The sequence below is a fragment of the Trichosurus vulpecula genome, chromosome 8 (genome assembly GCF_011100635.1).
Source record: "Trichosurus vulpecula isolate mTriVul1 chromosome 8, mTriVul1.pri, whole genome shotgun sequence".
Lineage (NCBI taxonomy): Eukaryota > Metazoa > Chordata > Mammalia > Diprotodontia > Phalangeridae > Trichosurus > Trichosurus vulpecula.
The window spans coordinates 34,760,999-34,905,177 of record NC_050580.1 but is presented as its reverse complement, the minus strand read 5'-3'; the positions used below and the strand labels follow the sequence as shown (position 1 = coordinate 34,905,177).

General features: G+C 43.3%; 2 protein-coding genes across 7 annotated transcripts in view; one reads left to right on the top strand and one right to left on the bottom strand.

Annotated features, from left to right (window-relative positions):
- The window catches only part of PEAK1 (pseudopodium enriched atypical kinase 1), a 275,075-nt gene extending 252,569 nt beyond the window's left edge, over positions 1 to 22,506 (bottom strand). For 2 of the 3 annotated variants that reach the window (XM_036734154.1, XM_036734159.1), the window contains exon 1: positions 12,975 to 13,146. The gene's annotated coding sequence lies outside the window, so the exon portion shown is untranslated. Of the gene's footprint in view, positions 1 to 12,974; positions 13,147 to 22,406 lie in introns of those variants that run through there. The other variant, XM_036734155.1, reaches the window with a different exon arrangement.
- A 958-nt stretch (positions 22,507 to 23,464) lies between these two features.
- HMG20A (high mobility group 20A) lies at positions 23,465 to 98,127 on the top strand. 4 transcript variants are annotated; one of them, XM_036735541.1, is made up of 10 exons: positions 23,465 to 23,585; positions 74,619 to 74,711; positions 76,834 to 76,981; positions 79,632 to 79,844; positions 81,271 to 81,403; positions 82,138 to 82,169; positions 89,942 to 90,017; positions 90,977 to 91,192; positions 91,743 to 91,885; positions 95,867 to 98,127. In XM_036735541.1, the coding sequence occupies exons 2-9, from the start codon at positions 74,623 to 74,625 to the stop codon at positions 91,877 to 91,879; spliced, it is 1,044 nt and encodes a 347-aa protein (XP_036591436.1). In that variant the 5' UTR covers positions 23,465 to 23,585; positions 74,619 to 74,622; the 3' UTR covers positions 91,880 to 91,885; positions 95,867 to 98,127. The 4 variants fall into 4 exon arrangements, with proteins under 4 accessions (XP_036591436.1, XP_036591435.1, XP_036591437.1 ...); XM_036735540.1 differs by lacking the exon at positions 95,867 to 98,127 and adding an exon at positions 92,800 to 93,479 and having other exon boundaries at positions 23,485 to 23,585; XM_036735542.1 differs by lacking the exon at positions 23,465 to 23,585 and adding an exon at positions 23,799 to 23,989.
- The last annotated feature ends 46,052 nt before the right edge of the window (positions 98,128 to 144,179 follow it).

The following is a 144,179-nucleotide window of genomic DNA, read 5'->3' as shown; positions in this document are numbered from 1 at the left end:
GGCACAACAAGACCAAAAGAAGCTGCTCCTGCCCAGATGCAAGTTATAGCAATGTTCAGTTTTTTATCATTGGATGATGCTCGTGATGCCCTCCAAAAACAACAAAGATATTGATAGAGAAGCCTATGAAATTCTTCGACTGATGTTTCATGCCAAAGTCAGACTTGTCTAAGTTGGCATAAAAGTTTTCCCCCAGGGGCTCACATTCTACTGAGGAGAAAACAAACCCACAAAAAAGCAAACCCCAAATATATATGAAATACAAACAAGGTTGTTTTTAGGGGGTGCAAGTTGGGGAAGGTCAGCGAAGGTCTCACGTAGACAGTGGCCTCTGAGTTCAAGACTACAGGATTCCAAGAGGCAGAACTGTGAACAAACTTGCATCATCTTTAAACCCCAGCCCAATTGTCTTTCCATGCCATCATGCTGATGAACACAGGGTTTTAAACAGGAATTTGGCACCATCTGTACCACTGAACAAATTTCACTGAATCCCAGCATGGGAAGGCATGCTCCCCAATGCTATTAGCCACTGCCACGAGCGTACAAAGCCCAAGTAAAAGATGTATTCTTGGGGCAGCTAGGTGGTGCAGTGAGTAGAGCACCGGCCCTGGAGTCAGAAGGATCTGAGTTCAAATCTGGCCTCAGACACTTGACACATTTGCTAGCTGTGTGACCCTGGGCAAGTCACTTAATCCCAATTGCCCTGCCTTCCCCCCTCAAAAAAAAAAAAGACGTATTCTTTAGAGACTGACAAGTTCTCCAGATACAACAATCACAACATCAATCTGTCCTCGTGAACATCAAGTCCCAAGACACTACAGTCCTAACACACTAGCACTCCAAGGTGGGTCAGCATAGTAATTTACACAGGAAAAATCAAGTGGAGGATGAAAACATTGATGTCATTCCCTGGGACAGTAAGCCCACTCAGTTAAAGTCTATTCTATTCAGACAGAGACTGAAGATGGAGGGTGAGCAATTGAGAGAGCTGAACAGGAAGATATTAGAGTAAATCACACTGGAGAAAGTGTAGAAGCATTTCAGTGATCTAAGCTCGCTCACATCCATCTTTTCAAACAAACATTCTAATTGTTATGATCGATGATTTGAAACTATGAACTAATACCATCGCAATCCAAATTACAGGTAACTCAAACGGCAAAGGTAAGCTATGGGGTGTAGGGAAAGCAGGCAGTATATTATCAACCATGGCTTGAACAGTAGTAGCATCAACCATCTACCTAGTATTTCTTACCACTAATACTCACTGTGTCAGGCTCTGGGGATGCAGGAATTCCTACAAAGATATCATCAAGCACAAGTATGACAAATGAAAGAGGTCGTCAAATTATATAGTAAGAGTGAGGGACGACATCTGGACAGCCCTGGTGATACGAAAGCATTGGTGGGTTGGTGGTTGTCCTTCATCCCTGAAGAGGACCAAAATGCCATCTACTACGGTGGAGTCAAGATACAGTGTGTCCAACTGTGGCTGATCAGACCAATATGGGTACAGAAGCCTCTAGCACAAGTCAGGCACAAAAAGTCCCTAAGATGTGGAGCGGAGATGTCTCTAAAGTTGTGATCTCACGTTTCTTTTGCTTCATTCATAGAGTACCACGCCTTCTCCGATGCGGCCATGCTGGGCGGTCCTTTACCAGGGTCTCCAGTGCCATGCAGTCGATTCCAAAGACAGAGCACTGGTCAGGAAGACTCCCTGACTTTGCAGCCTTCCTCAGAGACCTACCAGCTGCATGATCCTGAGCTATCATTAACCTCTAAGCTTCCAGGGCTGTGAGGATCAAACGAGATACCCGTAAAGAGCTTGGCAATCCTCAAAGTGCTATGTAAATGTCAGCTATTAGTATTACCTCGTAGGGTTACTGCGAAGCTCAAGGGAGATGATACTTATTGTTACTATTATATCACTATCATAGAGCGCGAGACAATCTGGGATTGATTCATTTAATATTTGCTGAATGCACAGCATGTAGCTGGGAGAAAACAGTTAAAGTGATGGGAGTAAGACTAGATGATCTCCAAATTCCCCTTCCAGTTCTAAAATTCTGCCATCCTAAAATAGAAAGGCGAGGAGAGGGATTCTTCCAGGGCACGCTACTTCTGGAAAATGCTTGTTGGTCAGCCCTAAACAAGATGGCACGTTCTCCCAGGTCATTTGTCCAGAATACAATCACTAGAGAATCACAGGGGTCAGAGATAAGAGCTGGCCTTGCCACCAGAAGTCAGCAAATCCTCCCTCCCAACCCCCATTTTACAGAAAAGGAAATCGGGGCCCAGAGAAAGTAACTAAGGTAATGAAGTTAAGTAACGACAGGACCTAATAAGATGGATACCTTACTTAGCAGGGAGATACCGACTGTCTACAGAAATAGTGAGACTGCAACTCCAATGTTGGAGCACTGGGGCCCTTTCCATTAAAATGTCGCTTCAATGAATTGAAACAGTTTTTTGACGGATCTCCCTATTGAGTGAATGTACCTATCTTCCACTTCCAACACAGGAAAGTAGAGTTTGGTTGTGTGTTTGACCACCATCTTGGCATTTTCCCACAGGTAACTCAGTTCATTCAGTTATAATGAGGGTACCTGCATCCATACTGGTACTATAGCCTTACTGGGCATAGTTATCTCTTAATAGATTTAAGCAATCTTGCTGTCACTAGCTCCTCTGGGGGAATGAAACAATTAAACTTGAAAAAAATCAAATTTATATCAGATAGCTTTCTATTACCAAGTGTTCAATGAAACTCTTAAGGCCCTACTGGGGAAAAGCACACACATTCCCACAGAATTAACAAAGATACAAAACATTCCACTCGCTTGTCCCGTGTTACAAATTACAATTAGCCAATGGTACCATTGTGAACAGAAAGCATCAAAGTGCTTCCTAGCATTCCTAATTCACTCATAGGAAATAATGATTTCACAAGAGGAGAGCTGCCCCATTCAGATGCATGCCACCTCCTCACATACAGTAAAAGAGTAAAGAACTCCATCAGCTTTTTCCAATTGTCCGTAAATGACTCAGTGAGTTGGCAAGCAGTTACAGAATCTCCACAAAGCTAATGTTAAAAAAATGCCAGAAAGCTACATGTTTCAAACAAATCCTTTAAAAAAACTTTCTCCGTATGGGTTTCTGCTTGGCTTTGTATTATGTCTGTGTTTTACTCTCATTTATGTAGCCTGAGCACTTCAGAAGAGTAAGAATGGACGTTTCTCATCTCTACAGAAACAAAGTGGGCGAGGCCATGCTAACTTAGAGTCATTTTCTAGTTACTGGAACTGATTCCAGAAGGCTGCATCATCATTCCCTGATCTGCAATTTCAGCCTTTGGACACCTCATGTACTTGTCCCAAATTCTGTTGATTTTTCCATTCATCTAAGATTCTCTATGACCTGTAGCCAGTAAAGTCAATGTCCACTGGCCTGGGCAAGTCACTCATTCTTGAAGTGAGTGCCCCCAGGCAATTCTCTGAGTCTAGAAGCTGCAGATCAGCATTGGTACAAAGCAATTTCTTCAATGAGAATTCCTTTTACCAATGAAATCCCAGGTTCAAATAACTAACAACAGTCCACAGGCAGATGAGGTGAGCCAAGCAGAAAGCACTGCTCCTGGAACACCCCCTGAGCCCTCCCCTCCACCCACATCTGGGTTGAAGGGCTCTACCTTCCTAAGCTTTAGACTCTGCATCTGTAAAAAGCGACAACAATGCAATAACCACCCAAGGAACATAAAAGGATTGAGTGAGGATTTCTAGAAAGGTCTCTGCAAACCTTGAAGAACCATAGTGTAACTCTTAGTGTTGTGTGCAAATGGAAAAAAAAATTTAAGTGTAGTGCTTCATGGACCCTAAGCCATGCTGAGAATGACTGAATTTTGTTTGAATCATTCATATGGTCTCTGTCCAAGACAGTGATTCCACTCATCCATCACTGAGAACACTCGCAGCACTGCAGACACAGAAGGCATGACGACAGGTTCAGCAGAGGCTCGGGCCCAAGGGAGGCATGAATGGGAGGGGTGAGTTCTCTGTTATTTAACACCTACCTGACATTGGCTTTTCCAGGTATTATTTGTTTCTCCTTACAAAACTACAGCACCGAAGAAGTTCAGAACAGGCTGAGGGATAAGAATGGATACAAGCCTGCTTCATCCGGTCAGAGGAGCAGAGCTCTACTGTGGGCTCTGCTACCTGCTGCCCAAGCAGAAGTCACCTGGAACCCTGAGCACACTTTCCTTCTCCACAAAGGAGGTGTTGAATTAGAAATCTTGAAAGTGGCTTCCAGCTCTGCCCTTCATTCTATAATTCTGGCTACTGCCTTGTTTTGAAATGCATGAAACCTTTATGTAGTCACAGGAAACCAAAATTTCTGGAATATTTTGAAAATACCAATATTATGCAGCAAAGTTCTAATGATGAAAACAGATATACCTAGATGATAAAATTAAGTTGACCGGACAGAGGGGCAAAAGAGCCGAATTGTTCTTAACAACTCCATGAAAAAGGCCAAATTAAGACGAGTACCACCAAGCCTGAGGAATTTTTCTGATCACTTACTATTTCTAAGTTACCAAGTTTTTCTTTAGCAAGGGCTAAGAATGGATGTTTTCCATACATCTCCTCACTACTACTAATTTCCACAAAAGAATAACTGTCAGGAAGGGAGAGAGAGCTGACTTCCACTATCTTCTGGGTCATCAAACACTGTACAGCAGAGATGTCAAACACTCAGCTGGCCAAGTGCAGCCTGAATCAGACTAAAATGTCATTGAAATATAGTTATCATAATATATAAAAATACAACACAACACAGCTAATGTAAATTTGTGGCTTTCTAAGTCACTATGCAGTCTATAGAGATCTATTTCTTTTTGCATTTGACATTGCTCCTCTTGTATATAGTAAGCTCCTATTCCAAATGGGAGTGGAAGATGGGCATAATCTGGTCATTCAGAGTCTCTATGGATTACCTACTATTCACAAATTAACAACTTTCTAAGAATCCTATAGGATGAAACATAGTTTTAGTAAAACTATGCTGAAAATTAGCCTGGCTTAGATGATTCTGAGTGAACTTCCGGACTCTGCAAATGTTTCAAGATAGCATTATGAACACTTAACTATTGCTTTAAGTACAACAGACTGAGAAGGTATGCAAGAGAGGGCTGGGCCTGCATTTCTCTCTCACCCAATGGAAGGTTCTTTTTAATTAAATTCCTGACTGTTCACTTATCATTTGTATCTCTCAAAAAATCAAAATGCAGAACAAATTCTAGTTATTTCATGTTTCCCAATATTTGGAATCAGATGAATGGGAGTCTGTGGGAACCCCATCTGAGAAAAGCCGTTATATTTGAATAATAATAGCACCTTCCATTTAGATGGCTCTTGGAGGTTTAGAAAACCCTTCTCTCCCAACTGCCTTGCGAGACACAAAGGCTGAGCCTCATCTGCCCAGTTTTGTAGTTAAGGAAACAGACTAAGAAAGAGGAAGGAGCTTGTCCCAAGTCAAACAACGAGTCAGTGGCAGAGCAGAGATGGGTACCGCAGTCTGTTGTCCAATGCTTCTTGTTCTACACTGAAGTAAATGGTCAACAATGAACACGACCCCAAAATCTCAAGAAGTTTCTCATTTTAATTTTGAAAATGTTACTTTGCAAAACAAGGGTCACACTAGGTTGACATATTATCAACAATGGCTTGTGCTTAGGAAATAGTCCACAGGGCCCCAAGAGAAAGTAAGCCCACCTTAAACATGAAGGACGATGGCCAGAAAATCTGAATGAAACACTGGGCTGGGAGAAACATCAGGCCAGGGAGAAGCGCCATCCAGGTCCTACCTCCTGATCCTCCTTGTCCCCAGGGCTCAGTCCTAGGTCTTCTTTTCTTTTCTCTTTATTAGCAATTGTTTCTGTTGGAGCCAGAAACCCTGAGGTTTGTCTTCCCCTCCCAGATTAATTTTTGTGTTCTTGTTTTTTTGACTAGATAAAGAAGCCATTCTCTGCCTCATTTATTACCTAGCCTTGATCAGTGAAACCTGTTAAAGAACTTAAAAAGGCCAAAGTCTCCCACTGCATCCTGAGCCATCTTTAGTCATCCTGATCTATGTCCTGCCACTGGACCCAGAAAGCTTCAGAGGGGAAAGTGAGGCTGGTGACTTTGCACAGCCTTGCCTCACTTAAATCCAATTCACTTGCATGCCATGGCATCGCCTCCCTGAATGAAGGCCAAACAACAATACTCTTTCACAGCTCCCCCGAATTCAATTACCTTCTCCATGCTGATGATTCTCGGATGGCCTTATCCAGCCCCAACCTCTCACCCTACCCTCCAGTCAGCATCTCTAGCTGCCTACTAGACACTGTGAACTAGATGTCCCAAAGACACCTTACATGCAATATATCCCAAACTGAACTCATTATCATCCCCTGCCAAGAGCACCACTATTGTCCCAATCAACCGGACTCCCAACAAACATCTGGGTGTCATCCTCAACTCCTCATTCTCTCTCACTCACCCCTATATCCAATCAGTTGCCAAATCCTGTGAATTCTACCTTCTGCTATGAGCCCTCTCATCGACCTGGACCCTGCCATGGCCCTAGTAAAGGCCCTCATCGCCTCACGCCTGGACTACTGTAGGGGCCTGCTAGTGGGCCTCGCTGCCTTAAGGCTCTCCTCACAGAGAATCCTCCATTGAGCCGCTGCAGCAATCTTCCTCAGCCACAAATCTTCCTGGACACCCACGACTCCCATTCCATACCCTCCAGCAGCTCTCTGTCATCTCTGGCTTTTAAAGCCCTCTTACCTTTCCAGTCTTCTTACCCCTTCCTCCCCTCCATGTAGCCTGGGGGCCACTGACACTGTCTACCAGGCTGTTCCACTCTAGATATCACTTGAGGACAGAAGGCGCTAGTCAGACTTCATGCATTTTCACTGGCTATGCCCCAAACCTCCAAAAGTAACTGTCATCACCCCTGCCCCAGGGCTTCCACAGCTTCCGGCAAGTCTCAGCTAAAATCCCACCTTTGTAAGAAGCCTTTCATAGTCTCTTCCCCCTGGAATAATCTCCATTGTGTCGGGTCTTTATCTTATTTGCACAGAGCTGTCTGCATGTGGGTCTCCCACATGGGGCTGTGCGCTCCTAGCAGTCAGGGACTCGGTTTTTTTGCCTTTCTTTGTATCCCAAGTGGCTAGAACAGTACTTGGAACATAAAATGCACTCCATAAAGGCTTCTTGGCTTGACTGTGTCCTTGCTACCTGAGTGAGCACACCCTTGTGACATGGATGCCTTGGCAAATGGGAACTGGGAACAACACAACTAATGCTACATCCTTTCCTATAAACTTATTGCTGTGGAATGTTTTGTCATATGTCTACTGTTGTCTCATTTTGTGCCAAATGCAGTATCAAAAGACCCCGAGAAGGCCGACAGCATAAGGGGACGTAGAGGACTTATGGATCGACAAGCACTGTATGAGATGGGTTGTGATCAGGACCCACTGTGAGATCACATACCAATGAAATCACAGATCCAGCCTTATACTGGAGCATTATGCACAACACGTATACAAGGCTAACTTGAAGCAATCTGGTTTTGGAATTCTGCAAACATGTTAAAGATGACAAAGAAATTCAGAAAAGGATTTTATAACCTCACTGTCTTCTTTCTCCAAGCTTATCCTGATGACTTTTCTAAAACAGATACATTCAGAATCACAGACTCAGAGCAAGAAGGATAAGCCTCTCATCCACTTGGTTATTCAGAGTGGGTAACCTTGTATAACACTGCTTACAGATGGTCACTCAGCTTGCATGTCCTGTGGCAGGGAGCTCAGGATTCTGTAACAAGACCATTCCATTTTGAGTAGTAGAGTGTGAGAAAGCTCTTTTTCCTTCCTATCTATCATGCTATCTAAATTGAGCCCAAATCTACTTTCTCTGTAATTTCTGGCTGTTGGGCTGAGGGCTGCCCTTTGGAATTATAATAAATCTAACTGCTCCTGCTCAAATGAACTCTTCAAAAACTAAAAGATAGCTAGCACGTGCCAGATTCTTCTCTCCAGGCTGACTAGGCCCAATTCCTCTACGTAAGTGCAGTCTTCTTTAAAAGAAGAAAGAGTCCTAGAAGGCAGCTGGCAGTCTGCCCAGGTCTAGGTCTTGGAACGCAAGATCCCTTTCCTCAAATGACACGGTTTCTGGATTCCATCATTATGGTCGTTTTGAAGCATCTTCTCAAGTTTATCAGCAATTCTATTAAAATGTGATGACCAGAGCTGGAATTAATGGTTTAGGAATAGTGGGGCAACTTGTAGCCAGAATGGACTTTGTTTTCTTTGAATGACTCAGCTTGCCTCATTGAGCTTCCCTGGACGCTGGGGCTTGCTCTTCCGGGGCAGGACCAGAGCTTCCTGTGTGATGAGTCGTGGCGCTGGCTGAGGGGAGGTGTGTTAACGTGGTCTACGCTGGGGGAGGGGCCAAGTCAAGAACCAATCGGCCCTGGTCGTTCAGGCGGCGCTTGATGATGTCAAAAACTCTATAAGAGGGGAGAGGACAGCTTGAAGATCCTCCTTTCCTTTTCCGGTTGGAGCCAGAGACGCCTACAGCTGAAGCTGAGCTGCCGGTAGCAGAGCTGACTAGAGGCTAGTGGGTAATCTTCTTACCATAGAGGGGAAGCATGTATACGATTTTGCCTTATACCATCTCGCTTCTCTGTGGCCTCCTAGTTACTCTTGTGAGGCGGACTTATTGGGCCTGGAAGCTTTTGATGAAAATATCAAAATGGGGACGCTGGTTTGTGGGATTGTTACTGTGGAGTGTAAATACATGCTTTAGTTCTCCTGCCTTCTGCCTAGAGAATTGCTTATATCCTGCGGTTCCGGACCTTTTAGGCACATATGAGATTCTCTTTGAAATCATAAATTCTGCCTTCCTAATATACAACTGCAAAGTCCAATGAGGTTATAACTTCCCTTGATATAAACCCTTTAATATTTCTGGTTAACCTATGATTTCATCAATTTGGGTATTACCTCTAACCACGAAGATGCAACCCGTCCATGGTGGACCCTTCCTGTGCAAGTCTTGTCTGTGCCGATCCAAGAAGAGAGTGGAACCACCCTTGGCCATGGTGCACAACTAGGATTTGGAGACCTACTTCTACTAAAACAACCCCCAAAATGCACTAGCTTTGCTATTAGCTCTGTTACACTGATACTGAGCTTCCAGTTAATTCAATTCTCTAGGCGTTTTTACACATAAACTGCTCTTCAGTCAAGTCGTCCTCAATTTTATCACGAGAGGAGATGATACAGCTCAGCGGGTTTTGCCCCATCATGGTGATAACAAGCAATCTGTAAACAATTCCCAGGATTTTAGAATTTAAGTTTTCTGAGTGTTTATAGATCTAACGAGCTGCAAGTTAAGTGCCGCAGAAGTACAGCAATAGAAAAAGCCTAGTATACTTTACATCCATCTTCATTTAAGTTGGAATAAAATGTATTTTAATCTTAAATGACGGAGGCTCTTCAACGTCAATGTTGCATCGGCGAGAACAAATGGTTCTTGCAGCTCTTGGTGCCACAGAATCAACCTCGGCTTCCACGTGGAGAGGAGGGAGCGGCCAGCGTCAGCAACACATCCATCTTCTGCTCAGAGAGTTCAGCTCCTGGCATCTTCTGGGCTGGTTATCTCTGGTACTTGCAGATATAAACATTTCCTGTTTATGGGAACAATAAGCACTTTCCGCATTGTTTCTTCTAGGCAGTGCCATATGACCATGACAAAGGAGTCCAAGAGCAGTTTTTCTCTTTTTCTTAGGCCTTTGCTCAGAAGGAGGGTCTCTGTGTAAGAGGTCCACAGGTCTGAAAGCTAGAGAAAGGTCTTGGAGGTGATCTAGCCCAACATCCTCACTTTACAAATGAAGAAACACAACCTGAGAGGTGAAATCAGTTGTCCAAGATCGCATAGGCAGGAGGAGACGGCAGAGCCAGGAGGCACTCCTGTGCCCAGAGGAGAGGGTTAACAACAACTAGCAACAGAAACAATTAGCATTTAGGTAGCACTTTAAGGTTTACAAAGTACTCTACAAAATTAACTCATTTAATCTTTACAATAACCTGAGAAAGTAGGTGCTATTATTGGCCTCCTTATATAGAGGGGCAGTGACTTGCCTAGGGTCACACCTCCAGCAAATGTCAGCCTGAACTTGAACCTGGCTCTGCCCACTACAGGCTCGGTGATCCCCTCACTGGGCTCCACAGCTGCCTCTGATGGTGAATTCAGCCTTGCTTGTCCAAGGGTTGCACATCAATTCTATACGCATCTTGTGGCTTATCAATACTTAAAACAGATGTGATTATAATGAGGGGGTGACTTAATGAGGACTCACCATAAGGGGATTCTAAAAGGGTTAGTAAGCCCTATTTCTGCACATGTTAAAGTTTCCAAAGTGCTTTGTTCCCAAAACCACATGAGGGAGGTCACCCAAGTATTATCACAACCATTTTACAGACTAGGAAACTGAGGCCCAGGAAAGACAAGGGGCAAGGAAGTGGCAAAACCAGTAGTTGGACCCTGGCCCACAGCTGTTCCCCAAGATGAAGGTCAGTCAGCTTTGTACACGTGCTAACCTCACAATGCTAAAGTGATAAAGGTTATGGCCTTGGCTCCACGTTTGTCCAATCTGTTTTAACTTAATGATATCCCATGAGAAGAAAAGCCCAAGAACACTAGGGATCTAAGGACACAGTGGAAAACAAACTGTACAATGAGGTAGGAAAGTAACTGTCTTTCTCAGTCCAACCCTCATTCACACCAACACCTCTTTTCATTATTGGAGTTAACAAAGGAATTTAATTTTAACCAAAGTGTGTGTTTTGTGAAAACATTAAGTACTACACATGCTCTGAAGCTGCCTACCACTTTAAAACTTATGTTTATATACAATTTCTCTGAATCATCAAATTAACTCCTTGGGCTAATTTTAAATATGTCCCAAGACAGAAAATGATTGAGTTACATAGTTTTGTGATTCCAGCTTTACAGATATTGAATTAGGGAAGATTATGGGGCTTAGAAAAGGTGGGTACCTTCTAGACTTTCCAGTCTCCCCCCCCCAATCTCACCTCCATTTTGCAGATAAAGAAATAGAGGCCAAGAGAAATGAGTTTCACAAAGGTGAGCTTAAATGGAAGAGACTAGATCTGAACGCAGGTCCCCAGATGCTTTCCATTATACTACCACTAAGAACTGCTGAAAAGCCTGGCCTGCTGACCACCATCACAATGTTAGAGGTAACCAGTCAATATGCTAGCTCTTTTTTTTTTTTGCTAGCTCATTTTTATATTCATTTCTATTCAGTGTATGCAAAGTATGGCACTCAGGGCCTTCCGCTCTTTTTCCTTTCTTCTCACTTGGGGTTAATTTTAATCTTTGTTCCTCCAGTCCATCAATGATTCTGAACTGAGTTTCACATGAATAAACTGTAACTTCCTGCCTGTGAATACACAATTCCAATTTCTGTGACACTGTTTAGGTACCTTCACAGAGGCCGGTCAAGCCCCCCACAGCCCCAAGGCAAGCAATGAATATTCAGCCTCTGCTTTGGATTTCCCCCCTCAGTCTCTCAGGGCAACCTAGCCCACTCCTGCGTAGCTCCAAGGGGAAGTCTGTCCTTATGCAGAGTCCACCTGCTGTTTCTAATCACTATCCCTGGTTCTGTTTCATGGGGTCCAAGGGCTTATGCTGAACCCTCATCGATCTGAAGGCTGGACATAGGATCATATATCTGCAATGGACCTCGATGGCTATCCAGTCCAACTCCCTCATCAGAGGAGGAAATTGAGGCCCACAGAGGTTAAGTAAGTTGCCCATCCTCATGTAGATACTCAGCAGCAGTGTCAGATTTCCAGCTCAGAGATGTACTGGGAATTCAAGGTCAGGGCTCTTTCTAACTGTCTCCCTCTAGGCCCTATCAATCCATGGCTACAGATCTCACGCAACTCCCCCTCCCCATGTTCTCCCTCCCCCCCCACACCAGTTCATTCCATTGACCCTCTTAGGGAGGTTGAGTGAATTTTCAGGGTTATTCAAAGCAGGGCCCAAACTCAGGGCTTCCCTAATCAAGTCCAGGACTTTATTCACCACACAATATTATCTCATAATATGTATATATTAGGCAGTGGAAATGGTGGTCAATATAATATCAGGAAGACCATTTAAATCTGACCAAATATCTCTATCTTCTCCCCAAGAACAGAGGAAGATACTTTATCAAGAGCTTTGCTTAAATCTAGGTAAATTTCATCCACAACATTCCCTTCATCTGTGCCTTTTTAATCTTTTTTCTTACATAAAGGTCATTTTCCTTTGCAGAGAAAGACAAAGAAGTCATTTGTGCAGCTCTGCCTTCTCACTGGTGACAGCTACCATCACTCTATCCACCTCAGTACTAATTCTTTCCCTCTTCTGATCCAATAGAGCTTTTATTAAAAGCCCAGCATGTGAAGTGGCCTTCCTTCACCAGCCTTGGCAGCTTCTAAGCTGTAGCATGTCAGACACTATTTTATGTTTTATACATATATCCATGCAATAGTCTTATCAATTCTCCTTTTAGCTCTGACTTCCTATTGCAGTCCATGGAAACATCGGACCCACTCGATCCCCAGAGATATGGAGAAGGCACTGGCTCTCCCTCAATATGGCTCACATAACTGAAGTCCAGCATCTGGCACAGGCAAACACAGTATCTCTAGGAAGCATGGTTTATGGCCTACATATTTGCAAATGTCACATCTACAAGGTATGTTTCTAAGGAAAGAAACTGCATAAGAATTAAAAATTAAAACTTGTAGCTATAGGCAGCTACAAGACAAGAGAAAAATCAACCTCAGGGCTTCCCCCCAGGGATAATGCCTTTCTCTCTCCTCTTTTCATCTGTTTCCATACCAGTTTCCTCACTGGGCCTGGGGGTCAGGTAGCTTGATTCTTTTCTCTTCCTTGCAGAACCAAGAGCAGGATTAAGCTGAGTAGTTTAATGCAGGGTTGACAGCTCTGTTAGAAAGGCGATAAGGTTGAAAATCTTGAATTTTTGGCACTGTGCTGTCAAAGACTTACACAAGTCGTGGTGAGACCTGAAATTACAAAAATAGCTTCTGTTGCTTTAAAATGTCTCCACCATAACTCCCCCAATTCCATCAGCTTCTTATCAAAATACACATCCATAAAAGCAGTGTCACGTGTGGGAACAAGTTAGTTTCCCTACATTTGAAATACACCAGTTATTATCTTTGACGTATTATTAAAATATAGAAACATGCTTTTTAAAGAACAATTATATACGCTTAATTTACTTTGGGAATCACAGAAAAACTTTGTTTTCAAAGAATATGGTGCCATTAGCTAATATAAAAAGCTGAATGGGTCAGTGGATTCTTTGAGTAGAGGGGGGTATGTATTTTTATAATTTATGGTACTAAGCAGTCTTCAAGTTCATTTTTCCAATCAACAAACACGTATTGAACATGCACGTGTCATTGTCTTAAACCATGCAGGGGACAGAAAAAGATGAGATGGATCCTCCTGCCATCACACAAACCACCAGAAGACAAAATTAGTCCACGCATGTCCAAAAGAAGCCTAGAAGAAAAGGCTTAGAGGGTAAGAAGAAGCATCTGACCAGGACATTAACAGAGATCTCTTCTTTTTGCTTCATTTACTTTGGTCAATACGATTGTATTGTCTGTGGTTTCATAGAGTTACTCATTTGATACCTGCTTTGTTATTATTATTTTTCAGTAGTAAAGATTAGTAGGGAAGCATCTTATCAGCTTTGAAAAGCCCCAAAGGATCCCACCTTGGCCTTCTGCTACTTAAAAAAAATCAGAAGAAGGGTTAGAGAGTATACTTATCAAATCTTCAGGTGACATCAAGCTGTGAGGAAGAACTAACCAAATGGTGATAAGAACAGGATTCAAAAAAACCTCAACAAGTTAAAACACTGAGCCAATTTTAATTAAATAGTCTTAAACAGAGATTAATGTCAAGTCTTCCACTTGGGCTCAGAAAAACAACCCTACAAGTATGGTGGGGCATTCTGGAAAGCTATGAGGAATCATGAGTGTTAAAAGTGTGGAAAATATCTTTTTGCAGTAGCAGAAACTGGAGACTCAGTATTGCAGAATGACTATTGCAGAATGATCCACGGATATAATCGAATTACATACTGTGATGTAAGAAAGCATGAGTACAAAGAAATGAGAAAAGCAGGAGGATACTCATGAACTGACGCAAAGTGAAGCAAGCAGCGCCAGGAAAACAACATGCGTGCTGACTACAACAATGTACACAGTAAGGACAAGGAGAATGAAACTAACACCTGTATAACCAGAAAGCCTGGTCCCAAAAGTGAGGGGAGAAAAAGGCATTTCCCCCCATTCTATGAAGAGGTAGGAGCCTAGGGGCGTGGGATAGTAACAGAGTAATAACAGCTTATATTTGCATAGCCCTTAAAGGTTTACAAGCACTTCATAAATATTATCTCCTTTGATCCACACAACAATCTGAGAACACAGTGGCTGTTCATGCCCCTATTTTACAGATGAGACAATAGAGGCAGGCGGAGGCTAAGTGATTTGCTCAGGTTCAGATGGACCTAAGCATCTAAGGCTCGGTTTCAGTTCAGGTGCTCCTGACCACCGCTCCCTCCATGGCATGTCCTTGCTGCCTCTCTGGGCATGCTGTCAGAAGCAGGTGACCCGCCAGTCGGTTCTGCTGTCTTCTATTTCTTTCTATTTTATTCTGCTGTAAGAGACAGCTCACTGGGTGGGGGCAGGGGAGAAGGATATATTCACAAATGAAGATGCTATCAAAACAAAAATATGTAAATACAAATTTTTCACATCTAGAATAGGATGGGGGAAGTTTGGCAAGACATTGTTCATACTGACAGCAAGCTTCAGGTTTATGTGGACTATAAATTCCATAGAAGATGCTAGTCATAGGATCATGCATTTAGAGGTTCAGGGAGAAGAACCCTGATATTTTGACCTACATAACCTTGGACAAGTCATTTAAACCCTCTGAGCCTCAGTTTACTCATCTGCAAGAGTCATGAAGTCCAGTCCTACCCCAGGCAGCTAAGGGACCGGAGACCCTCGCTTCAAAAGGTTCAATAACATGCCAGGGTTGGAGCAGGGCAATCAGATTTGGCCCAGTGACTCCATGGTGGAGCTGGCAGCCAAAGAGTTAACATGATCATTAAGGGAGTCAGAGTTTGAAACAAGGGTAGGACTAATCCAGCTCTGCTCTGTCCACATCTAGAGTACTGGGTCCAGTTCTGCACACTGCATTTTGGAAGGACACTGACAGATTGTGTTCACAGGAGGACAACAAGGGCGGCAGTCATTGAATAACAGCTGATAACGGTAACAGCTAACATTTACGTGGCATGCACTATGGGCCCAGCACTGTGCTAAGCAATTTACCCTATTAGTATCTCATTTGCTCTTCACAACAACTTGGGAGGTAGGCACTACTATTTTTTACAGATGAGGAAACAGAAGCAAACAGAGGTTAAGTGACTTACCCAAGGTCATACGACCAAGGCCAAATTTCACCTTGGGTCTTCCTGACTCTGAGGCAGCACTCTATTACACCACCTAGCTGCCTTTGAAGAACCAAGGCTATTCACCCTGGAGAAGGTTAAGGGATCTGAAAGGCTACGGAAGAGAAAGAAGTCTTGTTCTGAGGGTCCCCAGAGAGAAGAGCTAGGAAGAATCAGCAGAACTTGCAGACAGGTCTATTATGGCTCTATATAAGAAAAATCTTCCTACTATGAGATTTGTCCCAAAGCTAAATGGGCTGCCTTAGAAGGTAGTGAGCTTCTCACCATGAGGAGTGATAGAAAGGAATGTGATTGACACCTTGCTGGGAAGGTACAGGGGAGATTCCTGTTGAAGTATGGGTTGGATCAGATGTTCTCTGAGGTCCTGTGAACTTCCAAGTTTAGGGCTAGGGAGAATGACAGGCTGGGCCACCTCCATCACCATCTAGCTGAGTAAGAGAGACACCAACAGGGCTGAGAACAGCCCCGCCACCCTGTCAAGGAGACCTTCTTCTCCTAGTCTACAAGAGCAGGGGCCCCCTCTGGCACTGTGGATGCTAGCTGAAAGCCTGAGATGGGACAGAACCCAACTCTACTGGCCAGCAGCATCAGGAGAGGCAGGCCCATAACTGCGCACTTGTGTTCCATTACTACCTTGACAAACTAAGAGGGTAAAGAGCTGTTCTCCCCAACATGAACGAAAAGCGTCCTTTAATGTTGGAAACCTAAACCCACCTTTAAGAACTGAAAAGGCCCGATTCCACTATGTGGCTTCCTCAGTTAGAGAGATGCAGGTGCATGCTATCAGCTGGCATTAATATTAAAATGCAATTCACACAATGCCATTTATTGGCATAGCCTCCGACATCAAGCATTGTACATTATTTGTCCTTTCTTTGACCTAAATCTTTGTTTTAGACTTGAGTAACTGAGCTTCCGCTGTCAAGTCACATCAAGTCAACATACTCACTATGTGCCAAGCTGGGCAACAAGTGCTGTGTATACTTAGAAAAGCAAAAAACAGCCCCTCATGGGGTTCACATTCTAATGGGGAAGACACCATGCAAACAACTGCAGACAGACAGGGTACATCCATGGCAACCCGGAGGTCATCTCATAGGAAAGGCACCGGAGCAAGCAGAACATCTAGAAAGGCCACTTGCAGAAGGAAAAATTTGAGCTGAGGCTCTCGCATGAAGTCAGGCAAGTCAGGAGGCTAAGATGAGGGAGGGGGGAAGGAAAGCATTTCAGGAATGAGGGACTGAATGAAAAGGTCAGTTCACAGTCTTAGGTACTCAAGCCTCTTCTCCAATAGCTTACCCTTTTAATATGCTTAGGACACATCAGAACTCATGTTCTCTTCCTCCATAGGTGTAAAAGGAGGTCAGACTCCTCAGGGACCCCTGATGTCCTTTCCAGCTCCCAAATACCCTCATCTTCTCATCTGGCAAACAAGGTGCTCAACATTCTCCTTCACAAATCCCCAAACCTGGAAGGGATGTCTCCAAGTGCACCCCTTTCCATGAGATCCAAGTTTACATCTCTGAGATCACCTGAATCAGTTGTTATTCATGCCTCCTGGGGCTGAAGAAGAGACCATCCCAGTTTAAGGTGCCAATGGAGCTCTACTTGTTTAGACTGTATCGACTCATGCTTTAGTGGAATTCAGAAAGCTTTACCAAAGCAGCAATTTCCAGTTTAAAAAAAAAATCAAGTGGATGGAATGCTGGGCCTGGAATTAGGAAGACCTGCGTTCAAATTCAGTCTCAGATAAAGACTAGTTGTGTGACCCTGGACAAGCCCCTTAGCCACACTTTCCTCAACCATAAAGAGAGGATAAGAATGGCACCTATCTCCCACTGTTGTTAAGATCAACTGAGGTAATATTTGGAAAGCTCTGGCACATAGTAGGTGCTTAATAAATACTAGTTCTTTTTCTATCTTGACTACTTCTTTTCTTTCAGAAATTCCTGCAATCGGATTTTAGTATTTCAAATATAACATTGGATGACTTTACCCAAAGTCTTCTCCCTCCACTTAATCCTTCAAAATGTTGTCTTTTAAGTTATAAATACTTATGAGAGCTAGGTGGCACAATGGATACAGAACATGACCAGGAAGCAGGAAGACCAGAGTTCCAATAGAATACACAATGCCCCCAAACACTTTTCTATAGTCTCATCTGTAAAACGAGGATAATAGTAGCACCTACCACACACACCTGTGCGAAGGATCGAATGAGCAAACATACGTTGAAGCGTGATAGAAAAGCTAGCTGTTATTACTTGAGATCATGGAGTTTCAGCAATCTGTTCTGTAGTCTGGCTAATTTTCTTAACCAATAGACATGGGTGGGGGGGATGGGAGTCCGGAGAGCAGGGGAGGAGTGCCCAGGCTGGGTCACTGCAGCAGGATGACTTTGGGGCTATCTATAAAGAAGGCTCACTGAGCTAACTGTTATTCTGCCTTCTACCTCTGGCACTTTATGACCAGCAAACCAAATAGTTAACAATGGATTTCATAGCCACAGGGGATAGAAACATTTTTAACAAATTTCCACCCTGCAGAAGACAATGGAATATAAATGAAAGCTGGTAAAGTCACACTACTCTGTTTGAAATGATAAAATCCAACTGCAGGCAACTCGCAGGGAAAAGGTGGCAAAAAGTCAGAGATTAAAAACAACCACCACTCCCACAATCAGCTCAAGTTTGCTTTACGAACGAAGTGGGAAAACCAATGATCATCACTGTAACTACCATCCCCACTGACCCTCCAATGTGGGGACAACAGCAGAAGCACAAGGTGGCAGCTTGGGAGACAAGGGAGAAAAAACAGAGGCCCGTGTGCGTGAAGACCCGACAAAAGTCCCAGCGCTGGGGGCACACACAGGCGCACAACATATCCTGGCACCAAAGCAATGTCTGACCCTTCCTGCTTGACGGCTTCTCCCATCAGCCCTTTCCTCTCCACACAATGGACCTTTGTCACACCTGTTGTCTACAGACTATGCTTTGTCACTACTAATTGTCACTAATTGTCTGGATTATTTTATATATGCATCCCAATACACAGGCCAACCAGGTTCCTTGAAGGTAAGGCCCTTTCAAATTTCAGACTCACGGAGCTGGAAAGAACCTCAGAAACCATCTAATTTGGACAAACATCTATCTAACGGAGCATCTCCTCTACAGCATACCTTACAAGCCCCAGCCTTGATGAGTAACCCATCCCATTTCTGAATAATAAGCTGCAACTCATTTTTCTCTTATCGGTAACTTTCATTATTACTTCACAGTCAGCATTCCCCTGTCCCTGCAGACGGGCAGCTCTAGTTGGTAGGAAGTCATTCATAACCTGAGCCTAAATAGCTTTTCCAATCCTAGACCCCAAGGCAGTGTAGCGGCCCTCAAGTGTTTGTAGATAAAGTAATAGTACAGGTTTCTCGCATGACACTTTTTTCTCACTTCTAAGTCCTCAAAAATTCAATTTCTAGCTATGGAAAAGCTGAATTGAGTATCTTGAATTCTACGACAACAGTAACAGTATTATTATAGCTAGAACTTAAACAGCACTTCAAGGTTTTACAAAGTGTTACCTTATCTAACTCTCACAACAACCCTCGGAAGCAGATGCGATTATTATCCCCATTTTACAGGTGAAGGAACTGAGGCACAGGGAGGTAAAGTGTCTTATCTAGGGTCACACATATAGTAAATGCCTAAGGCAGAATTTGAACTCAGGCTTTCCTGACCACTACATCACCTGGCTACACTTTGTGCAAGTCACTATGTAACCATGGAGGGCACAAAATGAAACCAAGGAATCTACATTGTAATGAGAAGTAGGGGATACAATATACAATTATATAATAGAAAATTAGAAGAGCAAGAGAACTTTAACAGTGTGGGAGACCTTCAACAGTTCCCTTAGAAGTGGTACCTAAATTAGGCCTTGAAGGAATCTAAGGAGTTTTGGAGGTACAAGTGAAGAGGGAGCAAAGCACCACCCAGGGTAACCAAGAGCAGGGGAGCCTCAGGAATTGAAAACTAAAGAAAAGGCACCTAAAAGCTGCAAAAGGGCCAGAGCAAAGCAAAGAGGCCTCCTGCCAATCCTGTCCTTACCCCGAAGCTCATCCTGCTCTTCTTCCCAGCTGCATCCCTTACTGGAGCCTTCCTGTGTGTCAGATGTGCCAGCCTCCCCACTTCCCTGCCCCCCACCCTGTGGAAGCTCCTTCCTCCTCCTCTTCCTCCTCCTCCAAGGCCATCTTCTCTTCCCCCTCCTCCTCCTCCTCCTCCTCCTCCTCTTCCTCTACCAAGGGTTCCCTGATCTCCTCCACACAAGCTGGAAGAGATATGTGCCAACACTTTGTAACTTTCCGATGTGATTGTTGTATTTCTCATTAGATTTGCATACATCTTAACACCTCTGCTCCCTTCCAGCACAGATAGTGCCTTATTCATCTCTGCATCCCCCTCCGCACATATCAGGCACTTAATAAATGTGTCTGTTGATTTGAAGGCTCCGAAGCAGTCATTGATTTTATGATCCAAAATCTGCACCAGAGGCCACAGTCGAGTCCCTACTGATTTACACAATCAATGAAACCAAAAGAAAAAAAAAGTGATTTGGCAGGTTGCAACACAATCAGCTATAACACAGCACCTGTTTTATTTAAACAGCACAACATTATATAGTTAAAAACAACAAATCGCTCTCATAAAACAAATGCTAATCTCATGATGTTTCACCATTGAGCAATTGAGAAGAGCAATTATATGAAATATGCCAAAACATGAATTTATGGCCTCTGCTCATTTGGCAAATGTGGTAGGTGTTGTTAAATGTTGAAAAACACATATGCAAATAAGCAAATAAAGTTCTGAAGCTCAGAGACTTAAATATTTACATTAGCATAAATGTGCAAAAGAAATGTTTACATGAGGATAAATACAATACTTTCCAGAAACAAATTTTTTTAAAAATGTGATTGTCAGGAAACAGCTATAAAGAGATAATATTCTTGAAAATGAATTTTAAGGCCACATTAATAAGAAGGGGAGGCAAAATTATGGAAGATTCAAGACACCATCACAAGACAACTCCTGGGGGAAGATCAACATCCCATCTGTCCTTCTTCAGCCCCTTTCCCCCAAGAGAACAAAACCATCTCCACCACAATCATTCATCATACATCAAAAAGCCATTCTCAATGACCTGATAAAGTTTTTTTTTTCCCCAGAAATTATCAGTGAAGCTGTGTTCCCAAAATAAATCCTAAAGCAGCGACCCCCCCCCCCCCATCGTGGTGCATTTTTTCCCCTGGAGTTTGTGTGTTGGAAACAGCTAGAACTGGTCAGCACTAGCAGAATCTCTAGGGCTGAGGCTAGACAGCTCCAATCCCCAGAAAATTCATTCTGCCTGCCTTCCTGATTCTTAAAAAAATGAGTCACTAAAGAAAAGTGAGCAAACACTTCAGAAAGTCAGTGAATGGAGATGCCTAGAGAAGTCTGGATATTATTCTCGGAGCCATCATGAAACACATAACTAGAATCACTCATGGAAAGTTTTACCTCCGCGGATAATGGCTAAGAACATTTCTAGCCCAGAAAGCAATCAGTTTTTTGCCCCTTCTATATATACACTACTCTTCACTGATGAGGAAAAAGGCGCTGTTAGCCTGGGTCCTTGAATTTTAAAAATATATATATATTCTGATGACTATTACGCTATAGTTGGTTTCCTCTGTAAATCCTCTGTACCAAAGCATTTGGAAGAATGGGTCTCAAAGGGCTGTCGAAGGGGGTCCAGGATACACACACCCAAGATGAAGAGCCCCTGCGTGGGCCAGCTCCTGAACTCGCACCTTCGAGCCAGAGCTGAGTTCAGGTGAAGCGCTCCATAACCGAGCCAACCTTCCGCTAAAAACAACCGGCTGGAGCTTGGCCCCGGCCACCGCTTCCTTTCCTGTTCTTTGTCAAATGACGTGTAGAACGCCCTCGGGGTCCAGGAGCCCGTCCGATGGAATCGAAACACATTGAAGCTCAGTTTTTAAAAATCATAGCTCACTTAACTAACAGAGGCCAAAGAGAAGTGTGCTAGTTCTTCTATCCCAAGGCCAAGAGCGATGAAATCATAGTTTTCCTTTAACTCACCACCCACCCTCCATCCCAGGCTTCCACCAGCCCCATCCCATAAGATCCCGAGGGTGACTCTCAACGCCAGCGACTGCAACAGGGTAACGTCTAAGAGGGCAAGCGCACTCACATACCCACACACACTCACAAGTGGATACACACAAGCGCACACGCGCGCGCGCACACTCACACACACTCGCGCTCACGCTCCCAGCCCCTTCTTTCTGCAGAGGTCCGCAGCAGCCGGCCGAGAACCGAGCCCCGGCTCAAAGCTTTGAACTTGGCCCATAGGGCAGACGCCCCCCCCCCCAGCTCGCCGCCGGCCTCAGGGGGCAGAGGGGTCAGCAGGGAGCCCCCGCCTCATACTCCGGACGGACCGAAGGGGAGAGGGGGGAATGGAGCAAACTCCCCAGCCGGGCCAAGCCCCCGGCCCCGAGGGCAGAGGCGCACCGCGGGGCTGGTCGGGGGGATCTCCGCTTGCCGCGGCTCCTCGCGTTGCCGGGGGCATCCCTCCCCCCGTGGGCGCCGCAGTCGAAGCCCGCGGCCCCCCAGTGCCCCGGCCCAGCGCTTGGGGACTGGTCCCGCGCGGAGGGGACTCTGCCCTCGGGGAGGGGGCTCCGCCCGAGCGGCACACCTCACCTGGGAGCCGCGGGCGCCGCCGCCACCACCTCGCTGTCCGTCCGCCGTCCGTCAGTCCGCCCGTCCGTGCGGGGCTGGGAGGGGGCGGGAGGCGCGCGGGCGATCCCGGCCCGGTCTGTCCCGGCGCCGCCGCCTCCGCTGGAGCCGCCGCTGCCGCCGCCGCCGCTGACACTCACAACAACTAACTAACTCCCCGCCGCCGCCGCCGCCGCCTCCGCGCGCCCCCGCCCGCCTCGGGCCGGCCCCCGCGCGCGCCGCCGCTGGCCTCCGCGCGCTCCCGCCCCACCCGGCTCCGCGCGCGCCGCCGCCGCCCTGGAATGTCCGCGCGCGCGCGCTTTCCCCTCCTCCTCCTCTCCCCTCCCCTTCCCCCTCGTGGACAGGCACGCGCGTGTGTCCCAAAGCCCAGGGCCCTCCCCAGCCGCCACCACCCAAGCACCCACCTCTTGCTCCACGGATAGGGGAAAGCACCCTCGCGCGCGCACGCGCGCGCGCGCGGAAAGGGCCAGCCACCCTGAGGCCAGGTAGCCGAGGAAGAAAGGGGCGGGGAAAGAGCTGGCAAAGAGGATTTGATTGGCTTGGGGGCGGGGTTAGGCTAAGGGGAGGGGCAGACTGGCGCGGGGCCCGGGGCCCGGGGCCGGCCTGAAGATCCGGGGCTCCTGGGTTCTGAAAGGGAATCGGAGTAAAAAGAGAGTGCAAACTAGAGCCGAAGCGCTTCCCCTCCCCCCACCCCGTTCTCTCTTCGACACAGACTCGCTTCGGTTAGGCCTCCCGGAGTCTGCACGGGGCGGAGTGAATAAACTACATCTCCCAGCAAGCTCCGCGAAAGCTTCGTCTTGGTCGTCGCACGTTGGTTCATTCCGCGACCGAGAAAAATAGTCCCGGGAGTTTTTTCGAGAAACGCGGCGCGGGAAGTTCCACTTGGCCTTGAGCCACACCAGATAACCGCTAGTGTTCCCTACCGAGTCAGGACTTTAGGATAGGGTAAGCTCTCTGAGGCGCGGAGGGGGCCGGGGCGTCCGTGGCGGGAGATGAAAGAGGGATGCGGCGGAGGGATCCGTGCGTCGAGCCGTGAAGCGGCCCCAAGCGGAGAGCGAGCGCGTCTGAAAGGGACTGAGGAAATTGTGCTCAGTGCGGGGGCTCCGAGGAGGCCCGCGGCCTCTCCCTGCCCGCCGCCTGCAGGTCAGTAAGCGCGGACGACCCTCGGGGTGGCCGGCTCCGAAACGCCGGAGGAGCCTCGCAGATACCCCTTCCTCCCTCGCTCCCTTCCCCATTGTGGACCCTGAGTTTGCCTGGGTGCAAGCTAACCGGTTGGGGGGCCGACTACTTCCGGTGGGGGGGGAAGCCTGGGGCTCCTTGGGAGAGGGGCCACCTACTTCCGGCGAGGGCGGGTCCAGCCGAGGGTACCTGCTCACTTCCGGTGCAGAGGCCGGGCCGAGGTTGGGGGTCCCTGTGAAGGCTCCCACCCCCCGCCGGCCTCCGCGGGGTGATTTCTCTCGCCCGTAGTGACGTGCGGCCTAAGGTCTTGATTTCAGCTTCATTTCCGGCCCCCACCTGTATACCTGAAGACAGGCTCAGGGCGCCAGGTAATCCTTGCTGGGGCAGATGCTGTGGGCCGAGCCCTTTGCCAAGTGTCCGGCAGCTCCGGCATTCCGTAAGGATAACAGTAAAAGTCACGTGCTGTGGAGCACAAACGTTAGCCGGTGGCCTCTTTACCAAACTCCCGCTTTCTCCCGAATACTCGGCCGCATAGGCCCTCGGCCTTTGACAAGGTCACGTGCGATTACGCCACTGAGGGGGTTTCTGCAGGCTGTCCCCAAAGTCTTAGTGCTGTTTTAAGCCGCTATAGTGTTAAAATGCACCAAGATTTTCAGGACTTCCCGTATAAGAAATCGTGTGCGAAGCATTTCAGCTCATCAGACGTTTATCCCGTGCAGCCCCTGTCCTCAAGAAGCTTACCGTTTGGTGGAGACCTGCGGCGGTTTGAGTTTCAAAAACAAGCCTTTGATTTCTCTCTTAGAATGTAAGTTCTTTTAGGGAAACATTTTTCATCAGTGTCTCCAGGGCCTAGCAGACATTTGGGAGCTTGACAAATTTGAAATTAATTCAATTCTGTTACAGGCTTCCAAGATAATTCACTTCAGGGAACATTTAAGTGCTATTATGTTAAGGCGGCTAGGTGGGGCAGTAGATAGAGAACTGGACTTAGGGTTCGAATCTAGCTTCCTGACCCGCCACAAGTCACTTCCCCTGTGTCTGCCTCTGTTTTCTCATCTGTAAAATGAGATGATAACAGCACCCACCTCCCAGGGTTGTGAGGATCAAAAGAGATAATATCTGTAAAGCGCCTTAGCTTGTACTTCAAGATGTTTGTTCTTTAGGATGCAGTATGGAGTACAATGGAAAAAGTACTGGATTTTAAGTCCGAAGACTCATGTTCAAATCCTTGATGTGTGTGACCTTCTTGAGCAAATCACTCAACCTTTCTAAGGACTAACGTTTCCTTATCTGTAGAGTGAAAGGGTGGAAATAGATCTCTTTAAAAAAATTTTTTTTTATTCGTTTCCTTCTTCACACTCCTGTTCCTTTGCAATGACTTCCCCTTTCTGAACCACAAAACCTTTCCTTATGACAAATAAGTACAATCAAGCAAAACAAATGAACACGGTGACTCTGTAAATATGTGCCACATTCTCCATGCAGGGGTCCATCCCATCCCTTCCACCTGGTGGGCAGTATACTTCACCAACATTCCATCTCCCATCTCAGTCTTTACTCTGCCTTCAGTCCCTAGGATGCACTCCTCATCTTTGCCTACTTTTGAGATGACAAAGAATAGGAATGTGTGGGTATAAACTACTTTTAAAGCACAGCTTAACAAGGTACTTCCTATACAAAGCCTCTCATCTCCCCAAAAGGTAGCACCTCCTTCTGTAAATTTATTTTACACATTTTTGTGTGTGTGTGTGTGTGTTCTGTTTTTCTGATACAAAGTAAGCTCCTTTTTAGTCCCTAAAGAGACTGTTTTTGTTTCCCCATTGTATCCCAATCTCCCCTTGTGGTGTTAGGTATATACTGGATAGGCACTTAATAAATTCTTGTGTATTGTGATGGCAGAATTGGTCACTGTATTGATCAGAGCTCTGAAGTCTTTTGATTGTATCTTCCATTGTATTTTTGTGGTCAACCTTTAAATTGTTCTTTTGGTTCTACTTACTTGATTCTGCTGAATGATCTTTTAGGGCACTCTTCAACTGCAGTATTCTGTTCTTTAGCAAGCCTGAAAGATTATTTTGTGAGTGCTAATTATTTGAACCTATACCTGGAATTGCTATAAATTGTCTTGATTTGAAATAATTTAGAGGTTAAAACTATTACATTTATTTCTGTTGAACTTCTGATAACCTACTCCATTCACAATTTATTAAACAGCCTCATAATCCAAGATGAAAATTATAGCTTGTTTTCTTCATCTTAAGCTTTTTTGTGGGCTTTGTCTTATTTTTAAGGAAAAAAGTAGTTATTCTGGGTCTCTAAAACCTAGTTCTTAGTTTTTGGTTTGTTGGCTTATCATAGTTAGACTGCATTGGGGAGAAAAAAGCCCCAATATCAATAAAGGCCTGGTCTAAGTTTAGTGAAAGGGGAGAACATACCAAATAACCTCCAAATAATTAACAAGATATTTATTTCCTTATCATATGAATGTTTTATTGAAAGGAAAATAGGAGTTTTCATTATTTGTTAAGCTATAAAACACAAGAGTATTGTAGATTCATCCTGACAGATTAAACTCTAGAATTTGGAATTATGGAAATAATAAGAAATTGTGAAAAAGAGAAAAATGATGTTAAAATGTGGATTGAGATAGTTACATTTCCTTTGTGTAGTTGGAAAGCAAAGGAGTATATTAAATTGGCCTTTATGATGTTCCACAAGAGAAATGCAATATAATAGAAATAAGAAAAATTGCTGTAGCTTAAAGACTTGAGCAGGTTGAAAAAGTATCTGTTCAGAAAAAAGCAATATATAAAGCACATATCTGAGAAAGGATGTTTTCTGATAAGTGGCAGTTATTCATTGGCTCTATTAAAGGAGCATGTGCAGAGAAGAGTTCACGTGAAGACCATAGAACATTTGAGAAAGAGAGTTATGTGGAGAAGCTGGTGGATCTGCTATATGATAGAAGAAAGCTTTAAAAATAATGCTCGTCTTCTGTTTCTGTTATTTTTCTAATCAGGACACCAAACAAAAATTAGAAAATAAACTTAGACTGTATTTGGGGGATATGACTAAAATTTTGTTTCAACTGAATTATACAGGAATCTGCAGTCCTAAGTAATAATATTCAGATTACATGTTATCAAAGCATCCAGGGATCACACAGACCAAAGTAGTTAGGAATAAGTGTCAATAATACAAAACTCAGTGCCTTAGCAGAATTGATAACATTTGTCATCTTATACAAGTATTTTACTCTTGGAACATAGATCTTTGAGTAAGAATGGACTCCAAAAATGTAGTTCAGTCCAGACTTAATTTCTTTTACAAGTAGAGAGCCAGTCTCTACCTTAAGTGATGTAGAGCTCACTCAAAGAGTAGTCCACTTCATTTGGGGATAGCTCTAATTTGAAACAAAAAAAATTGTACACATTGAGCTAGAATTGGCCTTCCTGTGATTTCTACAATTTACTGTTTTTCTTTATCTCTTGTCCCATTCATAGTATACTACATTCCGGAAATATTTTTATATGCTAAAGGTTTGAGTAGTGGGTAAGATTTTCTTATTCTATAGATGTTTTTCTACTTTTCTTATCTGGTTTTTTTTTAACATTACAAAAATTGCAGTCTTTGACTTTCCAGATGGAAATCAAGGACAGGAAACTCAATTGCTACCTCCCTACTTATAAGGTGTAGGCTATGATCATGGCTTGAACAACATCCAAGATACAACCTAAAATTTGTATGATCTTGCTTCCAGTTTAAATCATTTAAAACCCTACTTCTCAGCATTTCGGCTAACTGCTATCCAAACCCTTGTGTCCTCTGTTTGAATACCCAGACTTTCAGTTCAGTAAATATTTATTCAATGCCTCCTCCTCCCCCACACCCCTACCAAGAGTTTAGCATTTAGCATTCTCAGAATTGGAATGAACCTCGGAGAGTATAAAATTGTTCAGTCCCATTCCTGAAGTAGAATCCCCTTTACACACTCTTCACCCCCACCATCCTGTTGGGGAACACCCCTCCCATTCTGTTGTTAGAACACTCCATTTGTGCAGTCAGACAAAGGCTACCTCTTTGTAGCTTCTGCTCATTGGTCCTAGTTCTGTTTCTGTCCCTGTCCCAGAACCAAGCAAAAATGAGTCAGACTCTCAGACTACTTTCCTTCAAACAGCCACAAGCCCTTCCAGAGGTGCAAAGAGAGGAAAGATGTCCCAGATGTGCTGCTTTAACCCTTCTTTTTCCTTCTTTCTTTTTTGTTTGCATACAGTCTTTAAGAAAATATTTTGTTTAAATAAGCAAAAATCTGCCTTCTTACCTTCCCCCCCAACTTCCCCACCCTGCCCTGAATTGAAAACAGAAGAAAAACAGAATTATACATACATACATACATTACAAGTATGTATAATAAATCAAAACAAATTTCCACATTTGCCATGTCCAAAAAATGTTTGTTTTCGTTCTGTGCTCTAAGCTCTTCACTTCCCCCATCAGAAGGTGGGTGGTGTTTCATCTTTAGTCCTCTGGATGATGGTTCGTTATCATGCTAGTTAGAGTTCCTAATTCTTTTAACATTCTCTTTTTACTTTTATCATATTGTTGTCATTGTGTGAACTGTTCTTCTGGTTCTGTTGGCTTCACTTAACATCAATTCGTAGAAGTTTTCCCAGGTTTCTTTGCAGCCATCTTTATCATTTCATCCAGTGCAGTAGTATTCCATCACATTTATTGTACCAAGCTTGTTCATCCATTCTCAAGTTTATACCCACACATTCCTATTCTTTGTCATCTCAAAAAGGCCTATGAATATTTGTATACATTCTTAGAGTTTGTTTTTCTCAGAATTGATCCCTCCCTTAATTTACCCTCCCCCCATGACCCTTTCCTAAGCATTTTCTTGTGTGAAATCTATTGCTGCATGCAATTCTATGTGTGTATTCTTCCTTCTTCTGACCAATTCAGTTGAAAGTGAGGTTCAAATGTCGGCTGCTCTTCTCCAATCCCCTCCTTGTTCGTTTAGATGTCTCCTTGTTTATCCTGATTATGTGAGATAATGTTTCCTAACATTTTTCCTTCCCCAGTGTTGTCTTCTCCCCCTCTCTGTCCATTCTCTTAAGATCAGTTAGGTATAACAGAACCACTGCCAGGCTTTGTCTATTTAGACTCTTTCTGTGACCCTGAAAGATGATAAGCAACTGAGTGGACACAAGTGTTATTTTCTCATACTCGAGTGTAAGCAATTTATCCTTGTTTAGTTCTTTATCATTTGTTCATTCCCGTTTGCCTGTTTATGTTTCTCTTTACTCCTGTGTTTGTACCTCAGTTTTTTTATGCAGCTCTGGTGTTTTCAGTCAGGAATGCTTGGAAGTCCTCTATTGCATTAAAGTTACATTAGTAGCATTCTACTCCATTTTGCTGGGTAAGTTATTCTTGGCTGTAAGTCTGTATCCTTTGCCTTTCAAAATCTTGTATTCCAGGTTCTTTGCTTCTTCATAGTGGTGGCTGGTAAGTGGTGCGTGTTCCTGACTGACTCCTAGGTACTTCAGTTCTTTTTGTCTGCTCGCTGCATTTTTTCTTTGACCTAAAAGCTCTGGGCTTTGCTTATGACATTCCTTGGACTTTTCATTTTGGGGTTTCTTTTGTGAGATGACTAGTAGATTCTTTTCTGTTTCTACTTTGTCCTCTGGTTTTAAGAGAACCGAGCAATTTTCTTGAAATTTAATAGCTAGCCTCTCATTTTGGTCATGGTATTCACATAGTTGGATGAGTCTTATTTTACTCCTTGATGTTTTTTCCAGGTCATTTGTTTTTGCTATGAGATACTATTCATTTTCTTCTATTTTTTTTTCAGTGTTTTGATTTTCTTTTCATATTTCTTGTTGTTTCATGGAGTCATTTGCTTTCTATTTGGTCCATTCTTATTTCCAGGAACATTGTTGCTTGGGCAAGGTGTGTACTTCTTGTGCTGAGCCATTAATACCCTTTCCAATTTTCTTCCATAGTTCTCATATCTTTTCCATTTATTTCTTCAAACACTTTAATTTTTAAAAAAATTTTAAACTTTTAAAAAAAATTCTTGCTACATCTATTCCTATTGAATTTGTGCCCAAGCTGTGTTTTTCTCTGAAGCTTTATTTGTAGATATTTTAGAACCATTCTCTTCTGAGTTTCTGTCTTGTGCTTCCCTTATCATCACAATAGCTTTTTATGGTGGGATTCTTTTTCTTTCTTTCTTTTTTTTTTTTTGCTTACTCATTTTTCTAGTCTACTTCCTCAATTCAGATTGGATTTTAGGACTGTGATGTTGGAGCTGGGTTCTGCTGTGCTTCTGGAGAGAAGATCTAGGCTGATCTGTTGCTGCTTTCTTGGGAGGTACTGAGTGTTATGTTAATTCCAGGTTCTTAGGGACAGCCTGGGAACCTGTAAACTTTGATTGCTTTTAGAGTAGTCTGATTCAGGACAAAGTCTAGTTGCTCTTCCCCTGGTCTGAACTCTGCAAGATCTTGACCTGGGTTTGGATCTGAACAACAGTAGACTGATTTTGGACTCAGGCCCTATCAGCCAGCTGGAAAGCTCTGTTGGCTCAGAGTGGTTGAATTATAGGCTTCCCTTTGTTCTGGGATTCCTGCTCTGGTTATTCCTCTACAGGCTGAGCTAGATGCTGAAACTTGGACCTCGCTCTGCTCCTGGAGTCTGAGTCCCCCTACTGTTGCTTGCTTCAGAACTTCGTTTCTAGTATACTACCCAGGGCCTCCCTATTAGGGAATACCACCTCTCTGTGCATGTCCCATTCTCCATCCATCCTGGATCTAGGTAGTGGGGTGCAAAGCAGCTAGTTCATACCTGTCCACTTTGTAACACCCCAGGATGGGTTTGGAATGTTCTCTTACCTTGGTGAACAGCCTCTCCCTGGGTGTTGCTTGCTTTTGACTTGACCCCGTCACCATTGTCTAGACTTCTATGTGGAGTTGGGCTGGGCATTTGACCATCGTGACTTTTTGGATTTATCCCATCAGAATTTGGTCTGGTGCATTTTCTAGGTCTATGTTTAGGAGTTTTGTGGAAGAGAGAACTTGGACCTGCTTCCTGCTATTCCACTGTATTACTTTCCATTTTTAAGTTGAGTTAATTCAATGAGGATACAATGCTAGGAGTTTGGAAATTATCTACCCATCAAAGTTTTATTTACTTTTTTTGGGCAAATGGAAGACTACTGGTCTCCAGGACTGCTTTAGTAACTCAGTGATAACGAATTACAATAGTTTTTGAAATATGTAGAATTAAAAGGAAGCATTAATAAGTTTTCCATATGTCCTAATAGTTAATGTATCCTATGCTATCTGTGAATTATGTTGTAAGCCAATGGTCTCAATTATATTTGTGAGATTTTTCAGTGTAGATGTTAGCAAGACTTTAAGGAGTTCTCTCTTTTAAATACTGAGCTATATACTGTGATCCTTGCTCTGAAGTCTGTGGAGGGAAAGAATAATTTATGAAACAGCAGTGTCTGTCATAGTATCATTGCAAAGATCTATTCAGCAACAAATTATGATTTTTGCCAGTGTGAGAACCCCAGGTTTTTAGTCTTTCAAAGATCTAGTCTTTCATGAGTTTCTGAGGATGAAAAAATTCACCCTGCAGTCAATCTCGTGATCTTCTATCAGCTTAGCTAGGCTAGGGGTCCTCATATGACAGATTTGGTCTCATTGGGTCCATATTCAGTGCCTTTCCAGTATGATAGAACATAAAATAACAGATTAGAGCAAGAAGGAGTTTTAAATGCCATCTCGTTCAATGTCTTTGTTTTACAGATGAGGAAACAGGGACCAGAGAGGGGAAGGGAATCTGCATTTTTAGAGAGGTTAAGCACATACCCAGAATTTCACAGTAAGTGAAAGAGGCCACATTTGAACCCAGGTCCTCTGATTCTAAAACCAGTTCTCCTCCTCTGTACTACACTGCCTCTCCTGTGGGCTTTGAAGTCAACTGCTATAGCCTTTGAAAAACCTAGGCATCTTTATTCTGTGATGAGCTAGTAGTAGGATTTTAGTGGAGGAATAATAATGGCTGGCATTCATGTAGTAGTATAGGGTTTACAAAAGAACTTTCCCTACAACGTTATTGTTATTGAGCTGAGACATAGCTGGAAGTAGACACGGGCTGCCTGGGTAGCATTTGATGTTTGCAGTGGGATTGCAGATTGCAGATCTATCTGGTGTGTCTTGATTAGCTTGACCTCTGTTCACACATTCTGCCTGCTCTTCCCTATTGAATATTAAGCATTTTGGTATGTGTGATAATATTAACCTTGGCCAAAAATAAACAGGCCTATTCTTTTCTTCGCACAACTTACATGATAAATACAAAGCTCTCAGATGTGAGCACTTTGCAACTTTAAAGCACTATATAAATGCTAACTCTTATTATTATATTATTACATCTACATAGGCATTTTTCCTAGATATATTTGGAAGAGGAATTGAGCAGCATGATCATGTAGAGTAGAGAGAGTTCTGGTCACTGCCACCCTCTAGCTGCATGACCTTGGGCATCTGAATGTCTTAGCTGCAGGTTCTTCATCTGTGGACTTGGGAGGGTGACACCTCCTGTTGATGTCCAGTTTGGACCAGGCGATCTCTCAAGGCCCCAGATCTGTGAATCTGTATGTGAGGAAACGAAGGCATACATACTAAAGCAGTATTTGCTGAGCTAAGTTGATTTTATCTGGCGTTACCATAACTCATGCTCAGTTTCTGTGGATACTTAAAAGAGTTTGGAAAACTTTTTCTGCATCTGCCTTGAAGTTGATAATTCCAAGATTATTGGGAAACTTCTCTGCCTCCCGCAACAGTCAGTGGATCTCTGCTCTTAATTATGTGATCCACTTCTTGGGCCCAAAAGCAGTTTCGTTTTTACTTCTTTGCCATCTAGATGATTGACTAAGTTCCCTGTCTTCCTAGAGAAAAAGAGAAGCTACAAAAATAAAGGCTGAACCCCACAGAATTCCCTCTCTGCTACCAGGTAATGAAGCCTCAGTGTTTAATAGCCCCCGAAAAGTGTATTTCTCTGTTATGTTCCTGCTTCATTCTGCAGATGTGATGCTACTATTTGACTTTCTTAAATCCAAATAGTTGTACTCTCTCCCTCCTCTCAACCCCCAACTCTCCCTAACTCTCTTATTGCACTTTTACCATCTACCTTATAATGTATAGTAATGTATTTCTGTATTTTGGCTGTTGTATTAAGTATATTAAGATTGTTGAGGGTAGGGACCAGGTTTATTCTTACTTGCCTTCTCCACAATACAGTATATATTCATTGAATATTCACTAAATTCATGATTGTCCATTGGTATCAGTAAGTATTAATCTGCGGGTGCTTTTTGAATATGAATAGTCATATCATTTCAATGTAGAGAGTTTCTGGGTGTGGACAGAAAAGTTCTTCTGAGCTAAGCCTTTTTTTAGTCATCCTTGTTGCAAGGTGAGGTGGCTGAAATGAGGATTAGGATTCCCCCTTAGACCTTCTTAACAGTTACTAATCTGGAAAATAATAACCAATTCAGTTCAGCACATACTTGTGGAATGCCTACCACCTGTCACTTTCTCTTATGCCCACTAGGAATCTCTCTCTTTTTACTGTGGGCAAATTGTTCCTCTTTTCTTTTTCCGTCCTACTGTGCACGGTCAGTTTTCCCCAGAAGCACTTACAGCAGTTGATGTTCAGTCATATCTGACTCTTCATGACCCCATTTGGGGTTTTCTTGGCAGAGATACTGAAGGGGTTTGCCATTTCCTTCTCCACTTCATTTTACAGAAGAGGAAACTGAGGCAAACAGGGTGACATGACTTACCCAGGATTATTCAGCTAGTAAGTGTCTGAGGCCAGATTTGACCTCAGGTCTTCCTGACTCTAGGCTCGGTGCTGTACCTGCAACAGAGGGCCCTCCACTGCCTCTCAGACACTAGACCTTAATCAGCACCTGTTATGTGGCAGGCCCTGTGCTAGTTACTGAGGGAAACAAGAGTGAAACACGGCCTCTACTCACAAGAACCTTTTATAGTGTGAGTATACCTCACTAAGGATGTGATCCAGGCAGTGTACTTCAGGTGAGTGCTCTGAGAAGAGTGAAGGAGGTAGGAACGCTTCAGCCAGGGGTTGTCAAGGAAAGTTTCGTGGAAGAGTAGTGCCTGAAGTGGACCTTAAAGGAAAAGAAGGATTTCAGTAGGCAAGAATGAGCCCAGGTCTTAGGGTACAGTCTACGTCAGTGCACAGGAGCAAGAAATGCACAACCACCAAACCAGGGAGCGGCTGGTGGTCCAGTTTAGCCACAGCGTAGAGCATGTGAAGGGAACATAAGGGAAATAAGTGAATTGGACTGAGGTCGTGAAGGGCCTTGAACGTTAGCTATGGAGTTTGTATTTTATCCTAACTCTCAAACAGTAGATGATAAGTAGAAGGAGGTACAGAGAAATTTTACACGTACATAGCTATTTGTGTCTAATGGTAGCCATCTCTAGCTGTGGGCTATGGAAGAGGGGGAAAAAAGAAATTTACTTGATAGTTTTGTTGTATATTTGAAAGGAACAGCAGGTTTTTGCATGGTAGATTTGTAGTTCCATGTGCAGTCATCTTTTTCATTGTGCTATGTTATGGAAATGCTTTTTTTTATTCCATAGATTTAAAATAAAATTTAATAATGATTCAGAAAAAAAGTAAAAAGCAGTGACATGAACTTGAAACAGTAGAAAACCAAAAGGTGTGTTCCGTTTTTAATGTCTTTGATGTTTGTATTACACAAATACTATCTATGTTATATTCCATTTTACCTGAGGTAGTAAGTAGGTATAATTTCCTATGGCAGGTGTATCTGACCTGCAGCAGGACTAGCATATTGTTGATGCTTGGTAATCATAACCAGGACTAGTTGACTGTTGTTCCAAAATTGTTATCTGATATGGGATTACAGTGGCCATTGTTCTATGCTGGTCTTTCTGAGAATTCTCCAGGGATCTCAGTTACTGATGAGCATCTCTTCACCTTGGTGGAGTTGGCAGTAGTGGCCAGATTTTACCCAACCTCCACAGCTCAGCTGCACCTGCTGACATTTCCTAAATTTGAACCTAGAGGCAGAGTGCTCTCAGTGGTGGCATCTTGGCTGGGCCACTTGCCTCCTTTGCCAGAACCAGCATTTTTGGAGCATCAGGGCAGGGTGGTGAAGTGGCCCAATTAAGCATTTTCCTGCCTCTGGATTAGGAGAAGCACAGTGTGCTGTGTATTGTTAACATTGTGTCCATCATGACTATGTGTCTTGGCAAGATGGCAAAAAGGAGGTGTCAAATCTTTACATAACTACTTGGCAGAAAAAGGTTGGCTGCTCCATGTTGTCGATGCCTTTCTCTTCTAAAATATTCTCATTCATTATCATAGATCGAGGGCTGAAAAACTTTGAAGATCATCTAGTCCAACTCCCTCATTTTTCATAAGAGGAAACTGAGACCCAGAGAGATGCAATGACTGTGCCCCCCAACACATGGCCAGTAAGCCCCAGAGGGGCTTCTAGTCCAGTCCATTCTTCTTTCCATTGTTAAATGACTAATGCCCAATGTGGCAGAATCTCAATTTTCTTAGAGATAATGGTATTTCTTCTACTCAATAACTTTTATTACATGATTTATAAAAATCAGATGAAAGAAAAGATGAAGTGCCTAATTTCGTATTTTGAGGGGAAAAAAATCTTGAGATGTACAAAAATCTGCACCACGTCATTAGCAACAATTAGTTATTTACATGCAAAGTAGTACCTAGTTATTTCCAGTTTAGAACAAGATAAATTTCAGGGGGTAAGTGTTTTGGGTTTCTGTTTACCTGATTCCTTACCATAGATCAAATGAATCCTTTCAGTTTATTTCTAGAGCTCAGATACCAGTAGTCCTATAAATAGCTTTAAGTAGAAACCACATTCTAAGTATTTCCATGCAAATTTGTAAAGGGGGGTAGGAGTGATTAAAGGTTTATAACAGAGTTAAAAGAATGAGAATATTGAATGCTTAGAAAATGGCAAGTTTCTGATTTGAAAATATTTGTTTTTCATCTTAGCAAAATTGTTTATTATTCAGTCTCTTGATGAAATAATTTTTTAAAGCTTCATCTATTTATTGATATAGTACAGATTTATGGGACAGAAATTCTCAAGCCTGTGCATTTGGGGCAGATAAGATTGTATCAGTGTTTGCTTCTGGATATTACTGAAGATGTTTCTGAATTTCATAAATCTGGAGTTGCCACTGCAAGCTCTTTCTTTGGTTTTCTAAATTATGACTTATTGACCCCCATAGCTCATGGGAGAATATGGGTAAAACTGGGGTATGACTATTATAATGTGCTAAGTCATGGTTGTAGTGTTGTGAGACCATACCATATGTAAGAACAGTCTTTTCAGGCTAATTGCTCATTTAAAGACTATATTATGTAAATGTTGTGGAGTGGTTTTTATCTTGATTCCTGAAAGAGGGCATGAGCAGCTTTATTTTGCCAAAAAGACAGTGTCAGCTGCTAGCCACTTATTTCCTAGCAAAACAAACTACTTGCAAAATCCTAATTGGCAGGTTTTCTTTTCCCTGGAGTTTAATTAAAATCTCTGCACCGTTCCATGATACTGAGAATGTTGTAGATTCTTGTAGTGTACCAGGAAAAAGGACTTGGGTGAGCTTCGTTCCCGCTACCTTTAGCCTGTGCTAATTATGTGTCCTCCTTAGTTTGGGTAATAGCTGCATCTAGCAGCACCATGACTGGCAACAAATGAATATATTGTTAGTATTATCCTTTTCTCTATTTTGAAAGGGGATGAAAGTTTGGCTTTTCCTGGCATTGACCCAAATACATTTAGCTCTTGAAGATTGAGATTTATTTAGCTAGCTATGCAAGGCATGTTCTGGGAGTGGAAGCTGTTTGAAGCATTATAGATTCACAATGTAGAGCCAGGAAAGGGGGACTGTCAGACAAGAAAGGGCCATAGAGATCACCCCTCTTGCTTTGTAGACCAAGAAGCCAAGTTCTAGAAGAGCTAAGCAGCCTGCCTGATGCCTCACAGGGAGGGAGTAAGAGAGCCAGGATTCCAGCCCAGGGCCTCCCAGGTCAGATCACGTTTCCACTAGACTATGCTACATGCTAAAAGACAGAGCCTACACTTGTACCCAGATCATTTACATTTTCCACTGTGCCACTAATCTTTCTAGATCTTAGCACAGTCCTTTTTGAAGAGCCAAAAGAATAAATCTCATCGGGGTTGAACATAGATCCAGTTTGAATTCTGAAAGTCATTGTGTCCTAGTGGAGAGAGAGCTGGCCTTGGAGCCAAGAAGACCTGAGTTAAAGTCCTACCTATTACATTTACCCACCATATGATCCTGGGCAGATCAGCTAACCTCTCAGTGACCTAGACAACTCTCTGAGACTAAAATTTACAGAGAAGGTGATGACCTGAATGGGTAGGAGCACCTCACCCAAGAGTTTCCTAAGCCAGTGAAATCACAGGTCAGTCCTCACACTCTATTTGCATCCTGACTCTGGCCATCCTTTTTTCAAATACTTGGAACAAACCACTAGTAGGGTGATAAGGTCCTGCACCAGGGTGTGGCAATGTTAGAGGAGAGAAAGGAGCAAGAGATGTTAAGGAGGTAAAGTTGACAGGCTATGGGGGAACAGGGGAGTGAGAAGGAGTAAGGAATTGAGGATGACTGGGAGAATGGTGGTGCCCCTGACAGTAATTAGGAAGGGGTGGGCTGGGGGTAGATATAATGAATCTGGTTTTGGACACGTTGAATTGAAGGTGTCACCAGGACATCCAGCTGGAGATACCCAAGAGGCAGTTGGTGTTACAAGACAGATTAGGAGGGGCTAGAGATGAAGAAATAGATCTGAGAAATCATCAGCATAGAGACTGGGTGAAGACAGACTGAATGAAGGAGTGCAGTTTAATGGGCACATCTCCACCGTAGGCAGCACCAGTCAGAAGTGCTCTTCATGTATGGAGGACCAAATGATGGATTAAAGGCCTTACATGTTTCACCTGGTGATGAGAAGGCTGCTCCTAAGGCTACAAGAACTTCAATTCAGAGTTTTCTCATTTTAGATCTACACATGACATTGTGGGCTGTTTATAAACCATTAAGGAGAGTGGAATGAATTTCTTTTCAGCTGTATATAGCATTGAAGCTTAGTAAAAATTAAGAGGGCTTTAAAAGCCAAGCCCTGAGCAGGGAGACTATGTGTTTACCTTGGGTTTTATAGAAGTTGGTCACTTAAAGCTGTACTTCTCTCCTTTCTTGTGCCACTGCTTTTATGCCTTTTTTACATTTCAAAATAACCTGCAGGATATGCCTATACCTCTGTTTTTATCTGGTGAATTCCATAGAAGGTTGCATTGACTCTACCTGTAACCTACTTTACTGAAGTAATGCTGACACGTTCTGGGAGTCTGCAGTGGCATGAGACCAAAACTTAACTGGCATCATGGGATCCCAGTTGGTTTAACTGCTCTGCCTGTCCTACTTGGTAATGCATGTGTAATTATACTGAATGGTAATCATTCTCAAGAGGTTCTGAAGTAGATTGCATTAAAAAGGGATTGAAGGAAAGGAGATGGGAACTAGAGAGATAGAAACACAAACTATAGGGAGTGTGTGAGAAAGAAAGACCAGAACTTAAGCCTTCTGGTGACCTGGTGGTTTAAAGGCCTTAACCATGTGTTTAAAGTAAGTAATAGGTAGGCAAATGATCCTGCCAATCAGGAAACTCATTTTAAACTATCACAAGTTATATGTTTATATACATTGAACGTTGAATTTGATGTTAGCTGTATTTTATCTAATATCTTTATTGTTCAAGTGTAATTTATTTGATAAATTTTGATTATTCTACTTCATTCTTTTAGAAAGAGAAGGCCAAATTATGTATTTTTTTATTTGCTGTATCCAGTTCTTACAAATTTCATTTAATAATCTTAAGTAGCTAATTCAGAGAGGTTAAATTATTTGTGACTCTCTTGAGTTTATGAACAAATTGTAAGAAACAAAGAAGATATTCTTAGAAGATCAGAATTATTCTCTTAATAACCAGACCATTAGAGAGACTGGAAATGGGTGTTACTTGGTTGCTTGGTACACATGTAACTCTGGGAGGCGAGACCAGCAGCAGCACCAGGGATTGGACTCTCATCCTTATGTATTTAAAGGGTATCTGAAGAAATTATGAAAGAGCAGGGGTACAAGGAGGTGTGGACATTTGCTGGGGATGAAACCATGCCCTGAACCTAGGTGGCACACCAAACCCAGAGCATCTTTAGAGAAGCAGCTGCCAAGGGGATGGAACACATCCTTAACTTGTCACCAGCGATGTCAGTGAATGGATTGGAAACTGGAAGGAAAATGGCTGGAAAACAAGGGGGAATCAGGAGGTGGTGCACAGGAAGCACTTCCCAAAGCTGGATAAAGTGACTTGGGACATGGTTTGGAGGGGAAGTATGTTCCTGCTCATTCAAAAATTGAAGGCAATACGGAAGGTCAGAGTTAAGCCAGAAAAGTGACTAGAAAGTGAGGAAACTCGAATCAGTATTTGCAGATGTTGAATTTGGCTTAAGGCAGTGTTCTATTTATCCCTTCAATGTAATCTCTACAACATATTCCCTTACCTTTTTTTCCCTTGGCTTTGAACCATTTCTGGGACTTTGGGTCATTTTCCTCTCAGTATTTTCATGTAGTTTCTAGGGTTTTTTTATGTGTTGATGCTTTAAATTCCTCTGGGAATTATTTTCACATTCAGTTATAATCTGAGAAGGGCAGAAAGAAAGACCTCATCTCTGTCAGGTCTAACTAAACTCTGACTGCCTCAGCCACTTAGAACCCATCCTGATTGCTTGCCTGGCTTGGATGAATGGGAGTCTCCAGCTTTTCCTTCCAGTCAGATGCATTGGCACTGCACTGACTCCTTCTGACTCCCTGACCTTAGCACCTGCCCAGCTTCTATGACCTGCAGTTTCCCAGCACTGTCTGTCATCCCACCTACTGACTGATCCCGAAGGTGCCTGGACTTCACCACCTGCCCCTCTGCTGCATTCTCAGGACTTCTGTGCCTGTCCCTCCTCTCTGCAGCTGAGCTTGGTTAGAGTATAAACGTGAGCAGGGGCTGTCTTGCTCTTTCTTTATGAATCCCAGTGCTTATTATGGTACTTGGCATCTAGTAAGTGCTTAATAATGGTTTTTTCGTTAAAAAAATGAAAGAAAATGATTTGTTGGGGGAAGGAATTAGGAGGATTGTGTCTCAATGTTTTTAATATATGGTGTCAGTTTGACCTTGACGGGCTCTCAGAATAGGAGGTTGCTTAATCCAGTCTGTATAAAAACAGTACTCTTCCCTGCAGCACCCCTGCAGGAAGGCATCCAACCTCCTCTGGAAGACTTCAGTGGTGTTGGATGCTCATTACCTCATCAGGGACCCATTCCACCTTTGGCAGGACATTTCTATTTATGTCAGGCTGAAATTTGCCTCCCTGAAACTTCAGCCCTTTGTGCCTGGTTCTGTCCTTTGGAGCCAAGCAGAGAATACATCTAGCATTTTATTTTTTTAAAAAATTTATTTATTTTAAGTTTACCACATTAAGTTCCACAAGATTTTGAGTTCCAGATTTTCTACCCCACTGACTCTCCTTCACTTCCCTCCCCCCAAGATGGCATACAATCTGATATAGGTTCTACATATACCTCCACACTAAACATATTTTCACAATAGTCAAGTTGTAAAGAAGAATTATAACCAATGGAATGAACCACGAGAAAGGAGAAACAAGACAGAAAAAGAAGAGAGAGCGAGCAAATAGTTTGCTTCACTCTGCATTCAGACTCCTAATTCTTTCTCTGGATGTGGATCACTTTTTCCATCGTGAGTCTTTCAGAGTTGTCTTAGAACCTTGCATTGCTGAGAAGAACCAAGACTATCAGTTAGTCATCACAGATACAATGTGTCTGTAATTGTGTATAATGTTCTCCTGGTTCTGCTCCCCTCCCTCAGCATCAGTTCTTATAAATCTTTCTAGGTTATTATGACGTCCGTCTGCTCCTCATTTCCTATAGCACAGTAGTATTCCATTACATTCATATACAACTTGTTTAGCCATTCCCCAATTGATTGGCATCCCCTTGATTTCCAATTCTTTGCCACCACAAAGAGAACTGCTATAAATATTTTTGTGCATATGGGTCTTTTTCCCACTTGTATGATCTCTTTGGGAAACAGCCCTAGAAGTGGTGTTGCTGGGTCAAAGGGAATGCACATTTTTGTAGCCCTTTGGGCATAGTTCCAAATTGATCTAGCATTTTATTTTTCTTTATTTTTCAGATATAGACCTAGGTTTCTTCTTGACCCTCTAGAAAGAATTTTAAAATGTGTGTTCACCATTATAGGACCAAAAATTCGAAGCAGGAAAGAATCTTTCCTTCAACACATGTTTACTAAACACCTGCCATGGTGCCAGATACTTAAAAAGTCAGAACTAACTTTACACTTAAGATCAAAATGATGAAAAACAATACAGTCCCTGCCCTCAAGGAACATACAATCCAGTAGGAAGAGATAAAAAAAAATACGAAACAAGGAAGATTAGGCTAAAGGAGAAATCACTTTGAGTGGGAGGCATCTCAGATTAGTGGGCCAAATGCTGGATTTGGACTCCAAATAAAACCTGGGTTCAAATCCTAGTCAGATGCTTAATATCTTTGTGACACTCGATAAATCATCTAAGATCATAGATTTAAAGATAGAAAGAACCTTAGCATCATCTAGTCCAGCCCACTTATTTTACAGTTACTCTCTGATCTAACAAACCCTTGGAGAGACTGGAGATGAGTTGAGGGTTCTGTAAACAAGATTTAGGAGGCTACTCAGTTGACTGGCAGACATGTGACCCTGGGCAGGGACAGCAGCAGCACCAGGCATCCAGCTTGTTAACATTGTGTATCTAAAGGGTGCCTGGAGAAATAATAGAAGGGAGCCCTTCTCCTACCGCCCACAGAGGTCATGTGACTTGGCCAAAGTCAAACAGGTAATAAGAGGCAGAAGTCAGATTTGTATCCAGGTCCTCTCACTGTACCATGTTCTCTCAGCCTCTGTTTCCTTATCTATAATGGGAGATAATAATACCAATAAGTTATCCCATGGAGAAATTAAATGACATAGTATATGGAAAGCATCTTTTAAACCTTAAAGTCAGTTTTTATTTTTTTCATCATCCTTTTCAGTTGAGGGGATGGTTTCAAGGGGATGTGTAGAGGTGGTAGCCTTGGCAAGGAGAAGGGTCATATCATTATCAGACGCTAGAGAAAAGGAAGGGATCCTGTCAGAGGGCTTTGAGTTGGAGAGACAAGGGAGTTCCAGGTGAATGACCTTTTATTTCTCAGTAAAAGAAGAGATGAGGTCCTCACCTATGAGGATGAGGCTTAGTGGTGTGAGTAAAACCAAAATTGTTTGGGAATGCATTTTAAAATCACTTAAAGAAGGATGTTTCTGACTTAGGAATTCACATCAAATAAAATGATGAAGCTGTACTGCAGCTCAGAAACTGTCCACACTCTGCACTCCATTCATACATTAAATATATAATGACTAGTTGATACTCTTGAGCTTCTTGCCATTCTCTGTGTAAGAGCTACGTTGGGCCTGCCTTGGAATGGCAAATTGGGAGAGGTGCAGTCTCTAGAGTGAGTGAGGATGTAGGCTTTGTTTAGTTCCATTTCCTGCTGTGTTCTTCCACAGTACTTTGGTTCCTTTTGTTCCCTTTCTCTTCCAAGGCGTACTGAGGGGGGAGGTGATGATTTTGCCTGATGCCTTGTGAAAAGCAGGAATACTGTTTAATATCTGTTTTGAACTAATAATATTTCTTTCATTGTGATTATCTGTGTATACATTGTCTTAACACAGTGGCTGGCACATAGGTGTTTAATAAATGGTTTTTTTTTTTAAATTGAATTGACAAGCTTCTTTTATCACATTGTACCAGCCAATGTGCTGGCACATAGGTGTTTAATAAATGTTTTTTTTTTTTTTAAATTGAATTGACAAGCTTCTTTTATCACTTTGTACTAGCCAATGTGCCAGCCTGGGTTTGGTCTACACCTGTCGTCACTGTTTAGACTAGGCCTCCTCCTCTCCCTGAAGGTGGTCTAGGTGCCTAGCTCAGAGTCCCCTGGTCCTTCATGTCATTATGCTCTTCCTGCCCCCAACTTCACAATCAGGATGCAGAATTTGAAGCAGTTCGATAGTACGGCAGTGTCAGGTGGTTTGGTGGCTTCCATTTTTGCCTTGCCTACTTACAGTTAACCTAACTCCAGCTTATATAGCAGCTGCTTGAGTGTCTCTATTGTTGTCATGGGATTATAGGGTTTAGAGCAGAAAAAGACCTTTTAATTTTACATATAAGGAAACTGAGGGCCCAGAGAAATGATGTGGGTTGCCCAAGTGTTCAGTGGTGGAGCCAGGATTTTCATCAAGGTCCTCTAATTTTCTATCTGGTGCTTTTTCCATTGTGCCACCCTGATAACAACTCTCCACTTTTTGTGTATCCCTGTGAGCATTGCTTCTGTGCTGGTAAACTGGCTCTGCTCAAATTGATTGTTGGTGCTTTGCTCTTCATAGGATCCTAGGATTTAGGATTGGAAGGGACCTTAGAGATCATGCAGCCCAGCCTCCTCATTTACAGATGAGGAAACTCATGGAGCCGGGCTTCTCAGCCTTGTCTTCTGACTGTCCTCTGCAGCACACTACGTCTCTCACCAGCTCTTGTGGCTTGGCAGTAGGAGAAGGTGTAGGTGGTGGCAGTCCTCAGCATGCTAGATCCCACTCTTGCTTAGGTCCTGGTCTGAGTGAGAGAACAGCACCCCTGCTTTGTGGTCATCGTTTGGTTGGACAGTTCATGGCACATAGGTATGAGTTCTCTCTTGGGTGCCAAGAGACATTCTGATCTCCATTCAATTTATTACCTCTTTTTAGAGCAGTGCTTCATTGACAGTATGCTGTGTAAGCAGCAACATTCAGCTTTCAGCTCTGTGAGTGGTGAATGTCTTTGGCTGTAGATTGGATTTTCCTTATGTTGTCTGATATATGACCTTCATTGTCTAAAGGATTGTCAGTAGTCCATAGTGCTGTGCCAGCTCTATAAAAATAAGGGCGATCAGTTTCATGTCTCCTTTCTCTTGGAACATAATGAGCATATGGCCCAAGCCAGCTGAACTTCCAGGCTAATGTAAAGCACTAGCGTCACACTTGGGACTCTCTTGCCTTACTGTCTGACTCACAGCTTCCCCCGGGACATGGGAGCCAGTGAAGTGTTCTGTATTTGAAAAGAAGGTTTGGCTTTAATAATCTGCACGTAATCATGAGGTTTTGGGTAGCGAACTTTTTACATTCAGTCTTTGCCTTAGAGGACAGGATAATAAGGATACTAACCTGTATCCTAGGAAAATAGTAATAGAAATTATTTGGAAACTAGTATAAGTAACTTTAAGCACAAGGCCTGAAGTCTATTAAAATAGAAATTTTCTTTAGTATGAGAAAATTTCATTCTTGTTACACATTTTGTTTCTTTTAACCTTTGGCCCTCATTTTGAGTGCTTTAAAACACTTGATTCTATGCTGCCTTCAGTTTGCTCTCTGAGGTTAAGGAAATACTTTTGTGTTGGCTCATAAAGTCTGTAGTGATTCATTACTTTAGACATGACCAGTGCTTTCCACATATCTATCCGTCTTCCTGGTCTATAAGCCAAAATGTTTATCCCTTTGTGTTTGGTAAAATGGTTACCTGTGACTTAAATCTGAGAAATCTCCTTCTTAGCTCTTTTAGCTTGTTAGTAATAGTTTCCATTATAGAGTCCAAGTGATTTGGTCATGTAAGGTAACTTTTACCAAAAGCTATGATAGTATCTTTTATTAAAAAGAAACCCTTCTAATCATTCTCTCTTCACTTTTCCTTTGTCTTCTCATACTCTTAATTTTTTATGAATGTTTTGAGCAAAATTTTTAAAGAGGTCCTGTTTTTATTGGTCAGAATAATGTGAATATTGATGAAGAAGGAACATTTTAAATTTAAGATGCAGAAAGAATGTCCTTGATAGGTTTTTGTGCCATTGCCCTGGATATATTATGCATATTTGTCACATACTTTAAGTTCAAGTCTGTGGGCTGATTCTATATTTGGATTGAAAGATGACTTGGAATAAACTAAGCTTAGAACAAGACCCTTGAATAACTGTATGAGAGCATTAGACCAAGATTTCAACTGTCAAGTTTCTATGTTGAGAGATGTGGCATTAGAGATAATAGGGTCAAGTGAAAATTCTTCATTTTAAATTTGGATGAATAATAGTGATGAAATCATAGAATCGAAATCCTTGAGATCATCCAATCCACTCATCACTTTACAGATGAGAACATTGAGGTCTACTTTGTTAGTGATTTAGCCATGCTGAAGCAGGACTCTCTTGACCTCTTGATTCTGTGCTTTTTCTGCTCTATCATACTGCCTTTTTTGTAGATGTATAGCAGTATAATCTCATGGAAAAATGGAACTAATTGTTTAATGATTTATCTCTTATGACTGAATTTCAGGTTTGTTACAGTTGATTACCACTATTCAACCCATTTGGTTATATTTTCATTTTAAGCTTAGACAGACTTATCTTTTCAGTCAGTGCAGTACTGAAATATATTAATTTCACTCCTACTAGAGGCTTTCAAGAAATAGCTGAATCAGGTAATTGGAGATTTAGAGCCAGAAGGAACCTGAACTGAAGTTGAATGAGGTCATGTGATTTGCCCCAATCACAAAGGTAGTGCGTCCAAGACAGAATTGGAACTTGGATCTCCCTAGCTTCAAACCCAGTGCCTGAGCTATTACGCTACCTCTCTGCCATAGTTCGATTTGAAACTTAGAGATGCTTTGTGTCTTTGACATATTCTGATAGGCATCATGGAACAGTGGGGAAAAGCCCAGCTCTGAGATTCTTCCTTCTCTAGCTCTGTGATAGTATGATCCCAAACCAAGCTTATTATTTCTCTTCTCAAGTGTGCCTCTTCTCTTGATTTCACAATTTCTACCTGTAGCACCACCCTGTCTCTCATGTGCAGCATCTTGCAGTTTACTCTGTACCCCCTCTGTCTCTCATCTAATCAGTTGCTGAGGCTTCTGCAATGTCATACATCTGTCTCTTTTCTCTCTCTTCCTATTGCCATCACCCTAATAGAGATCTCCTCTATTGCCCACCATGTGAATTGTTGCCCTAGCCTCCAAACATCTTTCTGCTTCTACTCTAGCTGGCCTTGTTCCAAACTATCTGCCAAAGTAATGTTCCTAAAGCATAGGTCTGGCCATCTCATTCCCCCTTCCTTCCCCCCAAAAAACTCCAGTTACCCCTGCTACCTCTTGGAGACTGCTGACTCTCTAACATATAAAGCTCTTTACAGTCTTACTCCAGCCTACCTTTTCAGCCTTAGCACACATTACTACCCTTTGTCTACCTCGTATCTATCTCTGTACCTTGGCATACACTGGCCCAGTGCCTAGTGCACTCCTGTCCCATCTCCACCTTTTTGTATAGTGGTCTCTAAACTTTCCTGACCCCACACCCCATCAGTGAAAAAGAAAAAGTTGAACAAGCATTGTCAGTATATGTATATTTATAAATTGCATAATGCATTACTCTATAAACATGCAAACATTTACGTACACTTTAAAGTTTGCAAAGTACCTTGTTTTATTATCTCATTTGATCACTCACAACAACCCTGTGAGATAGGTGCTTCTATTCCCGTTGTACAAATGAGGAAACTGAGGCTGAAACAGGAAAAGTCACCTGCCCTAGGTCACAAAACTGGTGTCTGAGGCAGGACTGAATTCAATTTCTTCCTAATTCTAAGTTCAGTACTCTATCCACTATGCATTATAAAACATACATGAAAATTTAAAAAGAATTAAAGATGAAATAAACAAACATTTTAAAAGATTCACTTTTAGCAACAGGATAGCAATTTGCTAATAGCAAAAAACTCACTAAAATTTTAACAAATATTAATATTTTGTGATGTGATTGACTTTTTTTATTTTTTCAAATTTTGGTTTAACACTCTAATACGCTTATTTAAGGATCTGGGTCTGAGTTTAGTTTATTTCAGTCATTAGTTTTTAGGGCTATCTTCTGAGAAAGCTACCTTGCAGAGATACAAATGGAAAAAGTTCATCATTGGCCATGGTTACTAAATCACAGTGCCCGTTTTTCAGCTTCATTTACCAGTCATGCAAAAGTTTCTGTTGAAATTCAGCTAGTAAATAATCATGGTCCTGATGTCAGTTAGTTCTTGCATACTAATAGAAAGGTGTTGCTTTTTTATATCTTTAATAAATGGCTTCAAAACCCACAGAAACTCCTTGGAAGATTTTAAAGAAGTTAGAAAGTTGTGTTTCTGAGTTTACTTATGTAGACAGAAAGTTTTATAGTGTTATGAGGGTTAAATGAGATAATAATCATAAAGTGCCCAGTGGAGTTCCTAGCACATAGTAGGTATTACATAAATTCTCTTCCCTTCCCCATGTATTTATTTAACCAGCCACATGTAAACTTTATTATTTCATAATATGGTGACAGCATTGTGAATAAGGCCATCACTATCAATACCTCTGTGTTGTGAAACTCACTTTCTCTCAGGACACCTTGCATGCTGTATGAAACATGAGACCATATCATGTAGACAGAATAAAGGTGCCAGAGTCCCTCCGTTAATATCAGGTGTTTTTGTTTTTGTTTTTGTTTTTGTTTTTAGCTAAAACTAAATGTAAATTGATTTCCTAACATTTTCTTCCCATGTCCCAATGGATTATCTTATGCCATTCCTGGGATATATATACCTGAAACCACTATCTCAGAATCTCTAGCTTCCTTCAAAGCTTGGCTTAAGTGCCGCCTCCTCTATGGGACCCTCCCCAGCTTCGAAGATCTCTCCACTGAAATTATGTTGTTCCTGGGGCCGGTGGCCTCAGCATGGTGTTGGGAAGACTCAGACGCAAGTCCAGCCAGACACATCCTGGCTGTGGTGACTCTGGGCAAGTTGTTGTACCCCTCCAGAGCCCCAGACAGCTCCGAAATTATAAGATACTATAAGATGCAAAGAGAGCACTTGGAACTGATATGGGGAATGTCCTCACCAATTATTCCCTGGAGAATGAAATCTCAAATCTAGCTTTAAAAAAATGTGTTTACTCACATGTATACATGTTTTCCCAATATAATATAAACTTGAAAAGGCCAAAACTGTTTCATTTTTGTGTGGAACGTGTAGCTGCTTATTAAATGCTTACTGATTGATACCAGTTCCCTAACGATCTTTGTCACACAAAGATCATCTGCCTAGAAATCTTGAGCAGCTTTCTCTCACCTCTTGTAAAGTCCAGTCCCCTCTCCCAGAAAATCAAGGGCCCCTCCACTCGACCTTTTAGCCTCATAATTCCTCTCCATACAGTCTGTGTTCCAGCCAAACTGGAACTATCCTCTCTTCAAGCTACCTCTAGCTTTTGCTTAAATGTCCCTGCATCTGCAATATCCTTCATTCCTCTATTTGACTGGTGAATTCCTCCTCATCCATTAAAGCCTAATTTAACACTGCCTATTAGAATGTGAGCTCTTTGAAATGGAACTCAGGTTCCATCTCACCCATCTGATGTACAAAGTTGACCAGTGTTAGGAGAGCAACAGCCAAATTCATGCCTTCTTGGTAAACCTGAGGATTAGTCTAGTCCAGGGGCGGGAAACTTGTGCCTCAAGGTCCTCAAGTTCGGCCCTTTGCCTGAATCCAAGGTTCACAGAACAAATCCTCTTAATAAAAGGATTTGTACTTTAAAACCTAGCCTCAGTCAAAAGGCCACATCCAGGGACCTAGAGGGCTATATGTGGCCTTGAGGCTGCAGGTTCCCTACGCCTGATCTAGTCCTACAGAAAGGAATCAGAAACTGGACCTCCAGAATTATTAAACTATGCATACCCTTTGACCCAGAAATACTGTTACCACTGGACCTGTAACCCAAAGAGGTCAAGGAAAGAGGGGGACCTGTATGTACCAAAATATGGCAGCTCATTTTTCAATGACAAGAAACTGGTAATTAAGGGGATTTTGATCAATCACAGAATAACTGAACAAGTGATGGTGTATTAATGTAATGAAATACTATTGTGCCATGAGAAATAGTTTCAGAGACCTCTGGGAAAACTTATGTGAACTAATGTTAGTGAAATGAGCATGGTCAGAACAGTTTACATAGTAATAACAACATTGTAAAGACAGACAACTTGGAAAGATTTAATAACTCTGCCCAGTGGCAGAATGACCAGCCACAATTCCAGAGGACTCGCCTGCTGACAATGAAGTGATAGACTCAAGTGCAGAATGCGACATATATTTTTGGATATGACCTATGAAGAATCTGTTTTCTTGACTGTATATTTGGTTTTTTTTTTAATTTAAATTTATTTATTTAACATATTTGGTTTTCAGCATTGATTTTCACAACAGTTTGAATTACAAATTTTCTCCCCATTTCTACCCTCCCCCCCACTCCAAGATAGCTTATATTCTGGTTGCCCTGTTCCCCAGTCAGCCCTCCCCTCTATCACCCCTCTCCCCTCTCATCCCCTTTTCCCTTCCTTTCTTGTAGGGCAAGATAAATTTCTACGCCCCATTGCCTGTGTATCTTATTTTTTAGTTGCATGCAATAACTTTTTTTTTTTGAATATCTGATTTTAAAACTTTGAGTTCCAAATTCTCTCCCCTCTTCCCTTCCCACCCACCCTCCCTAAGAAGTTGAGCAATTCAACCTAGGCCACACATGTATCATTATGTATAACCCTTCCACAGTACTCATGTTGTGAAAGGCTAAATAGATTTTGCTTCTTTTCAACCCATCCCGCTTTATTGAATTTTCTCCCTTGACCCTGTCCCCTTTCCAAAGTATTTGTTTTGATTACCTCCACCCCCATCTGCCCTCCCCTCCATCATCCCCCCCCCTTTTATTTTATTTTTTTTTTATCTTCCTCCCTCTTCTTTCCTGTGGGGTAAGATACCCAACTGAGTATGTATGGTATTCCCCCTCAGGCCAAATCTGATGAGAGCAAGGTTCACTCATTCCCCCCTCACCTGCCCTTTCCCCTCCTCCCACAGAACTGCTTCCTCTTGCCACCTTTATGCAAGATAATCCACCCCATTCTATCTCTCCCTATCTCCCTCTCTCAGTATGTTGCTCTCTCATCCCTTAATTTCATTTTATTTCTTTTAGATATCTTCCCTTCATCTTTAACTCACCCTGTGTCTGCACTCTCTCTTTTACATATATATGTATATGTGTATATATATATATATAAACACACACATATATATACACATACATATACACATAGATATATACATACATACACATTCACTTATATATATACATAAACATATACATAAACATATATATATATGCATATTCCCTTCAACTACCCTAATACTGAGGTCTCATGAATCATACACATCATCTTTCCATGTAGGAATGTAAACAAAACAGTTCAACTTTAGTAAGTCCCTTGCAATTTCCGTTTCTTGATTACCTTTTCATGCTTCTCTTGATTCTTGTGTTTGAAAGTCAAATTTTCTATTCAGTTCTGGTCTTTTCACTGAGAAAGCTTGAAAGTCCATATTTTGCCTTGGAACATGATACTCAGTTTTGCTGGGTAGGTGATTCTAGGTTTTAATCCTAGCTCCATTGACCTTCGGAATATCGCATTCCAAGCCCTTCGATCTCTTAATGTAGAAGCTGCCAGATCTTGGGTTATTCTGATTGGGTTTCCACAATACTCAAATTGTTTCTTTCTGGCTGCTTGCAGTATTTTCTCCTTGATCTGGGAGCTCTGGAATTTGGCAGCAATATTCCTAGGAGATTTCTTTTTGGGATCTATTTGAGGAGGCAATCGATGGATTCTTTCAATTTCTATTTTGCCCTGTGGCTCTAGAATATCAGGGCAGTTCTCCTTGATAATTTCTTGAAAGATGGTATCTAGGCTCTTTTTTTGATCATGGCTTTCAGGTAATCCAATAATTTTTAAATTATCTCTCTGGGATCTATTTTCCAGGTCAGTGGTTTTTCCAAGGAGATATTTCACATTGTCTTCCATTTTTTCATTCCTTTGGTTCTGTTTTATAATATCCTGATTTCTCATAAAGTCACTAGCTTCCACTTGTTCCAATCTAATTTTTAAAGTAGTATTTTCTTCAGTGGTCTTTTGGCCCTCCTTTTCCATTTGGCTAATTCTGCCTTTCAAGGCATTCTTCTCCTCATTGGCTTTTTGGAGCTCTTTTGCCATTTGAGTTAGTCTGTTTTTTAAGGTGTTGTTTTCTTCAGTGTATTTTTCAGTATTTTTTTGGGTCTCCTTTAGCAAGTCTTTGACTTGTTTTTCATGGTTTTCTCACATCCTTCTCATTTCTCTTCCCAATTTTTCCTCTACTTCTCTAACTTGCTTTTCCAAATCCTTTTTGAGTTCTTCTATGGCCTGGGGCCAGTTCATGTTTTTCTTGGAGGCTTTTGGTGTAGGCTCTATGACTTTGTTGTCTTCTTTAGGCTGTATGTTTTGGTCTTCTTTGTCACCAAAGAAAGAATCCAAAGTCTGAGACTGAATCTGGTCGCGTTTTTGCTGCCTGGCCATATTCCCAACCAACTAACTTGACCCTTGAGTTTTTCAGTGGGGTATGACTGCTTGTAGACTAACGAGTTCTATGTTCCACGTTTGGGGGGGAGGTGCCAGCTCTGCCACACCAGCACTGCTCCTTCCCCAAGAACCCCCAACCTGAACTGGACTTAGATCTTCAGCAGGCTCTTCACTCCTGCTCTGATCTGCCACTTAATTCCTCCCACCAGGTGGGCCTGGAGCCGGAAGTAACAACAGCTGTAGCTGCCTCACCTCCACTGCCCCCGGGGCTGGAAGCCGAACTGTGAACTCCTTCCACTCCCGCAGCTTTTCCCACTAACCTTCTCTGCAGTCTTTGGTGTTTGTGGGTCGAGGGGTCTGGTAACTGCCGCAGCTCACATATTCAGGGCGCTAGGGGCCCCCTCCGCCTGGCTTCTGGTCTGGATGGTCCACACTGCTCAGGCTGGGCTCTGCTCCACTCCATTCCCAGCTCCCAGCTCCCAGCTCTGTGTGGAATCGACCTCACCCAGAGACCATCCAGGCTGTCCTGGGCTGGAGCCCTGCTTCCCTCTGTCGTTCTAGAATTGGTTCAGAGCCATGTTTTATAGGTTTTTGGAGGGACTCGGTAACGGAGCTCACTCTAGTCCCTGCTTACCAGCCGCCATCTTGGCTCCGCCCCCCCCGACTGTATATTTGTTACAAGAGGTAGTTTCCCCCTTCCTTTTTTTCTCCCAAGGGAGGAAAGGGCAAGAGGAAGAGAATTTAATTTAAAAAAATATATAAATTCCTTGGGGCAGACATTTCTCTGTTTACCCAGTCAGTCACTAAACAGAAGTGCCTACTGTGTGCTAAGCACTGCATACAAAAAGAAGCAAAAGCCAGTCCCTGCATTCTGGGAACTCACATATATGGGGGGGAGGGGGTGGAGACAAAAGCAAATAAGTGTGTGCAGACAAGCCACACAGAGGATAAATGGGAAATAATTAAGACAGCGTAGGGTTTTAGCAGGGACTTGAAGGAATTCAGGGAAGCCAGGAGGTAGAGATGAGGAGGGGAGAGTTTTACAGGAATGAGGGACAGTCAGTGCAAATACCTGTAGCTGAGAGGTAGTGTGTCCTGTTAGTGAACAAGTGCTTAGCAAAAGTCCTGGAATGTGGCCAACCAGCTGACCTCCTCCAGGAGGTTCTCCCTGACTTCTCCATTTCAGTAATGACCTTTACGCTGCAGTCTCCTGTGGCTCTTTATTGTGTCACTCTCTGATGCACACATTATGTGACATTGTTTCCTAGAAGTTATCTGTGGATCTTGTCTCCCTCACTCCCACTAGACTGGCCATCATCACACTAATGGCTTGGGTTTTTTGTGTTGAATTAATATTCTCAGGGAAGTTGGCCCTGATAACCTGAATATAGAAATTATATAAATGAGATCACATTGGAACAATAAAGATAAAATGTTAGCAGAGAAACCAGGGATGAGACAGGTCTGAGCTTTTTCTACCAATTAATGTCCAAAATTGAAATGTATTGGGAAGAGGATGAAGGAAAACTTTGTTATTAGAAACTGATCACTTTTTTTTAGTAATGATATATTTAAGAGAGCAGTGTGTTAGAAAGAGCACTGAATTTAGGGTAAGAGCATGTACTGAGATCTGCTGTTTACTACCCTCGTAGCTTAGAAAAAGACAGTTCATCTCTCTGAGTCTCATTTTCTCCATCTATAAAACAAGGGGATTAGATTAGGCAATCTCAGTGATCCTTTCTAATACAAATCATATGTTCTCTGTCCCAGTACATCCCAGAAATTTGGAAACCTAGGGGATTTTTTTGTATGTCTGTTTTTAACTAGTCAGACATGCCAATGACATGTATACATTTTAAGTACAGAATCATAGAAATTCAGAGTCAGAAGGAACCTCAGCAGCCAGCTGGGTCAGTTTACACCCAAAAAGAGTTCACAGTATGCAAGTGGTCGTCCAGCCACTGTGTAAAGACCTCTAAGGAGAGGAAACCTACCACCTCTCTAGGTGACCTATTCCAATTTTGAATGGCTCTGTCTCTAAAGATTTTTCCCCTGGTATCAGGTCGAAGTTTTCCTCTTAACAACTTCTTTCATTGTTCCTGGGTCTGCCCTCCTTTTGTATACAAGTATAAGAATATGTTTATCCCTGTCGAATTTCATTTTAGTCCAATGCTCTAGTCTTTTTGGATCCCAATTCTGTCATCTACTAGAAGCTTGATCCCTCCTGCCAGTTTAGGCTAGGTTCAATCCACCAACAAAGCTTTTTCTTGGAGGTGGGTTATTAGAGAGGAAATAGGAATAAGAAGCTCAGCTTTTGGGATTTAAAGACATGTGCAGTTGGATTTCTACATATGTTTGGTGACTTTCTGAAGATCTGAGTATTAATAGCATTGTTAGTCATTGCTATTATAATCCAAATAAGGTAATTCAGAACCTCACATTTTTTCCCCTTCATTTTTGACTGTTCATTCAACATCTTGCACACAGTCCTGCTCTGATGCCCCATTGTGGCTTGGAAAAATTTGCATTCTTAAAACTTGGTGCCAACAGAGTGCAGGCTATAGAAGGTCCTATCATGCTACGTAACTTTTGGCATAATCCTACCAATGAGTAGTTTGGCTTTCTGAGGGTCTGTCTGTTGAATTATAGAGAGATTCATCACCAGTGTGTTGGCCACTTGGTGAAGAATTCTTTGACCATGGCAACTCGGAAAGCAAAGAAAAAATTTTAAATGGAGACTCAGTTAGTGGAGCTGTGAAGTGGTTTAACCATCCTAGAAAGCAATTATGCTAAGAAGGTGACTAAATTATCTCTACCTTTCAACTCGGATATCTCACAGCTAGGAGGTCAAAGACAGAGGAAAGCTCACATATATGCCAAAATATTTATATGAATACCTTTCATAGTAAACAAAGTACTGGAAATAAAGTTCACGCCCATCAACAGGAGAGTGACCAGGTAAATCGTGGCATATCAGTCCATCAGTGTCTCCCATGTGGCTTGCATTGTAAATACAAGAACAGCAAATGAAATAATCCCAACTCAAGAGGATTTTGCATTCTCATGGGGGGAGACAAACATATCTGTGTGTGCGTGCGTGTGTGTGTGTGTGTGTGTGTGTGTGAGAGAGAGAGAGTGTTTTCACATGGTGGTCAGAAGAAGCAACACAAGGACACTCTCCAGTTGTCTCTTAAAACTTTGGAATTGATTGTGAGACATGGGAAACATTGGCACAGGACCCCTCAGGATGGCATGTCCGCATCACAGAAAGTACTGTGCTTTATGAGCAAAGCTGGATTGAAACATCTCAAAGGAAATTTAGAGAATCCATCCTAAAGGTTCATAGGGACTATTTGTGCCCAACCTGTGGTAGAGCATTCCGAGCTCATATTGGTCTGATCAGCCACAGTCAGATGCACTGAATCTTGACTCTAGCATAGTGATGTCATTTTGGTCCTCTGAATTCAAGAACAAAGGACAACCACCAACCTTCATACACACACACACACACACACGTGCACACACATGTGCACACATATTTATATATGTATATTTATATATGTGTGTGTACACAGAGAGAGAATAAACAAAGAGAATAAACACAAAATAGTTAAATATAAAGTAACTTGGAAGCAAACGTGCTATTAACATTAGTACTTTGGCTCCTAGGTAGCACAGTGAGGACTGGGCCTGGAGTCAAGAAAACCTTAGTTCAAATCTGGTCTTAGATATTAACCAGCTGTGTGATTCTGGGCAAGTCACTTAACCTTTATTTGCCTCGGTTTCCTCAACTGTAAAATGGGGGTGATAGCATCACCTGCCTTACAGAGTTGTGAGGATCAAATGAGATAATATTTGTAAAGCCCTTAGTGCAGTGCTTGGCACATAGTAGGTGTTATAGTCATGCTTATTCCCTTCTTTTCCCCTATGAGTTCGGCGAATCAGGAAAGACTTCATGTAGAATGGTGGTTCTTGTGCTTCATCTTGAAGGAACAGAAGGATTCTGTGACATTGAGTTAAGAAGAGAGACCATTCCAGGCATGGATAACTAGCAGTACAAAGGCATACAGATAGCATATGTGTTGGGAGAACAGAGAAAAGACCAGTTTAGCTGCATCACAAGGTATGGAAGATGAAAATATAGTTTATTTAGATTGGACAGTGAAGTTGGTCCAGGTTGAGAAAGACTTTAAAAGCTAAACCCTTGAGTTTCTGTTTGATTCCAGAGGAGTTCTGAGGTGGATTGAATAGGGGAGTGACGTGATCACATCTTGATTTAAGAGAAATCACTTTGGCGGCACCATGTAGAGTGGACTACAGTGGTAAGAAACTGAGTCGAAAAGTGCTGGCCAAGAACAACAAGATAAGGTCAAAATAGGTACATGATTTACCCATAAAGGGTGATACCATAAGCAATTTAAGAGAGTGTCTCATAGTTTATCTGTCAGATTTTCGTATAAGGGAAGAATTTAGGACCAAAGAAGATATAGAGAGCATTATAAAATGTAAAGTAACTTTGGTTATGTAAAATGAAAAAGTTTTTGCACAAATAAATGTGGTGCAACCAAAATGATAAGGAAAGCAGAAAACTGGGAGGGGGGAGTTTTGCAACAAGTATCTCTGATAAAGGCCTCATTTCTCAAGTATATAGAGAACTGAGTCAAAATTCTAAAAATACAACTCATTCCCCAAATGATAACTGCTTACAGGCTATAAACAGGCAATTTTCACACAAAGAAATCAAAGCTATGTGTAGTCATGTGAAAAAAAATGCTCTTAATCACAGTTGATTAGAAAAATGCAAATTAAAACAAATCTGAGGTATCACTTCACATCTATCAGATTGGCTAATATGACAAAAAAAAAGAAAATGTTTGATATTGGAGGGGTTGTGGGAAAACTAGGACATTAATGCACAGTTGGTGGAATTGTAAACTGATACAACTATTCTGGAGAGCAATTTGGAACTATTCCCAAAGGGCTATAAAACCAACAATTTGATCCGGCAATACCACCGCTAGGTCTATATCCCAAAGACATCCCAAAAAGGGGGGGAAAGGACCAGTTTCTACAAAAGTACTTATAGCAGCTCTTTTTTGTGGTGGCTAAGAATTGGAAATTGAGAGGATACCCATCAGTTGGGGAATGGCTAAACAAGCTGTGGTATATGATTGTGATGGAATATTATTTTGCTGTAAGAAATGAGAAGCAGAATGATTTCAGAAAAACCTAGAAAGACTTACATTAATTGATGCATAGTGATATGAACAGAACCAAGAGAATGTTGTACACAGTAACAGCAATATTGTTTGATGAGGAATTGTGAATGGCTTAGCTCTTCTTAGCAATACAATGATCCAAGACAATCCCAAAGGACTTATGGTGAAGCAAACTGCCTGCCTCCAGAGAAAGAACTGATACTGTTTGAATACAGACTGAAGCATGCTATTTTTCACCTTTCTCTTTCATTTTTTTCTTTTATTTGAATCTTGTACAAAATGACTAATATGGGAATGTTTTACATAATTACACATGTATATAACCTGTATCTCATTGCTTACTATCTCAGGGAGCAGGGAGGGAACAGAGGGATAGAATGTGGAACTCAAGTTTAACTAAAAATGTTTTTAAAAAAAATTTTTTTAAAGTACTAAGGACCTATTTTCAGATGGTAGCTTTGTGAGTAAAGAGATCCATAAGAGTATGACAACTGATTGGATCTGTGGGCTGAGGAATCAAGGTTGATGCCAAGATTATGACCCCAGGAGCCTGGAAGAATGATGGCCTCCTCTATAGAAATAGTAAAGTTTGGACCAGGGTTGGCTGAGGGGAGGAGGATGAGTGGGATAATGAGTCCATTGGTACTTGTTGAGTTTAAGGTATCTCTGAAACAGTCAGTTTGAAATGTCTAGTAGGCAGTGGGTCATGCAGTACTGAAGCTCAGGGGAGAGAGGAAGGCTGGAGCTAGAGCTGTGGAAGTCATCGTCATTGAGATGAGTTAAAGACATGGGCTTACTAAGCAAAGAGTGTAGTAGAAAAAGAGGAGAACACCTTAGGCAATCACCCACATTTAGGAGGTGGAGTAAGGAAGATAAGCCAGCAAAGAAGATGGAGGAGTGGTTGAGCTAGTAGAAGGAGGCCTAGAGTCAGGAGAGTATCTAGGAGGAGAAAGTATTCAGCAGTGCTAAATGCAGCCCAAAGAGCAAGAAGGAGAAGGGCAGAGAAGAAAAGACTATCTCGTATTTGGCAGTTAGGAAATCACTGGTAACCAGAGCAGTTCCCGTTGAGTGGGAAGCTTTTTTCAAGGTTTGGCTGTGAAGAAGAGGAGTTCCATAGGATGAGAGTTCCAGGATATTGTTAGGGCTTAATGAAGTTGTTTTTTTAAAGATTAGGAGTCTTCAGTATGTTTGAAGGCAGGGAACAAACCAGTGGGTTGAGAGAAATTCAAGATTGAGATGGAAATAGTTGAGGTAGGTCTTAGAAAAGAAAAGTGCTACCTCTCTCAGAGACTAGGGAAGGGAAGAAAGTGTAGGGAATGATGTCTAGGGCTTTTGAGATGAAGAGATGGGGAAAAGAGCCAACTTACATAACGTGCCTTCACTGAAGTAAGATGCAGCATCTACAACTGAGAGGGAGGATTGTGAGAAGCTTGAGGAAGAAAGAGAAGCTTTGGACAAGCTTCTGTGGATAGTGACATAAATTTGGGAAGAACTGCCTGCTACAGTGAGGGCCCAGATGAAGTTACTGATCCAGGTCTTTAAATGGTACCATTACTACTTGCTCTGCTTGGCTCTCTCCTCTCTTCAACAAATATTTTATTTATGTCTTCATATTTGGACTAAGGGAAATCTTGGAATTCCCTCTTCTTGCTGTCAATTTTCCTGGTAAGAATTTTCCATTAAGGGGAAATCTTTCTTTTTTCCTTTTTGCATGTGAACTGTAACAGAGGCTGTGCTGAATTTTGTTGCTTGCAGGAAAATTGGTCTGTAGTGCATTTCTCTCCAAAGTAAGGTGATGAGCTATATTTGTCTTTATTTACTAAGAGCCTGCTTTTCACATGTTGACTTTTCTCTTGGAAGTGGAGGCAGGTAGCACCCCCTTAGTAGCAGTATAAAGGCAGCTAGGTGATGAGTGGGTACAGCGCCAGGCCTGAGTTCAGATCCAGCCTCAGACACTTCCTAGCTGTTTGACCCTGGGCAAGTCATTTAGCCCTTTTTGCCTCAGTTTCCTCATCTGTAAAATGAGCTGAAGAAGGAAATGGCAAACCACTCTAGCATCTTTGCCAAGAAAACCCCAAATGGGGTCATAAAGAGTCAGACAAAATGGAAAATGACTAAACAACCAATTGCAGTCTCTTGCTATTTCGTAGTAGGGAAGATTTAAGAATTTAGGGTCATCCCTAAACATACATAGATCCAGTAAAAAGGAATTCCCCTTTTCTTGGCAGTGTACTTTTGCAGGAATTAAGTTTCCTAGAATCTGTAAGGAGCCCTGTGTGAAAGCAGGAAAAATGCTATGTGCTATAAGTAAGCATGCATCTTATTTCATTTGTGTCCATATCATCCTATAAATCCTTCATGGTGGTAATAGCCATTGTACTAGTGGCTTTTTATATCTTCTAAAATTTCATAAGCTTCAGTGCAGCCCTCCATCTGTTATTCTTTGTTCTCACTATGTGATAATTGCCCCACATTCATTTCCTAGGTCCATTCAGTGAGCATTTATTAAGTACCTAGTATGTGTATGTCACTGTGCCAGACACTGGAGACACAAAGACAAAACAGAAACCAGTCCATCCCTGCAAGAATCTAATATTCCATTAGCTGGGGGCATATCATGGAAACAGACAAGTATACACGATTATTTGAGGAGGGAAAGGACATTAACTGCTAGGCAGATCAAGAAAGCTTGCAATGAGAGACCACGTGTGAACTGAGCATTAAAGAAAGAAAGAGATTCTAAGAGGTGGAAGGATAGATGGATCTAATCATCAGCGTAGACTTCATGCTCCTTAAGGGCATGCATGTTGTTTATTTATTTATTTATTTATTTTCCCTTTGCCCAGCACAGAACTTTGAACACAGTAAGTGCTTAATCAATACACCCATACATATGCAAATAGTGAGTTTTATACAGGCATGTTCTCCTTTCTCTTTCCCAGTTTTCACCATCTTTCTGGTTTAAAAAAAAAAAGCAAATGAAAATGAAGAAACCCAGAATATTTCATCATACTACAGACATCTTTTTAACATCCCAGAGTGTCCCAGGGGTATTTATTGGAAAAAAGTATTCTAAGCCAAGGAAGCAGTGATAAGTTTGTCTCTTTAGCTTTTAATTCTGGCAGTGATGCAGAGCTTCTTTCTTTCACTTGGAAATTGCCTTCTTATTTATTAATAACAAAGGAGATACATATATTATATATACACCATGCTCTTGTTGAGGTAGTGATGGATGATTCCAGAACTGATTTTAACTCTTTTTTCCATGGGTAGAAGCATTAAAAGATTCCTGCAGCATATGATAATGAAAATCTAATTATGAAAACAAAGTCTCTCGACATTTATTTGTATATTCAGCAATCATTCTTTGACCACTCTATGCCAGGTACTGTGGTAGGCATTGATGGGGATACAGAGATAAGGAAGACAAGGTTCTGCTCTCATAGGGCTTACAGCCTAATAGGAGAACTCTGACACCTGTGTGCATGTATCACTATACAGTAATAACAATGCAGACTACAACATAAAAAGCTGACAAGAGATACAAAGTGTTATGTGAAATCTCAGAAAAGAAAAAGAGGTGAAGTAGGTGGTCAGGAAAGTTTTCTTGGAGAACATGCCATTTGAATTAGGTCTTGAGAGTCAGATTGGATTTCAGAAGAGGTCTTTGGACAAATAGTGTGAGCAAAAGTACAAGAAAGTGCTCGAAATGTAAATGGTAGTGGGTAGTCCAGTTTGACTGAAGCGTGCATGATACCTGTGGAGGAGAGCAGTATGAGGTAAGGCAAGGGAAATCCAAGCTTAAAGAAGAACCTAAAACACCAGGGTGTTCTTTACGAAGGTAAAAGATTTGGACTTGGTAGTGAAAAGAAGGCCATCTGAGTTTTTTGAGCATAGAAGAGTGACACAGTCACATCTCTCTATGTGAATAAAGGTGACTGTGTCAGCAATGGAAAGAATTAATCTAGGGTGGGGAGAAAGTGGAGGCAAGGAAACTAGGTAGGCTGCAGAAGAGTCCGTATGTGTGGAAATGAGAGTCTCAGTTAGGGTTGTAGCAGTGGAAACAGAAAGGAGGGACCAAATGTGATTGATACCAGTGATCGAGTCAAGAGAACTTGATAACTGACTGGGCATGAGATGTGTGAAAGAGAGAGAGAGTCAGAATGGAGCTTGGGTGACTAACTGGATAGAGGGGGAAGGAGGAGGTTATAGGGGGAAAGATAAGTTCTGTTGTGAATCTAATTTACTTCCTGATGGAAAAGTCCAGGAGACAGTTGGAAATTTAAATCTAGAACTTTCTAGAAAAGTTAGGCCTCCAGATTTTAGAATTATAGGTTAGTAGTAATAGGCATTTTTATAGTGGCTTTATAGTGTATGTTCCCGTTGCTGTGGATTCAAAGACAAAAAAATTAATAGTGATCTTACATCATGAATTGGTTGTTTTTGGAGAGGAGACAGTTGAAGTCATTGGGTACGAATGAGATTGTCAAAGGAAAGGATAGAGAGAAGAGAGAAGGGCCTCAGAAAGAATGAAGCCAGTGAAATATACCAAGAAGGAATAGTCAGAGATATGTAGGAGATAGTCACAGTGGCCTGTCAGAGGGACCTCAGAGGCCATACATCCAAGCTGTACCTATACAAGAAGCTTCTCCTAAAAGTTATCTCCAACAAGTGGTCAGCCCACCCCCCTTTACGTTCCTTTTTCATAAGTGTTCGCCATTCCAGTCAAAACAGATGTATTTCCTATCTCTGCCTTAGAGAATCCCTAGCTTTTCCTTCAAAGCACATCATGGAACCATTCTTGATTCCCACTTTACCCTCACCCCTAGAAATTATAATTATATTGCTTCAATATACTTTGTATTTACATAGTAGGCGCTTAATGTATATTTATTGAATTGAATCCATTCTTCTTAGTAATCCAGTTATGTTCTGAGCCTCTTCAGGGTACCCTAATTGTTAGAATATTTTTATTTAAGCAGAGCACAAATTTATTCATGAGAGTGAGGACAGTGAGGTTGGTAGTGGACTAGAGGATTTATTGTGGGACCTGCCCTAAGCAACCCACCTAGGCCTTCCTTATTCCCTCCCAAAGTATTCTGTGCTCTTAAATTATCACCTCCCCCAAAGACCATTTTAAGTAAGCTCCCATTCCCTCTGTTCAGCAGATCACAGTTATATGTTAAAAGAAAAGGCACATGATCAGACCAATCCACCTGTTATTGGTATAGCTTCTTAATCCTCATAAAAGTATTCACATTTTTGAAAAAGTAGCTGCTTGTTAATCCAAATGAGTCTCTGATGAGCGACGTTTTTAGGCAATTTTTTGCCCTTTTCATGGACAAATTGAAATAAAAACGTTCCACCTGGAAAGATAAGGAGAAAGGGAATGGAAAGCCAAAGGGGCCAATCCCGAGGCCACATGGGCTGGCTGGGCATCTTACATTGTCTCTAGGGTCAGCTTCCCTAAACTATTGTTTCTTTTCACAACTTTTTTCTTTCTTTTATTTCTGAACACAGAAAATCTCTAAAAATTCCAGATGTTTTTACAGTAGTTTTCAGAGAGCAACAGGGAAGATTCTGGTGGGTTGTAGACTGGGAAGGAAGGGCAGCATTTTGTATATAGAGATCATTTGTAAATCAAGGACCACTGTACTTACTTCTTAACTCAGAATTTGGGAGAATTAATATTGGCCAAAGAAGAAAATTTGCCCAATTTTAAGTACTTGTTAGTGTCAATGTAGATTGCCTTTTTATGGTTTTTTTTTTTTTCAGTACATCTGCTGACTTTGGGGATAGTCCATTTTAGTGAAAAGACAAATATCTTTTATTACTAAGTAATTGTAGTTTTTTGGCCTGTATTAATAACAATTCCAGTTCGATTTCATTGGCTCATAATTCAACAAAATTCACTAAATACATGTGTGATGCACAGGTGGATATTTAATAAAATAATATCATTAAATTCAGACAACGTTAAGTGCCTCCTTTGTGTAAAACATCATGTGAATGAAGTGCTAGGATTAGGAATACAAAAAAATAGAATGGTCTCTGCCCTGGAGAGCTTACTTCCTACCAGGTATTATAGCAGGTAGACAGGTAAGTACAAGATAATTTCAGGAGGAAGAAATCTTAACAACTGGTATGCATTGAGGGTAGGGGAAGTATAGGTGGTCAGGAGAGGTGTGGCATAGAAAGGGCAGCCTGAAGAAAGCTGGGGAATTCTGAGAGGAAGTGATCAGGAAGGCTCATGTTCCAGACATAGAGGGACAGCTGTATACAAAGGTGAAGGGCAGGAGATGGAATGTCGATTAAGTCTAGAAGGGAGCCAGATTGTCAGTGACTTTAAATTCCAGGCTGAAAAGTTTTTATTTTATTGTAGAGGCTATAGGAACCCACTGAAAATTTTTGAGCAAGGGAGTGGTAAATAGTTGAACCATTGCTGACTTTAGTAAGATTACTTTGCCAGCATGTTGTACTCGAATTGCTGATAGGACATCCACGTTGATATGTCTCACAGGCTGGACTGGAATTCAGGAGGAGAAAGATTAGAGCTGAATGTATAGATTTCTCAGTAATCTTCCTAGATGGCATTTTTTTGTTATAAAATCCATTTGGGTGGATTGTGGGGAGAGATTCTGTGTGAGAGAGATTTTGGAGGAAAAATGACAAGATTTGGCAACTGAATTGATAGGTTGAGTGAATATGAAGAGTGCAGGATGTGGATAAGGTTGTGAAATCAGTGACTGGGAGGAAAGGCTTGCTCTTCAACATAACAGAGAGGCTGGAAGGAGGAGTACATTTGTGATTAGATAATGGGTTCTGTTTTGAGCATGGTGAATTGAGAACATTCCCTTTGAAACATCCCCTAGACAGTTGGTGATAGAGAACCAGAGCTCTGGAGAGCAATAGGGAGGAATATGTATGTCTGGGAAATTATCTGTATAGAGATGTTCATTGAATCTGTGGGAGCTAATAAAGTCAAACGTTTAATAATCAGCTGCTGTGTGCCAGGTACTATACAAGTACAAAAAAAAAATGAAGGGCCCCCCCCCATAATGAGCTTATATTGTAATGATGAGAGATAGGGCCTTGAACCAGTAACCACCTAATGAATGGACATGACATAAATGCTGATTCATCCCAGGGCAGTGAGCAGTGCTTAGACTGGTAGGGGGAGAACCAAGAGAAAAGTGTCATAGAAACCCAGAGAAAAGAGGATATCCAGGAGCAAAAGGGTGGGCAGCAGGATCAGATACTTCAGAGAGGCCAAGGAGAAAAGGTCTTTGGAGAGAGCACTTTTAGTTGAGGGATGAGTTAAGAAGCCAGGTTGCAGAAGGTGTAAAGAGGCATGTAGACAGCTTTTATAAGGAGTCTGGCTCAGAAGGAAGGGAAAGCTGTAAGAGAAGCGTTAGCGATAGGAGGAGGGAAGGAGGGTTTATTTTTAATAATGGGCAAATTTGGGAGGTAGTGGGGAATCTCATAGAAGTAGAGATAGAAGATTGTGGAAAAGAAGAACGATTGTTGGGGCAATATGCTGGAGAAGTCAGGAGAAAGAGTAAAGTCTACATGGGAAGGGTTGAAGAGAAAAATCACCTCTTCATCAGCAACTGGAGTAAAGAAGAATGATGCGAGGAGGGGATGAGATGAAAATAAGGGGAGAAGAAAAAGCTCACATTGAGTGGCCTCAGTTTTCTAAAGTATGAGACAAGGTCCTTAGGTGTAGGGATGGTGTAGGAGGCTTGAGAGGAGAGGTTTGGAAAAGTCTCTGTGGAATAGAAAATCAGTAAAGGACTGAGAGGATTGCCTGGCTTCAGCGATGGCCCAGTTGAGATTAGATCAGAAATGTGTCGTGGATACAGTCGGTGTGGTTGCATGGCTTCCTCCAGCTTCATCCTCTAGCACATGAGTGGGTGCAGAGGAGACAGGTGGTAGGCCAGGGGAGCGAGAGACTCAAGAGAAGAGCCTGGTTCACTAATAATAAGAATTGCTAACATTTGTATGACACCATGTGCTAGGCCAGGGGTGGGGAACCTGTGACTTAGAGGCCACATGTGGCCTAGGCACTCTCAGCACTTTATAATCATTGGCTCATTTGATCTTCACAACAACACTGAGAGGTAGATGCTACTATTTCCCCCATTTTACAGATGAAGTCACTGAGGGAAACAGAAGTAAAGTGACTTGCTAGGAAGTGTCTACGTTCAGATTTGAACTTGGGTCTTCTTGACTCCAGGTCCAGAGCCTGTGTATTAGGAGGGCAGAGTTTATAATTTCAAAGAGGATCATATATATGTCTGAAAGGTTCAGAACCGCCGGATATAAGAAACTCTCAAAGTAGGAGGCAGAAGAATCAAAGCATATATTTAGGCTCCACAGTAACCAACCCATGCATCAGCATCCCCATTTTGACATATTGATCAAAAGCTTCCAGGCCCAATAAGTCCGCCTCACAAGAGTAATAACCAGGAGGCCACAGAGAAGCATGATGGTGTAAAGCAAATTCATATGCATGCTTCCCCTCTAGGGTAAAAAGATTACCCACTGGCCTCAAGTCCTTGTTCAGCTTCCTCACGTAGGTCAGCTCTGCTACCGGCAGCTCCTGCTTCAGCTTCGCCTGTGGCTGTGGCTGTGGCAGCCTCTGGCTCCAATGGAAGCTGTTTTTAACCATCCGGCTTCTACGGGGGTGTAAGGTATGCCAGGGAAAGCACAGGTTCTTTCCATCAGCTTAAGCAAGGGAAGCAAGGTGAAGGGGCCGACAAGCTTACTCCAGTCCAACATACAAACAGCATTCAGTTCAGGGGAAAAAGCCAAACTAGTCAAGGGCACTTGTTGACTAAGTGCTAAGGAGCCCATTTTTGGTTACCAACACAGCCTGGTAGCCTGAGCAAGGATGATGACCAGAGAAAATGCTGAGCTGGAGTAATAAGAGATCAGGATAAAGATGAAGAATTGATTTAGGATCAGGTGAGACAGTGACCATCTGCTTTGAAAGCTGTAACACATTGTGTGCATTGATAGATTATGATCAGATAAAGGAGTTTCAGAGTTGATGTTCATAAAAATGAAATACTTGCCATGTCAAGATCAAGGGTGTAAGTGCCCCCCCCCCCCCCCGTGCACCTGAGATGAAGTTCAAGAGCATGGGAGTTGAATAGTTTGAGAAACTGCAGAGTTGGTGGTATTTGGGAATATTTACATTTATTTATGTTGAAGCCCCCTTGTATAAAGGGGCAAGAGTACATGGGGGAGAATATGAGCCAAGCAGTGAATGCATTAAGAAAGGAGAAGTGTCCTAAGGGTTACTGTCAGCCTTCAGAACCTCTATTGGATGAAAAAACTGGACTGCCAAGTTCATGGCCTATTCTTTCTGTTGGCCTGTGCTCAGTGCAGCAGCCTGGGATTTCTCACAAGGTTCATCTAGCACAGTGCATGGCCTTGTAGGCTAGTGGTGCATGTGGTACCTTCTGCCTTTTGTTTCTGCATTCTGGTACTTCAAAAAAAAAAAAAAGATCACAGATCCAGCCATTCTGGAGTGCAATTTGGAACTATGTCCAAAGGGCTATAAAAATGTTCATACCCTTTGACCCAGCAATACCACTTCTAGGGTTGTATCCCAAAGAGATCACACAAGTGGGACCCATATGTATACAAAAATATTTATAGCAGCTCTTTGTAGTAGCAAAGAATTGGAAATCAAGGGGATGCCCATCAACTGGGAAATGGCTGAACAAGTTGTGGTATATGAATGTAATGGAATACTATTGTGCTATAAGAAATGGGGAAGATAGGAACTTCATAATAACCTGGAAAAAACCTACATGATAAAATGCTGAGTGAGTTGAGCAGTACCAGGAGAACATTATACACAACCACAGATACATGGATTCTGTGATGACTAACCCTGATAGACTTCGCTCTTCTCAGCAATACAAGGTACAAAGATAATTCCAAAGGACTCATGATGGAGAGAGCTATCTACATCCAGAGAAAGAACTATGGAGTCTGAATGCAGATTGAGGCATACTGTATGCTCTCCTTTTTTTTTCCTTTGTTTTTTTTTTCTCCTTTGGGTTTTTTTTTAGGGGGGGGGGTTGTTCTTTCTCATGATTCGTTCCATTGGTCATAATTCTTCTTTACAACTTGACTATTGTGTAAATAAGTTCAATGTGAAGTTATGTGTAGAAGATATATCGGATTCCATGCCATCTTGGGGAGGAGGGAGGGGGGGAAGAAAATCTGGAACTCAAAATTATGTGGAACTGAGTGTTATGAACTAAAAACAAAAAAAAATCTTAAATATAAAAAAAAGATCAGACCACAAGGCTACCAAATTTATTTCTGGAAAAGGTATTTTAAAATGAACTCTCAGTAGAAGTTCGTCTGCTTTGGGACCAATGCAGAAAACAATGGGAGTTTCACTCTCAGATGTGCTGTGGAACTTTAGACCACTTTGCGCTTGGCTCAGAGTCCTCATTTGTAAATTGAGTTGGACTAGATGATCTCTTAGAACCCCTTTCAGATTCATGTCAAATAAAGTGAAGGGTCTTCTTTATGCAGAAGATGTGTCTTAATCTGCTACTTCAAGCAAAAACTTTGAAGAACTTCTACAAGTATCTGTTGCCGCCTAAATAGCAACTTAGTGAAATAATTGCCGGTGAAGTGTGACCACAGAAGCCCAAAGGAAAACGAATGTTTAAAAGCCAATTTCGGCCAATCGTTGTAGTGGGAAGAGCTACCATTCTGTCTCCCTCACTTGGAGAGCTCATAGAATCTTGGAATTTAGAGCTGGAAGGAAACTTTCTCCAGAATGTGAGTGTTGGATGGCACCTCAGCACCCTTCTGATCCAGCCCATGCAAGAAAGGAAACCCTATTATGCCATGTGTGAAAAGATGTCAGCCAGCCTCCTCCTGAAGAAGAAACTGTGTCCTTTTCTCCCAAGCAGAGAGAATCTTCCATGCTTCCTCCAGCAGCTGCTGTGCCACTTTTGGACAGCTCTGATTGTTAGGACATCAGACCTAAATTGGCCTCTCTTCAACTTCTGCCCCATTGCTCAAGGGGGTTGCCTTCTGTTTCAACAATCTGGCTAGCAGTTGTTGTGGGGGTGAAAGACCAACACAAGCCCAACAACAAGCATGCTACCAGCACGCTGCAAAAGCCCGGGTTCTTTTGATCTGCTTTAGTTTAGTAAGGAAAACAACATTAAGGGGTTAACGAGCTTACTTTAATTCAGCATACAAATACCATTCACTTAGTTCAGGGGAAAAAGCTAGCACCCTGAACTTCAGAGCAAAATACAAACAAATTACAAACATCAACAGACAGACCAAATATAATTCATAGTTACCAACATCTGATTTCAGCCCGGGAGCTCATAACAAGGGCCGGCCCAGAGTCTTGCACGCCACTACAGCTGTGGGTAAGAGCTCCGGAAAAGAGAAAGCCGACCCCTGGTTTTATATCTTTTTCAGGGTCAAGGGTGAGTCACACATGCGACTCACCCACATGACCTAGAATCGTCACAGTGACTCACCCATGTGACCTAGAATCGTCACAAAGAGGCGACTTAAACCCACGTGGTCTAAAAGCCTCTGATGTCCCAAACATGTCACTCAAACTCATGTGTAAACTAGGCCCTCCCCTCGTTAGCCTCACCTGGGGCCCCACCTTGGTTACCAAATCACACCCACATAGGTTTAGCACCTAATTGGGGTTTGGGCCTGGGGTTTAGCACCTAGTAAGACTCAAAAACAATTAATCATTTTAAAACAGTAAGAAAGTCACAACTCAATTGATATTACACCTTCTGGAATGAAACAAAACAAGTCTTACCCCCATATCACATGCTTGGATGATCAACATGTTCTCCTTAGCTTTTCTGTTCTCCAAGCTAAACATACTCCCTTCTTTCATCAGAGTCTCATATGACATGGACTATTTGAGGTCCTTCACCATCCTCATCCTCTGGACACTGTCCTGCCTATGTGGATTCTAGAACTGAACACAGTACTCCACCTGAGGTCTAAGGAGGGCAGCACATAGTGGGATCATCTGCTCTCAATTCTTGGAAGCTCAGCTTCTCTTGGGCAGCCCATGATTGCATTCACCTTCTTGGTTTGCCCTTGCATGCTGCTGACTCTCATTGACCTTGCAATGTAGTAAAAGCCCTCAAATCTTTTTCAGAACACCAGCTGCTCACCCATGCTTTTCCTATCTTGTACTTGTGAAGTTTATCTTGTACCCAAGAGTATGATTTGACATTTATCTATGTTGAATTACATTTAGGGAACCAAGATGGCAAGCAGGGACTTGCTAAAGCTCTCCCCCAAATCCCTCCAAACACCTGTAAAAAATGGCTCTGAACAAATTCTAGAGCTGTGGAACCCATGAAATAGCAGAGGGAAACAGGTCTCCAGTCCAGGACAGCCTGGATAATTGCCGGGAAGGGTCTATTGCACGGTGCTGGAAGCAGAGCGCAGCTCAGCAGGGGCCGAACCAGGGCAGACCAGATCCGGAGTCAGCCCGCTGGAACAGGCCTTGGGGCCATGAATCAGTGAGCTGTGGCAGTTACCATACATTTCAACCCACAGACGCCAAAGAGCAAGTTAGAGGGAAAGTGCGGGATTGAGTTCAGAGTGGTCCAGCCACCAGCCCTGGGGGTGGCAGAGGTGGTGCAGATGTGGCGGTGGCAGCAACAGGAAGCTCCTGAGGCTGCCTCCAGAGCTACAGTGTCAGCTGCTTCCTGAGTCCGTGGCTCACACAGTGGGAGGAATCTATCAGCAGATCGGAATGGGAGTGCAAGGAGCACTTTGTGGACACAAAGGCAGATTCTCTTGCTGTGTCCTGCCTGGATCTGAATTTCGGTCCTGGTTGGCAGTTCTTGGGGGAGGGGGGGAGCGCTGCGGGGACAGAGCCTGTGGTGACTGTGGAGTAGAAGTAGCTCTGAAAACAGCAGTGCTTGGACCCTAAAGCTTGGGACAAAGTACTCAGTACTCTACAAGCAGTCATATCCTGACAAAAAGCTCAAGGGTCAAGTAGTTGGCTAGGAAAATGAACAGGCAGCAAAAACAAACTCAGCCCCAGTTGCAGACTCAAACTCAAACTCTAGATTCCTTTTTTGGTGACAAAGAAGATCTAAACATACAGCCAGAAGAAGTCAACAAAGTTAAAGAGCCTACATCAAAAGCCTCCAAGAAAAATATGAATTGGTCTCAGGCCATGGAAGAGCTCAAAAAGGACTTGGAAAAGCAAATAAGAGAAGTAGAGGAAAAATTGGGAAGAGAAATGAGAGTGATGCAAGAAAACCATGAAAAACAAGTCAACGACTTGGTAAAGGAGGCCCAAAAAAATACTGAAGAAAATAACACCTTAAAGACTAGACTAACCCAAATGTCAAAAGAGCTCCAAAAAGCCAATGAGGAAAAGAATGCCTTGAAAGGCAGAATTAACCAAATGGAAAAGGAGGTCCAAAAGACCACTGAAGAAAATACCACCTTAAAAATTAGATTGGAGCAAGTGGAAGCTAGTGACTTTATGAGAAATCAAGATATTATAAAACAGAACCAAAGGAATGAAAACATGGAAGACAATGTGAAATAACTCATTGGAAAAAACACTGACCTGGAGAACAGATCCCGGAGAGAGAATTGTAAAAGTATTGGACTACCTGAAAGCCATGATCAAAAAAAGAGCCTAGACATCATCTTTCAAGAAATTATCAAGGAAAACTGCTCTGATATTCTAGAGCTAGAGGGTAAAATAGAAATGGGAAGAATCCACCAATCCCCTCTTGAAAAAGATCCCAAAAAGAAAACTCCCGGGAGTATTGTTGCCAAATTCCAGAGTTTCCAGGTCAAGGAGAAAATACTGCAAGCAGCCAGAAAGAAACAATTTAATATTGTGGAAACACAATCAGGATAATACAAGATCTAGCAGCTTCTACATTAAGGGATAGAAGGGCTTGGAATATGATATTCTGGAGGTCAAAGGAACTAGGATTAAAACCAAGAATCACCTACCCAGCAAAACTGAGTATAATGCTCCAAGGCAAAATACGGATTTTCAATAAAATAGAGGACTTTCAAGCTTTCTCAATGAAAAGAGCAGAACTGAATAGAAAATTTGACTTCCAAATACAAGAATCAAGAGAAGCATGAAAAGGTAAACAAGAAAGAGAAATCATAAGGGACTTATTAAAGTTGAACTGTTATGTTTACATTCCTACATGGAAAGATTATGTATGTAATTCATGAGACCTTTCTCAGTATTAGGGGAGTTGAAGGGAATATAGACAGAGGGCACAGGGTGAGTTGAATATGAAGGGATGATATCTTAAAAAATGAAATAAATTTAAGGGGTGAGAGAGGAATATATTGAGAGAAGAAAAAAGGGAGAGATAGGATAGGGTAAATTACTTCACATAAAAGTGGCAAGAAAAAGCAGTTCTGTTGGAAGGGAGGAGGGGCCAGGTGAGGTGGAATGAGTGAATCTTACTCTCATCGGATTCAACTTGAGAAGGGAATAACATGCACACTCAATTGGGTATTTTACTCCACAGGAAAGGAAGGAGAAGGGGATTTAAAAAAGAGGGGGATGATAGAAGGGAAGGCAGAAAGGGGGAGGATGTAATCAAAAGCAAACACTTTTGAAAAGGGACAGGGTTAAAGGACAAAATTGAATAAAGTGGGAAGGATAGGATGTAAGGAAATATAGTTAGCCTTTCACAACATGAGCATGGTGGAAGTGTTTTGCCTAACGATACATGTGTGGCATATGTTGAATTGCCTGCTTTCCTAGGGAGGGTGGGTGGGAAGGGAAGAGGGGAGAGAATTTGGAACTCAAAGTTTTAAAAGTTTTAAAAGCAGGTGCTTTAAAAAAAAAAAAAGGCTTTTTGCACACAGCTGGGAAACAAGATATATAGGGAATGGGGCATAGAAATCTATCCTGCCCTACAAGAAAGTAAGGGGAAAGGGGTTGGGGTGGGGGAGTGGGGTGAAAGAAGGGAGGGCTGACTGGGGAATGAGGCAATCAGGATATATGCCATCTTGGAATGGGGGGGAGGGTAGAAATGGGGAGAAAATTTGTAACTCAAAATCTTGTGGAAATCCATGTTGAAAACTAAAATATTAAATAAAAATGATAAATTCAAAAAAAAAGCCACGAATTACATTTAGCCCTTTGCTCTGGAGTTCATATCTCTCCTTTTACTAACTGAGGCCCAAATAGGGGGAAGGACTTGCCAGAGGTCACATAGTATCATTCCAAGTTAGGATTCACTCCCGGGTCCTTTGAGCCCTAGTGTTCTTTTTCACCCGTAAGGAAGAAACAACATAGTTTTCATTCATTGTACCTGCCTTTCAACATTTGTGTACATTCTTAGTGTCTCCCTTTCCAGAACATCATTCTTTACATTTCTGAAATGCCATACACTGGTATTTCAAACTCAATATGACCTTGAGGTCTGGGATATTGTCAGGCATAGATACCACACGAGACTGATTGCAGGAAGTGGTTTGGTAGTCTTGATGCTAGTTGCTCACCCCTAATGCTGAGCCTTGCATATTCTCGTTCAATCTGTTGAAAATCATAATTTTTCAAATGATTTGACTTGTTTAGAGACCTTTAGACTTTATCCTTTCCTCCTTCTGCCCCCTCTGTCCACCCCCCAATATTGGTCTAACTCACTTGCCCCCATCAGCCCAGTTTTTTTTTTTTAGTGCTCAGTTCAGAGGGACCCAGCTGTTCACTGATGAGAGAAAATACTCTAAACCATATGAGTTAAGTAAAACAAACTTAAAAGTAAGAAAGAAATGTGTGTTCTCTGAACTTCCTTTGTTTATATGATTTGTTTATATGTTGTTAAGGTTCTTGTCCAGCTGTCTCCCGACATTTCAGAAATGAATGAAGGCACAAAGGCCTATGACTGGGAACAGATGTGGAGAGAGTTCATTTGGGAACCAAGTGCAGAGAGAGGGTCATGCTGTGCAGCATAGAAGGAAAAACACTTCATTTGCCCACCAACAGATAGTAAATTTTCCCTTTGGGCTGAGTGTGGGAGTGCCAAGAGTAGCCAAATTGACAAGCCTGAAGTTCTAGAAGGGTTGTTGACCTTCCTGGAAGACTTTCAGAAAGAAGCCTGACAAGTGAATCCTAGCTTCTTACAGAGAGACAAGCATCTGTTCCCTTTGGGGAGAACCAGAATATATGGTGATACTGGATGGAGGTACACAGTGTTAGACTGTTACATCTCATTCACCCAAATTTCCTTTTATGTGAAATGAGGAAACACAACTGATGAAGGTAACAAAATGTAGGGTTTATTTGGTAAGAACAGAAAGTGTACTGGCCCCCTCCATGCACAGACCATTCCAGAATATCTGTGACAGTGCAGGCACACTTATTACTGCAACTTTCACGTTGAGGGTTCGGTTCAGGATTTGATGTGAAGACATATCGCATCTCCAGGACCTCTGGCTTTGGGACTTGGACATGCCATTTTCGGATTGAACCTCTCCCCTCCAACCTTAAATGAATTTCTTATCGTGGGGAGAAGGTAGTTCAATAGTGTCTTGGAGGGCAATGGAAATTCTTCCCTCCTGTCTCCTATACTTCACTTGCTGTAATTGAGTTGTTCAAATACACACTGAAATGTGGTGTCAGGTTAAACATTTCACCATTTGGACTGGAAGCCCCCAAACTAAAAGGGAAAATGTAGACTATAGACGATCAGCATTACTATTTTGAAATCACATCTTGAGAAAGTCCAGTCACAGCATCACCACCTGTGAATTATTTCTAAAATTGTCACCAGTTGAGTGAGTCCTTGTTCTGCCATGGCTGATATGAGTATTCACTTTTAATTACCACCCTAAGAGATCGTCTCCTTAGCAACATGCTCTAACTGGGGAAAGCCCGCAAAGCGAAGATTCAGGATTTATTTATGATTCTCTATTTTTTTTAATATTTCTCCTGGTTGATTGAAGTCCTTTTTCCCTAAGTGCTTTGCATTCTGCTCAAGTGTCTGAAGCTTAGGGTCATCTCTAGCAATTGGTTTGAAGATCACATTTTGTGCTAGGTGGGAGGCTTCCACTTTTAGCTACTTAGGGTGAAGCCCTTAGTGGTGAGCCTTAAAAAGGAAAAGGAAATATCTCTGAGAGGTACACTTGACAAAATGACTCAGTTTGTGGTGTTGATCTTTTATTCTTTTGGTTTCTATTGCCTAAAGGATCTTGCGATTTTTTTTTATAATTATTTTTTCAATTAAGCTTATTTATTTCCTGTACCTCAGTGGATGATGTCTCTACTGGCATACAGGGGAGTGGGGAGGCAGGCATTTCTGACCTGGAAATGTGGTTTCTTTGACTCATAACCACATCAATCTGCCCTTCCTCCCCCACTTCCCTTTCAGCATTTCCTTAGGAGGGCTCAGTTTATCACCTTTTAAGCTAAAGATGAATCATCTGGGCCTTTGGGTTAGACTAAGAGCTGGATAATGCTACAATAACAATGCCTTTCATTTATATAATACTCCAAGTGCTTGTCATCTGAAGAGCTCAGTGTTTATAAAGCACTTTCTCTTTAATCCTCACTGGACCCCTGTGAATTAGGTCAATATTATTGTCTAGATTCCAGAAGTGGAAAAGTAAGACCCAATGAGGGTTTAGTGACCTGCTCAGGGTCATGGTGCTTACCAGTCACTTTGTACCACAGTTTCTGCAGCAGGAATACCTCTAAAGCTCTTTTGGGTGGATAAGTATGTTTTCTCATATTATGCCCCAAATGTTAAAGTCTCTTAGCTGTTTTGGCCTGGTCAACTGATAGGAACAGGCTTCAAGAAAGTCCTTTAGTGCTAAGGTTTGATATGATAAATCCAAGTCACAAAACCAAATATTTAAGAGTGGTGCTGCTCTGCTAGTGTGGTAACATTAAGGAAAGTTCTTACATGGGAATGATTTGCTGAAATTCATTAAACCATTAATTTTTTGCCTTCCCTTCCTTTCAGAGAGATGGAAAACCTGATGAGCAGCTCAGCCCTCCCCCCACTGTTTGCAGATGATGATGGCTCTAAGGAGAGTAGCGATATGGCTGCAGCTGGGTAAGTAGCTGCTTTGGGCCCCTCTGCCTCAGCTTCTGATAGATCTTGGAAATGCCTGCCAAGCAGGCCAAGCTCCCTGGCACCAGGATGGACGTTTCGTGTGCTCGTGTTCTGCAATACTGTTGAGATCCGTTATAAACTTCTCTTTAATCTGTATCTTGCTATGGTTTACAAAACACAACCTCCCAGAAAGAGATATATAAAAGTTGGTATTGGGGCAGCTAGGTGGCACAGTGAGTAGAGCACCGGCTCTGGAGTCAGGAGGACCTGAGTTCAAATTCGGCCTCAGCTGTGTGACCTTGGGCAAGTCACTTAACCTCAGTTGCCCTGCCTTCCCCCCTCCAAAAAAAGAATAAATAAATAAAAGCTGGTATTCTAGTTGCTGCTTTTTTCTTTTTGTTTTTAGCATGCACGTGCAGTACCCACTTAAGAAATATCTGTCAAAGGAATAATGCCCATTAAAGAAATAACTACCTTAGCATTAGTCCTGAAAAAGAAATGGACTATAATGCCCATATTCTCACAGATTATAAAACAAACTTTGCCCCCCTAGGTATGTAGTTATAAAAGACTATCTGCCCAAGTTACAAATCTGTAACCTTCTTACAAAAAAACTCAATAGCTTTAGCAGACTTCTGTAGTCTCAGTTTCCCTGCTTTAGGAATTTCTGACAAAATATGTATGATTTAGAGGAATTTATATAGTAAAGAATTAACATTAGGTGAGCTGTTGCTTTCATTGAAAATTTGTATTTTGCTTGTCGAGGGAGTGTTGTTAGGGTGTAGTGGATAGGTGGATTTGGAGCCAGGAGAATTCAGGTCCTGGCTCTGACATGTTCTGGGTATGTGGCCCTTAAAAAGTCAGTTAAAATCTCTCAGGGCCCTAGGGAACTTTCTAAGACTCTGTATTGTATAAAAAGTGCTGACCTGCATTGGTAAAGGTAGTTTTCTCATCTGGGAGTTCTCTCTACCAGTGAAATCACAGGTCTGATCCTATTCTTAGGTAATCGCTATCCCCCAGAATAATGTATTTGCCAAAGAGTAAATGTATTTATTAACAGATTTGAGATGGTCCAGAATCCCCAAATAAAATTATTGTGACTTCCTTAGCATTGGGACGATGACCACATTCCAACTGCTGTAGTAGAGATGAAGCTTAGAAGTCATTGTCTCCCTCCCCTTGTGACCCCCCCCCCACTCCACCCCACCAGAAACATACAGCAGAACTCCCATCCTTTGTCCTGGACACTCAGTTTTTCTTAATGTTGCCTGAGATCATGTTAGCTTTTGGTCAGCTATGATGTGCTTTAGACTCTTAGTGAGCCATTGGTTCAGTTTTAAAACACCACCATTATCAGCACTAAAAAATAAGCCTTTTCCCAGGAACTGTGTAACCATCACCCTCCCTTCATCCCTCCCTCCCTGTTGGTATTGGAAATGTCAGAGGAGGGTGCTGGCTGCCACCTGTAAGGCAGCGGGAAAGGCATACCGCACCCCCACCCCCACTGCTTTGGCAGCAGAATAGAGTAGACAAATGAGGATAATTCTGGTCATAAATGATTAGGGTCTTGCCATTGAAATAAAACTAGAAATCAGGTTAGCTTGAGAAGTTTCCTAAGAGAGTGTTTTCCTGAATCTCCTTAGCCCTTTCCCTCCCTCTGCAGCTACTACTTTCACTGTGTCTCTGTTCTGGAGCAGTGTCTTTCCTATGAGTGACACATGCAAAGCTTGGATTTTAAGTTAAGCCAAGTAGTTTAGAGGCCTCTGTCACATGAGAAAAGCCATAGCATTAAGAGAAGAATTCACCCTGGGGACTCCTTTGAAGTAGAAGGGTTTTGGGGCAAAGTCTGTTTTTCTCAGTTGACAGGCTTCTTGAAAATCCTTCTTCAAATTTTGACCTGTCTTCATTGAGAGGGAAACAGTATTTTTGACTGCCTTCCTCACCCTGTATGAAAGGCATCAATTGGCCAAATCATTTGTCCACTTAGTTATCAGGTAACCATAAAGGCTTGGCGATGTGTTTTGACTGGTGGTGCATGATTTTATTGTATGCACATGCCTCCAGGAAATCAGTCCTTGTTTCTTCTGATGGCTAAAGTTTTGTGCATGTTCCTCCCCCTTAGGTTAGCCCATCCAGAGGTGACATACGCCAGTGGAGCCACTCCATCCACAAACACAGCAGATTTTGTGGAAGATCTCTCCCAGGTCCAGCTGCTCCAGAATGAATCGTCAAATACAGTAGAAAATAGTGAGCAACGGCATGAGGATGAGGTGAGCCAACATAACGGGGCCAGAGTTTCCCCCTCCCATGGCTCTCTCAAGAGTTAATAAACAAGGGACACATACCAGGGCCATTGGAGCTCTCTGGGCAGATTCTCCAGCTCAGCTCTAGTCCGTCTCAAGGACAGCTTTCCCACCTCACACTCCCTCTTCCACTGCCCTTATACAGGCTTTAGTTTCTTCCTGCCTGGACTGTTACTTTGGTCTTCTTGCCATTTTCCTCTTCCTGCCAGAAGAGTCCCCTGCATCATTCTAGCCATGGCATCCCTTTAGCTCACAGTTCTGCACTGGCCCCTGGCTGGCCTTTCCACTTCTTGTCCTCGAATTCAGAGCTTCTGCAGCTTCATCTCAGTTTTACTGTAGCACATGTGCTCTGTATTCCAGCCAGACTTAGATATTCTGTTCCCCCCAGAATACCCAGCTTCTAACAGACAGAGGTTTATTGAATTCTTGCCTATCTTATTGAAGCCTGTCTAAATCACTACCCCCTTATGCAGAGCTTTTCTTGATGCCTCTTGATGCTAATGACTTTTTATTCAGGCCTTGCATAACACTTTGTTTTAACCCTCTGCAGGTGTCATATGTTATGGTTATCTCTATATGTATCTTCTCTCCTACTATATGGTAAGGCCCATGAAGGAAGAGTCAGTCCGTGACTTATTCTCTTCTGGTGTCTTAATCAGTGAATCAGTCAGCTTCTAAGTGTTTAATTTTCCATATGGTCATTTACCCTCTAAAATAGAAATGGGGTGTATGGGGTGTTCAGGAGGACTAGCAGCTCGGGTGTTAATTTGCCAAATCCTTTTCAGGACTGCTTATCCACCTTTGGCATTTGCCTCTTACCCAACTCTCCCTGTGGCTCCAAGAAGCCGTAGCATGTGCAGCTGCCACACCCATCTAAAGCCATGTCAGCACGCAGCCTAAACTAGGTTGAGGGAAACTGACAGGCCTCAAACCTGTTGTTGAGTTGGGGGGATGTCTACCTCAAGCAAGTGAAGACGTCCTGGGGTCAAATGGGCGGGTGAAGGCGGCTGAAGCAGGTGCTATGGAACACTCCGAGCTGGGTCAGACCTAAATGATGCCAAGGTCATCCACTGCATCCCAGGCCATTGCCAGGCATCTTGACTTCTATCTTACAATTTCTAGAAGAGAGAATGAGGCTGATGACTTTGTGCAACTCTCACTTAAATCCAGTTCATGCACAAGTCAAGTAATGTCATTGGTCCTTTTCAAAAATGAAGGATAAAACATATGTGTTATTTGATTGGCATGAAGGCAAGCCACTTATTCCCAAAGAAGTATATAATACTGTTGCCATTGTTTGGCCGCTCTTCCTTTATTTTCTGATCAGCTCTATAGTTTTATACCTTTAAAAGCCTCAAAAGAATAACTGACGATATTGGCTTTTGCTCATCATTTTGGCACCTCATGAGGTTATAGTAAATGTTTCTCCTTGTTAAGGCAGGCCAGGGCATGCCCTTGCTGGCACTACAGTGATGCAGTTCATTCTGCCCACTCATAGGCAAGGTGTGCCTTGGCTGCAGTAACTTCACATCTCTGCTCTTTGCATTTGTGCCTGTGATTAAGGATCTGTGAGTCTGTAGCATGTTGTTAACTCCAGAATCTTTTTCCCTACACGGGGAGTGTGTAAGATGAGCAGAATCACAATCACAGGCCTTGGTGTGCCTTCTGTTCTATAGCAAAGGCCAGACAGGAGGGATCAAGAAAGAAGCTGGGAGTCTCACGGCCAAGGGCTGAACCCTGGTTTGTCACTTACTCCTGGCTTGTTTGGCCTGGAGCAAGTTACTTACTCTCTCTGGCCCCAGTTTATTCATCATTAAGAGAAGCCATTTCCAGTGGGTGACCTTCAAGGTCACCTCATCTGCTTCTGGGATCCAGGGATCATTACTGGATTCTCTGTGTTTGTCAGACCTCTTAGGACAAATCAATAATCTCCTGAAATATATCTAAAACTCAACGTAAGTATACTTAAGAAAATGTTAAAAGAACAAACCATTGACCTCTAGAACTCTTTGCTTTGGCTGTCCTTGTACTTAGTGAAATTCAGCTAAAGATTAGATGTTCAGGTATATAATTAAAATCTATGATACTAGGGGCCTAGAAGAATGCTGCTGTTACGGCCGATTATATGGAGAGTAAACTTATCTCTAAAGAGGTTTAGGAAAAAATCACCTCTCTAGTTTAGATAGTTGCCGTATCTGTCTACTTCTAATTTCCCTTCCTCCTCTGAATTCAGTAGCCTCTCCTACCTTGTGCATTCTAATGGCTCATGGGGCTATTCTGGGCAGCGGCTTGGGTTCCTGTGGCAAATCACCCTATGTATATTCTGAATTACAGAAATTTAGGTCAGAGGCCTAAACTTGAAGGATCATGGCATTCAGCACCACAATACTGGTTTCAGTGAATAGGGATTGACACTCAAATAACCCTCAAAAGTGAGACTGGTTTGCAGGGTGATACCTACAAAGCCCTGTGATGGAAAAGATTCTGAAAAGCCTGCATCCTCTGTACCTGTGACAGATGTGGAGAGTTGTAAATATCTAGGGTTTTGTTTTGACAGAAAAAATAGCCTGTGTTCTTTGAATCAAAGTTCATATCCTCTCCCTTTTTTATTTTTTAGCAAAGAAATAAAAGAGGAGGTTGGTCCAAAGGAAGAAAGAGGAAGAAGCCACTTCGTGACAGCAATGCTCCCAAATCCCCCCTCACAGGCTATGTGCGGTTCATGAATGAACGTCGAGAACAACTCCGAGCAAAGCGGCCCGAGGTCCCCTTTCCAGAAATCACGAGGATGCTGGGTAATGAATGGAGTAAACTGCCTCCTGAGGAGAAGCAGGTTAGCAATTCAAATTCCTGATGCTTCCCTTGGTTTTGATTATTACTTAAAGAGAAGTAACTCTTTGTCTTTTAAGAGGGAGGCTACAGGCTGGTTTCTGCTGCTGTGACGGGTCTCGGGGACCCATCCGATCCCTGCTGTGCATGTTCACTATGCCTTTGGGGCAAGCACTAACCCCGCTCCCAGAATGCTGAGTACCTCACACTGGTGTCTCTGCCTTGCCGAGGCCAATCCAAGTCAGTTGTCTGTCTGGAGTGAGGTTAAGGGAGGAGTAAAGAAACATAGCAGTGGCACAGGATTGGAAGGATGCTTTTGGGGAGACAGGATTATTGGAGGAAAGTTCCCAAAAATAGGTCTGTAAGGCCTTTTCTTTAAACCAGCTTGGGAAACAGTTTTGAAGCTGCAAACACACTTTGAGTTTTTCTTCTTAGTTGCATTACTGAGTTCAGATGGAACAGATGCCATGGAAGCTAAAATGCCATTTTTCACCAATAGCAGCAGTTTTTGGAATTGTGAAATGGATTCAAAGGTGTTACATGTTGCCTGCTTTATTTGCTGTAGCAGATAGAAGTGGGGAATTGTCTCATAACTGGTCTTTCGGGTTTGCACAGGATTGATCGAGAATGGCTGTTATTTCACGGGGTTTTAGACATGGAAGGGATTTTAGTTCATCTCCCATTTTACAGATGAGGAGCCTGAGGCCTAGGGAGGTAAAGGTGATGTTCCCAAGGTTACGAGTAGAAAGCAGAGCTGAGATGGGCACCAGGGGCCTCCAGCTCAACATCATTCTTTCCACAATACCTCAGAAATTGCCTCAGAAATAACTGCAGTTTGTTGGATGAAAGGAAGAAGGCAGTTGACCCAAATGATGCAGTAAATCAGTAGTCTTTGTGTAAATAATTAATAGGACAAAGGCAAAAAATGTGTAAATGGAGACAGAATCAAGTGGTTTATTTAGGCGTCCTAAGAGTGAGATCATCTTTTGTTTCACTGCTTCTTCTATATTCATTGCTCCACTTCTGTGGTCCTTAGAAAACCAAATGGCATGAGGTCATCCTCTCAGAATGAATTGATGATACATAAACAAAACAATTTTCTATTTGTCCCCCAGTGAGCAGCCAGGTGTCACCTTTACGTCATTCATGCCCCATGTGGACCTCAGCCTGCCAGACCTAAAGAAACTATACACGCATTAGGTTCTTAATTTTGTATGAAACTTTTCCTGAATCCATGCAGTTAAGACTGAAAGTAGCCTGAAAGCCAGAGCCCCTGTCTGTTTATACGAACATCTAGAGGCTAGTTTACTGCAGCTCTGCTCTCAATATTCCAAGTTCTCTTTTTCCTTTACTGCCTAGCCATGCCTCTTGTGCATGGGTATTTTTCATGACCAAGCCGCCTCAGAAATAAATGAATTTTCCCTTTGTAGCGTTACCTGGACGAAGCAGACCGAGACAAGGAGCGTTACATGAAGGAGCTGGAGCAGTATCAGAAGACGGAGGCCTACAAAGTCTTTAGTAGGAAAGCTCAGGACCGGCAGAAGGGCAAATCTCACAGGCAGGGTGCGGAGGCCTTGTCCGTTCTTGTCGTTTGTGTGTGTCCTGGCTGGGCCCAGAGACTTCAGGCTGCGCCACCACCACTACCCCACCCACCGCACCCCACCCCAGACAATTTAACTGTTTGGAGGCCATCTCCCTGCTCTGCCTCCCACGTGTTTATCTTAAATGTAGTGGAAGGAAGCTGCTGACTATTTTTTTGGCCCTAGGGAAACCCCTGTCCTTCCTCCATCCTCTCCAGTTCTCAAATACTCAAGCCCCTCTGACCCCCCACTGCCAGGCCAGCAGACCTACATTATGGGTAGGGCCAGGGGAGAATATGCAGGCATGTAGCCTCAACCTCCAAGTTCTTGGGTTTGGTCACTAGCTCTTAACATCACAGAGACCCAGCCTCCCCATCCGTAAGTCAAGATCACCTGTCCCCAGACTTGTCTGTAAAGGGTGTTGACTATATCAGTATCACTTACTACTGTAATTGGTGTGATACTTATCTCCATGTTTTTCCATTCCCTTCCCTCAGAAGGGTCTTCTCAGGGGTATTTGCTCTTCCTCTTGTCATTTCCCTGCCGTGCCTAGTGGCTGCCCGACCTGTAGGCCATGCTTCCCTGGTGGTGGTGGGCTGACTAATCCAGACCAAAGGAGTGACCTGTGGGATTTGTGAGGGCGCACATGGGACTTGTCCCCTGGCATAGTTTTGCATTTGGATTTTCTACTTCAACTGAATGTTCTCTTATTTTCAGAAGGAGCTCGGCAGGCTGCTCATGATCATGAGGTAAATAGGTCTCTGTCTGTCAAACATTTTGCCACAATTGTGTCTTTGGAGCATGGTAAGGGTTTTTCCCCTAAGATAAATTCATTCAAAAAACATGCACTAAGGGCCTGTTGTGTCCAAAGTACTGTGCAGATGCCTAGGGGCTTGTAGGGAAATAAGATACAAATGCAGATGACTCCAAGACATGGCATTCTGTGGGGCTCAGCAGAGACTTGTGAGGACAAGTGTTCCCAGGGCCCAACTTATTCCTGTGGGGGGAAAACAGTGATTTGGGGCTTAAAGGTAGGTAAAAATAGAGTAGGTGAGAGGGGGAGGGAGGGGAGACAAATGAAAGGCTCATTCATACCCTACATCTTGACTTGGATGGGTTGAGCTAATTACGGCTCCTGTCTGGTCCTTCACGAGACAGAAAACTACAGCCACGTTCCTTCATCTTGCCTACAAGGGGATCAGTCCCTCATTCAAAAGTGACAGAGAGAGTGGGAAACTATTAGAGGCTGCTGGCATGTCCCCTCCATGCTAGAAGCTCCTTGCCTTCATTTTTCATCATTTGCTACTTGAAGCTAATGCTTATAAAGGTCTTTTAGATGGTAAAACAGAAGAAAACATCCAGTCTCTAATTAAAAAAAAATGTTGGGGACTCCTAGATTAGAGTATATGAATAAGAAACATAAAAGATTGAGTATGGGGAAAAATCCTTGAGGAATTAGAATTAGAAGGAATTAGAAGGAAATTTTGAGAAATCACAAAATAAATGAATGGAAACAGCTGGAAGGAACTTAGAGCTCATCTAGCCTGATGGTTCCCAACATTTTTGAGTCTGAGGATTCATTTTTTAAAGTAAAAACATTGGGAGGACCCCTGGCAGTCACATTATGACCCTTTACTCATGGCTTTATTACCTACATGTGGGGAACCTGTGATAGTCTTGGTGGGACTCCAGCCTGTGTGCATCAGCCCTCTCACGTTTGTCTGCCATCCTGCAATATTTGGAATCATTTTGCCCCTTCTGAGATCGAGTTCTAGAGCTTCTGAAGTGAGCGATTACTGTCCTTAGCCGTTATATTGGCACAGTGTTTGCATATGTGCTAGCTTCTGCAGATGTTTTACCATGTCATTAAGCTTGCTGGTGTTAGCTGTGTTTTGTGTAAGGCCTTTCTGGGGCAGACAACCCAAGAGAAATGGGGCATGTCTCCTCAGTTGAATAAATAATATCCGACTACTTAATTCATTGGCTTAATTCCATTCAGTAAACGTTTATTAAATGTCTCCTTTATGCAACATGTCAGGGTGCTATGATGGATAGAGGTGTTGGGGTAGAGTGAGAAGAACTCGAGTTCAAATCCTGCCTCTGACCCTTACTAGTTGTGTGACCCCAGGCACCTTAGTTAACCTCTGTCTTCACCTCAGTCAACTTCCCAGGATTTATCTACCAAGTTACAGCTAAATTTTGATCTGTGTTAGTGATGGGAATTTCCTCATATTGGTGAACTCACAATTAAGCAGTCACACATGGAAGGAAGGCATTGTGCTAAGTAAGCCTGTGGGGTGGCACAGACAAATGAGCTAATACTATTCCTACTCTCAGAATTTATTCATTAACAAGTAGAGGAGAGGTGAGGGTGCCTCAAATAATTCTAACACAAGTTAAATTACAAATGGATAGGAGTAGCACAAAGCTCTAAGAGATACTTATTTCCTTCCTTCCTGTAAAGAGATGTAAGTTGGGATACATTACCTCATGTGTAGAAGGGAAGCTTTGTGGAGTGGGGCCTGAGGTAGAGTGGGGAACAGGTACAGGAAAGAGAGTGTGGGGGCCAGTAGGAACAAAGACAGAGGATAAGGAACAGGATTAAAGGTTGGCTGCAGCCCAACGAAAAGGGGATGGTCAGTTAGTGACAGCATTTTTAAGGTGGAGAAATTGGGGCAAAAAGTTAAACATTTAACTTTTTTAACCCCACCAGAACAATGTGGCTTAGCGGATAAAGAGCTGGCCTGATAAGTCTGCCTCTTTCACATCTCCCCTCTGTGCCCCCTTCTTTTCTGACACTGCCTTCACCTTGGTGAACAAATGCCTTCATCACTTCACACTTGCGTGGCTTCCTTGCCTCATCTCAGTCCACTGCACTCAGCTATCAGAGGTCTGTTCAGGACACTCCAGTGGCTCCCTGTCCCCTCCAGAATCAAGAGAAAAAAAATCTTCTCTGGCTTTTAAAGCTTTGTATCACCTGGCCCATTCCTAACCTTTTAGCTTTCTTATGCTTTATTGCCTTCCATGTACTCTACAATCCAGTGACGCTGACCTGCTGACTGTTCCTTCATGAAAAGCTCTCTCCCAGTCCAATGTCTTTTCATTACCTGTCTCTCATGCCTCCAATGCTCTCCCTCCTCATAACTACCTCCTGGGAGGTCTCCCCCTGCCTTCCGGTCTCTGCTAACACCCTGCATTCTGAAAGCAGCCTTCCCCAGTCCTCCTTCATGTTAGTGCCTCCCCTCGGAGACCGTCTCCAGTTTAGCCTGTCTGTGTTGTTTGCACACATTTGTGTGTTGTCTGCCCCACGAGGTGGAGCTCCTTGAGAGCAGGGACTGTGTTTTGCCTTTCTTCACGTGCCTGGTGCTTAGCACAGTAGTAGGTACTTAATAATACTATTGGTGTGACTCAAAATCAAGAAGACGTGAGCAAGTGTCTTCATCTCAGTGTTCTGGACAACTCCCTGAGACATCTATAGAGAAGGTGCCAGCCTGCGTCAGTAGAGGAGCTTTCTCCACCAGGGAGTTCCCTATACCAATAAAATCACAGGTTCCATCTCTTCTCTTTGAATCCAGAGACAATCTTGAGTCTTTCACACATCTAGTCCTTTGGAATATTTGCGAGTTAGCCTGAATGAGTTGTGAGGGCTCTTCCAACTGCAAGATTCCCTGACTCCCAGCCTTGTACTTTTTTTGGCTATTTGAAGTCTCTGCAGAAGCGGAGCACAGGTTTTTTATATGGGAAAATATGTGTGTGCACAAGTTTGACTTGAAATAGTAGTGTGTGTTTGGCCAGTATGAATTTGCTGATGTAATTACTGTTTCAGGTTGTTTTTTTTTAAGTGAAGGTAAACTGTTCTTAAGAGCAGTGGTTTACTTATCATAAAGTTGTATTTCTCAAACCCAGTTCTGTATCATTGACCTTTAAAAGAAAATACGGAAAAATTATTCAAATTCCCAAGTCTGTTCTTAATAAAAAAGAAAATTCCTCTATGTGTATTATGAGGATTTTAACGTCTAGTAGCTATTACCACTTTATTCATCCTATGAATTCCACATAAATACAATTATATATGGCACTCTAGCATTCTAATACTACATGATGAACTGCTATGAATTTTATTTTTACTTGGACACTTTCTGTGTCCCATATTTTAAACCTAAATTTAATAATGCTGGCAACCTTTAGTGTTAACAGAGAATAATTTTGTAATTGCTTATTTCTCTCTACTTTTTTGGTCTTTTTACATACTTAACTATCAATTTTTTCTCTGTTAAACTTCCCTGCTTGTTCTTTGCTTTCCTGGAAATTTCAGCATCAAAAATACTTAAGTCTCTGTATAGGTTTTGTCCTAATCACGGCCTCTCCAGAGAAGCTGTGCAGGAACCAGAAATTCTTGGTGAACCTCCATCGCCAGCCACATGGTCTGTTTTGATGGTCACTCTTAGCACCAGGCCTAAAACAGTTGGAATGCTGAGAGTTTGATTGTGTCATAGACGCTCAGAGTTGGAAGGGCAGAGATCTAGTCTAATCCATACATGAACTCCTGTCCCTCTACAGAATTTCCAATCAGTAATTAGTCAATCTGGCTTCTCTTGAAGTCCACTTGTAATCTTCTAAGACAGCCCTAATATTTAGGAATTTTTTTTCTTATATTGAGCTAGTATCTTACCCTTCTGTGTGACTTGTGGTTGCTGCTAGTTTTGACCCCCTGAGCCAGGCAGAAGGTGTCTGATCTTTCTATCTGATAATCCTTCAAATTCTGGAAGTCAGCTATCATATCTCCCAACATCCCTAGCCTCTTAATGAATCTCCATATGGCAGGTTCTTCAGGCCCTGTACCATTCTGGTATTCTTCTGCATACTTATCAACTTGTCATTGGCCTTCCTAAAATGTGGCTCCTCAAACTGAATCCATAACCTCCATGGCAGAGTACAGCAGGACTAACACTTCTCTCATTTGGGCACGTTGCTTCTCTTTAATAGTTGACATGATTCAAACAATCTAGTGAGCTAAAGTATATCTAGATCCCTGAGAGGTACACTAGTGAGTTTACCTAATAACAAGTCCCTTCTGTGGTGGGACAGGGCAGTTCAGAAGAGGAAGCTAGACTCTCACTCTTGAGTTCTTGAAAAGCCATCACTGAGATGCAAACCAGAGAGCCGAAGAGCTGTGTAGCAAAGCCAAAGAAACCTTTACCCGAGGGCCATGCTGCCGAGTGGTGAGCTGCATGCTCCAGTCTGACCAAAGCTGTCTTTAAAGCATGCCTTGTGGAAGTCTGGCCCTGGTACTCAGGCACAGCGAGCCATGCAGCTCCCAAAGACCTTTGTTCTGCCCTCCTCCCACGTGATCCAGGTTGAAAACCTAAAGCCTGAGATGTTCTGGCTGCTCTCAGATTAAATGCCAGCTTGGAAGACCCAGGAGTGCTATAGGGTTACTCCCTGAAAGTGTCATCTCATGTGAAGACCAAGATAGAAACAATAATTTTATTTCTCCTTTAATTTATGAGAAATGACAAAATGACACTCAGCCTGAACAAATTAGGCCTTTTCAATGAAGAGGTAATCAGATCCGTATGATTTTAATCCCTGGAGCAATCCTTGGAGCAGCTTAAGTACATCCAGGCCCCCAAGAGGATCCTCTCCATGCTGGATAATGTACTCACTAATGGAAGAGTGCTGATGGCTTTCATTACCGCTCTTCCGTTAAGTAGAATTTCTCCGTTGCCTTTTAGAGACTGAACAGTTTCACTTAATTGCTTTAATGTTTCTTATTTTGTACTTCAAGAATCCGGACCAAGGGACGGTGTGAATTGCATCTGCATCATATACTGTCCCCTGCTCTTAGATAGTTGTCAGCCCAAACCAGGCTCTGTCAGTGAGGAGAGCCAAGTGCCTCACTACCTTAATGTGAGGAGCAACATCTAGGCAAAGGGAAGCAGGCCTGCCTTCCCTCTAAGGATTGGGCGGTTGCCACTGAGGCCCCTAGGTGCCTTCATGAAACACTCACCTACCACTATATGAAGGAGTAAAGAGAGGACCTGACTAAGGCCTAAGTCTATGAGGATCAAGGTGGGACATTAACATGGGAGGTGCATGCACAGAATGGAGAAATGAATGTGACTGAGACCAGACTATAAAGTGATGAGGTTCTTTTTCCTATCTGACATATGGCCTCCTTCTTGGTTCTTTAGAGTGCCGTCTGATTCATATTTTAGGAGCTGTGTACTTTGAGAGTTTTTCTGTAGTGACTCAGAGTTTGGGCAGCAAAGGAAGGCAAGGGATGGTGGGGAGCCACTGGCACGTGGCCTCAGAGCTCCTCAGTGTCACTCTCTCCACCTTCACTAATGCTTCAGTTGAAGGTTTTTAGTAACTGGCCTGAGTTTCAGCATGCTTTGTGTGTTACGATGGCTTCTTGGTGGTACGACTTTGCTTTATTTTTAACCAATTTTAGGAACAGTGACTTTCTCTTCCCACCCCCATGTAAAAGGGAGGGGGGGGTGGTCTCAGGATCAAAGTTAAATATAATAAATGCTCATTGATAGTTGGCCTAGGGAAACAGGACTGATTGTTCAGTCCCATGTAGCCAGTTATGTCTGTGGGCATGCTACCAAAGGGCAGACCGTCTACCCTGACCAGCCCCTGAGAAGCGGGCCTTGGTTGCCTGACACTCTCAAGCTATGATGCCCTCCCTTGCAGGCTCCTCTCTACGCAGTATTTCTACCAGACATCAAATCACACTTGGTGCTGCAGTATACAACCCTGTCGAGGTAGCAAGAGTGCTTCAAACGTTTTTATAAGGATGACCACATGGTGCTGGATGCTGCGGAAGCTTCAGAGATAGTCTCTTTCAGCACCATTCTCTTCTGCAAGCAGTCTGTTGACTCCTTTTGGGGGTGGGCATCAAAAAACAAGGTTTTCGAAGGAGATTGGTTTTTCTCTTCATAAATGTGTATTCTTAATGATTCCCACGTAAAATTCATTGCCTAAATCTCCACTGGAAGCCTCCCTAAACTACTTGCTTTAAACTTGCTCTCTAAGAAGCATTATAAAAAACATTGCAGGGACCCTTGATGAGTCCATGTTTTGTCTTCAGTAGTTCATTAGGTCTCCGTCTTTGTTACTTCCTCATCTTTGGCTTTCTTGCGTTTAAAGATAATTTTAAAATGTCTCTTTACCTTTCACCTCTTCAGGTTCTCATCAGTCTCAGTCAGTCCCCCAGCTTTAACCTCTTCTCCGTTTCAGATGGCTCCCAAACCTCCCTTTCAAGCTGCATCTACATCTTCTCTCCCCTTGATCTCCCCTGTAGCCCCTTAGACTCACCTGGCATAGAGCCTAGCTGATTCTGTTTCTTCTAATCCTTCTCTTTTGACTTAACTGTTTCTGTCCATTCATTGTCTTCTCCACATAATCAGGTCAGCCCAAACTGAACCACCTTCTGCCTCTCGACCATGCCTTGTGCTTTCCTACCTTCAGGCCTTTCTTTAATCCTGCCATTCTTAGTGCCTGTAATGTCCTCCCTTCCTCTCCCCCACCCTGGTAAATCCGTGCTCATTCTCCAAAGTCCTACTCAGAATGCCTCATCCAGGAACTGATCTCCACATCTTCAGTGGTCTTCCTTCACTAACTGCCCTTTTGGGAGGAACCTCTCTAATGTCCAAAATCATGAAAAATCTTAAAGTATAGCTCTCTCTCTTAGTGTTTTGGTTCCCCTACTGGATTCCAAGCTCCTTAAGAATATGGACGATGTGTCATATCCTTCTATCTCTTCCCTCATGAGCACAGTGCCCTGCACACAGTAAGCCCACAAGGAATTGAATTAACTAAAATTGAAATGTATTTAGTTCTTCCAAGGAGGTTGGAAGGAAAGCTAAAAGTGCCCAAATTTGGGGGGCGGGGGTGAACGTCTTCAGGGGATCACATCCTTAGAAGTCAGTGGTTCTCTGTGAAGTACCATGGTTTGTAGCACAATAGGCAGATGTTACTTAATGTGCCTGTCTGCTTTGTAGAACTCAAGTAGACATTCACGGAGAGAATGTTTTTACACAACCATCAAAAGCAGCTGAAAAGTCATGTTTAATTTCCCTTTCTCCATCCCTTCCCTTCCCAATATCCCCTCTTTCAGAACTATTTCATTATTGAAGCTTAGAAAGGCTTCTAAATTCTCACCTCTTTCCTTTATTAGGGAAATACATATTCAGATTTTAAGGCTTATTATTATCTGGTTGAACACCTGAGAGGACTGAATATTTAAACTATCCAAGCCATCATGTAAGTCCAATTCAGGTTTAAAAAAAAATCTGAATATCCTTCTGTTATTGAGATCACAATTTGTTAGACTCACTTTCCTCTTGACATGTCTCCAAGGCCCCGGCTCTCCAGATGATCCCTCTTCCTGCTCTGGTTTCTTTAGGGAAGATGTTGTACACCCAGGATCATTTTGTTGGCAAGCCTTTTTGTTTTACTTAGCTGTTGCTAAGAATTACCTGAATTTAATTCCTTCTCCATCTCTGATCCACAGAAGGAAGTAGATGTGAAAGAAAGGTCTGTCTTTGATATACCTATATTCACAGAAGAATTCCTCAACCACAGTAAAGGTAATTGCTTCAGCTTCCCGGGTTTGATTCCTCAGTCTGTGGATAGCAGTCCCGAGTAAAGCGGAGGACTTTGTATGCTCTCATGGGGCCTAGAAAGCAGGGCTAGTAAGGTCTCACTTCTCACCCTGGGAAACCACACAGCTTCTTCTCTGTCCCCCAACCTTTCACATTCAAGGCGGCATAAGAAAGCGGGGTTTGAATCTGAGTCAAAGTGAATAACAAAACGAGTGCCCTAAGTTTTTGAGGGGAAGTATAGCAGTAGTTTTGTTCTGCTGCACACTAATTCCCATTTCAGGAATCCACATAAGTAGGATGGCCCAGACTTATTTTGTAGCCAGAATCATTATCTAAACTTGAGCTTAAAAACAATCAGGATACTGTTTATTCCAGAACTGTGGCTTGGGAGGCCTCTGAGCAGTTACTCCTGGCAATGGAGCAGTGGGGCTTGCTTGGTGGGGGAGGAAGCTTTGTGTGATACAATGTTGGGAGAGTGGGGAAGCCACCCTAGTTCCTGAAGTGAATAACTACTCATTCCCTCCTGCCCAGACACCTGCTTTGCTATATTTGATGGCCCTGAGGGTAGAGGAGTATTGAACCCTGGTGGTCACCATATTGAGAACACCACATTTCTAAGTTAAATTTTATTTTTATGTAATCATTTCTTTAGTTGAAGTCAAGTTACTTCTTCCAGTTTTGTTGTACAGTTTCTTTACCTTTCAAATATAAGCTTATATATAAAAATGTAAATATAAGGGAGACATTAAAGATAGCTGATAACAATTCCTATGTAAATAAAGTTGTAAGCAGAGTAAAAAAGGAACGGGGATAATGAAATAACGTCAAGTTAAACGTATCTTAATTCAAATCAGTTTTGCAGAAGCTTGTGAAAGTCATACCTGATTTCTCAAGATAACACATCCTGTCCTCTTTTTCTGGGATTGCGGATTGGGTGTCTTCAGCCCGAGAAGCGGAGCTGCGACAGCTGCGTAAATCCAACATGGAGTTTGAAGAGAGGAATGCAGCCCTCCAGAAGCATGTGGAGAGCATGCGCACGGCTGTGGAGAAGCTGGAGGTGGACGTGCTCCAGGAGCGGAGCAGAAACACGGTCCTGCAGCAGCACTTGGAGACCTTGCGGCAGGCCCTGACCAGCAGCTTCGCGGGGGTGCCGCTACCTGGTGAGAACTTATCACCAACTAAGCCACTGCTGGAACTCACTGGGAATCGTGGTGGTGGTCATTGTGGGGTTCTTTGTAGAGATCTGCTGAGAAGAAAGTGAGCAAATGAAAGAAGAGAGGACTGAAAAAATTATCTAAAAAGAAATCTGAAACTCAGGCCTTAGTGTAATTATGGCTAGTGTACCTCCATTATGACTTCAGTAATTCTATCCCTATTTCTGAACTTGGGGATCTACAAAGCATTCTAGATTGGAGCATATAAATCCCAAATGGGTAATTTCTCTGCATTATTTTGGTTTAGAGGTGATTGTTTATTCCTCAGACACTTTCCTGTTTTCTTCGCTGTGTAAGTGATCCCAGTAAAAGGCTGGGGGTGCTGCTGACCTGTGCTGCTCCTCAGCTGCCTTCTCTGACTTGGCCTTGGGGCTAATCATCTTTGTGATGCAGGCCATGTCAGGGCTCCTTACTGTTGTTGCCTTTACCTGAAATTTATGGTTAATTGGGGAGCCGCATTTTTTCCCATCTTTTTCTTGTCTTCTCCCAACTTCAGGAAGTGGAGAGACCCCCACAGTGGATACCATTGACTCGTACATGAACAGGCTGCACAGTATTATCCTAGCTAATCCCCAGGACAATGAAAACTTCATAGCCACAGTTCGAGAGGTTGTGAACAGGCTTGATCGCTAGTGACTGGTAAGTGTTCTTTTGTGGTGTCAGCCTCATATTCCCAAATGGAACTGTGTTTGTAGGAGAAATTGAAGCCCCCTAAGCAGATTAGCTCCAAGTAGAGTAAGCAGCTCATTAGAGGAAGGGAAAAAGCTTCTTTGCCTTTTTTGAACAATGTCTAGTGACTAGTGTTGGGGGGAAATAAGTTTATTACCAGATAGAATGCAGCCATCCCTCTGAACGTTTTTGGTGTTGTTAGCGTATGAGCCTTATTCTTAAAATGGAACTTCAGCCCAGCTTAAGAGAGAGAACTCTGGACTTGGGGGTCAGGAAGACCTGAGTCTGAGACCTGCTTCAGACATTTAGTAGCTGTGTGACCCTGGGCAAGTCACTGAACCTTCTCTGTAAAATGGGGATAGTTCTTGGAGGACTTGCCTCACAGACCTGTTCTGAGGACCAAGCATGATTGTATTGGAAAGTGCTTAGCAAAGTCCAGAAAATCTTAGTTATTATTAAAGTAGGGCAGTGGATAGAGCGCCGAGCCTGGAGTCAGGAAGACTTGAGTTCAAATGCAGCCTCAGACACTTTACTGGCTGTATTACCTGGGCAAGTCACTTCACTGTTTGCCTCAGTTTCCTCATCCGTAAAATGAGCTGGAGAAGGAAATGGCAAACCCCTCCAGTATCTTTGTAAGAAAACCCCATGTGACATCATGGAGGATCAGACACAACTGAAATGACTGAATAGCAATACCAGTGATTAAAACAGGGCTAAGAAAGGTCTTACTGCAAAGTTCCTGACTCTTAGGAGCAGGATGGCAGCTTCTTGAGCTTGATGACCCCTCAGGTCAGAATTGTGGGAGGAAGAGCCCTGGGCTAGCTATCTGTGGCCCTGAGCTTGGATCCTGCCCTGCCACTTTCCTCTTCTCTCACCTTTGGTAGGTCAGCTTCTGAACTGCTCTTCATTCATCCATCAGAGCACAGGGGAGTATAGTAGGACAAAGACTGCAGTCCTTCTGGATCCAGATCCCAACATGCCACCAGTGTGCCAAGAGGCAGATTCCTCAACTGTGTGCCTTCCCCCACCCCCAGTCAGACACAGGTTTTTTTCCTCCTCTAAAATGAAATGGCCTCAGGGATTTGTAAGGTTCCTCTGAGCTTTCCATCTTCAGATTCTTAGAATCCCCACATTTTACAAACAGTCACAGAAGGGGGAAGTACTTCGCCCACGGTCAAACAGATTTGGACCCAGGGCTTCTGATTCCCCATGTAGCATGTCTGCCACTGTACCTCTTGTGGAAGCCATGGAGTCAAGGGACCCTTTCCCCAGCCTTCCAACAGCCTGGCCAGGCTTTTGGTTTATTCCCTTAGTAATACATTCCAGATCCCCCACATAGGAATAATGGGAGAGACTTTGGGTCCAACCATACACTGCATGGGCTGGAATTAATGACCACACTCTGTACACATTGACACTGCGAGTTAAGCTGAGGTTTCCAGTTTGCCACTTTGAAATGGAGGTTTGAGTCTTACTGTCTTGCCAGATATGTGAGTGTGTTCCATTTGCAGGACTGGGCCTTGAGCAGCATGTGTACTCAAGAAAATAAAAATCCCTGGTTGTATGTTTGATGGGGCAGTGACTGTTGGCAAAGGCAAAGGCAGGCATGTCCATCCTCTCTGGCCCTGCCCTGTATTGGTAACCACACAGTTCGTTGCACTTTATCCTCACCTGGGCTTTGATGGGGAAAGGCTTATTGTCCTTGCGATGAGTAGCCAGATGGAACTGACTGTTCTTCAAAGAAATGGCCTGGGCTCCCTGTAGAATCAAGAAGTTCCATTATCACCACTGCTTCGGAAGGGAACAGCTTGTAAATCCAACCCTGGGATTTTCAGGAGCTCATCATCCTTCTCATTTTCACACGGTGTTTTCAATTAGCATACTTGTAAGCTTAAAAAGAGAGAGGTGGGAGATTCTGAAAAAAGACAATAATTGATAATACCATCTCTCCTCAAGTCCTCGTAGGGCAATTACTGTGGGCCGGAGGGAGGGGGGCAGGGACCAACCACTTTTTGTTTGATTGGTGTTGCCAGCGTGGCGACTACCCTGGAGGATGCCATAGAAAACCCAAAGAAGCTTAATTTTGCAAGGTATTACCCACGAATGTTTTGAGATGAAATTATGAACTGTTAGGCCACTATGGATTTTTAGCCTCTGGCCACTCAAATATGACTAAGAATAGCTGTCTCCACTCCCACCCCCAACTCCCCACCCCCAAATCTGTCAGATGAGACAATTACAAAGACTGTGATTAATTCTAGCTTGGCCTCATTATACAAATATGTACAGACAGCTAGGCCTGATGTCCCCAGCATTCATGGTGCAATTAATTACTCTGACACTAGCTTGGCAGAGGTTTCATCCACTGTTAGGAGCTCGTGAGTGAAGGGAAGTAAATGGTGTGTAAGACCAGACACATCATAGAATCGGGACACCAGAGCTGCGAAGACATCTTAGACCCTGGGTAGGCCCATCCCCTTGTTTTACAAAGGTGGAAACTGAGGCCCAGAGAAGAAAAATAGCATGCATGTAAAGTCACAGCCTCCATCAGGCAGGACGTGAACCCCAGTCTCCTGACATTTAATCTTGTACCTTTTCACCACATGAAATGGGAGAAAAGCTATGGACCACAGAAAAGTGTAGGTTCTCAATAGAGGACAAAGTCAGAAGGACTAAGTACTAGAGATAGTGGACCCCAGGCAAGATGGAAGGTTTCCGTAGGACAGGGCCTGGCCTTCAGGGAGCCCCCAGACAACCACACGGGGCAGGCTGCATGGTCAAGCGTATCCGAGGTGTTGAATCACAAAGTGGCATCAAAGGCCTTAGAGAGAAGGTTATTGACAAGGGCTTCTGGGAGAACCTAGCATTTCTGATGGCAGCTTCATTTGGTGTGTTTTTATAAGCACACAGACGTTAGCTGTCACTGGAGTAGCTCACGTTTCTCTAACACTTGAAGGTGATAGGGCAGCATGGGAGAAAGCAGGGATCTGGGGGTCGGGAAGACCCGAGGGGAAGTCCTCCTTGAGACATTCACCGCCTGGGCCATGAGCAGGCCCCTTCCCCTCTGTACTTCAGTTTCCTCATCTGTAAAACAGAGATGATGCTGATAGTGCCTACCTTGCTGTGTGGTTGTCAGACTTAAAATGAGACGTAAAGCACTTTGAAAACCTTAAAACGTCATAGAGATGTCAGCTGCCCCATATTAGTCGTGTGAGGTTAGCAGGACACAAGTAGTGCTCAGTTAGAGGCTGAAGCACTTTGCCCGGGGGCACAAAGGGAGGACGTGGTGGGGCCGGGCACCCTCTTCCTGCTTCCCTGGGACCCAGAGGGCAGTGGGCTTGGAGCAGGAGAGTGCGGAGGCTGACCCTAGCAGTGACCCAGTTTTGGGAACATGGCCAAATGGATCAATGGCCTGATTTCAGATGATTGGAATGGTTAAATATTTATTTGTTGCCCCTTTGGTACAGATTGTCAAAGTATCTGTGATTTTGTTTTTATTGCAGTGCATGTTCATATGAAGTTTTATACAGTACTTATTTTAGATCATGTGCACCCAAGAAACGTCTATTTTCAGACATAAGGTACATTTATAGCTGGAGGAAGCTGGAGTTGGTGTAGACCACACATTCTTTGGACTGAGACGCCATCCTAATTTTAGATCCCTGGACCCAGTCCCTGTGGGCAGCTTTTCTCCCATTGTAGGTGACCTCAGGCTAACCTTTTGAGTATCCCCACTGCCCTTATACAAAGGCACGGTCATACCACGCATAGAAACACTGCCACAAATACCTTGACACAAGTACCTCTGGCTTATCCAGCCTTGGAGTCTTATTCACCTTGCCCTTTCCTATTTACTTTCCCAGAAAAACAAGAAACCAGCATTTTAGGCACAGAGCCTGCTTCCCAAGAGATGCTCACCCTTTGCCATGTTTTCCTTGGCTTTGTCCACAGGTGCTGTGGCTCCAAGATGTTCTGCAAGTGATTCCGCTTGTGAGGAATGAGAAGCCATGATAGAAAGAGACTGCCTGGGGGTGGAAGGGACCCGTGCATGCATTCCAGCCTCCCCCACCCCTGGAAAGCCATCGGAGCATCCCGAGGGGCATTTGGACGCCCCTTCCACTGCTCATCCTTGCTGAGGCCCTCAGAGTGCCCAGGGCTCTCAGGGCCTCAGCTTCCTCTCATTTCAGTTTCTGTTGCAGAGAAAAGGCAAGATTCATCCTGGAGCCACACAGAATGGGTTTCTCTGCCCTGCCCCCAGGGCCATTCCAGTCACTTTCTGTTTTTAAGCTTCCATCACCATTGCCAGTCTGCCATGGTTCACAGGAGAGCTTCTCCTCCTTGGCAGACACAGTTTCCCTCACATGTCAGCCTGCTGCAATGTGGAGACCATGTGTTGCTGTCATCTTTGTCCTCTCTGGCTTCTGGCTGGAGTTGGTTTCCTAGCCATCTTTCCCAAGTGTATGCGGTGTTCCGGGTCCCGTAGGGCTTCCGTCACCCTCCTTTTTTAGGGAACACTATGACCAAGGAGAAGGTTAGTGGTGTCAAGAAAGCATGGAAGATGAGGATGTTGCTGCTTCTCTTATTTGTGCTGATTTATGGACTCAGATGGGAGACCCCTCATTTACAAAGAGAATCTCTCCTCATTCAACACAGACTCTTATGCTGACAAATGTATGGAGGAATTTCCCTTGCCTTCACCTTCCATCTGTAGCCTTAGAAAACAAACTGATACAGAAGGGCCAGCCTCCTGTTCTCTCCCCGAAGTGATTTGTTTCTTATCTGCAGGGCCAACCAGATAAGGGTTTCCACCTGCTTACCTCAGTCACTCACCGAAGCACAAGGGGCCAGCTGATTGTGGCCACTCTTCCACACGGCATTCCAGTGAAAGGAACCGGGGAACTTTGCAAGGGTGCCAATGTGGGGTTCTCAGATCTTGGCATTCCACTAGCTAGTCTTTCCAGTGCATCATTTACCTGTTGGTTTTTAATCTCTTGAGAAACAGATGCCCCCCAGAGAGAGAGAGAGAGAGACACACACACACACACCCCCACCCCCCCCACCCCACCCCCTTACGTAATGTGGCATTGAGAGCCCTATTCATTGTGGCTTGAAAAAGACCACCACCAAGCAGCTTAGACTTTGTGTTCATAACCTGTAAAAGACTGTCTCTGTTATCTAAGGACCAAGCTAGATTTGTATGGCATGGCCCATAAACTGGCAGTAAGTGGTGAGTACTTAGGCCGTGGTGACCCAGTTAAAGAATCAAATGGGAGCATACTTAACATGCCCCATTCACACAATCCAGCCATTCAGTGATAGAAAGTGGAAGTCCAGCATGGCCTAGCCTAGTCATGTAAACATTAGCCAGCCTTGAATTTTGTGACTTACAAGTAACTGAACTGCTCCTTCCCTTCTGTCATCTCACCCCTCCTCCCCACACCCCTTGTAAGAGACTCACTCCAGGAGGATGACAGAGGCTTCCTTAGAGCTTTGGGCCTTCCTTCAGGTATGTGGTCTCTGCACACCTCTGGCCTCCGGGCAGTATCCCTTTCTAGTGCCCCAGCTTTGATTGTTGTGAAACCTCCTTAGCAGTGCTTTTGTGACCCAGAGCAGCTGTACCTTAGGGCAGAATTCATCATTGCCCCAGCTAGGGGTAGGGTGTGGGCAGAACAGTGACATGAAGCGTTTACAGAATCAGTGATGCAAAGAAACTGCCACCCCTAGAAACCTTATGCACACATGCAGTTACAAACCCAGCCAGCTCTCTTAGGTAGGCTGTCAGGTGCTTTGGAGCAAATTCAATGTCCTTCCTTCTCATCCCTTTCCTCCCCCAACACTGAAAACTACCAGAGATGTCAGCAGAGCTTGAGCCCTGGTTCCTGTTTCCTGGTGACACAGATGTGACCATTCTTTATTAGGAAAACTTTTGTTTTTGTTGTGTTTTTTTCTTGTCAAGATATGAATTGTTAACCTCCATGTTTAAAAAAAAAAAAACCTGCCACAAGAGGCAGCTTTGGGGGCAGGGAGTCAAAAGGTGTTTTCTGAAGTAAAGAGAAAAATCCATGTCTTGTCCCTGTGTCTGGAGTGCTTGAAATGCCAAGCTTTCTGTACAAGTGTCTTTGTAATTACGCTTCTAGATATTCTTTGTTTTGTTCATTAGAAGTTGATGTGCTTGCTTGACATTTGTTTCATTAAAACTTTTCAACATTGAATCCATTTTGATTCCAACTTCCCTGCATTTTAATGAGTGAAATCCTACCAGTGCTGCCTTTTGTCTGAGACTTTGTCAACTTTACATTAATCACGCAGCCCTGTTGTGCCTTCAGAAGCAGTAATGCATTCATTTTACCAATTGCTTATTCAAAGTGTGTCTTAACCTGTTGGTGAATTCTGTTTATTTTAATGGATAAAAGTAACGTAATGAGCCAGAATTCATTTTAATGTAGTAGTAAAAATCCAAAGTTTAGGTTGAGAAAGTGAAGTCTGCTGTTTGCGAAGTTGATGACTAGATTCAGTCTCGCTGTCAGAGTCCTTCTGATGGATCAGAGTGTTTAAGACACGTGCTTCCTAAGCACCAGGCTGAATGAGCTTTCTGTGAGTAATTCATGGGCAGCTTTCACATGTGTGTTGTTGAAAGTCCTGGGAGTAGAGACCTGGATTCTAATCCTAGGTTCCCGTGAGTTTGGGGGATCCCACATGTGCTATGCTGCTCTCACCCTACCTGCCTCAGAGGCATGTGCAGAGGCTGTTCAGTAAGGATAGCGTTCAGGTCTATAATTAGTTAGTAGTGGTCAGCTCTCTTTTTTTCCAGTGTCCAGTATTCGGCCTCTTGCTCTCTGCTGACCCACCCCCACGATGGAAGGCAGCAGGGGATAGTGGGAAGAGAATGTGGTTTGGTACAGGAAAACCTGGGTTCAGCTCTGGACTCTGCTAGTCATTTGGTCTCTGGGCCTCAGTTTTCCCCATCTGAAATACGAGAAGAGTTGGTCCTTAAAGTGTCTGCCAGTTGTAAATCCTGTGGTCCCAGTGGAGGGGATGCTGGGTGTGTCTTAAGATTGGTCACCAGCTCCATTCCAAGCCTGTTTGCTTGTTGACTGCTGGCAAGGTCAGAATACACCCCCCACCCCCACCTGCACAAATAGCTAACAAATAGTCTTTGTGTGACATTGCTCCAGAAACCACGAAGAGTTCATCATTCAAGGCAGGAGGCCAGCTTCCCTCTGAGTTGGTGTTTCCAGCCACCCATCAACAGCTGGTGGCCAGTAATGTTTGGTTTAAAATCAACACAAACAAGCAGTAACATTTCCGCCAGTTGTTCCCCCTCTTTCCTTAACTGCTCTGCAGCTGTTGAATTAGAACGCTGTGGTAATGCTTCTCCTGGGATGGGGAAGACTGGGATAGGCTTTGCTACTTCCTATTCCTCATGCCGGATTTCCTGTCAAAAAGGGAAGGGATTTTAATCTGGGTGGTGGGTTTGTTTGTTTTTTTGAGTCTGCCCTGATAAACTCTTTAGACTAGCCATTAAAATAAACTGTGCTGGGGCAGCTAGGTGGCTAGTGAGTAGTGCACCGGCCCTGCAGTCAGGAGGACCTGAGTTCAAATCTGGTCTCAGGCACTTTACACACTTACTAGCTGTGGGACCTTGGGCAATTCAACCCCAATTGCCCTGCCAAAAAAAAAACCAACAACAAAAATAAATAAATAAACTGTGCTGCGCCATACCTTAGAACCATGTACTAGCTGTGGGACCTTGGGCAATTCAACCCCAATTGCCCTGCCAAAAAAAAAAAACCAACAACAAAAATAAATAAAATAAACTGCGCAGCGCCATACCTTAGAAAGCAGGATGAGATAGCTGAGAACCAGGAGATAACAATTCTTAGCATACTTTCCCTCTCTTTTGTCTTCAGTTTTATGTTTGGTTTATTGGGAAGTTGTGTCTATTTTCCTTGAGTACATTTGCTGACAAGTAGACATTTCAGCTCTGGTACAGTGATGGGGGATTGTCAAAGATGGCGAAAGGGAGGTTGGAAAGCACGCTCAGCACTGGGCCAGTGCCTCAGTGGTATACAGAACCGGGCTTTTCCCTCCGTGTGTGTGGCATTTGTCAAGCATCCACAGTGCCAGGCCCTCTGAGCGCTGGAGGGACAAATACACAAAAACAAGGCCAGCTCCCGCCCCCAAAGGAAAAGAAACTCCAATCCCTGCTGTCCAGGAGCTTGCAGTGGAATGTGTGTAAGTGTGTTTAGTGAAAGGTGGAGCTGTGACTTCCTCTTCCTTGAGGATAGCCAGGCTTCTTCATACACACTTCATGGATTCTCTCCACTTTGAACAAGTACGTGGATAGTCGCTACTAAGGCTTTGAAGGTGTCGCTCACGTGGTTGGAGTGGCATCTTGGGCTGATAGCCATCTTGGTGGGGCGGGGTGCACGTTTGGAGGGATCCCTCACTCCTAGAAGGTGACCTAGGCATAGAGAGGCAGTGTGGGGTTGTGGAAGGAGCAGTGGACTTGGAGTCAGGACCCCTGCGTCCTAGTCCTGACTCTGCCGCTGATGTACCCCAGTGTATCAGGAGGGCAGAGTTTATAATCTCAAAGAGGATCATAAACATGTCTGAAAGGTTCGGAACCGCCGGATATAAGAAACTCTCAAAGTAGAAGGCAGAAGAATCAAAACATTTATTTAGGCTCCACAGTAACCAACCCATGAACCAGAAGCCCCATTTTGATATGTTGATCAAAATCTTCCAGGCCCAATAAGTACGCCTTGCAAGAGTAACCAGGAGGCTACAGAGAAGCATGATTGCGTAAAGCAAAATCATGCTTCCCCCTCGATGGTAATAAGATTACCCACTGGCCTGAAGTCTTTGTTCAGCTTCCTCCCGTAGATCAGCTCTGCTACTGGCAGCTCCTGCCTCAGCTGTGTCTGTGTCTGTAACTGAAACTGACGTAACTGTCGTAACTGCCTCTGTAACTGTCGTTGTAACTGTCGCTGGCTCAAACCGGAAAAGGAAAGAGAATCTTCAAGCTGTCCTCTCCCCTCTTATAGGGTTTTTGACATCATCAAGCTCCGCCCAAATGACCAGGGCCGATTGGTTCCTACTTCACTTCTGCTGGGCCTCAATCTCTTCACCTGGCTTCTCATCCTCTGACTGCACTGGAAAGGCCCTTTCCATTTCTCCGGTGCTGTGAATCGATGAGGATTAAAGACCAGCACTACTGATGGAAGTGAGCATAGTTGTTGATGTGAACGAGACAGCATAGGTTCATCCAGCCCTGGTATATTCCAAAGTCCTGCCTGGGCCCAAGCCTTGCCTCAGGCACGTGGTGGTCGAGCACCTGTGGGCAAGGCACCAAACCTCTCGGTGCCCCTGGCAGATCTCTTACACCTGTAAGCTGGGGAGGCGTTGTGTACATCAGTACAGGAAGTTACTAAGCCAGTAAAAACTGAGGGCAGCAGGAGCTCATGCTTGTACCACGCAGATATGGTCCAGTGAGGGGGCAGCACAGGATCGTTGCCCCCCTCTTACAGAAGCCAAGGCTTGCCCTGTGGTTACAAAATTGGGATCATGGGTGGCATAGGTATTGATCTCCACATGGAGAGGTCTCTGAAATCTCAGGCTATTCACTGAACTATCAGATCAAGTCAGACCCTGAAAACTCAAGATCAGCTGCCACAGAGCAACAGGCTGCATTTGTGTGCATGTGTACAGTCTCTCCGTGTCTTTGTACTTGGAAAATCTTGGGATAACTAATAGGAAGCTGATGCTAAAGAAATTTGACTGAAAATGTGTTTGGTATCACAAGTAAAGAGGTAAAGCAAGCCATGTGGCCAGCCCAGCTGAAAGTGTTTGCAGAGTCAGCACATGGTTTCCTGCCAATGGTGCCTCTCAGTGCTGTCTTCAAGGAGGAAGAAGAGAGATGAAAGGCGGCTTGGTCCCGGCAGTCAAACTCTTTACACTTCTCCTGGATTTGTTGGATGGAAGGGGAAAAGGAGAGAGTACATAGGCTCCCCCCCCCCAAAAAAAAATTTTAATCACACTTTAAGAACATTAACATTTTTGTAAGGACCAAAGTGTTCCCTGGGTACTTGGCTTATCCCAAATCTGAGACAACTTAGCATGAGTGGAAGGACTGCTAACTGAATTCAATCAGAGAAATTACTCTCTCTGGACCACATTACCTCGATTTTCTCATCTGGAAAATGGGCACCCAGGGAGGGTATAGGAGAATTGAATGGTACGTGATCACTAAGGTTCCTTCTAAACCTAACTTTTATGATCCTTTTCCAAAGGCGAATGATCACACCTTCCTTCTTAGTTGTCAAGGTCCTTGTAACACCACCTCTCCCCTCCCCCCTGCCCTGCCCCCATCCTCAGAGGAGGACATAAATGAAAAGAGGAAGAGTCCCAGGCCCATGTAATAGGGAGGAATAGGAACCTCATCAGAGATACGCAGTAATTCAATACTTTGATGCATCTATGATGTCTGGGCATCTAGGTGACACCACAGTGCTAGGCTTGGAGTCAGAAAGACCTGAGTTCAAATTCAGCCTCAGATACTAGCTGGGCAACCCTGAGTAAGTCACTTAATCTTGTTTGCCTCAGTTTCCTCATCTGTAAAATGACCTGGAGAAGGAAATGGAAACCATTCCAATATCTTTGCCAAGAAAACCCTAAATCAGACACGACTGAAAGGACCAAACAACAAAAATCTATGCAGGTCCTCCCTCTACATCTTAGCCCAGAGTCATTAGGCCCAGAGAGGGGACTTACCCTGGCTTGAACAGTTAGTAAGATGGCAGGCCCACCGCTCTCTTAGACATACAACATTTATGTCATTTCTCGAAGCTCATGAAATAGCAAGAACTCTGAAGCAAGAGAGGCAGGTCAGGTGGCTTGAGTGCTGAGGTCTGAGCTATGTTAAAGACAGAAGAAGTGATCAAATAGTCCCCTTCCTGACTACTACTGATTGTCTACTTGCACCAGAGACCTTTGCTCTGGTAACTGGTCAGTGCCATGGACCCTCAGCCCAAGGACGATGCCTCTTTGTGCTTGTCTTGTTGCCTGGTGTTCCAGCAGCCAACCACCTTGCTGAACCATGTTTCTTAATTCTATGCCTGATGTTGTAACCTTTGACTAGCACCTGCTGATTGGCCCAGCTGCAATTTCTGTATCGGCTCAAACCATAGGGCATCTTTAATAAGCCTGGCAATCCCGGCTATTGGGGTAAGAATGAAATATTTGACAGAAACTGTTGGGAAAACTGGAAAGTAGAATGGCAGAAAGTAGGCATAGACCAACATCACACACCATATACCAAGATAAGATCCAAGTACATGTCATAAAGGATGATATCAAAAAGCAAGCTAGTAGAGCATCAAAGAAGTTGCCTGTCAGATCTATAGCTAGGGAAGAGTTCATGACCAAATAAGAGAGAAGGCCATAGGAGGTAAAATGGGTAATTTTGATGACATACATTTTTGCACAAAGCCAATGGAGCAAAATTGGGAGAAAAGCAGGATACTAGGGAGAAAAGACTGCAGCAATTTTCTCCAAAAAGGGAATCGTTTCTAAAACATAGGGAACTGAGTCAAATTTACAAGAATAAGAGCCATTTCCAATTGGTAAATGATCAAAGGATATCAATAGGTGGTTTTCAGCCATTTTTAAAAAATATTCTAAATCACTAATAGAGGAATGCAAATCAAAACATCATATCCATTAGGATTGACTAAGATAGCAAAGAAGGAAAATGACAGATGCTGGAGGAGATGTAAGAAAATAGGTACATTAATGCACTGTTGGTAGAAGGAAATGGCAAGCCACTCCAGTATCTTTGCCAAGAAAACCCCAAATGGGATCACAAAGGGTCGGATACAACTGAGACGACTGAACAATGACAATAAGGCACTATTGGTGCAGCTGTGAATTAGTCCAGCCATTCTGGAAAGCAGTTTGGAACTATGCCCCCCAAACTATTAAACTGTGACCCTTTGACCCAGCAGTACCACTACCAGGTCTATACCCCAAAGAGATCAAAGAAAGAGGAAAAGGATCCATGTGTACAAAAACATCCGTAGTGCCTCTTTTTGTGGTGGCCGAGGATTAGAAACAGAGGAGATGCCCCTCATCTGGGGAATGACTGAACAAGTTATGGGATATGAATGAGATCAAATGCTATCAGGCTACAAGAAATGACGAAAGGTGTGGTTTCAGAAAAACCTGGAAAGACATATATGAACTGATACAAAAATGAAGTACGCAGAACGAGGAGAATAATATGTATAGTAACAGCAATATTGTAAAGATAATCAATTTTGAAGGACTTAAGCTACTCTGATCAACACAATGACCAACCATCATTCCAAAGGACTCATGATGAAACATGCTGCCCATCTCTAGATAGAGAATTGATGGACTCAGAAGACAGAGTAAATGATGTTTTCTTCTCCTTTTCCTTTTTTTGAGAGGGTGGGGATAGCTACATTGATATGGTAAATATAGCATTTTTTGCATGACTATACATAATATGTAATGAGTTTTGTTTTTCTTGCCTTCCAAATGGGTGGGTGGAGAGGGAGAAAATTTGGAACTGAAAATAAAATCGATTTAAAAAAAACAACTGAAAAACAAAAACCCACTTAAAAAGTGCTAAGGGCTCTACAATCCAGGTAAGAAGGAGGACCACAGGGCCTTACCATCTTCTCTGCTGCTATGCCCTCCAGACCCCTGGACTCTACCATCTGACACTTCACATTTAATATCATCAGGTTTTTCTGCTGTCCTGCAGCTAAACCCTCCTATGTGTGTATTGACTGCCCCAATGCCTGAGAGCAAGTATTCAAAATATTCTATCTGTATCTCCTCTGCTTAGCATAATTCTTGGCACATAGTGAATACTTACTAAGTACTTCTTCATTCATCGTTCAACATACAAGGTCTCTCATCTAGAATTTTGGAAAAGGAACCATCCATTTCCAAACAAGGTGCCAAACTCTCACTAGCAACTTAACCTGGAATTTTACCCCCTGTTTATCACTAGTTTTATAGCACAGTAATAGGAATATTCACCAGGCATTTCTGAGAAACGGATGCATGTTGTAGTTTCTGCAGTACAACTGTAAGAAGCAAGTACCTTAGCCACTTAAGGTGAATGAAGTATAAATTAAAGAAGGTGAACTATACCCATGCAAATAGGGAATTTTACTGTAGAAAGAAGGCTAACCCAGGGCTAAGTGGACCTAGAATTAATCAAGCCTTGATCTTATGTGTAAGACAAAGGATCATGCTCATTTCTATTAAAGAGTAAAGATTTTTCTGCAGGACATGTAATGGGCTAGAGACATTTAACTGATGGATACAAGGACCACCATTTAAAGTGGTAACCATTATGTACTCTTAAAAACCAGAGCTACCAGTCACTTTGCAAATGGCGCCCCCAACCTAACTCAGCACACTGATTCAAGATAGGCTTCCAATAGCCGTTCTGTATTTTTTTTTATTTAATTTAATTTTTTGTTACATTTTAAGTTCTGAACTGTCTCCCTCCCTCCCTTCCCACCCTGGACTAGAGAAGGCCAGCATTTGACATAGAGACAGAACCCCATACTATGCATACCTCTATTTATCAGTTCTCCGGAGATGGATATCATTCTCCTTCCTAGGTCCTGTGTAGTTGATTTAAATAGTTATAGTACTCAGAATAACTTAGTCATTCCCAGTTATTCTTTGAACAATATTGCTGTTACTGTATACAATGTTCTCTTGGTTCTGCTCATAATCACCCTTCATTATTTCATTCAAGTCTTTCCATGTTTTTCTAAAATCAACCTGCTCATCATTTCTTGCAGCACAGTAGTATATTCCATCACAATCAAATCATACCACAATTTGTTTAGCCATTTCTGATGGGCATCCCCTCAATTTCCAGTTCTTTGCCATCGCAAAGAGAGCTGCAATAAGTATTTCAGAACTTATAGGTTCTTTTCATTTTTCCCTGATCACCTTGAGAAACGGGCCTAATAATGGTATTGCTGGGTCAAAGGGTATACACAGTTCAGTAACTTTGGGCATAATTTCTGCTTGCTCTCCAGCATGGTTGGATCAGTTAATAGTTGCACCAACAGTGTATTAGTGCCCCAATTTTTCCACATCCCCTCCAACATTTGTCACTTGCTCCTTCTATCATTTTAGCCATTTTGTTAGGTGTGACACGATATCTCAAAATTGTTTTAATTTGCATTTCTCTAATCAATAATGATTTAGAGTATTTTTTCATTTGACTATATATAACTTTGATTTCTTCATCGAAAAATTGCCTGTTCATATCCTTTGACCATTTATCAATTGAGGAATAATTCTCATTATTGTAAATTTGACAAAGTTCTTTAGATATTTTAGACAAGGGGCCTTTGTCTGAGAAACTGTCTATGAACAGTTCTTTTAAAAAAAAAAGTCACCTCTAACACACTGTACAAAGCTCTTTTGGAGATACATCCATTAGTAATGGTCATCGATCTCTACACTCAAGTTTGGTAGGGGAGCTAATACTATGTTGGACTTTTTATTGCAATTTAGTCAAGAAGTGTTTATTCCGTTTTTATCTACTATGTGCTAAGCACTGTGCTAAGTGGTACCACTACAATGAAAAGCAAAAGAAAGTCCCTGCCTTCAGGGTGCTCACAAGCTGATGGAGGAGACAACATTACAAGCAACAAGTAAAATGAATAGGAAATAATTAACAGAGGGAAGGCATTAGAATTGAGAGGGATTGGGCAAGGCTCTCTGTAGAGGTGGAATTTTAGCAAGGACTTGAAGGAAGCCAGAGAAGTCAGGAGGCAGAGATGAGGGAGAACATTCCTGAAGAGATCACTGATGACCTTGGGGAGAACATTTAATATGATAAAAGTCAAGAGAGATTAAAAGTTCCACAGCAGTTCAGAGAAGGCTGAGATTAATTCCTGTTGGGGGGGGTGGTGGTGGTAATGAAGACTTGTAAGAAGAGTAGAGAAAAAGCAGTGGATTCAGAGCGGTAGGACTTGGGTTTTGAGTTTCTGACCTGTGTGCCAATGATCAAATCACTTTGTTTGCTTCCCTGGGACTCAGTTTTCTCCGTTTAATGAGAATGGACAGATTAGAATATCTCTAAAGTCCCTTCCAGTCCTATGTTCTAGCTGTAAACTCTTATGAAGATTAAGGTGAATCTTTAGGTTCTGTATTGCAAGAAAACTTTAATTTACTGGAGAATAGAGGAAATTTTTATCTAGAAAGTGTTACACAGAAGTGATGAATAGTGGACCTCGAGTTATGGGCTGAGCACCCCGCCAAAGGCAGTAAAATAACTTAAGACCAATGAAAACCAGTAGCAAAAGAGGAAATGGGCTTAAGGAGCCCACATAGAGATTTGTAGCCTTGGGAAATGATGCAGCCTCAGCCTCAGATTCACTTTGTTTATCCCCAAAGCCATGAATGGGATCTTGTCTCCTCCCTTCTTTCTTCCTCTGCTCCCCCCTGCCAACTTGGGCTGTGGTGGAAATGACAACTTCCTGCCCTCAGGGCACTGGCTAGAGCTGGTACCTGGTGCTAAGGAGAGAAAAAAGAACCAGGAAGGGTTGCTATGAGGGCTGGAGGTTGGATTCTTGTTGTGCAGAGGTGAGCCTGGAAAAACTACCAAACCCCAGAGGCTTAGCCTTGACTCGCATGACTAGGATGACAGAACTGGGGAGAACCATGAGGAACTGCATGAAGTCAGGAGAGAGAAGAGTTATCCTCCATGCCTTTGACCAGAATAGAGTAGCCGGCAAAGACAGAGACTTGTGGGCATGGGAGATGGAGATACCATGGTCAGAGAAGTCCTCATATGTGGGCTTAGAGGTGACTGGGGATTAACATATAACTTTTTAAGTAGAACAACATGGCATAGTGGTTAGAACCCCAGATTTGGTGTTAGAAGGATTAAGGTTGTCCTAACTCTGCAATTTTCCACTTGGGTGACCTTGAACAAATCACTGAATTTCTCCTGCCTTCAGTTTCCTCATCTGGCCAGTGGAGGATTGGACCACATGTTCTCCAGGGTCTCTTCCTACCCTAAATCCCTTTATGGACTTTTTGTTGTTTATTCAAGAGTCATAGATGTTTTGGAAGAGACCTGTGGGATCATCTGGTCCCATGCCAACATTTTATAGATGGCAAACTTTTTATAGATCATCTCTGTCTTGTCACCATCCTTTTAATTTATTCTTCTCCAATCCCATGACCTGTGTGCTTGCGAAGGGGAAATTGATTCCCCTCTGCTGGAGTGTTGCATGAGTATATTCTCCCAGGTTTCCCATGTCAGCACTATGTGCCATGAAAATCCCTCAGACTTACTCTTGGCCCTCATGTCAGAGGAGTTCTTGACACAAAGATCCCATCCCAAATGACCCCACTATCAGCACAAAACAAAATTGCACATGAATGAAAGGGAAAGTGAGCATCCCTTCCCTTCCCTCGTTCCCCACCCTCATGATCCCAGGAGCCAAGAATTCATTTGAAATCAGGTCAGCTGCACCATTCACCTTGTTGCATGAAGAAAGAAACAGTGAAATAAAATACTGGACCACCCTCAACTCTCCAATCCTTTATCGAAGTGACTCTCCATCCATTTCAGTTCTTCTGTATAGGATTCAGTCTTGGGTCTTGTACCACCCTACAAAATTCCTGCCCCGTTTGATGCTTCTGGCTTCCTCTTGAAATCTCAAGAGAAATAGGACAGCCAGGGAGGAAGCAGCATGCTGATGTCTGAGAGACAGAGATGCTTTGGGATGCCTGAGCTGAGGCTCGTAGGGCCCCACATCTGCCTTTGGGGGGCAAACATAAAGGAAGCTCCAATCTCTGAGCAAATAATTCTCTGTCTTACACTACCACAGCAGCAGCAGCAAACAAGTGAATTCATTGTGTTCTTGGGTATAAATATTGATTCCGGGTGGTGTTAACACTCTGTTCATAAAAGACTATAACATATTTCTCTCAGAACATATTAGACGGATGTGTTTAGCCAGGAGAACTACAGATTGCTGGCTTAGATGGGAAAATGTGGACATTTAAATGCATACCGCTTTCTTAAGCCTATGTAAGCAGCTCAGAATAGCAACCAGGGGGATACAGGGTCCCCTTTCCAGCTCCAACCCCCTCTCACTATCATCTCTTCCAATTGAAGGATTTTAGATGCAGAGGGAACCCTAGAGATTAATTGTAACCTCATTTTTTTTGGAGGCAATCAGGGTTAAGTGACTTGCCCAGAGTTACAGGGCTAGTAAATATCTGAGGCTAGATTTGAACTCAGGACCTCCTAACTCCAGGGATGGTGCCAGATCCACTGCACCACCTATCTGCCTCAGTCCTCTCATTTTACTGAATGGAAAACTGAGGCCCACGGAGGAAAAAGGAGTTAGTCAGACAGACAACAGCTAGAAGACAAGTCTGAGCTGTTTGCAGTATCTGTGCTTTTCCAGAAAGGACACTGGATTGGGGGTGAGAAGACCTAGATTCCTGTCCCAGCTCTGCCAATTATCTGTGACCTTAGGCAAGTGACCTCTATTGGTTTCAGTGTCCTCTTCTGGAAAATGGCCTCTAAGGTGCCTTTCAGCTCTAAATCGGGGACCCTAAGTACCGTCTTCTAGCATAATAGAAAGATGCTGGACTTGGAAAGAGGAAAACCTTCCGTCAAATTCTGGTTCCCAAATATCCTACCCTCCTTTATGGAATGGGGGTGGTATTACACATTGGGGGGCTATCTTGAGGGTCAAAAGAATCAGTGCATATAAAGTACTTTATAAAGTACGGATGTAAACATCAATGTATTATGATTATGATTGCTATTATATTTACAAGTACTGCATTGGAAAGAGGGTAGAATCTGAAGTCGGAGAACCTGGGTTCAAATCCCACCTCTAGCACTACCTATGTGACCTTAGGCAAGCCACTTAAACTTTCTGAGCCTCAGTTTCCATATCTGCAAAATGAGAAAAGTTGGATTAGATGACCTTGGTCATCAGCTCTAGGTGCCCGGTGATGCTCTCTGTGGTCCTGTGACTCTGAGCTGGAACTTAATTACCCTTTATTACCCTTCCCCTCTCCCACGTGGCCCAGAGAAAGGGCTTCAGTTTGGGCAAGTGCCTTCCAAGGTCACACCAGCCATAAGTAGCAGGACTGTGGTTAGCATCTACATCTTCTAATTAAATGCCTGGTTCTGGTGCTACTGCCCCAGGATGCCCCTGTAAGGAGATGCTCACAGATGCTATGTGCCCTGCCCCCCAGATCCCTAGAAAATGAGAGGAGAAAATTCATTGGCTTCAGGAAGAGGTCCTTGAAGGTCAGTAGTAAATTCTCTTTTTTTGCAGATCACAGGGTCCCTGCTTCCTTGTGTGGCTCCCCGCTCCCGCACCCTCCCTGCCCTTTTCGTCCCCTCTCCCATTGTGGGAGGGAAGGGCAAAGAATTAAAACCGAAGGTGGTCCCTTCAAAGCACTTCCTTCTGTCCCCAAAGAAGCAGCTTTGACACAGCCCTCCTAGGCTCTGGGCTCTGACAAGCAAATTCCTGACATTCCTATAGTGCTCTTGAGGGGGAAATGTAGCTGATGGGAAAGTGGAATTCTTGGTGTGTACCAGCAGGCGTGAGCACACACACACACACACACACACACACACACACACACACACACACCAGAATATTTCACGTTAATGTGGTAAAAAACCCATTTCCAGATGTGTGGAAAGCTGCTGGCTCAGGCAGGAGAGCACGCGCCCTCTACTGTCTATTTCTGGTAGCACGAACATGGTGGGAAAAAGCAAAGCAAGGCTCTCCTACTGTTGGGAAGCATTTCCTAGAAATTGGAAGCCCAAGGTCTTTGTCTCTTCAAAGTGTGAACCATCACATCACAGCTCAAGAATTGGATGGAACCTTAGAGACTTGCCTATTACACACACACACACACACACACACACACACACACACACGCACGCACACACATATGCATCCATCCATATTTGATAGAACTGAAGCCCAGAGGAAAGGAAGGGACCAACCCAAAGTCAATAAATGGCAAGACTAGTACCCTCCTTTGTGATTCTCAGTAAAATGCACTCTCTTGCCCCTCGGGTACTAGGTCTGTGAGTAGCTGACTCTTTCTGCTTTCCTCATTTCCCCCTCCATTTCTAGGCTGAGGAAAACCCAAAGGTGGGTTCAAATCCTGATTCTGCCTCTTGGTTCTTGTGTCACCACCTCAGGCAAGTCATTCCTCTCTTATCTTTTAAAATTAGGGAGTGAGGAGAGTTTATTTTTGCACCTTTAAATCCTCTGACAGAGTTTTATAATAAAAATCCTGGCCTCCTATACTGTCTACTGTCCAAGTTCCCTGAGAGGAAAGGGAAAAAAGAGGAAAGCAGAATTTCTTTCATGCTTGAGAAGCTGGCCAATGTGCCTCTGGGAGAGCTGAAACAATAGGGGCAACTTGCCCAAATTGAGATTGCATTGGATCCTCCCCTCCCCCCAACCTTGCCTGGGAACGCAACTCAGAAGAGCCCTGGCTCCTCCATTTACAGTGGGATGGAAGCTATACAATAATTCACCCTTCAGCCGTTCAGCATCTCCAACACCCTGCTTCCCAGGGAAAAAAAAATCGTTGGCACCAACACAGGTTCCCGGCTCAGTTTACAAGCTCACACCACAATGCCCCACCTTTGGCTCTCTAGTACAGACAATGAAAAGGCAATGACTTTTTTCCTGGGGCCTGCCCATGAAACTGCTTTCAGAAGCAGAGAATAGGCTACAGTGGCTTTCTCATTCCTACCTTTTCCCCTCCCATGCCTGGCCTAGTATTACCGAAGCCATCATGGTATACCCGGGGCCCTCTTATACTTCAGCACTCAGAAAATACTCTAGGTTGAATACATTGTTTGCAGGAGCACCTACTCAAAACCATTGCTTACAAGCCCCTACCAATGTGTTTGCTTTTACCAGCCAACTGGAAAGGATATACTAGTTCAAAGCAAAAGCTATTTAATTAAACAACATAATAAGGTAAGTGATGAGAACATTTCCCCACACACTCATGGGGTATATAGGGCTCCTCATGGGTTGCCACACAATCAAGAGAGGAGTCCATGAGTGTAACGAACATGTAAATGCTGATGGAGGTCACACAGGTAGGAAATGTGTAACTCAGGCACAATGGAGGGGGGGACACAGGGACATAGTGGCCATTTCATGGCCAAGGTAACCCACACCTCCAACGTCAAAGCTACCGCTGGTCCTCTAGTAATATCTTTGTAGTGTCTCTCCTTTTCACTAGGTATCTGCCAGTTTTGTGATTGAAGAATTGTTTCCTGCTACCATCCGCTGGTCTGCAGCCACTTTGAGACCATTTCCTGCTGTCTGCTACCATCTGATTCATTGTAGTGACCAGTAAGCCTCTCCCTGATAAGGAAGGCTGAATTTTTTAGTGGATAGCTGAGGACTATGAGCCACCATGCCCTGCTAAGCAGCCAAAAAAAAACCAACCAAAACCCCCAAACCTCCCCAAACTTAAAACACTCTGATGTCATGTGGCTGACTGTATATTCTTTTGATAATTTTTTTTTACTAGTGCCAACCCAAGGTCCCTGGTTCAAGCCAACTATACATCTCCAGCTTTGAAAAATTCCTTTTAACTTCCAACAAATTCTGGATTGTCAATCTGAGTCTCCAAAACCAATAACAGGGACTCCATCCAACAAAATCCCACTGGAACGTCAGGGCTGGGGGAAGAGGGTTCATCTCAGCTCCCATAATGCTCTCTGATTAGTATGCATATGACCATAAGAGAAAGAACAAAAGGGCTAAGTGATGCCAGCTGGATATTCCTGTGTTTATTATGATTATCAGCCAGTCACATAACCACTGACTTTTGTGTTGCATCCTGGCCAGCATAAACCTCACTATTCTCCCTATAGTGGGATCTGATGGAAATCAAATGTAATGGAAAGAGCTCTGGAAAGTTATGACACTTGATCCCAACTCTTGGCTCCAACTTATTTTAGCTTTGTGATGATGGGGAACCACTTCAGTCTTCTCAGCTGTAGGATGGGAGATATAATCACCATATCTACATCACCTCCAGAAGAGTTTTCCTTCAGCGCCCCATCATGAAATTGATCCATGGTTCTCTTATTCTAGGGCAGCAAAGCACAACTCTCATGGGTTCTACCAAGCTATAAAAGCTCTTAGGACAAGCTGGACATGACCTCACCAGCTGTTATTGGGGCACCAGCCAAGCCAAGTTTACAAAAGTCCATCACCTACTTGGCCACAGGGCAATGGGTTTTTCAACCATAGTAACCCACCATCCACTGAGGTGGATGACAAGGTGGCAATTTATGTTGGTGGAAGAAGACACCGAAGCAATGAAGTCATAGCTCCTTGGATAAACCAAGCACTTGTTAGATGCCTGCAGTAACAATGGAAAAGTACATTGGTACAATGGAGTGAGTACTGACTGACTCGGGGGTCAGCCAAGCTACTGCTTTATTATCTGCATGAGCCCATTTATCAATGCAGCCTCTGAATATTTAGCTCGCGAATTGCTTGTGACCCAAGGCACTCTGAAAACCTTCAAGTATTATAGGAACAGGAGCTATTATTTTATAGATGAAGAAACTAGAGACCCCAAGAAACTGAGGCTGGCAAATGGCAGATCTTCTGGTTTTGGGTGTAGTAAGGCACTGTATTAGGCCCTAAAGACACAAAGACAAAAGTGAGAAGAGTCCCCACCCTCATGGAGTTCACATTCGGTCAGGGAAACAACAGGAACACTTGTGATTATGCATAAGGTATATGCAAATGTATAAGCATTAAAGCAAGTGCCTGCCTCTTGCACCTTGTGAGGAGAGCATATTGTAAAACTTAAAATGTCTTCTGGGCATGGCAGAGTGGAGAGAACTTTGGACTGAAGCAAGGAAGACTTGGGTTCAAATCTTACCTCGGGTACATTGTAGGATCATCAGCAGGTCCATAGGACCGTAGATCCTAGTGCTGGAAGGGGCTGCTTTCATTTTTGTCTTCGTGTTTCCAGAGCCTAGGCCAGTACCTTCTTCTATCCCTATCTGGAAGCTCTGCCCTTTGGACATAAGACAGGGGTTCTTATAATTTTTTGTGGCATGGCTCCTTTTGGCAATCTGGTGAAGCCTGTGGACCCCTTCTCAGAGTGGTTTATTAAATGCATAAAATAAAATACAAAGGAAAGCAGCTACGCTGAGATACAATTATCAATGTATTTAAAAACGAATTCCAGATTAAGAAACCCTGATCTAAACCAACCCCCTCATTTTACAAATGAAACTGAGGAACAGGTTGTTTAAGGAACTGGTTTGCCTAGTGACTATCTGGAGGTGGGATTTGAAATAGGTTCTTTTGACTCCAAAGCTAACACTTTTGCCACTGCACTAGGCTACCTCAGAAGCCACTTAGACTCTCAGCCTCAGTTTCTTCATCTGAAAAATGGGGATAACTAATAGAGTCTCATAAGGGGGGGGGGAGGGGGAGAGGTGTCTAAAGTGTTTTGCAAACCGTGAAGCTCTATTTTTAAAATGAGTTATTGTTATGATGTTCGTGGACAGGGGGTTCAGCTTGGGGAAGAAAATCCAGGCATCTGGGCCATTAGAAATGTGGAAGGGGGAGGGGAGAGAGCTGTAAAAACAACCCCTTCCTGGCGAGGGGGAGGCGAGGAACCACCAAACAAAACTCTACCCACAATGGCCCTCTCTCTGGAACCAATTTCCAGCAAGCGCAGCAGTCCTGACAAGGTCATCAAGCTAGAGTTGGAAGCCTGGGCCCGGAAGATCTTTATCTGTGTGGGAAATAGGAAAATCATTTGACTGATAAAAGGAAATACAACAAATAGCCTCACAGCTCCCGGCCGGATCCCCTCGGGCACCTCTTCCACCGGAGAAAGGCGCGCGGGGCGGCCGGCTGAAGTGTACCCGCCCCAAAGTGCCTGTGCTGCCCCAGCGGATTTAAAAATAGTCCGACCCAGGCTCTTCGCAGAGCCAGGGACTTCATTAGCGCAGCCCCTGCGAGGCCAGCCCGGGAGCCGGCCGCCCGCTCTCGCCTCCCCCTCCCCTCTCCCCACCCCCCAGCTTTTTCGTCCTTTCTGTATTTTGGAGGCGCTCAGTCAGCGCGTGTGATGTATTTCACCCACGGGCCAGCTCCCACACGGCTAGTTTCAATCTGGGCACGTCTGTGGCTCACATCGAAAGTCCATTGTATTTAATGGGGTGTTAACACTGTTTATTCTCGGGGACTTCGCACCGTGATTTTACACTCTGCGGAAAAAGAGCAGCTTGGAGAAACTGGAGTGGTGAAGGGATCCCGTCTCCACCCACCCCTCATCAATGTGTTACGTTCGTCCAGCAGCCGGGCCCTCTCGGGACTCGCAGTCTAAACCTGCATTTCTTCAGGGGTATTCCCGAAATCCCTGGTCCTTAAACACCAGCGTGGCCAAGTTGCCCTCATTCTCCTCACAAGAGGAGTTAGCTGACTTGTCCAAGGTCACACAGCGGAGGCTGAGGTAGTGGGAACAACACTGGCCTTGGAGTCGGAAGACCTGGGTTTGAGTCCCAGCTTCGCCATTTGCTAGCCTCAGTTTCTCAGGGTTTCGGATTCTTCAACTATAAAATAGCTGCCGTTTCCACAACATTGTAAGGTTTCTAGACACATACACTTTGTGAGGTCAGTACTGTGAGCACATCTTACAGATAAGGAAACTAACTGAGGGCTGGAGAGATAAAGTGTTGGCTAAGTTCTTGCAACTAATAAATGTCTGGGGGCTGAAGTAAGAAGAATCCCAGTTCTGTGACTTGGGTACATAGCAATTTATCCCTCACCTGTACAATGATTGAGAATCACGCTAGATAGTCTCTGAGGTCCATTCCAGCTTTGATATTTTATGTTCTAAGGCAGGGGTGGGGAACCGTTGGACTCAGGCCACATATGGCCCTCTAGGTCCTCAAGTTCGGCCCTGGACCATCAAAAGCCACACTTGAGGACCTCGAGAGCCACATGTAGCCTTCAGGCCGCAGGTTCCCCATCCCTGTCTAGGGTCTCTCCCAGCTTTGGCATTCTACGCTGTCTGTTCTAAGTTCTGCCTGTCTCCATACTCCCCCTCCCTCCCTCTCCAGCTCTGACAATCTAGGCTGTGTGTTCTAAGGTCACTGAGGGCTCCGATGTTCTTTGGTTTCAAGGGAACTCTTTATTTAGGGAATTCCTGAACCCAGTTTGTAACTGCCTGCCTGAAATAACTCAGACCTCAAGAAGAGACCTCAAGTCCTGGCTTGGTATATGACCTTAGGTCAGTCTCTTCTCTTTGGACCTCATTTCCTTGTTCATGTAAAATGAGGGGGGTGCACTATTAGACCTCCGAGATTTCTTCCAGCTCTCAATCCACAAGCCTCTCCTATCTGTAAGTTTCTGGACCTCAGTTTTCTCATCTGTGAAATGAGGGGGTTGGATTATCTCCTCCCTGTTCCGTGGCACTCTGGTGAGCTGTAATTCCATGCTTCTGGTTCGGGACCTTTCTAATAGATGGCCTGGCTCCATGTTCACGTGGGTTCAGTCATCATTCCTCCATGGCAGCCAGGAGACACAGCTTAGCCTGATTCTCCTTTCTCCTCATCCAGTGGCTGCCACTGCGGGTCTTGTGATCTCTCCTCTGAGCTCTTGGCTTGAGAAGGTTTGGGGGGACTCTCTGTGAAGGACAGGAGTCTTTATTAGAGGGAGGGAGATGGAAGGCAGCAGGCTGCCCCAGGCTAAGTGGCTGGTAATTCTGTTTTACTCATTCTGGGAGTCCCGGGGGTGGGTGGCAGAGGGGCTCAGGGGCAGCGGGAGGCAACTCTGGTTGTGGTCACATTGCGGGGGAAGAAAAAGACCCCACAGTTGGGGCTGCAGCTGTTTCTGCCCAGGCCCAGATTCATTACAGAAAGCCTGGGGCACAAGGTCCTAGCATGAGACAGGTCCTCCTCCAGGGATTTTTGGGGCATTTTCCCAAAAGGAAGGGAAGCACTGGAATATTGGCGGGGGGAGGGGGGGGGGGGAGGGGGAGGGGGGGAGGGGATGGACAGAGAAGAAGTCTGGGAAAGCCAAATGATTATAAAATAGAATATAAACTCCTGAGGGCAGGGCTTCAGTTGCTTTTTTCTTTTTTCTTCCCAAAGTTTAGCACAATGCTTTGCTGTAGTAAATTCTTAATAAATGCTTCATTCATTGATTCATTCATTCATTCCCTACCCTTTGACCCAGAGATTCCACTGCTAGGCATATAATATACCCGAGGAAGTCACTGATTTAAAAAAAAAAAAGAAAAGAAAAAAGAAAGTCTCTGTATACGCCAAAATATTTATAACAGCATTATAAATAGGTTGCAAAAAACTGAAAACAGAATAGGTGTCCATTAATTTGGAAAATGGTTAAACAAATTTTGGTACAGAAATGTATGGAATATTACTGTATTCTAAGAAACAACAAACATGAATACAGAGAAACATGGGAAGACTTCTATGAACTGATGCAAAGTAAAATAGGTAAATCCCAGAAAGCAACACACACAATCGAAATTGCTAAACAATCAAAAATGAATGTCTCAAAATGACAAAAAAAATCTTGATCCCAAAGGAAGATGTGAATAGATGCTCCACTCCTCCGTAGAGGTAAGGGTCCACATTATGGAACATTGTCTATATTGTTGGGGCTTGGTGTTTTCTTTTTCTATGTATTGATCAATTTTGCTTATTTTTTTCCTCTTTCTTTTTCTTTAAAAAAAAATTCTTTGTTATATGGGATATCCCTCTCCCAGAGAGGGAAGGGGGAAAGGAGAAATACAAAGATCCAAAGTTAGGGACCATAAAGATCATCTAGCCTAGCCTTCTCCTTTCACAGAGCTGGAGACTGAAGTCCAAGGAGATAAGGTCAAACCACAGGTAAATGGGAGAGGTGGGATTCAAACCCAAATCTCATAAGGCTTAACTTAAGCAGACAAAAAAAATGCAAAGACACAGTACACGTATCCCTTCCACATCATGATTTTCTTAATCATGGTTTCAATATATCGCAGGTTCGGCATAAGAAATTAAATAGAAACTTGGGGGGAGTTTTGCAGAAGCCACGAAGACCAGCAGATGACACAAAAAAGTTTAGAAACTCAGAAATGCATAAAATACATGTATAGTATTGTATAATATTGACATATTTTATCTTTAAATTCCATAATAATTCAGACTTCTTCTCTGGTATGAAGGGAGGGCCAAAAAATTTTATGTGGATTTTCCAGATCATGGGGTGCTGTGCCTCTAACCCCCTGACATGGAAAGGATAAATGTGTAACTCATATACAATTAAAGCAAGTCTTTTTTTCCTCTCTGGTGAATCCCACCTACCACAGGGGCCTATATAATTCTCCAGATTTATAGTTCTAGCTTGGCATTGAGCTCCACCTCCATCAACTAGGTAAAAGAATTCAAGGCTGCTACAGAATCAAGTAACCCTTTTTCCTGGCACACACAGTCTGTATAACTCACAGTAGTAGGGAGAGACAAGACCTGGGTTTATTCTTTGGTTCTTGGACTTGCTTGGTCCAGAAACTTTATAACTAGGTAGAGCTGCTCATCGGCTGTTCCATCATTGACTCTTTCCACTGCCATATCTGAGGCTTTGTGCCAGTGGCCTGAAGGGACTGTATGGCTGTGCCGGCTGCCTTCTAGGGCAGGAGTTCTCTACCTTTTTGTGTCATGGATTCCCTTTGGCCACCCAATGAAGCCCGTGATGCCTCCTCAGGGTAATGCTTATTACCTACATTCAGAGTGAAGAAAATGCTAAATTTCAGTTATGTTAGTGAAAATAAAGATATATTTTTTTGTTATGCAAGTTCGTGTATCACCTGAAATCTATCCACAGCTTGTAGATCTCAGGTTAAGAAGGCCTTTTCTAGAGAAGTGAACATGTATCCAATTGATTAGCTTCTCTTTGTCTGCCTCTCTCTATCTATGTCCACATCTCTATTTTCCCTTTTAAAGCTCAAATCTATGGGTACAGCTCAAGTATATAAACTGCCTGTGAATCGATCAATCATTCTCAATGTGGTACCCCAACATGGGAATTCATATCTTAGCAAGGAGACCTCATCGATGCCAAAAAAAAGTCTTCATTGTGTTACAGCTTGGATAGGAAAGCCTCCCAAAAGTCAGTGGGATCTTAGGTGGCATTAAGATAGCAGAGAGGGATAGCATCAGTACAGGGGAGGTGAGAATCCCACCGTCCCCATCCCTGATCAAACCACAGCTGGAGTATTGTGTTTGGTTCTGGGTAGGACAGCTTAAGAAGGACATTGAGAAGCCAGAGGGTGTCTGGAGAAGGGCAGCCAGAATAGGGAAGAGCCAAGAGCCTAGAGAGTGTAACATAGGAAATAGTTGAAGGAGATGTCTAGCCCAGGGAAGAGAAGGCTTTGAGGAGAAGGGATGAAGAGGGAGCTTTCTTCAAGTGTGTGAAGGACCAACGTGTGAAAAGAGGGTTGAGCTGTTTCCATTTGGCCCAAAGGTCAGAACCTTTGGGAGGAGCAGTGATTGATAGAAGATGTAAAGAGACTGATTTGGGCTGGATGCAAGGCAAAGCTTCCTAATAACTAGAATATCCTCAAAGTGTACTGGTCTACGTTGGGCTCCCTCTGCGAGGTGCTGCTAAATGTTTAATAACCAGCTTTCCATTAAAAATGTATGAACTACATGCTTTTTTCCTTATCGCTTTCTTAAGTCTAGGTTCAGCCCAACAATAAATCAAGCCCTGGTTTGTTGTTCGCTGATTTCTGAGGTGTAAATGCTCACAGTGAAAATTTTACAATCAGCTCTCAAAATTCACCTGGCTCCTCTGGCAGGTGAAAGAGGAAATGACTGAGGAAACAAAGGTTTGGGTTATTGATTTGTTGAACAATGCATGCCAATCGCCCAACAAATCAGGACCAGTATTCTTTCTCCTCTTTGACACTGGATCCTAAATACAGGGAGAGACAGATTTTTATACATTAAAAACAACCAAATCAGACAAATTAATTAAAAGGAAACAATTAACCAGGATACAACATTAGGTAAACTGATTGCTAATTGGAGGAACGATTAGTGACTTTCCAAGTTGGGAGGGGAAGAGTGAACAGGTGGAATTCCCTGAGATCAAAAGAGATGTCCCACTCCCCCTGGGTGTTTGTATACAATCAAAGGAACATGGAAATGATAACTGATGGACCAGTATAGGGCCAGTTATGGGTTGCTTGAGATGTATAATTGTGAGAAAACTTGCATCAGTCTTCAGATCTAGCTGAGTTTCTGGTCAGCATAACCGAGGTCCTTAGTTAAGGGTCTCTAAGGAGCAGATAGATTTTAGAGGTGGTCCAGCTTTCCAGACACACAGAGCTAGGTTCCAACAATGTAATAAGCTTTTCTCACAATTGAATAAAGTTTTCTCACAAGGCAGACATTGGACTAGACTTTGAATAGAAAGGAAGCTGAGCTCGCTCCAGAATTGAGTCAGTCACAAGATGGAGTCAGTATGGTTCGCTCAATTCCTACAATTAAACACTTGTTCTCCTAATTCCCCCAGTTCCCTCACTTCAACACACCTCTGCCAGCAACACTCTACCTCCTATCACAGAGCCTTTTACATTGGCTGTTTCCCATGCCTGGAACGCTCTTCTTCCCAACCTACAATTCTCAGAATCTCGGGTTTGACTCAGTGGTCAAGGGAGATGAATAAAGTTCTCAAAGGAAGAATTTCAAGTGATTCACAACCACATGAAAGGATAATCCAAATCACTAATAGTAAGAGAAATACAGGTCAAAACAACTCTGAAGTTTCACCTCACACCCTCCAAATTGGCCAAGAAGGCAATAAATGGCAATAGTCAATGTTGAAGAGGTTGTGGCAAAATAGGCACACTAATACATTACTGGTGGACTTGTAAATTAGTACAACTATTCTGGAAAGCAATTCGTAATGATGTAAATAAAATGACTAAAACGTCTATACCCTTCGGAGAGATTCTGCTACTAGACTTATACCCCAAGGGTGTCATTGATAAGATGAAAGTACCTATATTCACTAAAATATTTATAGCAGCACTTTTTGTTATAGCAAAGAATTGGAGAAAAAGTAGATGCCCATCAATTGGGGAATGGCTCAATGAATTGTGGTGTGTGAATGCAGTGGAATATTACTGCACTGCAAGAAATGATGTATGTGACAAAGACAGGGAAACATGGAAAGATCTATATGAACTAATGCAAAGGAAAGTAAGCAGAGCCAAGAAAACAATAGACACAGTGACCACAATACTGTAAGTGGGAAAAAAACTGCAGAACAATTAAAGCAAACATTGCAAAATTTACAAGAACAAGTTTGTTTCTAAAGAAGAGATAGGAGAGGACAATCCCAGCCCACTCCTTTACAGAGCAGGGAGGTTCTCAGGTGTCATACATCCCATGTTTTCTGACCTTTTCAGTGGATTGATTAGTTGTGCTGAATTTTCTTTTTGTCTTCAAGAAAATATTATTTATTATATGAGATGGCTCTCTGGGAATGGAAGAGGAGGGATGCTGGGGAAAACTATAATGTTGTAAAAAAGTTATCAATAAAAGCTTATTAAAAATAAAAAAGATTGCCCTTGAGCATCACCTTTTCCAGGAAGTCTTTCCTGGTCCCTCTCACTGCTAGTACCATCTCCTCTAAGGCTGACTTCCATTCATTCTGTGGTTATTTTGTACCTTACATTCATATATATACATGTATTTGTATATGTACATATTTAATATTTAACTGGTATATCAAATAATGTATATTCTGAGTGTATATATGTATATATGTGTACACACACACACACACACACACAAACACACATATATAACTAGGTCAGAACCAGGAGCAGTGTTTGATAGAAGATGTAAAGAGATTGATTGAGGTTGGATGCAAGGAAAAGCTTCCTAAAAATTAGAGCTTCCTCAAAATTAACTGGGCTACCTTGGGCTCCCCCCAGGGTGTTGCCAGTGAATGTGTCATAATCAGCTCTCCAAAGAAAAAAGTATGAACTACATACTTTTAAGATTAATTCGCATTATTAAAACTTTCTCCATCACTTTCTTATATTTAGACAACCAACAAAATGAAAAATCAAGCTGATGTGTTGTTTGCTGATTTCTGAGGTATAAATGTTCACACTGAAAATTTAACAATTAGCTCTCAAAATTCACTTGGCTCCAAGACACTCTGGTGAGTTAGACAGGTGTGAAATAGATGGATAGGTGGATGAATAGAGTTGGAGAGAGAGAGCAATAGAGAGATAGATAAATAGATCTATATATAAAATATCTCTTCCACTAGAATATAAGCCTTTTGAGGGCAGCTTCCCCCCCCCAAAAGGTATAAACTATATACTTTTAAGTTTAATCGTCATTAATACTTTTCCCATCACTTTCTTGTTGTTGGCTGATTTCTTGCTCTTTGTACCCCCAGCATATAGCACCGTGCCTGGCACATAGTGCATGCTGACAGATTGATTGATAGGTCCTTATAGTTTCATATTAGAAATCTAGAATCTCAGACCTAGTAGGGACCTCAGAGGACCTCCAGTCCAGCTCATGACTGAAAAGGAATTCCCTCTACAAAATCCCTGGGAAGCGCTGAGCCAGCCTCTGACTGGGAGTCAGCAGCTGCTACCCCACTAGATGCTAAGCCCCCTAGTGGCAGGGATTGACTTTGTATGCAACTTTTTATTTTTTGGTCTCTCCCATAGTGCCTTGCAAATAGCAACTGGACAGTAATTATTTGTTAATGTATATAATCTCTCCCCGCCCCTCTCCCCCCCTCTCTTCCCCGCTCTCGTCTTGTCTTTCTTGCGATGAGCCTGAAAGCAATGGTCTCATATTGAGCTATTTCTGTAACTGTTTCTTTGCAACCCTGAGGGTCTTCCCCTCCCAGCTTGATTTTTTTTTTTCTAATTAAAGGGGCCATCCCTTGACTCACTTCTTAAAGAGGCCTGCCTATTCACTGAATGGTCATTACCTCACTCAAAATGAGAACCTGAAAAGGCCTTAGCTTAAAAGGGCCAGGGTCTCCCATGGCATCCTGGGTCATCTCCAGTCATCCTGATGAATATCTGGCCACTGGACCCAGATGGCTCTAGAGGAGAAAGTGAGGCTGGTGACCCTGCACAGTCCTCCCTCACTCAAATCAAAGTCAACTGCAAGTCATGTCATCATTTCCCTGATGCCATGGTCCTTTTTGAAAATGAAGGATGGCAGCTAGGTGGCGCAGTGAGTTAGAGCATTGGCCCTGGAGTCAGGAGGACCTGAGTTCAAATCCGGCCTCAGACACTTGACACATGTACTAGCTGTGTGACCTTGGGCAAGTCACTTAACCCCAATTGCCAAAAAGCAAAAAAAAAAAAAAAAAAAAAAAAGAAAATGAAGGACAAACACAACAATTCTGAGAAGCTGTATAGAGGAGCAGAAAAGGCACTGGATTCAGAGATTTGGGTTTGAATCTCGACTCTAGTATTTCCTAGCTGGGTGGCCATGGGCAGGTCACTTCTTTTTAAGCTAGTTTCCTCATAGGGAAAGGGCTTATCAGTGAGTGGTCTATGCATCAGTCCAGCATCTCAGCAACTCCCTTCCCTGGCCACCACTGTCCTTCATATGTTGCCTTACTCTATTAGAATTTTTAAATTACAAAAAATATCTGCAGGTTCTGTTTATCATCCCTAACCCTTCTTCCCTCAGCTTTTGCTTGGCATTCAAGGCCCTCTGCAATCTGATATGACCCTACCTTTCCAGTCTTATCTCATACTACTGTACTCTATGCTTCAGCCAGACTAGACCGCTTAATGTTCCCCAAACACAGCCTGAATTTTCCTCCTTTCATACCTTTGCCTACGCTGTGCCCTTTGCCTAGAATATCCTTTTTTCTCTTTTCCACCTGCTGAATTCTAGTGCACCCTTTAAAGCCCAACTCAAACATCACCTCCTCCTACAAACCTTCCCTGATCCACTCCAAGTATTAATAATGTCCTTGCCCCCCACCTCACAAAATATTTTGTATTTATCATATGATATTGCATATTATAGTTGTCTGTGTTTGTGTCTTTTCCTTCTACTTGAGAGGGCAGGGACTGTGTCTCATCCAAAGCATGCAACTCCTCTAGCACCCAGGACAGTGCTTTGCTCAGAGTGGGTGCTTAATAAAACAGATCTTTTAAAGAAACAGAGCCAGGGCATTCCGGCTGATAGGTTTCTCTTCCCTTTAGCTGGGGGAAGTCTAGGGCAGGTGCAGGTGCTTTCACAGGTGCAAGGACACCTGATTGTGGGAGGGGGAAGAATCCCCACCCCTCTCCTGGGAGTGGGAAGGGCATCTCCTTGGATGCCAAGGAAAGTTAGCAAAGACTCCCAGGATGGCTAATGAGAGCAGGAGAGAGGTTCTTGCAGGTGTGTTAGGCCTGGGAAGATTCATGACTAGAAGATGTGTCACAGCCAGCATTGCCAGAGTCTGGGAGGCAGGACATTTGATCTATGCAGAAAGACAGCGGCTGCTGCCAACAGTCCTAATGAGGGCCTCAGCCTTTCCTCTCCTCTTTCCCACTCTGAGGTTGCCGGTAGGGAGAAGATAAAAGCACAGAGAGTCCAGGCCTCTGGACTAGTGTCAGGTTGGTCCATTATCCTGTGGGGGTAGAGTTGTATATTTTGGAAGGAAAGAGAACAAAAGAGTCAGGGGGTAGGTTTGTGTTGCTCTCTCTCTCCTTTGTCTTGTGGGACCCTGGGCTGAGGTGGGGCTGGAGGGCCAGGCAGTGATGATAATGTAATACCAGGTGGGTGATGGCAGGATGACACCTTCCTCTTCTCTTGGGAAGCACCTAGGTCTGAGGTCTCAGGACCTGGGCAGGCAGTATTGATGGGTCCTTGCATGCCACACCCACAGAGGCCCTCATTTCCAAGAGCCATGATATCATAGTTAATATAGGTCTGGAACACTCCTATGTTGTTTAAGGAAGCAGCAGAATTACAAGGGTTACCTCCAGACTCCTTCACAGAGGATTGCCCCAGAGATCCAGGGGTTCTCTGCCCAGGGCTTAAGACCTTTGGAAAGCAGGAGAGAGTGTCTCTGAAACTTTTCTCCCATCTGTCTCCTCTTGGCCTATCCTGCTGCCACCGCCCAAACTTAGGCTTCTATCACTTCTCCCTTGGACACTGTAACACCCCAAACTGGTCTCCCTGCTCAAGACCCTTCTCTCTCAAGTTCTGCCAAAACACAGTGTCCAGGGGATCTCGGGTCACAAGTTTGCTCCTAGGACTCTCTCCCAAAAGTCTTCAATGTCTACCTATTGTCCCTAGAATATAATGTAAAGCTGTCTCCCCACCCCAATCTGCTTCCAACCTAGCTTTCCAGACTATTTTCCTCTTCTGCATACTATGCTCTAATCAGACTAGATTACCGTCAATTACTGGACCTTTTTCTTTGTCCTCTCATCTTCTCCTATCGGGAACACGCTTGCTCCTCACTGACCTCTGCCTGCTGAAATCCTCTTCTTCCTTCAAGGTCTCTCCACCCGTCCATGGAACCTCTTGTGGTCTCTCCCCACAGAGAATCTTCTTTCCCTCCAGACATTTTCCTAGGGCTTTGTCCAGATATCTCCTCCCTGACCCACACACTCTACTTGGCTCGGAGGTGGAAAGAAGGAGCAAGTGAACCTCTGGCCCATTTGGAGAACCAGGGAATTTGTCCAGGTCTTGGGAACAACGTATGGTGTAATTAGAAGGCGAAGCTGCCATCCACAGGGTGGGCACTCAATACATATTTGACAAATTTGAATGAATTCTATCTGACATTTATATAGCCCTCTAAGGTTTGCAGAGGCTTATATACATAATGAAAGTAATCAAAGGAAGCCCCTCCCCCTCCCCCGCTACTTTCTGGGAACATTTCCCCGGTGGCCCCCGTATAGGGCTGAGAATGGGTGAAGGCACATGGGCTCTGACCTCCTGGTAAAGGGTGTGGGGTGGGAGGGGCTGGGCTAAAGTTAGAGAGACACTAGAGGATTCTTACCATTCCCATTTTACAGGTGAGAGAACTGAGTGACTAGAACACTGGGCTTGGAGTCAATAAAACTTGAGTGCAGATCCCACCTAGACATTAGCTGTGTGACCCTGGGCAAGTCATTCAGCCTCCACCTCAGTTTCTTCATCTGTAAATAATAGTAACGGCAGCCACCTACCTCCCGGGTTTGCTGTGAGAGATTGTTAAATATTTTGTAAGCCTTAAAGTTGATTTATTATTATTTTATTACATATTATTATGTATCATATCATATTATATCATATTTATTATACTATAGTTATTACTGGCACACAAGTAATTATGATAATAAAAGCCAGTATTTATAGAATGCTTTAAGTTTTGTGAAGTGTTCTATATACATTATCTCACTGGAGACTGACAACAACCATCTGAAGTAGGTGCTATCCTTATTCCCTTTTTACAGTTGAGGAAACTGAGTCTGGGAGTGATTAAGTGATTTGCTCAGGGTGAAGCACAGACTTTTCTTCACTACCTTTTAATGAATCCGTGCAATGGACTAGAAGTCAAGTCATCTGAGTCCCCAGATCTGCCACTAAGTCCCTGTGTGATCTCGGACAAATCAAGTCAATAAACATTTATTAAGCCTCTACTAGGTGGGGCAGTTAGATGAGGCAATGGATAGAATCAGGAAGACTCAGCTTCCTGAGTTCAAATCTGGCCTTAAACACTTCCTAGCTGTGTGATCCTGGGCAAGTTGCTTCACTCTGCTTCAGTTTCCACATCTGAAAAATGAGCTAGAGAAGGAAATGGCCAGTCCCTCCTTTATCTTTGCAAAGAAAACCCTAAATGGGGTCACGAAGTCAGGCACGACTGAAATGACTCAATGACAGCAGCAACGTACTAGCCGCCGTGGTAAATGCTGAAGATACGCAAGGAAGCAAAAGAAAGCCCCTGCCCTCAAGGAGGGTGCAATCTAATGGGGGAGACAACATGCGAACAACTACATGCAAACAAGGTATAGACAAGATACATGTGAGATATTCAATAGCGGAAGGTGCTAGCATTAAAAGAGAAGGTTTCTTGCAGAATTTTAGCTGGGATGTGGAGGGAACCAGAGAAGTCAGGAAGTGGTGGGGGGAAGGGGGCATAAGGGGAGGGAATTCCAGGCATGGGGCACAGCCAGAGAAAGTTCAGGGAGTCAGGAGAAGGATGGCATATCCGGTGTACAGAGAACATCCAGGAGGCCAATGTCATTGAACTGAAGAGTAGGTGGTGGGGAGTATGGTGTAAGAAGACTGGAGAGGTAGGAGGGGGCTAGGTTATGAGGGACTTTCACAGCCAAAGACAGGATTTTACGTTTGATCCTGGAGGGGATAGGAAGCTACTGATTTTATTGATTAGGGGACTCGTATGGACATGCCTGCATTGTAGGAAGATTACTCTGATAGCTGAATGGAAGATGGACCGGAGTGGGGAGAAACATGTCCAGAGCCCAGCCAGAAAGCCATTGTAATTACCAGGTGTGAGCTGGCAAGGTCCTACACCAGAATAGTGTCAGAGGACAGGAGGGGGTTTATATGGGAGATAGAATCTACAGGACTTGGTGTCACTTTGGATTACAAGTCACTTTCTTCTCTGGGCTTTGGTTTCCTTATTTAAAGATAAAAGGAAGTTGACCATCATCTCTAAGATCACATTCATCTCTAATGTCAGGTGAGTCTTATGCCTTGCTAAGACATGTGAATTTCAGGATGTTCTGTTAGCACTGATTGGTGTGGGTTTTCTGGCAGTAGATGTCAAAGAGCTCTGGACAGAGATGGTGCTGAGAGGGCCCCCCAGCATCTTCCAGTCTTCCCTTAGATCTGCTGACTGTCCCATGAGGCCAGCTGGTTCTTTGCAACTTACTCCTTGTGGGTCCAGATGCCCCCTCAAGCTCTTGGTGGGGCCCTCACCCTTCATACAATGGCCCACTCAGCTCCTTCATCCTTCATGGCCAGAATTTCACACTTGGCCTGGGTCAGGGTTCCTTCCTCCACTTGAGCCTTCATCTGGACCCTACTGGGCCCTGGTTCTGAAAGGAATCTTTTCAAGCCCAGGCATTTTCTCAGGACCTCTGACTTCAAGAGCTCAGTGAAAAACGGCAGTTGACCCCAGAAGAGCCACAGAGGAGAAATGAAAGCTCGGCTTTGGCCCTGGGGAAGATAAAAGGCCCTTGCCTACACTGGGGTGGTGTAGCTGGCTCAGCTCTCTTCATTGCAGAGTACCTGACTCATCCGAACATGGCTGTAGGCCCCATGGGGCATAAAGGCTTGGCTTACCTGGCTCAGGTTATATTGGGTACTCATCAGATATTATTAAGCAACATTAATAATAATCACAACAGTGGTCTGAATATCGCAAAATGTCAGTCAGAAGCAACCTTGGGGTCACCTAGTCTCAATGTTTTTTTTTTAAGGTAGAAAAAAAGAGTCAAGAAAGGTGGTGTGAACTTTTCCATGAAGCCTTCCTTCCCTTCCCTCCACCAGTTATTAGGTCTTGTCTTCTATAAATCCCTTGTGTTTAATTTACCCTCCATATATCGTGTATTCTCCCTGGAGACCAGAAACTTCTTGAAGGCAGGGTTTGTTTTGATTTTATCACTGTATTCACAATAAGTCATTCAAGCATTTATTAAGTGCCTTCTATGTGCCAGACACTATGCTAAATGCTAAGAAAGCAAAAAAAGGGGGGCAAAAGACAATCTGTGCTCTCAAGGAGCTCACAGTCCAAGGGGTGAGATAAGTAAAGTGATATGTAAGTTTTTTAAAGAGTGTAACCCCAGTCCCAAAGCCCACTGGTATGGGATGCTCTCCTTATTGGTGGAGATCAATGCCCTGTGTTTGTGTGAGGGGCTGGGTAGAGTTGGTGAGAGCTGGAAAGAGCACCAGTCTTCTCGAGTCTTTAAGAGTTCCTTTGGGCTCCGCCATTGTTTTGGTCCATGGTACCTTTTGGCAAAATGAAGTTTCCCTGCTAATTTCCTTTAATTAGGTATATTTTTCCTTTTGCTTAGTGTGAAATTATGATTACTACCCCTACCTGTAACCATTTCCCCCGCCTTAGCTGAAGCGTGATAGATTCTGCTCAGACTCCTTATTGTAACTCTGTCTCTCTTTTAAGTGTGTATCTTTTAAATAGCATATTGTTGAATTCTGGTTTCTAATCCATTCTGCTATTTGCTTTTGTTTTATGAGTGAGTTCATGCCATTCACACTCATAGTTATGATTACTAACTATGTATTTCCCCTCATCCTATTTTTCCTATTTATCCTTTTCTCTGTCTCTGCCTCTCTGTCTCCCTGTCTCTCTCTCTGTCTCTGTTTCTTTACCATGTCCCTCCCCAAAAGTCTGTTTTCCTTCTGCCTCCCTCGATCCAAGCTTCTTTCTATAAGCCTCCTCCCTTACACTCCTCCCTTTTCCCTCCTACTTCCCTGTTGGGTAAGACAGATTTCTGTGCCTGAGTGTGTAAGTTATTACTTCTTTGAAACTATTCTGATGAGAGTGAGATTCAAGCATTGCCTGTTGCCCTCCCCCTCATTTTCCTCTCTATTGTAAAATCTCTTTCTTTCATTCCTCTTTTATGTGAAATAATTTTCCCATTCTTCCTCCTCCTTCTCCCTTCTCTCACTTTTCCACTTCTTAATTTTTTTTAAGATCATCCAAGCATAGTCAACTCACACCTGTGCCCTCTGTCTATATATACTCCTAACTGCCCTGATGATTAAACTCTTAGGAGTTACAAGTATCACCTTCCCATGTAGGAATGAAAACAGTTTAACTTTATTGAGTCCCTAATGATTTCTCTTTTATGTTTACCTTTCTCTGCTTCTCTTGAGACTTGTATTTGAAAGTAAAAGTTTCTATTCATCTCTGGTCTTTTCATAAGGAATACTTAAAAGTCTTCTATTTCATTACATTTCTATTTTTTCCCTAAAGGATTGTACTCTGTGTTGCTGGGTAGATTATTCTGGATTGTAATCCTGGCTCCTTTGCCTTCAAGATTACCTTCATATTCCAAGACTTCTGCTTCTTTAATATAGAAGCTGCTAACTCTTGTGGGATCCTGACTGTGGCTCCATGTGATATGAATTGTTTCTTTCTGGCAGCTGGCAATATTTTCTCCTTCACCTGGGAGCTCTAGAATTTGGCTACAATGTTTTGGGGAGTTTTCATTTTAGGATCTCCTTCAGGAGGTGACCAATGGGTCAGTTTCTATTTTACTCTTTGGTTCTAGGATATCAAGGCAATTTTTCATGATAATTACTTGAAATATGATGTCTAAGCTCTTTTTTTGATCATGATTTTCAGGTAGTTCAATAATTCTTAAATTATTTTTTCTTGATCTATTTTCCAGGTCATTTTTTTTGGATGCGATGTTTCATATTTTCTATTTTTTTATTCTTTGGACTTTGTTTTATTGTTTCTTAATGTCTCATAGAGTAGCTTCCAGTTAATTTTTATGGAAGTATTTTCTTGAGTGACCTTGGCCAATTCTGCTTTTTAGGAGTTCTTTTCTTCAGTGAATTTTCTCTCTCTCTCTCTCTCTCTCTCTCTCTCTCTCTCTCTCTCTCTCTCTCTCTCTCTCTCTCTTTTTACCATTTGGCCAATTCTGTTTTTTAAGATGTTATTTTCTTCAATTTTTTTCTGTCTTTTTTTTAAACCAAGGTGTTGACTCTCTTTTCATAATTTTCTTGCATCACTCTCATTTCATTTCCCAATTTGTCTTCAACCTCTCTTATTTGATTTTTAAAATCCTTTTTAAACTCCTCCAGGAGTTCTTGTTGGCTTTGTGTCCAGTTCACATTTTTTTGTGTTTGAGGCTTTCCTTGTAGCTATTTTGACATCCATGTCTTCTGAGTTTGTATCTTGATCTTCCCTGTCACCATAGAGGCTTTTTATGGTCAGGTTCTTTTTTGGGGTGTTATTGTTTGCCCATTTTTCCTAGACTATTTCTTGACTTTTAACTTTATATTAAAGTTGGGCTCTGCAGTGTCCTAAGCTTCAGGTTTTTCATGCTGCAGTTTTCAGAGCTAGTTTTTGGGAGGTCTGTAAGTTTCCATTGCTTCAAAGGTGGTTTGATACAAGGAGAGGTGTGGACACTCCTCTCCTGGCCTGTGTTCTGGTCTTTACTCAGGAAGGGACCTTGCTCCTCTGCAGCCACAAGTGCTAGTGTTCCTCAAGGCCCTGGAAATGTAACCAGGTCCCCCACTTCCTTATGATAGACCACAACCCTCTTTTTCACTTTAGATCTGCGACCAGAGTCCCTGCTCTTCTTCAGATACAGCCATCAACACTCTTCATTGCCTTAGAACTGTGACCAGGTCCCTGCTCCTTTGTTAGCAACCACAAGGCCTCTTCTCCATCCAGGAACCGTGACTAGGAACCCCGCTCCCCTGCAGTGGAAAGCTCTGGTGCTCCTCCTTGTCCTGGAACTGTGACCCAGAACTGTGTCTAGGCAATGCAACAGGGTCCTGTGCCCAGTGCCCGTAAAGGGTCCACTGTAATCTCTTTCTGACCAGTTGTCCAACCTCCTCACCATCTCTGGGCTGAGAGCTCCCCAAGCTGTGTGTAGCTGCTTCCAAGATCCACCACTGGTGCCTGAACTCTGGGCCAACTGCTCTCCTCCATGTCTCAGACCTCTTCTGCTGACCTCCCAAGTTGTCTTGGGCTAGAAAAATGTCTCCCTCTGACCTTTGGTTGGCTCTGCCACTCCAGAATTTGATTTGAGATGTTATTTTAAAGTCGTTTAGAAGGAAATGTTGGGAGAGCTCAGCTGAGTTGGTGTCTGTACTCCGCCATCTTGGTTTTGCCTGTGTAGCCTATTTTTGAAGTGGTAGGATAATAGCTATCATACAATTGTTCTTTCTATATACTCACTCCCCAACCAATTCCCCTATCCCAGCTCTCCCTCCCACACTTTGAATGGAGGAAGGGAAAATACCTAATTAGTTAAATGACTACATGGTAATATCCCAGGCACCCAGAGGCTGCCATCCAATCAATGAACTTCAGATTGGTTGTGGATGAGCCCAAATTATAGAACAAACTAATCTCCTAGGGAAGACAATTCTCCAATCAGTGGTGAGGGGAGGGGGCCCTGGCCCAGAATATGCCATCATCTTGTGGGTGTCACCAGGAAGAAGCAACTTCAGCCTAGAAGGATTTGGGGAGGAGCCAGGTTGGGTCCAAGGACCTGGAGCTCCAGACAAGAGCTTAGAGGTCAGTTCTGTTTCTCCTAGACTGGAACTGCGGAGTTCATTTTCCAGACACTTCTGTGATAAGAGACCTGCTGGTCTAGGGAAGCTGCAGATTCCCCATTTCAGGAGAGGGCCCGTCGGCCTTTGGCTCACAGACGTCCCAGGCTCAGTCTCGGGTGAGGGTGCCCTCTAAAGAGAGTAGCCAAGCTCTCTGACCTTTTATGCGCCTACCCTAGAACTCCAGGGAAAATCAGTAAAGCTCATGTCTAGGATCTCCACAAAAGAGAATGACAGATACAATGATAGTGATGACAGCAACAATAATAAAATTTATGTTGCATTTTAAGGTTTGAAAAGTACTTTATATATTATCTTACTGGATCCTCAAATCCTTATTTGATTAACCTTAGTATCTTTAATAAACCCTGTGAAGTAGGTACTTTTATTATCACCACCCCTATTTCACAAATGAGGAAACTCAAGTTCGGAGTGATAGCTGATGGCAGTGGAAATGACCACAGATGGATGCAGAAGGATAGTCACCTGAGGATGGGGGTGGACTGGGGAAGGTAACAAGTATTTATTAAGTCCCTACTGTGTGCCAGGCACTTTACAAATAACTCATTTGATCCTCACAACAGCCTTAGGAGGTAGGTGCTATTGTGGTCCCCATTTTTCCAAATAAGGAAACTGAGGCAGGCAAAGGTTAAGTCACTTTCCCAAGGTCACAGAACTAGCAAGTGTCTGAGGCTGGATCTGAACTCAGGTCTCCCTGACACAAGGCCACCCACTGGAGTCAGAAGACCTGGGTTTGAATCCTGAGGCTGCTATTCACTAGCTACATGACTGGATGGGAGTTCAGTTTCCTCACTAGTCAAAAAAGAGGGGGCTGAGTTAGGTGGCTTGTCAGGTCCCTAGAGTCCAACTTGAGACCATTGTGGTAGGAAGGAGAAGAGGCTGAGAATTCAGGAAACCGGTCCTGGCTGGAGGAGGAGGTGGGGCTGCTAGAGAGGGGCGGGAATGTGTGTGTCAGGGCAGATTAGCCAGAGTCTCCATGTTGCCAAAGACACATCCACAGTGAGAGGCCACCTTTGGCCAGCTTAGGAGGCTCAGTTTTCAGCAAATACAGTCTCCTAGAAAAAGTGAGGCGTGGGTTCCACCCCTCCACACCACTCCACCCAGTCTGCCCCCTGTGGAATTTCAATTCAAAAGCTATTTTTGTCTGAGGCAGATAACAATAAGTTCATTATACACACTTCCTCACTAAGAGCTGGGTGGTCCAGTGGAAAGAGACTCTACTTGGAATGAGTCCGCCCACCTGGGTCTGATTCCCAACTCTCACCCTGGCCAGTCTTGGGACAGTTACAGAGGAAATGGGGCTGGAATTGGTATCCTATGGCCTGGATTTTAGTCCCCAGCTCTCCCAACTTCTCCCTGTGACCTGAAAGAAGTCTCTTGACTTCTCTGGGGTTTCCTAGATTATCTGGTCTCTGAGGCCCCTTCTAGCTCTCAGTCTATACTTTGGGCAAATCTCTTATCCCCCCAAGGTCTCAAGGGGTCCATGAACTTGCATGGGGAAAAATAATTCCACCTTTGCTTTCACTAATCTCTAAATGAAATTTTACCTTTCCCTCAATTACTTAAAAATATTACTCTGAGAAGGCTTCACCAGACTGGTCAAGGGGCCCATGACACCGAAAATGTTAAGAATCCCTGTTTTATATGTTTATTGCATTCCCACCCTATTTGAAAGTGCTATTAAAGCATGAGAGGCCGTGTGGCCTAATGAGTAGATAATCAGCCTCAGAGCTAGGAAGACCTGCCCCTGTTACACTCCGGCTGCGTGATGATGGGCATGTCATTTAATGTCTTGATGCCTTAAGTGGGCTCTTTCATATCCCAAGTCAATGAGAAGGTGGCAGCTTGCACTGGAAGAAGGAGTTTTCCTCAACCACACATCCCCCATTCCAATGAAATCATGGGTCCAATCCCTACCCCTATTAAAGGGGTATGTCCATTTATGATGATTTTAGTCCAAGTTGATGAGTGCATGGCTCTAGATTGAGATGGGGAAAGCAATTCAGAGGGGGCTGGTTGCCCTCAGCATAAATTGAGGTTTGTGCAAAGAAATTCTAGAGAAAATTTTGACAGTATTAGTAATCTCTGGAACTCTGAAATATCCAGACCTCCAAATGCTTTTGAACCTGGAGAAAGATTTAATAAGGAAATGAGCCAGTAGAAATAGATGATGGAAGTTGGTGTGTTTGTTCAGGTATACATCTAGTACATATCACCAAGCGTTGCCCCATCTGGCTATAGTTACATGACTTTAAGTTCTTTCTGGATGATCACAGTTACCTCTCATCTCCCTTACTGGGAAGGGTTTAATCTCAACTATGTGACTAAGAAGGCTGGAGCAGTACTAGGGTTTTCTCTCCTATGGTCCCTGGTCCATGTGGGAACTCCTCCCCCCACCCCATTGAAATCCATGGGATTGAGATAAGAGGAAGAAAGTAACCCACTGATGGAGCAGGAATTCAGGCTTGAGGTCAGTACTAACTCAGGAGGCAAGAGAAGAGATCCGTTAGAAGAAATGACTGTCTCCTTCAACCTGGCTCCCCCAAGATTCTTTGATGATGACTGCTTTTGTTTCCTAGCCCTTTCCTTGTGTTGATATGCTGGTACCACCTTGGGTGAGGTCTATCAGATCCAGCCACTCCAATAATGCCAGGGGCTCCGATTTGATCATGCACTATTGTTTATTATGGTCTATGTGTTTGCATTTTGGGATTGGCTTCCCTTTGTCTCAAAGTTTGTCTACATTTTGTAATGATGGTGTTGGCTTCCTACCAAAAGGCTCCCAGGGTTCTTCCAGACTGAAAGCTTTGTTTCCAAATCAACCTCTGGGACTAGAGCTCTTTGGGGACATGCTATCAGAAAAAAATGTAAAGACTTGGAGCAAGGCAAAGGGAAGAGTAGGAGAAGGCAGGAAACCATTTCAGCTTCTTTTAAAAATGGATTAATGTCCCACTTTTGGTGTTTGGCTCTCACTCAATGCTTACCTATGGCTCCAAGAAACTGTAGTCTGTATGACGGCCACACCCAGTAAAACCGTCTCAGCAGACAAGGTAGGCCAGGTTGAGGGTAACCAATGGGCCTCAGACTTCTTTGTGAATTAAGGGGCTGTCTGCCCCAAGCATGTGGTAGAACGGGTGGATGAGAACAATTTGTTCCCATGGCCATGAAGGTGGCTGGAATGCTTAGAGCTTGGTCGGATGTCGAAGAGACCACGATCGTCTACGGCATCCTGGGCCATCACTGGTCACCCTGACTTTTGTCCAGCAACTGGACTTTGTGCGACTCTGCCTCACTTAAATCCAATTCACGTGTAGGTCAAGATGTCATCCATGATGTCATCAATCATCTTGGAAAAGGAAGGACAAAAGATAGACAATATCAATAGCTAACATACATACATCTATACACATGCACACACACGTATCTACATGTATGTGTATATATGATCTTTAAGGTTTGCAAAGTACTTTCTACAGCATCACATTTAATCCTCAGAGCCCTATGGAATGGGTGCTATCATTAGATCCATCTACTGTAACAAAGAATGACAGTAACAGCTAACACTTGCAGAGCATTTCACGTTGTCCGCAGCATTTTCTCATATTATCGCCTCTGATCCTTACAACAACCTTGTGAGTTAGAGACTATTACTACGCCCATTTTACAGATGAGGAAACTGAGGCTAAGTGACTTGCCCAGAGCCACACTGCTAGTAAATGTGTAAGGCAGGATTTGAACTCCTCTTCCTGCTTCCAAGTCCGGAGCTCTATTCATTATGCCGGAGCAGTTCAGCAAAGTTATCAGACTCTTCAACCAAGTCTGAGAATAGATGCCTCTTCAAAGAACAGAGAAGCTCATTTTTAGGTCTCTTCTTTGAGATCAAGGTTGTTTATTATAATTATGCCATATTCAGTTTTGCTGTTCATTGGATTTCCCCCTCCCCCAACCCCGTTCTTTCTATCTACATTGTGGTAGTCGTTATGGATTTTATTTCCCTGATGTACTTCATGCGACTTCTTTTAAGGGGAGAGTGTTAGCACAGTCAGGGAGGCAGGGCCCAGCAAATGAGACACTGGGAGCAAGGGCCATGATCATCCCTCCCTTTAACATTTTAATTGCGCTGCTCGGTATCTTCTAATCATGGCAAGGAAGAAGGAAATTATATATTTAATGGAGGGCTCAGAACCCCAGTCAATTCTGTTTCATTCAATTGAAAAAACCTTTCTTGATTACCTACAACGTGCAGAGAGAACACCATGTTCAATTCCGAGGGAGATTTAAAGTCCAGTTAAGATTCAGTCCTGCCCTCATGAAGCTTACAGTGTAGAGAGTCAGTAGATCTGAGTTCAAATCCCACTTCTGACATGATCTGTGTGACCCTGGGCATGTCACATCCCCTTGATTCCTCAATTTTCTCATTTGTAAAATAAGAGTGGAGGGGAGTTGATTAGCTGGCTTCTGAAGTCCCTTCCAGCTTTAGACCTATGATCCTTTAATAGAGACGGCAGCCCATGACAGAAAGATGTGAGTTCTAGTCCTTGGACATTTGCTAGAAGTATGATCTCGGGTAAGCCATTTCACGGCTCTCAGCCTCAGTTTCCCCCTCTGTAAAATGGGAGTAATGATCCCACCTACCTCGCAAGGTTGCTTTAAGGATTGAATAAGATCACATGTAAAGGACCTTGCCAGCCATCACACCCTCCATAAACATTAGTGGGAATTACGAGTAATTACAAGGGTATTAGAGGAATTCATGGTTGGAGCAGAGTCCCATGTGAGATGGAGGACAGAAGTTTGTTCAAGGGTGTGCTGGTAAATGTTTGATAACTGGCCCTCTGGGAGGAAAACGCACGTAGGACACACTTCGAAGGTTAATCTGCAACCTTAACGTTTTCTCCACCACTTTCTTAAGTCTAGACAATAAAAAATAGATACAGCAAACCCTGATTTGGTGCGCTTGCCAATTTCTGAGGTACAAGCGCTCCTGCTAAAAATTTAGTCTCAGCTCTCGTGAGTGGGTGTGAGCTGACTCCAGGATGCCCCTGGTTGTTCCCAAGGTGGGGGTGGGGGTGGGGGCCGGGAATCATAGATTTAGAGTTGGAAGGCACCTGAAAGGTCATTTAGTTCAACCCTCCCATGATACATATGAGGAAATTGAGTCCCAGGAAGGCTTGCCCAAGAACATACAGGGATTAAGTGGAAAAGTCAGGATTTAAACCAAGATGCTTTTTACTAACCCAAGATTCCAGCTCCAGAAGGCTTCCTGGAAGAGATGGACTTGGAATTGGCCTTTAAAGGGTGGGTAAGAACACAACAGACCAAGAAGGGGAAGGAGAACATTCCAGGGAGAGCTTCCAATTTCCAGCCTGAAGTGCTGGTTGTCCCTGATGGGGTCCAGCTGGCTGGGAGAGGCCCAGTTCCCTTCTCTGGCCACATTCCTGACTCCCTGCCAGGTTCAGGGTTCCCAGAGGAAGGGCAAGAAAGCAGCCCCTGCAGGCAGCAGGTCAGGAGTTGGGCGAGGCAGGGTGGGCCTGGGAGGGGCCGATGTCAGAGATTCCAGCTACTGGCAGCTTCCAGAGAACCCCCTGATAACCATCTAGTGGGCAGCCATCCAAACTTTTCACATTCAAACCCCATGAAGGCAAGTTCACTAAGATCTAGGGAACTTCCCAAGTGGAAGCTTGGGGTGGGTCAGGAATCTCCCTCAGCGTGAGTTAGTGGTAAGAACTCTGGCTCTGGAGACAGAGGGGTCTGGGTTGGAATCCTGGTTCTGCTTTTGACCCCGTATGTGACTCTGGGCTTCATACATCTCCTTAAAACAATAGTGTTGAAGTAGGAAATCATGTAGGTAAGTTCTGTTATGTAGTTCTTCTGAAAACAGGATTTAAAAAACAATTCACAAGCACTTATTGTTCCTTTCAAGCAAGTCTTACAATTGACCCCCATCTTTCAGAGGCTCACTATCTTGGTGGCAGACTCAGGATACCAGATTGACTTTAGTTCTGCAGCTTAGAATGCCCCCTAGCTGAAGCCATCCACTAGCCTCAGCCTCCTGAGTAGCAAGGATTACAGGTGAGGCCACTAGGCCTGGCTTCTGATTTTAAACATGAAGAAGCAAAGGCCTTGAGATGTAAAGTGACTTTTCCAAGGTCACACAGCTAGTAGTAACAAAACCGTGATTCGAACCTAGGTCTTCAGGCTCTAATTTCTACTATACAATATTGTAGTGTGACGGATAGACTTATTTCTGTCCGTTTTTCTTTGTAGTATATTCAGTTTTGAGGCATCATAACCAGAAGGGATCTCAAAGGCCAGCTAGCCCAATACCCTAATTTTACAGCTGAGAAAAGTGAGGGACTTAGCTACAGTCACACAGGTAACTAGCAGCCTAATGATAGGCACTGATCCTAGGTCTCCTGACCTTGGAAGAAGGCTTTTTTTCCACTGTGGAGGTATTTAAGAAAGTGAATTCCGTGCAATTGCTTTGGAGTGGAAGGAGAAGAAATATCTAGTTAGTTAAATGACTGCATAGAGATGTAGGCACTGAAAGTCTGCCACGCAAGCAGAAGGTTCCTGATTGGCTGAGAGTAAGCCTGGGATTATAGAACAGACAAATGAGTTCAATCCAACCGCCCAGCTGCACCAATTCTAAATCAGACCGGATGTTCTGATGGGGAAAATTCCATTCTCTTTGGGAGTTAACAGGGAGCTAGAAATTCTAGGTCTAGAGAGGATCCTGGACAAAATGAGGCCCAGGTAATGCCAGCTGGAATGAATTATTTGGACAATTCAAGTCCTACTCCGCTGGGCTATTTCTGGTTTCTTGTGCACTCTTTTTTTTTTTTTTTAAAGTTGATGAATGGGGATGGGAGACAAGATGGAAGGCACTCCCAGGGAGAATATCCCTTCCCAAAGCAGGTCAGCATCTTTTCTGCAATTAAGTGCTAGAGAGTTGTCTAAACCACTGAGAAGTTAAGTAATTTGCCTGTATGTATTCTCGGCAGGACTTAAAGCCAGGTCTTCCTCAGCTTCCAGGCCAGCTCTTTACCCACCATCCCACGTGGCTTCTCTTGATTGTGAAAAATCCCCAGAATTTTTATTTGTAAAGCTTGGAGTATGTAGGAATAGAGAGAATGGATACCAGTTTGGAAGGAAGGAAATAAACATTTCTGTGTGCCTGGCACTGTGCCAAGTGCTTTATAAATGCTATCTCATTTGGTCCCCATGACAACCTTGTGAGACAGGAACTATTACTCTCCCCATTTTACAGTTTAGGAAACTGAGTCAGACAGAGGTTAAGTGACTTACCCACATAAATGTCTGAGGTCAAATTTGAACTCAGATCTTCCTGACTCCAGGCTCAGTACTCTATGTACCTAGCTGCCCCATAAATTACCCTATTTTGTCAATATACTGACCTGACCCCAAAAGTCTAGACATTGCCTGACTGGGGAGTCTTTTTCTGCTTTTGGACATTTAGCTTGCATCATTAATCCCAAACTAATATTTCTAAAACAAGTCTGACCATGTCACCCATCTGTTCCAAAATATTCTCTGAATGGCTATTGATGCCAGGACAAAGTGCAAACTCCTCAGCCCAGTTAGTATTTAAAGGCTTCTGTAGTCTTGCTGCAGCCTGCTTTTGGAGACTCATTTCCTACTATTCCCTTAATGCCCTGTACATTCCAGCCCTACTGAACTAGCTCTTCCTCCACCTCAGCAGCATCCCCTCTCCAGCCTCCGTGCCTTCTAAGGGACTGTCATCTCTTCTCCCACCTCTGCAATTCACTTCCTTCTCACCACCAGGTTGGACCATCCCCAGCTTCTGTCAAGGTGCTACCTCCCACAATTTCCTCCTGCTGATTTATCCTGAAATGGACAAATCCCTCCACTTTCTCCCGTGAAGCCCTTCTTTATTCCCACCCTCCCCAGTGGCTGGTCTTCTCCCTCTCCTCAAATGACCTTGAAATCACTTAGCTGTGTCCATTCATGTGTAACCCCTAAGTAGAATAAAAGATCCTTGAGGGCAGGCATTACTGTTTAATTTTTGTCCTTGTATTGCTAGCACCTCACACAGTGCCTGGCACATAAATGATACTTAATAAATGTTTGTTTAATTGAATTCATAAGCAATCTTGAAGGAACAAATGAACCAATGAGCATTTATTGACAACTTATGTGCCAACCACTGTGGATACAGATAATAGCAATACAGAAAGCAAGACAGTCCCTGCCCTCAAGGAAGACAACGGAGGAAGATGACACCTACGATGACTGGTGGCCAGGAAAGAGTATTTTTTGGTGGTGGTATTCAGGAAAGTCACAGGGATGAGAGTGGAATCATATTGCCTTTCCAGAATTTCTGGTGTTGGTTATTGTTTCCAGGGCTTAGGAGTAGTTGGGGAGAGAGGGATGGGGCAGTCTTTGTGGTCACATGGCATCCAAATGACTCAGGAGTAGCCTTGTGGGTCTGGGTTGGGTTAGATTTGGTGAAATCTCACGCATCAGAAGCCCGGGGCCCCAGAGTAGAAGCTGGAATGTTGAAGATACAGTCTGGAGCATGGGAGCCCCCAAATGCCCCAAACCTCAGTGTCCTCAACTCCACATTGAACGATCGGATTAGATCTTTGATCCTTCTGGACCTACATCCTATAAAACGGATACAGTGGCAGAGATAACTACAGAATTAATCCATCCCGAATTGTGTAATCACAGCAGCTGGTGTTTTGTTTGTTTGTTTGTTTTTTTAACTCAGAGTTTATGCAATAAGACCAGATATCTCCAGCAAGAGAATATCAGAGGTGATAACAAAATAACAGCTTGCTGGAGCCCTGTTTTCCTCCTGTTGATTTTCCCTGGTATACTTTGAAACGGACAGATCCTACCTCCTACCATGTAGTGCCTAATCAGCAGAGCTGTCTCTGAAACTCTGTGGAGAAGGACATTTAGAGATGCTGGGAACAGAACTCGATGTAATGATGAAAATAGATAATTTTAAATAAGAACACTTCTCCTATCGCCTGGGTGCTCTGGGGCATGTCACAGAGAACCAGATATAAATAAACTGCTAAAGGTTTAACGCAGCCGTGGAAAGAAGGAGCAAACGTTGGCCAGCCCACGGAAATTTTGTATCAGACCAGCCTAGGGAGTGAAATTGATGACAGTGCCAGAATTCTTGGCTACAGCTCAGACATTTGGTTAAAGCGTTCCCGCTTTCTCTCACTTTTCCTTTCTTACTTTGCACTGATTTCTTTTAAATTTAACTGGTGAATTTTGTTTTAACATAGCAGATATAAAGAAGCCATAATGTATACTCCCTGAATAGTTAAGCAAAGCAATACCAAAGACTGATCATGTCTATGTCACCATATATGTTTGTCATTTACCATTCCTTACAAGATAGGATAGTTGGTGATACTGAAGGATAATGCTTCTTTGAAGAACAGTGACCAGCTCTCAATGGTGCCATCCCCAGGGGAGTGGCTACTACTACCTTAAGGGGGTTCTAGGGAGGTAATCCTTTGGGTACCTATCCTCCTAAATAGGAGCGTGTAAGCCCCCACTAGTGTGCTTTTAACAATCAGTCAGTAGACTCAGCTTTTCAGCAGACATTTACTTAAATGGTGTAGTAAGAAAAGTACTAGCAAGGCATTTGCTCCAACACTTACTTTCCGACAAATTCACCCAGATTCCAGGAAGGCAAGAGTGCGTACATGCTTAAAATACAATGGTAACGAGTCACATGTATAGGCGACATGTGTGGCTGAGGCAGCTTACAATTCCAGAACTTCATGGCTTCAATATCTCCTGAGGGTCCTCACAACATTTACTGTGGGATGAGGAAGGAAGCCCGGATGGGCTGGGTTGAATCTGCCACCGAGCTGTGACTGCTGGGTGGGGGCTAGGGAAGCTGCATTGTCTTACCATTGGACAGTGGCTAGATTGGCTTCTGGATGGTGCTGGGCAGGACTTACTACCATTGGACGGTGACTGCCCTGAAGGTCACTAGTCAACTCATACCAGCCTGGGCTGGGTAAATTGCTTCGAAGTCACTGGGCTCTTCTCAGATGTGGCATCTCTGTTAGACAGGTTGATTGGCTGGACTCTCTGGCCATACTCTGGGCAGCTGCGATCTTTCCTACCTTTATCCACTTGGTTAGCTTGGTGGCATTGTGCTTTTTTCAGCTGCAGTTTTGTTATGTTCTTTTCATCTGGAGGGCTACAGGGCTCTTTCAGAGTGAGCAATAGTGCCGAAGACTCTTCCCTTTGTGTCCATCAGAGCCTTAGCTTTAAGGTTGTCACCTAGAAGCAGGAGATGGGAGGGGTCTTACCATTCCTATTCCAAAATACTTCCTGGCCCCAAAGCCCCTTTACTTAGTTCTCCATGTTACCTTAGGGTGATCAGTTTCAATTCAGTCCCAGCTCCCACACTCCTTTGGGAATCTTATGTAGATGAATGTCTAGAGAAACAGGCAAGAATTCAATCTGTGAACTGCAGACAAATTCACTGTTTCCCTCCCCTTTAATATACAATTGAGCTATTTAAGCCTCAGATCCTTCCTAGGATGGGAATATCTATTTTTTTTCAACTGAAGGCCTTCCTCTTTAAAATGCAATATCTCTTTTAGCCTTCCAGACCTTCGGCCTCTACTGGGCATCCATCCCCTTTTATGTGAGTTTAACAAGGTAGTATCTATGACCCCCAGTGTATTTAAACAGAGTTTTATTGCAGCATAACATGGTCTTTATTTACATTCTTCTAGTCCCAGTATATATTATTATGCTAGATCTGCTTTCTTCCTTCTGTACCATGTGACGCTCCCCTGCTCAAAAGACTCCAGTGGATCCCTATTTCTTCTAGAATAAAATACAAAATCCTCTGGCATTTGAAGCCCTTCAAAATCCTCCTGGGCTTTAGACATCCTCCTGGGCTTCTTTGATTTCTATTTGAGCACTCCCTGTTCCAGCTAACCCAGTCTTCTCACCCCTCCCATGACATTCTATCTTCCCTCTCCATTTCTGTGGGGGGGCTGCATCCTGAATCCTCACGTCTAGAATCTACTCCCTTGTAACCTCAACCTCTTAAAGTATTTTCCCCCAAAACTCATCTTAGAGACTGTTTCCTTCCTGCGGCCTTGACTGATCATCCCAGCTGCTAGTGCCAACCCATCCCCATTTCCTGTGTACTTATTTGTGCGGACACATGTTATTTCCCCTAATAGATTATAAGATCCTTGAGGGCAGGAGGTTTTGATTTTTGTTTTCTGTCTTCCTATCCTCAGTACATAGTAGCACAGTGCCTGGAATGATAGCAGGCACTCCAAAAGGGAATGGATTTGGTACCAGAAGCTCCAAGTTCAAATCATGGCTTTGCTACTTAACAATAATAATGATGATGTTGATTACAGCTAACATTTATGGAACACTTCCTATGTGTCAGGCACCGTGTTATGTGCTTTACAATTATTATCTCATTTGATCATGACAATAACCCTGGGATGTAGGAACTACTATGATTTCCATTTTATGGATGAGGAAACTGAGGCAGACAGACAGAGGTTAAGTGACTTGCCTACTGGGCTAGGAAGTATCTGAGGCTAGATTTGAACTTGAGTCTTCCCGACTCTAGGCCTGGTGCTCTATCCACTGCATTTGGTCACTTAACTTCTCCTGGCCTTAGTTTCCTCATCTGTAAAGTGAGCATGTTGACTAGACCTCTAAGTTCCATTCCTACTCTAAACCTATGTCCCATGGTTCTGCATGTATGTCCTTCCATGTTTCTTTGAAATCTTCATGTTTAAAAGTCGCTTGAGAATAGACCTCAGGGACCATGCCTATACCAGT

Bases quoted from the DNA above. Each gene is read 5' to 3' on its own strand.
- HMG20A (XM_036735541.1), top strand. From the start codon at position 74,623: ATGGAAAACCTGATGAGCAGCTCAGCCCTCCCCCCACTGTTTGCAGAT. The intron at 74,712-76,833 runs GTAAGTAGCTGC...CCTCCCCCTTAG, and splicing joins AGCGATATGGCTGCAGCTGG to GTTAGCCCATCCAGAGGTGA. The intron at 90,018-90,976 runs GTAATTGCTTCA...GGGTGTCTTCAG, and splicing joins ATTCCTCAACCACAGTAAAG to CCCGAGAAGCGGAGCTGCGA.